Below are 141,150 nucleotides of genomic sequence, written 5' to 3'. Positions count from 1 at the left end.
GCCGTGCAGGGTTTTTACTGAAAAAAATCGCGGGCTCACCGTTTAGTTTGTCCGCTCGTTTTCATTGCGTTATGTCATGCCGTTGTCGTTACTTCGCTTTGGTTTATTTCTATGATCAAATCAAATAAAAACTGTACTAGCTTTCGCTTCGCCAGTGGAACCCGTTGCCCGTTTGTTATTTAACTTCACATCTGTGGAATGATTTTACTTCCCTCGTCCCATGATTTGCTCTCCGTGAAATGGTTTCATAAATTTAGGAATGATTAAAACACAAATTACTCTTTACAGTATTATCGAAAACTTTAATTGTGGAAAAAATAATTATCTTATCATACGATAAATCGTTTCGTTTTTCTTCTTAACCTCTACTTGTCTCTCTGCATCTCACCTACTTGCGTACGGAACGTTTTATCGTGTTGGCTCAATGCATCCATTACAATATTTCTTGCCCGACGGTTTAAAGTGACAGTTCCATTCCCACACTGATGGATCGCATCGTGATTGTATAAGTTCAGAAAAACTAAACTGATAAAAAAAAAAACAACGAACTCTATCTAATGAGAGAAACGCGCCAGAGACGTTACAAATAGAGCTTGGCTAGATCGCTTTTTTTCGCCTCCATCAATCTCACCGCTAAAGTAAACCTTTTTTTGTATCTTTCCTACTGAGGTATGCTGATCTGCAGACAGCAACCTCAACACCGGTAGCACACTGGGTAAGTTGTTGGATCGATGTAAAAGAAAAAAATCGGTCCGGTATGATCCCATTAAAGTAAAAGTTCTCCTGCGGGTCTACAATAAAGCCGAACCGTGGACGGAGCCTCACGTGGACGGAGTCGGCAAGATGGTCCAATCGAAATGTAAAGCCAGCGGAGAAAGACAAATTAGGCCCCGCGAGTTGAGTTCCCGGGTGGAACGCAAACGAAAGAACGACACTGCGAGCCCGGGTTCAATCGTGCTTCGATGCTTTTGGATGGCCGAATGGCGCTACGGGCTACAAATTGAGAGCACCCAAGTTGGCCAATGGCCGTGTGATTTCCAGTAAATTGCTGGTTTGTTGTTTTACTGCCACGGGAAGGCATTGGTCGTCGGTGACGTCGTGTTTTTGTGTTGCGGTTGCAACTGTCTGTGGCCCATTTGTGGTGAAGGGTAACGCGGTGGCATCGGAATCGAGTGTGGACGTCCAGAGGTTACACTACTGGCAAGACATCGCAAGCAAAGCATAAACCCTGAACCATTGTTGCTACCTTCATATGTCGCTTGTCTTCCAAAGTGATGTTATTTATAGGTCCGGGAGTTGCTAGAGATTTAATTCCGACTCTTCACTTCATATATTTTATCCACAATATAAGAAGAATGTTTGTAGAACACTGAATGAAAAACACTCTCCCGCACGTACCGAAACCAACACGCCATCATTAAGCTCCAAACGCTCCGCCATGCCACGGACACATCGCGTCATGATCGACCGGTCGAAATGTAACTGTAAACGGTGCAGACTCGTAAAACGGCTTACGAACACCACCGTCGTTGGACCGGGAACCGTGATATGCTTCTTTGCGCCAGCGGGTAGAAAAAAAAAACCCGAAACGATCGCCGTTTTCTTACGAGATCCGCATGCTTCGAAGCATTTGACAGCTTTGCCATGAGGTGGGCAGCGGTGGGGAAATGGGTGAGGATCGCGGGCAGTGTTTCGAAGTGCTTTTCTAACGTCCGCCAGAGCTGGCGAGGTGAGGCTGTGATGGTTTGTCTGAGGGCGACATTACAAGCACGCGGGCGAGTGAATTGGACAATGTTTAGAAATAAAGCTCAGAGAGCATAAGAAACGGTTTATTCGAGATTTGTGCAAGCATTCTAATGCGAAACAAATGCTATGCAGTTCTTTAATTTAAATAAATAATTATTTTCATTCTCACACAATCATTTAACAAATATAAAATCTGTTTGATTCCTTTCAAATTTCACACGCGGCAGCAAAAAATGTTTTCCAAGAAACATAAGATGTTTGATCAAGCAAAAATTTCTTCGACACAAGTGTGTTCTTAACATACACATACACTCAGAATAGGTAAACGAACGATTGAAAGTATATTCTACTCTTTGAGACCACCTCAAATTTAAAGAGTTCTTCTAGAAGATACGCCAGAGCTCAACAGGCTATTGAACATCAGACATCAGTCGAAAGTGGCGCGATTCGCGTGTCGTACCGTTCTCTGCCGTTTTCCTACGGCCGTCGCTTTTCTCTTCTCGTGAACGGAACAGTTTTCCCGGTGGAATAGCTCCAGCCGTGCGTTTGAGTGGAGCTTTGTTTAGGCACTTCTCCGTTCGTTGGCTCAACTCCTTTGGCGAGCTCCTCAACTGGCGAGCAAACGTTGCCAGCGTCAGAACTGCTGGTCCTCTTCTGCTGGCGACTGAGCAAAACCCTGGCCCAAGACGGTGGACGGTAGTGGTTCATAGAAATGAAGCAACCGTGGGGAAAGTGGTGGAAAGAATTTCCACTCGTCTTCCGTCTTGTACGTGGAACGAAACGGGCGAATCTTTGCAGCTCGTCAGAAGGAAAAGAACGAAAGGGGCAGACGCGGAGGGGGGCACAAAACAACAAAATAAAAACTTCCAGCCATGACACGGTGGTCGGGAAAAGTCGCTGAACTTTTGCGAGCGCGATAAGCGAGCGAGCCCGGAGGAAAAGCAAACTAACGTACGCAAGCTCGTTCACCGACACAACGTGTCGTAAGTTCCAAGATCTTTGCCTACGAAGGAGGAAAAAAAACATACTAGGAATCGTTGACGTTGTGGGGAAGCTAGGTGGGTGTGTTGGTGCATGTGCCGTGAATGTAGCAACAGCTTCCTACCATAAGAGGAACGTTGTGCAAGATGACGTTACCAAACGTTTGTTGGCTTGGCATGAATTAAATATGGCCTTGTTACCCTTTTCTGGACATCAGGAAACTGTCAATACTGTCAAAACATAAACAATCATAGAAAAAAAGCATAGACCAGGTCTGGCATAGGCAAGTTCATGATCAGTGTGCACTTTTCTAAAACTATCCGCGATCGAACTAAAGCCACGCCAGAGATGCTTTCCACATTTGGCGGTGCATATAGTGAACATTTTTCCATCTCTTTCTTATATCGTCTCCCTAGTTCTCCATCTTTCTTCCGCCCAGTGGCATCCCCTAGAAGGTTTCGGCATGTCCGCCCACCGCAGCACTTTAATAACAACGTTCGCAACCTTGGCGAAGCAAAGCGCGGCCGAAGAACGAAGCCCGAAGCCACCGGGAGTCAGCAACCGGAAGGGAAGGTCCATAGCGGGACGGTTAGGCAACGTTATAGTTCGTTCACGTGATGGCAAAATAAAAAAAAACACTACACACTCACACATACACCAAACCAGGGAATGATCGTTCGCGGATCGTTCGGTTTGTGGCGCTTTTTTTCCAAAAGGCGTCCGCAGGCCACAACTCCCATTCCGGCCGCGCTAGTCGTTCGATTTCTCGCCGTTTTCTCCGAAGACAACCGACGTGGACACGAGCGCGGGTGTGGTTGTGCCATTGACCTTTCGGTGTTGGCTCTTTCCAGCGAGACTTCTGCTCTCGCATCCTGGTGCGTGATCTCCAAAAGGTGGACCGCGGATTTATGTTCCGATCATTTTCAATCGGTAAGGTACCACGAATGTAATTATATATTCTTGCTGGTCATTTGCAAAAATTTACAATCCAGTGTTTATTTTTACTCTTTTAATCTTTTCCTTTTAAGAGTTGTCAAAACTGGCAGAAATAATCAACCGGAGATGATGCAATGAAACTATTCAAAGAAACATCGATCATAAATAACAGGTCAAAACTACACAGATTTGCCTCTTAAAATCATTCGAAAATAACGAAAAACTGTTAAAATTAAAGCCCTCCAAAGTGCGTCATCAAGTGACGATTCATTTCGCTTGCCCATTTTCCACAGTTATCTCATATCTAGGTTAAATATCGGAAGTACGGCACAATGGGATGGATCATTTCGCCAAAGAACACTTGAAAGCAAAACACCACGCTTTCGAGTGAGAGTTTGGCCGGGGAAAATGCCCACCCCAATCTTGTGGCCACACGATAAAACCCCTTCCGCGCTCCTTCCCCGCGCCTCGCGTTCTTGTGCAGCTCGTTATATCTTTATTCTAATGTTTGCTTCCCCCGCCAGCCAGCGCTTGCGGTACTTTAAAAGCGCGTTTATGCATCATTACTCATCGTGTTTATCGGATCGAATTCTTGGGAGGGAAAGCTAACTGTACCGGCGGCATTCGGTGTCCATCTCAGAGTGAGCCTGAAGTTTCTGATCCGAAGGCGAAGTGGTGTGAGAGAAATTGACGGTTTGGATAAGCGTTTTCTTTTGAGAGGAAGAAAGAACAAGTGATAGTCAGATTAAAGGGTTCGTAAGCTTCATTATGTGATTCTCCACCGGTGGAGATTTTCTTTGGAACCGGTGGATTTCTAGTGTCTTATTGAATAACGATCGTATTGTATGTTTTCTTTTCTTTAAGCCGACCAGTTGGTGCGATCAACTTGTTCTATGGGTTTTTGAAAATTCACTTAAGCTCTTTAGACGAATACCTGTACGGAACCTATGGGAACAACTCCAACAAACTTCAAAAAGGCCCTCTTTATAGGATGCTTTTACCAATCCATGTGACTGAAGCGCTACAATTAGCATACCACCGAAGCCAGTGGACGATGTAAGAAATCGATTCTCTTCGGAAAATCATTCCCCCCCCGAACCGACGAATTCCAAACGGAGCGTCACGCTGGGTGGAGATTTTTCCCGCGAACCGGTTTAGGAACCCGGAACGCAGCATCGGGGGGAAGTACGTATGGACGTCGTTTTCGGGAATTATTTATTCCCGTAGGCGACAGACCCATTAGCCGCGACCGATTGCGCAGGGAAAGTTGAGTGACCGGTCGCCGGCCGATCTGGTCGTTCTTCGTGTCGGCGTGTTTTAGTGGTTGACTTCCTTCTCGCCTCGCGGAAACTTTCGGAACTATTTTTACACGCTCCAACATAAACTTTCGATCGCGAGCGCTAGCGAGTTTACTACCAGGCTGCCAAATAAAGCCTTCGCGCCTATGCCAACATACGGCGGGGCCGAACTTATTGGCCGGTCAACGTGTGTCGAAAGTGAAAGAAAGTTTTGTTTATTGGTTCGCTCGCAAAGTTTTGCCTCTCGTGACATTTGTTTATGGACACACAGATATTTGACACTTTTGTAGCTCGCCGGCTCCGGAAGGCACTGCCCGAAGCGCAACTTTTTTCGTTTTTGAGGAAAAGTTACTCTACTTTGTCACGAGGGGAAAGTTCATCCGGACGGATGGTGTGTTTAGACTGAGCATAAAGACTAACAAATAGGTTCCTCACAAACAGGAAGCTGAAATAAATTTGATCATTATCTTTTCTCAAGTTCAAACACGAAAAGGTAAAATAAATTTATTTCCAAACTCCAAACATGACTAGGAAGAATTAGGGATCCCTGTCATGTTCGAGACGAACCCAAAAACACCCCAATAGCACATGATCTTCCAGCTACAACCTACAAGTGGCACTCGTGGCAATGCATCGACCGTAGCCGGAGGATGACGTGTTGCCGAACAACAACCCGCGTCGAACCGCGTCGAACCGGCTCAGCTGTCCGGTACGGCCACAATTAAGCGGATTCAAATCACCGGTCCGTACCCGGCAAGGCAGGGTGAACCGGGAGAGAACCGAGCGCCAAAGCCGAGACCCAACAATTAGCCCACTCCACGCCAGAAGAACTCCAGCGGAACTGCTTTCGACGTCAACGGTGCCTCGCTAACGGGCACCCACGGGTGCGCTACTGAACACTTGTCATTCTCCCCGGTCCCGGTGGGGTTTTTCTTCACGGGGTGTCTCTGTAGCCTTTTCCCTCCTCCCCGTGCAAGCAATTCCAGAGGGATGATAAAGCGACTGTAGAGCGCAAGAAAGACACCGACTCCATGCTGTACTGTTGAAAGCCGGGGTGCTTTATGTCGGGCGATTTTTCATTACCCTACGAACGGTCGGGCTCGTGTTACCGGAAAGATGGAACATGACCATCAGTCCTGGTCAGGTTGAAATTGTTACACAGCCACCTGCTGATAAAGAACCGTGCTTTTGGACGGTTCTACGGGTTGAATGAAGGCGGTGCGAAGGAAAACACGAGAAAACTGTTGGATGATTAAGGAAAACTACCGTCATGACGTGATGGTAAGGAAAGATATCGTCCATCATGAGATTTGTTATCAAGAACAGGATTGAATGGCAAAAGAAAAGACGATTAAAACCCTTAATTTGTAGCGTTAAATACTTTCAAACAGTGCGTACCTGTTGCGAGCTACGGTTATTAAATATAATTCATGTGCCATTGCTTTGCTTCAGTTCATTGATTCTTTTTGAGAATATTTGTTGGATTGAAGAAATGCTATTATTAATTATTTTTTAAAGTCATTTTAAGGTAGGTTTTGGGTTGAAAATATAAAACGTATTTTAGTATCGAGTATGTTAAACGAGCATCATAAACGATGGCTATTAGAAATACGTACATAAATACATAATATTGGTTTTAATCATACGTTTGTGGGGTTCTCTAGGAAATTATAATAGCTATCATAAATTTATCAAACGCTTCTTCGTGATGAATGTCAAAGAAAATGAACACAATGGACAGAAATTGAAGGTAGGAATAACATTTTCTTCAAATCATTATAATCATCTTTACCATTATCGTCAGCAGCAGCAGAAACATAGTTTGTCGTCTTTCACCACTTCAACCATTTCAGTTAAATCTCTACCCCGGCGACTAGCGTGCGATGTTGACCTCAAACTTTAGCTGCGCTTCCTCCGCCCGGGGTTTGAAATGCCTCCCCGGGCACCAGAAGGCACGAGCTAACAAAAGTCCTCGAAACAGGTTTAACCTACCAGCGTCCGGCAAAAGAAAGCCTTGCACCCGGACACGCAAAGCAGCCATTTCATCCTCGGCACCATTTATCATCCGTCTTGGCCGCTCGCTGTAAAAGCGTCTCGAGCGGGGAGGTGGGGGGAAGCCATGGCGCCGGCCGGTCGGTGGCCCCGGTCGGTCGTAGAAGATTTTACTACAGTTTGCTTTCCACTGGCACGCGGGGCAACAACAATCTTGCACTTGTGCGCGTCGCTCTGCGTCGGGTTCGTCACTTGTTTTGTTTCGCATCCAATCGGTTGAAGTCTTTCGTTTCGTATCGCACCGGGCTGCTTGTTTCGAAGCGTTCCGTGGTGGAGTACACTTTCAGCACTCGTATCAGAACAATCGAATGCATTTTTACAATCTCAGGGCGTGGGGAAAAACATCTCGCGTTTGCACATGCTGCATACATTAGGCGGCGTGTTGTGTGTGTTTTATGCGACGACCGGCGTCGTCAGACTAAAAAATTCCCACACGACATTCCACGGCGCTGTCGCCAGTCGGAAGGAATTTCTTTTCTTTCTTTTTGTTTGGGGGAAAGTTTCACTCTCTTCGGAGGCGAATGTGTGGCGTTTCACTTTCGGATCGTTTGCAAGACGGAAGAAATGTACGTTTGGCGTGCCACCGACGCGCACACCAGCGCACAAACAAGTGGCTCCGAAAACTATAGGGCTTTATGGGGGAGAAATCCGTATGCTTGCAAACAAAAACCCTCAGCTCGTACCGACGACACGAGCGACGATCGATTGAATTGTTTTCCGATAGGTTACTTTATCTTTTTTTTTTTGCTTGGAGGAAGGACAATTACACCGTACGTTCCAACAGCCGAGAAGAAAGTGCACCCTTTCGCCCCCTTCGGGGCATCCGAAGGCTTCCACTCGAAGACACCACACTCTACCGGCAGCCAGGAACCCTTTCCCGCTCGCTCAAGAAGTTGACGCGCGATCGATCGTGATGGTGGAGGATGGAAATTGTGAAACACCGGTTGCTAATTGCTTTTGGGTATTTCTCCGGCAGTGGAGAAAAGCAAAGCGCAAGCAGCAGCCTCCAAATTGAGCCCGGCCTGATGGTTTACGGTGATGTGAGAATTATAATCTCAATCGTCGCTGGCGAAGAAGAAAGGGCACATCGAAAAAGGGGAACGACATTAAGGTGCTTTAATGTATGGCTCAGCTGCGTGTGGTATCGGCTCGGAACAGAGGATGATGGTGCATTCCAGCGTATTTTTAACGATCGAAAACATAAAACAACCGTTCGACGGTCCGTACTCACGAAACCGTTATGGAAGATGCGTTGGAATTTTTTCGTACTAATCGAAAATCGGGGGATAATATTCAAAGGATTTGTGTCAAGCTGGATTTAACGTATGACATTCAATACGGTTATCCGCTAAGTATCCGTTCAATGCCAGATATGTTATTTTGCTTAATTTGGCAAAGGTTATACATCTAACGGAAGTGTTAACGGAAGTTTTGGTAACTAGAAAGATATGATTCGTGTTTGAGTTGTTTTATGTTATGTAAGTTTAAGTTGATTCGTCAATATTTCTGCTAAGTAGTAGCCTGTTTCCTTTAAGGGTTAACCACTCTCATACCAATTCTTCGCGATCATTAAAACGGTCGCGGTGATATCTTGACAAATTGAATGACTTCTCGCATCGCTCGTGCGCTCGTAATCGAGCTCCTCATCCTTTTCCTTTTTGGCCATGGTTTATTCATATTATATGCCACGTCGGTGGGTCGATTTCTGGAAGAAATTCCTGAACCCACCATGAAATCGCGTCCGACGTGAGCAGCATCGGAAACCGAACCACGCACTCGCTGATGGACCGTCAGTGGCCGATGTTGGGCAAATATTGAACGTAAAGCAAAAGCAAAAACTACCCAAATGGGCTAAATTTCTCTTTTGTACCCGAAACGCTCAAAAACCTTCTCCAACAACTTCTTGTTTGCAAACGAACGAGAACGAGAAAATAACAAAAAAAATATGCAAAAATAAATAAGTAAAATCCCTGCCTGCTTCCCCGCTAACCCGTTGCGTTTGCGTATTTTTGTGTGTGTCCATTTACATGAACATGGCGCATGAGCATGTTTTCGTCGTCGTGCGCGCTTCGCGCGAATTTGGTTGAGGTTGGAGTAGCAAAAAAAAAGCAACTCCCAGAAATCAACCACCAGCGGCAAACACGGAAAATCATCTAACCCCATTTCTACAGCCCAATCGAGCCGAACTGATCCGATGGGCCTCGGCGCCACTGAATGGCGACTGGAGGGTAACGCAGGAGGGAGAAAAGCATTGAACAAAAACCACCAACGTACGATTGTTGAAATAGAACCTACGTCCACCTGCCTACCACTGCTTTCCGCCCAATGCTTTAAATTTCTACGAAATTTTCCATCGAAAAAAGTTTCGTAGGGGTAATTTTGGAAAATCTCTCAACCTCAACCAAACAGCCCTTCTTAATATCGCAGCACCGATTTTCCCGATGCTCGAGGCACCGGAAATGAAAGATGATCGATCGATTTTCATGCCGCTGAGAAATGAGATTCGATCTGATAGAGCTCCGAGTTGCACCGGGTGAAAAAAAAGGAAAAATGCGGGGAAAAGCTGGGAAACCATCATAAATTCACCAGCGGAAACCCGAATGCAAGGAGTTTGGTGAAAATCGATTCGATGCTATTTTTTTCTTGCGATGAGCAGTCGTGGCTCGGCCGCATTGTGGTTTATTCTTTCGCCACCCATCTCAGTGAAATCATAACCATCATCAGCGCGTCGGTGTGTGTAGATATCTGCCACCTATCAATTTCTGGCCAGCGAAAGAAATGCCTTACCAGCACCGTTCGAAGTAGCGCAAATAAAATTGGGGTAAATTGAAATATTATTTAATTGGCCATTTGTTTACGCACGTGCTGCCCGCGGGACCGGAAGGGTACTGGAGAGGGGTGGGTTAAAATTGGGTACAACTCCAACACACCGGCTACGATGCTGAAGTTGAAAAGAAAGCGGCAAGCTGGAGTGTTTCCAAAATTCCGCATTTTGAATCAATAGCAACGCGCGCCTTTTCCGATGGGGAAATATTGAAAGGGTAGAGAAAAACTGCATTTCGATCGGAAATGGTTCATCTGACGATCGGGCGGTCACGGCCGTTATCGTACCGTTTCCGAGCAGCTGCGTGTGTATGTGGCTCGTTTTCCAAACCATCTTTCATGCTCTTTCATGCTGCATTCCCTGGAAACACCCTCCAGTGGAAAAGCTCCCGCTTGTGTTTGGGGAATCTCTTTTTTTCGGGAAAGCGAACCCCGGTTTTGGAGGTACGTCAAACGATCGCTCATCGGGAACGTTTTGCAGCCCGCTGTTGGTGCACGATTATTTGCCTCTTTTTATCCGGGCCCCGTGGCTTGAAACTAGGCCACTAGGGGGATCGTTCTCCGGGAGGCGTTTCTATGCTTTATGTTCGACCATCTTTATCGAACGTGGCTTCGATGGGGGGTAACGCTTTTATGAGGGTTTGCTGAGCTAAATTCGATCTAACGCGGATGAGGGACGTGCTGGCGCGCCAGAAGATACAAATGTTGTTCAGCTACCGAAGAGGAGCTTGTTTTACTTTTAATTGATGCGATAATGAGTAAAGTGTACCAACATACTTTGCTGCCGGATAAAAAGATCGCTTTGTTATTATTCGTAGTTATTGTGACTTCTACGGAGGTAAAATCGGTACCACGAGAAAGAAAAGCTACCATCGTTTCGAACAGAGGAAATGTAGGCCACATTGAAATCCCACATCTGTTCCTTGTTTGATAACTCCTCCCAATTTAATTTGATGGCAACAAAACTTTGGCAAACGATCAAATGAAAATCGTGCCCTTCAAATGTTTGTATTTGTCCACAGTAGAATGGGGAAATGACCCCAACGAGACGCCATACAATAAACAAATATAGTGCGTGTAGGACTGTTGAGAGTTGAAAACATTGTACAATCAACAATGCACAAACATTTGCTGCTGGAAGTGCAATCGAGCCTGTTCCGTGTGAAGATTTGCACGTCTCGGAATTTAAAGCCGACAGCGCGCTGGTCCAAAAATTTTGTGTTTCGAAACGACACGAAATGTTTTTTTCCACAGAGCAGCGCGCGGAGGTCACCGGTTCGTCATGCAGGTGTATTTCCGAAGTTATGAAAACACTGCACTGCTTATCTCGCGAACAAAAGCTCTCAAAGGGCTGCCGTTGAAACATGGCACGTTCTAGGAAGCGATCCAGCGATAGGGTGCTGCGAGAGAGGAATTTTCAACGGGGACTCAGACCCTTTTTCCGGTGCCTTTGCTTCAACCCCTTTCGGAATGCACCCGCATCACGCTAAACGTAACAATCCGTGGAGCAACAAACGCTAATCGCCCGTGGCTAATCGGAAACCCCGAAACGGGTTTATTGAGCGTAGGGAGTCCTTTTTGAGCACCAGCGGCTTCTTTTCTTTATTTTACGAGAGCCACATTCCACGGTACGCGTTTTATCAATCGTTAAGTGCATTACGATCGGCGTTGTGTTGTGCTCGTTGCAAACGGTCGGCCGCATCGGGTATCATATAAATTTATTTCCAAACAGAAAACCCACCGTCAACCGACAACATAACCGTCTAACCTTGTGCCCCTCAATGGCGGTGAAATAAAGGCAATGTGTTTCAAGTATTTAGTTGGCCACCCCGCTCGGAGGTGAGGCTTCTGGCGCACACATTTGGTAATGTTTTTATGTTTTCTTAATAGTTACACGTTCTTGTAAACCAGCGAACCAACGCGAAGACCCCACCGAGCTACCGGCTAGGGGGGGCTCTGCTCGCACGTGAAATGAAAATAATAAAACCTCACGGAAAACCGCGTGACCTCATTGGTTTCGGTCGCCCTAAGGTTGGGTGTGTTATTTTCCTTCAAGTTCGTTTTGACAAAACGAAAACCGGCGCAGGGCAGAAGGAGCATAAGTGTGCGGTTCGGAAGAGCTAGCAACACGGACGGGTAAAACTATGAGCCACCGCACGTAACCGCAACATCATCATCGTCATCATCAGCACGATCATCATTCGTCTGCAAGGGTGCGATCATCTTCACAGGGATAACACGCTCCCGTGATCACCAAGTTCAGCGCAACCGACGCAGAAAACGGTAAGCCACCGACGGAGGCGAGGCGGCGGAGTTTTGTCAAAGAAAAGCGCGCGGTCTCCCCTCGGACGTGGTTCGGTTGCTTTCGGGTTCATCCATAATTCATGGGGCGGCCCGCGAGCTTTGGGCTTTTCTTCTCGCCTTTCGCAGCACCGGAATGGTGGTGACCGGAAAATGGTCACCACGCGCCGAAGGAAAGCACCCGAGACACCTTGGGGTAGAACCTTGAGTTACTTTTCGGTTTTCGAGGCGTTTTTTCCGAATCGGGCTTGGCAGACACAACATTGCTCTTCACGCAAGGTGCTCGTGTGGTCGCTTGGGGAAGGAAATGGCTTGATTTGCATTTGATTAATTATGGCCCTTTGGAAACGACACTGGCCGAGGTGCAATTATAACAGATCTTCAACTGCGAGAGAAGGTGTTGGTATATCGAGGAGTGGGAAGTATGCTTCGATCGTTTAGGCGATTTTAAAAAGAATCATTTTTATGCTTAGCATCACACCTTGATGAATAATTAAGTCATTAATTAATTTATTTTAAAGAATACCTTTTCTTCACTGTTCATAATGACAAATAAGAATCGTACTCTATGGTTCCGCGGTCATTTCAACAAATTAATATGTTGTGCTGCCCTATCCACTTATTTTATGGTTTTATGTTTATGTCTGCATGGGTAAGAAATGAAAGATAGGTTGATTCTATTGGCGCATATAATACATATGCAAGTTATGATGTTTAAATCAATTCAATTCATTATCTTTACTTAGTGCCGATGTTAATAAATGTTTAAAAAAAACTTTCATCTCTAAACGTGAGTTTTGTTTTATACTGATTTTAAGTAAAATTTACTTAATTTTTACCTTTACCTTACCTTTTATTTATTTAAATTGTGCTGCTTATCGAGTTGACCCGAGTCTTTCTCTTCAGTTCTCCCACCCACGTTGCACACGTTCCGTTGACTTTTCTGTTGACAGACGATCTGAACCACCACCTTGCCGACCGATCACTCAGTTCCGATGACTTTCAGAGGCTGCTTGTTGTTGTTTTACTCACGAGAAAAATCCTCATTCACTTTCTCGAAGCCACACCTCGCTCGCTGGGTCACATGGGCCGGGTTCCCGGGACACCGAAACTCAAACTGGACCACATTAATCACCGCTTCCGGGGTGTGGGAAAAGAAAATTGATGATCACTTGTTTTGGGCGCGCGGTCGCACGGCTTTTCACTCTTGGCAGTGGACAAAAACGCCCGCCCGGTCGGCTTTGGCCGTCGAAGCCGAAGCAAATTTCCGAACACTTGGGTTTTTTCTGGCTTTCCTACCTCGCTTTCCCCGCGCTCGAGGGTCACGGCGCTAGGCTGCTGGGCTGAGGGCCGAGGTCGCTCGTAACATTTTACCACCGAAACCAGGTTAACTGTTTAACATTCTTGACCCATGTCTGGGATATCTGCTTCGTTTTTTTTTTGTCTCCACCCCTCCCGGCGCACAATTTTCTCACCACTTTCTTTTTTCACACTTGTTTTTCTTTCTGTTACCGGCGTCGGGTCGATCACGAATCGAAAGGAAACTGTTTGGCCACTTCTAGATCAAAAAGAATCAAATAAAAATAAATTGATTAAAACCTGTCCGAAGAAGATTCTGGTCCGATTCGGTTCCTTCGTAATATCACAAGCTTTGAAATGTCGTTTCATCTTCACCGCAGTTCTTATGAGCGATCGGCTCGGAATAAGCCGTTGTCACTTCGATCGCTCCAAAGGTTGAAACATTTAAATGCATCGAACGTTTTTCTTTCGGCATTTTCCTTCACGCCGGGCTTTCTTCTGGCGTTCGATCAGAACCGCAGCGCAAACGTTTATCCCATCTTCGCTTTTCACTTTGTCCTCGTCGCGGGCTCAAGAACGGGTTCTTCTCGGCGATATGCTTTCGTCGGATTCGCCTGGTCGCTTGGCATTAAAAAAAAAAAAAACAAACCTTAGCCCGCGCACCAGACCAACACATCGACGCCACTAGGAGAAAAGGTGCAGGGATGATGATGTTCCACCTTGACTTCCTTTTACGGGTCGCTTCTCTGCGTACGCGTGTGGACAAATGTTGCCTTGTGGTCGTTGGACTCCGCCACCGCAGCGGGTTTCTACTTGTTTCTCGTTTTTGCGCTGCAAACACCTACGGTCTTGCAAACGCAAGAAGCAAGCGGTGAGGCTGCGATCAGCAACATTTTTAAAGCAATCGTTTACACATGACAGGCATACACGGTGGTGTCTGCAGCTAAGACCATGTGGGTTAAAAAGCCAATGCACAGAATTATGCATTGCAAAAGCAAAGATGCAGCGGTTGGTGTGCAGTTGTGCAACAAATCAAGAGCTGTTCTATACCAGGTGAATCATCGAACCTTTAAAAAATTCTAATTTCCAAGCACACACACACACACACGCACGTGGACATAAATGCACAGTGAGTTTTAGATTGATGGAATGACAAAAAAAAACTCTCGCCTAGCTCGAAGATTAACAGCGTGGACAGCAAAAGTGAAACAATGGCATTTAACCTTCAAAAAATGGACTCGTTTTATGGCGACAGCAGCAGTTTTGCATTTTTAATTTAAGCACTCTATGTGCTGAGAGGAAAACAAAGAGAACGAAAAAAGGCAACACACCAACGCTTGTTGGGGTTTGAAAAAAAGAATAAATCCCCGTCACCATCAACCGCCATCAGTGTCGATCATTTGACAGAATCTCATCGGATCGCGTCAAAGTGTGGTGAAGAAGTTTCCTTGCTTTACGTTTCTATGCTTCTCACTCGCGAAGAACGGCTGACGGAAGAATCATTGGCCGGAATCTGATCGTCCATCGAAGCGCGAAGAAAACTGTCGGTTCTTTGGCTTTTCTGGGTTTTGGTACACACTCCCGAAATGATCTTAAAAACACACCTTCTGCACCTAAAACGCCGAAAAGGTAGTTCCACTTTATCCGTTGCTTGTGTCACTATGCAAAGAGCACAATTGTTTCACCTCACTTTTAACTGGTTTTCTGTGATAACCGCTAGTGCACATTCGAGTATTTTTCCAGAGATTTTCCAATCACTACGATAGCTACTGCTTCTACTCGTCTGCTGCTGCTGCTGCTAGCTGGCAGCGAAGCGAAACTACAACTAACCACCTCGGGACGCCATGTTGGTTCGGCAGGCTCCAGCGGATCGATCGCACTCGCGCTCACACGACCCGCACACACGCACACCGCGAAAAATGGGCGCCGGATTGCGTCGCTGGTTGCGTCCACGGCGATCATTGTGATGGTGCACCGCGATCGCGCACGGCGTGAGCAAAAGGTAAACATTGCGCTGGCAAAAAATAGGCTTCCCCTAGAGGGCCGTGTGATACAATGTGGCATTTTTCAAAACCTAGATTTTAGTTTTTTAAAAGTTTTCTATTCTATTGCACTAAAAATTAAGACAGTTTTTATTTTCATCACTTAAAGTAATCTACAAATATTTCGATTGCACAGTTTTGTTTTTTTCGAAACTATCTTTAAACACATTGCATCGTTTTTCTTACTTTGAAATACGAACGAGATGTTTTTAGAAAAATCTTCTGTAACCCCATTTTTTACACAAGTTACATCCTCTTACCAACACAAACTTCAACCCGTTTTGTGTGCCCGTCTACGTAGAGGTATTCGGATCAAATCCGGTCCAGAGAGCCCCCAAAGGGAGGGAGGAAACGAACGAACTCACTCGGATCGTGGCCGCGGAGTCATGCTCGATGCAGTCGCGATCGTAACGTCACCGGTGGAGGTTGTTGCCTGTTGTCCAGGTCCACGCAGCAGCCAAGTCCATAAACATCCCTTTTGTTTGGCAACTCTCGCGAGTGGTATTTGGTGATTCGCGATCGTGCGAGTGTGCTTTCTATATTTTTCCTGTTGTTTTTGCTCGGGTTCGTCGCTTGTGTTTCGCTTGCAGCATGATCGGTAGCGACTACGTGCTCGAAGCGCACAACATCTACCACACGACCGAGGTATGTAGACGTAGCGGTGAGCGCCTGGTTCCAGCGAGTACTCCGCGAACGTGCTCTGCATCGCGGCCCGTTGCGGTATTCTTGTTGGGAACTCAAGGTTCCGCGCTTGCACGGTCGTTGAAGTCGTTTGTTTTGATCTCGCTCTGTTGTTCCGTTGTAGGTCGATACGGGCGGTTGTTTCAATGGCGGTGGACAGTCGGCCCTGGTGCTGAAGGGGGTGCATCTGACGGTGCACAGTGGTGAGGTTATGGCCATCCTCGGCTCGAAGGGAAGCGGCAAACGGGCGCTGCTGGATGTCATTGCCCGGCGCTCGGAGGGCTCGTCCCGTGGACAGGTCTTGCTGAACGGTGCACCTCTTACAAAATCGTTGTTCCAGCAGCGTTGTGGCTACGTGACACATGCCTGTGACTTTATTCCCGGCCTGACGGTTTCCCAAACACTTCACTACACGCCCACGATTGTACGTAACCCAATCCGTACAAAACTCAGATGATCAGTGACATTTGATCTATTTTTTCGTTTCAGCTTGGTGGTTACCTGAAGAGTTCCAAAGTGCGTCAAGTGCTAGCGGATCTCGCACTATCCCAAGTTTCCCACAAGAAGGTGGAAAATTTGAACATCAGTGAAAAGCGTCGGCTTGCGATCGGAATTCAGCTCGTACGTGATCCGGTGATGCTGCTTTTGGACGAACCAACGCAAGGGCTGGATCCACTAAGTGCATACCTCCTGATTAGCATTCTGTCAAATTCGGCCAAAAAGACCGGGTGCGGGATTCTACTTTCACTTGAAAAGCCCCGATCGGACGTGTTTCCCTTTTTGGACAGGTGAGGAAATATGAGCGCACTTTTCGATCTCCATTTAACTTCCAATTATTGTTTCATTTTAGGGCACTTTTTCTGTGCTTGGGTGGAGCCGTGTATTCTGGTGGTACCCGTGCTATGCTTGAGTATTTCCATGGAATCGGCTTTCCATGCCCGCAGCTCGAGAATCCACTAATGTACTATCTCTGCCTGTCCACAGTGGATCGAAGGTAGGTGGCTTTCAATCTTCTCTATAGTATACTTTTTGTTCAGTCATTTCTAGAAACATTACATTATATGTCAGGCAGTTTATGTTTGATAGCAGATATGACTTTGGATAAGTTATAATACATAACAGAAGAAAATCTTTTCTGTACGATCATCTGGATGAGAAAGACTCGAATTGATAAGCGTTTCAAAAGCTTATTCCAAGATAGGCCTATGTAACCATCCAAAAGTGTATTTCAATATGTGTCTATTTAACCTTTCAATACACAACAAAAATGGTCGATATACTCATTCGTTCTTGCAATTTGGGTCTAAATTATCCACATGTATTTTTTTTTCAAAGTTATAATTGTTTTTTTAGAATATATTATTGTATATTTTAAATATTTTCATTTAATATTGTCAACTTACTGTCATTTTATGTCAACTGTCAATTGTGTACGCATTCACCATCCGGATGCATTCAAAGGGGTTTTAAATGGAATGTTTTTCATTGTATGTTTATGAAACATTCAATGTGCGTACATTATTATTTGATCGTTTTTAATGATGAGTACGGGGTCCGCGACAGCCGAGCGGTAGCGCCGGTTAGAAAATCGGCCCATGAGCGCCGGGGCTCACCACCTCGACGGCGTGAGTTCGAATCCCAACCGAGACCAGACCCTCCCCTGTACGAGAGGACTGACTATCCACGTACAACAGGGAAACAAGTCTCGTAAGCCCTTAACGGGCAGGCATGACCAAGAGGTCGTTACGCCAAGAAGAAGAAGAATGATGAGTACAATCAAACAATTTCATTTTGAAAATCAAAGAATCTGAAAGCTAAATCCGGAATTTTAGCTCAATTTTAGGTAAAGAGTTTGATGTGCAATGCAAAATGGCATCAAATACGCTTTAAAAACTATGTTATATATTATTTTTGATATTTTTGTGACATTAAAAAAATGGCTTGTAAACTTAAACAAAACCGTATTCGAATTGTTCAGCTTCAATTCGAGGAATACGCTAGACAGTTCTACTCAGCTGTGTTTTTTATAGACTGTTATTAGATATAGACTTAGAAATTTCCTTCAAATAGAAGATGTGAAACGACAGGCAGAAGAAGCCTACATGTTTTACCCATGAATTACCAATGATTCATCTCATCTCACCTTGGTTCACCGGGCCGGGATCTTCATCTCGAAGATCGCGGGTGTTACTCATCTCACTTGAGCCCGTTTCCATCTCACCGCCATATCGAAGCATTCACGACGCGGGAATAGAAGTTTGCTCACGCCGCGTGTTTTCGATGGGGTGGGCATATGTCGCACCGCGATGAAGGGGTGCATCGCTGTATTTGTGGAGCATCATCCCCGAAGCCAACAACCCCCGCCGCCATGGGAGGAAGCGGATGACGACCGGACCCCGCATATGGATGATGTGCGTGCGTCCGGTTCGAAGTTGAACGTTCTTGATTCTTGGCGTGCGTTTGCACTACCGTGCGCACCAATACGCGTGCACGAAGAGGACACTTGCCTTTCAGGTGGGCAGCGGGTACATGTCGTGCGGCCATTACGAAAAGGTGCACAAAGGAGACATCCAATGGGGACCGACAACAACAAAAAAAACATAGGCATAGAAGCAATCAGCTTTTCATCTCAAGCCGGGTCGGGCGGTTAGAATGGAACGCAAACACGCAAAATGGCAAACCATGTTAGGGCAGCGTCACGAACGAGGTTGGTTTTTGTTTTAAAAAAATATCATGCATGTTGAATGTGGCAAAACTAGAAAATGTATAAAATGAAAGGCAAGAGATTCGAATGCTGTAATGTGAATACTATGTGTTTTGGTATAATGGGAAGATGATTGTTTATATATAAATTGTTTTAAACATAACAACATCATTGGATATGATATGATATTTTTTAACACGAGCAACATTCTATTGAAAATAAAAATGTAATACTTTAGGGGTTTTATAACATTAAATTGTTAACACAAAGTGATAAAGTTACTATGAAACTTTGTAGTTTATATTTGAAACTATTAGTTCACAAAATAATTTTTGTCGTTTCACATAACCTTCGCTTTGCCGCTTTTAAAAACACGAAGCCATGACCACGACGCAGCAAGAAGGTTGTGAAAAAGACACGCTCAGCCAAACGACACTTCGTTCCAACCTGGTTCGAAAAGGATCGTTCTTTTTCCATTTTCTGGAATGTACGCCGGTGTCAGACGGAGGGATGCTGGGGACGTAGAAGGAAAAAGAAATCAAGACGAAGCAAGGGCAAGGTGGTACATCTTTCACGGTTTCCGCTGGTACGCAAGCACAGGTAGCCCGGTGGAGGGAAATACCCGTGCAGGGGCTACGTGAAACCGGTGCCGAGAGGGAAAAAGAAGAAAAATAAGAAGCAGACTGTGTAAGCAGAACGGCCTGGAAAGAGGAAATAGGGAACTGGTGGCAAAACGTGACCGAAGGCGCACAACCAAAGGCCCATACGCCTTGTGTGCGGTGCCAGGGAAAGGAAAACACGCAACGGGTGGCGGTGAAAAAAAAGGAAAAATGACGACAGGGCGATTTTGCTGCGAGTGAGTGAGCAATTTCGTGCCCTCCGTGGTTGAATCATTCCGTGCTCACAGGTAAAACCGTGGCTTGGGAAGAGCGAAGGAAGAGCCTCGGAGAAGAAGGAAGGATCCGAGATGATTGCACGCTTCCCGGTTCTTCGCCGAGAACGTACAGGCGAGTGGGGCAAGATGCACCCTACCACTGGGGTTTAATGCGCCACCAAAAGAAATAAGGAGAATTTTTACTATCTGAACCATTAACAACGAAAAATATTGGATGCTGAGTAAAGAAAACGATAAATTACACAAACAAGTCTTAAATTTTCTAATTGTTCAGTGGAATGTTGAATGCATTACATTTGTTTTGCTGCAATTATGCAACGTGCTATATTTTTCCTACATTAAGTTCTGATTTCCTTATGAATGTTTAGGCGAGATTCATTCGTATGAATCTTTCATCTAACCTGAATTAATATGTTTCCGATTAAAAACAACATCTTGCCCCACAATCTCCTACGTACGTGTGAATGCACACAAGCCGCGGGTCGTGCAGGTGAGCGTGAGAGCAAACGGCGCCGCGCTGTTGTGTAGCGATGAGATGAGATGAGCTTTGTGAACGGCGAACAAAACCCGCGGGGTTGCGAGAGAATTTGACAAACGCTTGCTGGTCAGTCGTTCGCTGGAGTCGTGCGTGTGTGGAACGTTTTCTAAAACCGCCGTTTGTTAACTTTATCTTCCATCGTCGCCGGTGCTAGGGGAGAAGAGCGAGAAAGTGAAAGGGACAGGGAATGCGCACTGGGCAATAACAACAAGAGGGCAAAGGGTTTTAGGGAGCCGTGCCGAGCGCGTGGTCGCTGGAGAATGTGCTGTTTGTCTACCCATTTCGGGTGCACGGGTTTTTTCTAGAAAAGCCGGCGTTTTAATGTGAACTTTTACTGAGAAGAACTGGAAGTTCGCCAACGCTCCAGTGAGGCAACGGGGGAGGGACAAGAATTGTTTTAAAAACCACCTCCGTTAGCTGATTAGACGCGCAAAACATTTGTGCGCGTGGTGAACGTGTGCGTGGTGCCGTGGAACCACTGCCTCGTGAAACAAAATAACAGCAGTGCGTGCGTGTACAGTGTGATCCAAGTGTGCAATCGAGAACGTGCTCGAATTCGCTGCCCCGCGGTAACCTGTGAAGTGCGCAGGACGTCGTGTGTCCGTGCGGCGGGTCGCGGCGGCGTGAAAAAGGGCGACGCACGGAATAATGGCGTCATCTCACGCACACACGTCACGATCCCATCGCCAACAGCAACAGCAACAACAGCCGCGACGCAGCAGCGTTGACGTTCGTGAAGCACGTAGCCCGGACTGCACACAGGTTTAGGTCGTTCTATTTTTGCCTTCCGGTCGCTTTCGTGACCCTTTCAAGCACAGAGCGTCAACATCACGAAGCTTTTCGGGTAGTCGCGGGGAGCTTCTTCCAAGGTGCACTTGGATTGTGGTGAAAAAAGGCAATTATATTTTACAAACCTCCCTGGACGCACGAACTCAGGTGACACGGTGCTGTTTCCGGGTTTTCTTTCGGGATGCAAAAATTGCACGTAATGTCACGGCGAACGAAAAGCCAAACGTCACCTGCGTGAACCAAGAACTAGAAAAACAACCCCACAAATCTGTTCCTGTGCTGCAATTCAAGCGTAACCCGTGCATCGGACACCGGAGATCCGTTGGTGTTGGTGGTGCATCATCCGGGTGCTGTGTGAAAACAACGGCGATATTGAAAAACAAAAAATAAAAGAAACACATAAAAAGAACAACAAAAAAAGCGCGTCACCAGAATGCGTCGTGGTCAACCAATACCGTCAAGTGCGAGTGACGGTGCGATCGTTTCCACCAACGCCGTCACCGCCTCCGTTGTCACCGGCACATCCGCCGGTAATGGCGAACCAGAAGCAACGATCCCGATGATGCCAAGCCCCACCGGCGAGGGGGAGTGCGGGGTCGGTGACGCCTGCGGCGGGGGCAGCAGCGAGAGCAGCAACTCTCCGGGAGCCTCCTCCTCGTCCAACTCGTCCATCGCCTCCTCCTCCTCGTCATCGTCGTCGTCGTCGTCGTTGGCCGGTGGAGCCTCGTCTCCCATCGCCGCACAGGTTGTCTACATGCCCGTCGGGTTGGCCAACATCAAGGAAGAGCTTCCGGAACCGGAAATACAGGTAAGAACACACACACACACTCTCTCTCTCTATCTCCTTAAAAAAACACACACTCGTACGAGATGAGAGGCTCCATCGGTGCGAGGCTCACTGTTCTGCTGCGTGCGTGACGCATTATTTCGTGACAAACAAAATGGCTGCGACTCCCATGGAATCGACATCGAAGGCTCAGCGCTTTTTAGCTGTACGCTTACCGAGAACGCCGGTTTTGTGGTGTAACTGTAGCGTTGGCTTTTTATTTGACTCGGCAGTTTTGTACTGCTTCGCACCCCCTCGAAGCCCCTCCGGCAGCTTTACAGCCAGCGAATCGCTTTGTCACAGTGGTTGTCACGGTGTTTTTTTTTTCTCTCAACCACGCGATGTTCGCCGAAGCGTGCAAAAGCGGACGCGAGAGTCAACATCAGGGTTTCTCAACTTTAGTTGCGCTAAACATTTCTTTAGTAATGAACACATTCTGAATCATTTTAAACTTATGCTCTTGTGCATGCATTTGGTTATCATTTCATAAAGATTTTTTTAATTTTCTCGTTTTCACATTCGTTTCTAACACATGAATGTTATTTGAATCGGCAGAGAACAATTGCTATCACGGATTATTTGTAAAATATCGAAATTGTGGTTTTTCATATAGCAATAGAAAATGTATTCTGAAATGCTGCGATCCTTTTCTTTGAACCCATCAGGTAAATTGCTCTTTTATCCTGCTTCGCGCAAAGTTCAACTCACAGGTTGAGAATCACTGGTTAAGGTATTCGTGCGAAAACACGTACACGTTAGAGCGAGAAAGGACCCCGCTAGGATGAGGGCATGGGGAAGGGTCAGGTTGGGGCTAGAATAAAACGTCCGCGCCGGTGGAGGGACGGGGCATTGGGCAAATGGAGCCTCCGTCGTTCGGCGGCTCCAAAACCCCCCAACGCGTCGAAGCTTCCTCTCACTCTACTTCACTGGTGGTGAGATGATGCTCTCACGTCGCGGTCTCCCAAAAAATGCTCGCGCTCCTCTCGCGAGACAGATCGCGATTAACTACGCCGGGTTTGTTTTGTTGTGCGGCGGCGGAGACCACGAGAGGTTTTGTTTTGCTGAATTACCCCATCCAGCCGTCCCCGACCGCTTCCAAGAACCGCAAGCCGCGACGTTTCCTTCTGGAGAATATCTTTCCTTCCGTCTGTCCGCTTCTTCGCACGTTCTTCTGTCGTTGGTCCGTGCGATTGCGTTCCCTTCTTCGAAGACGTTGCCATTCCCCCGCTTCGCGTGACGTGATGTCGTGAAAGTATGTTTTCGTACAATTTTCTTCATTTCTTCATTATCTGCCATCCACACATCCACTTTACTTCTCGCACTGGTCTGCTTCGTTCTAGCGTTGTTCCCTCCAGAGGTTCTCTGGCTTCCTTTTGCTTGTCGGTTCTTCTAGGGTGCAATAGACTTTCTCATTGTTTTTCTGTTCTGCCGGTTGGAGTTTTCTTCTTTCTCACCCTCTGCTGCCTTTGCACGGTTTATTGTGGTCAGGCTACATCTTCTCAGGCTTCGTCTTGGGGACCTCTCGGAGGCCACCTTGGGTTTCTTCCGCTGCCCAGCGTCTGTTTCGCCTTTCGGTGCCACCGTTCTACTGCTGCCCTTCCTCAGTTCCTTAGCTCTGCCTCACCTCAGCCTCAGGTGCTCGAGCTCTCGATTCTTTTCGTGCCCATTCCGTTTCGTCGTGTTTGTTTTTTCTTTAACGATGCTCGTGTTTCGTGGCTTCATGTTACCCTGATTTGCCCGCACCAGCACCTCGCTGGCCTTCCTTCCTTCGGGGCGTTTTGCACACATTTCGCTTCCTTCGCGCCAGCACAGAAACGTCTCAAACCGGGAGGGTTTTTCCATAACGCGTAGAACCGACGGTTGGCGTCGACGGGGGCATTCGGTTACGGCTGACGATGGAATCGCGTTCGCGTCCATTTTCCCATTCCGTGCTCTCGTGTGCGCGTGTTTCACGTAGTCATCATCCGTTCTTCCGTTTCACCCTTCCCTACTTCAGATTCTCACCCCCTCCCCCACATGGCCCACAGACAAACTCGTTCTCCTGTTCTTTGTTTGTCCGCGCACTGTCAAGCACACCGACGGACATAAGCACGCACACACACACACACACATTTTTCGTTAGCGTTTCGTGCATTTTCTCCCGATTCCAAAATGGCTCCCGAGGCTCCCGATGTTATGGTTTCCCGAGTTTGTTTTATCGTTGCGAGCGCTGGCTCACTTCAACCACTTGTTGGCTTTACGGACGTACGCATCCCTTAATGGCTCTCTCGCGGGGTGCAACCATTTCACCGGATATGGGAAAGGCTAACAACAACAGTTATCGGCTTCAAGGACAACACTACAATGACGTCCAATAAATATTTTTTTAAAATTCTCAAAACAAATTCAAAAATGTCTGCATCTAGACGGAGGTGTAAAGTTTTGAAATTTATTTCTCATTCCTGCTTGTGAAGTTTTCGAGCATTTGCATGTCTTTTTTGAATTCAATTTAAGACATCGTCTTTTTATATCGAATTTGAAACACCCGCCCCCTGAAGTCTTGTTGTGTTCTGATCGTTTAACTTGAGGTGTACAATATCCTCCATATGAACTACATATGCTTAGAACTGCATTTTGTTTAAACTATTTCAAGCAAAACCTGGCTGCGAATAGGACAGTAATGCGGTTTGTAACACAGATTGATTCAGTCTAAGGGAAAGTCTACATAGTTTTCTCTTCCAGTACTATCGAAGGCCATTTTGTTAGCTCACGTTTGTTGCGTCGTTCGTTATTGAATTCCTAGAACCTCCGTCTAATACACTCCTTTCTCCGTAGGCTGACTCAGAACTATCGCTTGACGAAGGGCACGCCCTGGCGCAGGTGCTCGAGGACATTCCGAACGACGAGGCGCCCCCACCGGAACCGGAGGTGCAGATACGGGCCGGTAAGGTGGACGATTCGTTCCGAAAAATCACCTCCGACGGCGGTTACGGTGCGAAATCGATGATGCACGTGCAGCTGGGCAAGGTGACCTACCAGCTGACCGATCAGCTGCTCAAGTCCGGTGCACTGGCCATCCACAACCCGCACCTGCTCTCGAAGGACCAGCTCGAGAAGATGATCACCGAGAAGGACCCGGAGCTGGAGTACCGGAAGCACCACAACAACAACAGCACCTGGCAGCGCTACATGCCGATGTTCTACAAGGGCATCAAGCAGAACTACGTGCGCTGTCTGGAGTGTGGCTGGCTGGTGCTGCACAAGGCGAGCACCGGCACGGGAAGTCTGCTGCGGCATCGGTGCAAAATCAAGCTCCCGTCCGGTGTGGAGGTTAAGCTCGAGCCGAAAGTGTCCTCCAACTGGAACGGGGGCGCAGGGCAGGGCAAAACGACGGCTAAATCGGCCGCTGCCATTGCGGGAGTCCAAGCGACCGTGCCATCGCAGGCCCACAAGTATCCCCAGGCGGCGTCGATTCTGCCGCAGAACGTGAAAGACGATCTGATCCGACAGCAGGCGTGCGTACTCTACAAGGACATCGTCAGTGCGGACTTATTCGAGCTGCCCAGCTTCCGCACCCTAGCCCAGATGCTTGTAAACATCGGCGTGTACTACGGGCAGCAGGAAAATCTACTTGCCTCGCGGGAGGTCCTGCTCGACACGATCCTTCCGGCGATGTACCACGAGGCGAAGGGCCAGCTGAACAAAGTGCTGGCGGACTGCGATCTCACGTTCAGCTTCAGCCTGTTCCGGAATGCTCTCGAGCGGCGCAGCTATGTCGCGATCAACGCGTACACCGTCGCCTCGGATTACTACTTCCGCCAGATCAATGTGAAGACACTGGAGGTGACCGGCCAGGAGGGTTCGTATGTGGAGCACTTGCAGCGCATCATCGAAGACAGCCTGGCTCGGACATTTACGGATCCCATCAAGGTCGTGTTTGGTGGCATGCCACTCGATAGCAGTGATGAGGCGTTGAGAGAATCCGCCGAGCGAACGCTACTGTGTCATAGCAACCAGTACGAAACGATCCCCTGTGTTGTGACGATGCTATGGAACATCATGAAGATGGCTCTGGGGGCGTACGGTTGTGACAGCACACGGTACTTCGAGCGGGTGTTCTATCAGACGCCGGACGACGACGAAACGCCGTTGTCACCCGAAGTGGCTGCACTCTATCGCTACCTGGATGCGTTCCGCGAGCCAATACGCAGCCTCATCTCGGACACCAGTGTCACAATCAGCGAGGTGATCCTGTGGCGCAAAAAGCTCGAGTTAACGCTCCGACCGGACGACGCCGACACCGAGGCCGAGGTGCGCACGGTAAAGTCATACTTGCTGAGCGAGCTGCGGGATCACTTTCTGCTACACAATTACCACCGGATAGCGGTGTTTCTCGACCCCAAATTTAAGGGGCTACGCTTCCTGTCCGACGAGGAACGGGAAGAAACGATTGCCGCTGTCAAGGCACACCTGCACAACGATCCCGAAGGCATTGAGCTGGTGAAGAGCCAATACATCGCTGGGGATGGTGGTGGAGGTGGTCTTGGTCCCAATGGAATGAAGAAACGAACGAACGGTTCGCTAGCGCCAACGGAGCTCAAGTTCTACGAGTTTATGGACTCGTCGCTCAAACTCGAGTGCGACGACGTGGTGGACGACGAAATCAAACAGTATATTGACGTGAAGCTGGAGAGTGCGGTCGACATCATGTCGTACTGGCGCACGGAGACGGCCTTTCCGCTACTGAAGCGCCTCTGCCGGCGCATACTAAACATTCCTGCGGCCTGTGATGAAATGAAGCTGCTGTTCGGTCAAACCGGACAGCGCGACGTGCAGAAGCGACGGCTCATGTTGAGCGAGCGGGAGATGGATATGGTGATGTATCTGCACCAGAACAGTCCGTGAAATGGAAACGAACCTGCAGGGTGAAGAATGGAAATAAAACTTTATATTTATTAATTTTTAAAAACGGGTTTTGCGTGCGACATTTTATCTTGAAACCATCCGAACACATGGAATGGGTGTGAGGATAACATTTTCCTTTTTCACACGAGACAGTTTTTTATCATACATTACAAAATCATTTCTCACTCTAGATCAAGAGATCGTTTTCTTGAGTCCAGCCAGCAAATAGAGGCCCTCGTTGAGCGTTTTGCACGAGAAACTCCGATCCCGGAGGCCCCTATTAACCCGATCGGAAGTGGTAAGATACCGCTGGCCTATGGAAAACCTGGAGAGCTCAAAGTTTGGGGAGTTCTGTATCTGTGAGTATTACGCAATCAGTATGCAGTCAGCATAATCAATAACGTGTGTTTTTCTGAACTCTTCTTCTAGGCGTCTGCTTGCAGCAACCTTCTCATGTGGTTACGCTGGAATGAAAGCCCTCTTCCTTCGGCTCCTAGCGCTACCGGCTACGATGGGTTTACTGTGGATGTTATACTCCCAAACCGGGGACGATTCGCACGGATTTTTCAGCAAAAGCGGACTCATCATGAACGTTCTCGGATTGAGCTATGGCGTTGGTATCTGGACAACGATAACTCTCTGTAAGTGACACCAAAAAGTAGTAATAATAAACTTAGAGAGAAGCTTCGCTATAATCCTAAACTTGATTCTTTTCAGTCCCGCCATGGAGAAAACGTTTCTGCCAGGAGTACGCGGAAGGACTTTACACAGGTGCAACGATGCTGATCGCGTATAACACCGTTTCGATACCGTTTTCATTCATTTCGTCGGCTGTGGCTGCCTGTGTTCTTTACCCGCTCGTACTCGATCCTTCCGCACCGGACGGTATGACTTTCATGTACCTGCTGGTGGCAATTTGGACCTGTTTCATGCTTGCCGAGCAGCTTTGCATTATGTTTTTGCTCGTAATGAAATCCCAGCTGAACGCCGCCATTGCCACCTCTTACATTTTGATCATTTGCCTAACGCTGGCCAGTGGAACCATAAGGTAAGGGTAACTTTTGTTGTGACAAACTCGTTCAAATTTTCACACAACAATCTTATCTGTTTTAGATCTACCAAGGGATTACTCGGATGGATGCAGGATAACGCCAAGGGGGTGCACACCAAGTACGCCAGCTCGTTGCTGCACACGGCCTCGTTCTTGGGACGGAAGATGAACTGCACTCCGGCAAATGGTGTCGTTTGCCCTCTGCCGGCAGACTTTCTCATGGAGCGCATTGGCCATTCAAGTGCCCAGGAGACAACGGATATTGCGGCAAGCATCGCTTTTGCGCTGGGTTTGTGCGCGTTCAATATGATCCTGTACTTGCTACCAATGCCGCGGTTCGTCAAACGAAAGTTCCGCGATTGAAAAAACAATTGCACATTTCGTACCAGCATTCATTTCGTATAATTTAGATCGAAATTACAATCCTGGAATCCTGGTGTGGAAGGATTACATTTATTTTAAATCGAATATTACTTTTAACTTAACTTTACCCGTTTTAAGCTGACGTTTGAATAAAATATTCGTATTTAACTCTTAATGATTTAAAAGACAATTAGATGCTTCTTCTAACTTAGTTACATAATGTCCTAAAATTTGATGACAGTTTTATTGTAGTAACAAGTTTGGAATGGAATTTTTTTAAATACTTTAATGACGATTCATTAGTAACGCTTTCAAATGATTCCTAAGTAATTGTTATTATTATGGACAGGTTAGTTAGTTACTTCTAAGAAAATTGCTCTATACGTTCATATAGGACAAAGTGAATGTATTGCTGTAAACGTGTAGTGATTTTCTTTTTAATCTCTGCAATATACTCTCTACAACATGCGTTATGTTTCATATCATCCGGCTATTTTATCCCGTTCCGATAAAAATGAACGTGTCTGTCTAGCCATTATAGTTCGCCTACGTTGGTTTTATTCAAGAATTTGTAGTAAATCTAAAAAAGCTAAAATTGGTACCGTTCAAGGGTTACCCATTTTTAAAAACCTGTGTACAAGTTGTATACAAGTGAAGGCTTGATGCAAGTATAACACTGTGGAGGACATCAAAGAAACTGTCATACAGACGGGAATAACCTGGTCCACAATTTTTATCGTTTTTAGGTTGGTTGCATCGCTTCACACGTGTTTCATTTGTAAGATGTAGCGAAGCAAATTTCTGGTGTTGATCTCAAATATTCCCATGCTATTTAAGGGTAATACAATCTCATCCTACTATGAGCAAGCTGCCTACTTCGGTAAGGAACCATCTGATCCCTACGAGTACCGTTCACTTCACGTCAATCGTCGATTACCCCATCGAAAACTCGAGCTAGCCGTATTTTTATGACCACGCAAATGGTAATAATGGGTCCGATCAGGATTTCGGTCACCCTTTCGAACACCGGCCCACGATAATGTGCGAAAAGCAGCCGACGGCGAGCCGGGAGAACTCTTCGCCAGCGCTTGACAGAACCGGATTTCGGATACACGCACCGTTTCCGTTCCGTTCGCATGTGCGCACGTTTGCATGCGGCGCGATGAGATCGTGCGGTCAATTCATTAACTAATTTCCCATCACCGTCGCTTCGTTTTTCGGCTGACTTTCGAAAGGAGGCCATCGGATGGAGTGGATGGAGTTGAACCCCGTGCACCGGGTATCGCATGACCCTTTAATGACCACACCGGCGCAGGCACCCGGGGACCCGCCGGACGGCCGGGAGGAGCTCGGTCAATGAGAGGAAGCTGTTTAATTGCTACCCATCGGAGGACAATACCGCGTGCCTGCGCTCCAACAGCTACTTATTTTCGTCTTCAAATAATAAAATCGCGATCACAGTGATCCGGAGTGATTCAGATTGGTTTGATTGTTTCGTTTCCGTTCCGTTTCGACGGCGTCGGTTCACGTGAGCAGCCCCCGATGCCGTAAGCCGAGGGAAGCGGCTTAGATTGCCATTGGCAAACGTGCATCGCGACGAAAAGGTACACATTTAGCGATCGTTAAGTAATTAACGGAGCCCGTGCGACAAGTGTGAACCTTGCCAAAGGCTCTTGTTAGCCGAGATAGAGATGTGTCCGAGTCGATCTGTCGTGCCGGAGGCCGTGGTCCGCGGAATTACACCTGTGACTCGGAGGGAAAAGTGTTGGTCCTTGAGCGGAAGAATAAAAAACTAAGCCGCACTCGTGTCTTCCCTTTCCATTTCGGTGATCGGAACGGAAGGATGGGAAAATTCGAACGCACCAGATGCTGGTGTTTTTATTACCTTCCAAGCCGTTCCAATGCCTGCGAGATGCTAGGAGAGTCGAGATTGAACCAGATCGTCGTACGCAGAGGACCTAGGCCAAGGTTTTGCGTGGAGAGGAGCATCAACACGGTCGGTGCATGCGATGCGCTTGAGACACAAGTAACAAACCGACCAGCGTTCTTGAGCCTATGCTGGCTTAAACACAATGTTCACAGTTGGCCTTACGACAAGTTGAGGGTATTAATCAGCCGTAATTACCGATCGACTAGGCTGCGTGGGACGGCGATGGGATCGATGCGCTAAAGGGCACGAAAGGCGCTCGAATGTCCTCTCAAAGGTCCTCGGGCCAAAATCATAAGGCAACTAAGAGTCAACTGGAGTTGAGGGAAGGCTGTTGGAGCAATGCTTTATTTGACATTGATTGTATTTTACAAACGTTACTATTGATTGAAGATGCCTCATTAATTCAATCAATTCAAGTCGATAAATTTAATGACGTTTGATTTGTTCTAAATCCAATTTAAATAAAGCCAATACTTGTAATTATATTTTTCAGATTTTCAGAGAAGAACCAAGTACAATGTTTGTTGAGAAGTTTGTTGTTTGACCTAGGAAAAAATTATGCATTGCTTGGAACCAGGTCATGGCCATTCGACTCTTCGTGTTCCTCAGCCAAATTAATGAAACTCTTGATTTGTGACGCGATAATTCCACAACATCCCCATAGTATCTAATTGTTTTTTTTTCTGAATGTTTATTATTTACATCCAATCTCCACCCGACGGGGCGCGGTCGGAACCGGGAACCAAGCAAAACATGGCGCTCGTTATAAAATAATCATTTGCCTATTGACGGCAGTACGATGGGCCCGAAAAATTAATTAAGATTGGCGCACCGATTTTTCCACGCCAATTTCAGCATCACGCGACGACGATCAACGCGATTTCTTCATCCCAGCGCCATTGTTCGGTGACTTGATTAGCACCAGCCCGGGCGTATGCTGAATTATGCGCCTAGAAGGAAGGTATCGTTGGTATGTTTTGTGGGTTTTTTGTCTGAATGTGTCTGTGTGCGAGATGTATCGGAAAAAATGGGTACTAGCATAATTTAAACTACCGCCAGCCTATGTTTGTGTTTTGAGGTTAACCACACGGTTTCATCGATCGTCGAGTGGTCGCGAATAAGGTAATCATCTGGTTGTGTTACCGTTGACCGTCCCAGCGTAGCGGACCGGCGTAGAATCGGTGTGTCCACCCACCGAGCCAAAGCCGCCATTTAATCACGGCGCTGAAATGCTAACCGCTCATTGTGAGTGTGTGTGAAATTAAGCCCCTTTCAAGAATGCCAAGCTGCAGCTGCAGAAGATTCCACCGATGGGCGGGCTGTGCATTGTTAATTTGGAAACCACACGCTTCGTGTATCGTGGATGCGCTTTTGAGGTCAGTTAGGGCAAAAGAAGTCAACCGTCTTGTCTTTAAAAACGATTCCCAAAAGATGGAAGATTTCCCCCACACTAATCGTAGCGCATTTGATTCCTCTAAGAGCGTAAGAACATCTCTGTCTGTTTGGAGGAGATGATCGCACCTTCTCATCGACCAAACATGAGCCGCCACGGAAGCATATCTCATTTGTCATCAAAGTAGCCGTCGTTCGGCCACTTCTCGAGATGAAGAATGCATTTTTAATGGGCACCGACCTATCGCTATATCTTCGACAACCGCTGCGCACGGGTAGCAATTAAAACCCACCGAACCTTTCCTCCTGCGGACGGCTAGAGTCAAGGTTACGGAAGAAGTTTTGTTTCCACTCCAAACGGTGCAATCTATTCCCCAACGTGGAATGGTTAGTCACTGCAGGGAGGTTGAATTTTTTTTTCTCGTTTCGACGCGATCTTCACGCGCTTTTGCGTGGTTTTTAGGGCACGATCGGTATCGCATTCGAAGACAGCTGAAGGCCACCGGGCCAGCGAAGCGGTTCGGGCAGATTTAGCCAGCGCTAATTGTCGACGTTTGGGGCAAAAACGGTTGGTTGTGCAGTAGCGCTCCAGCGGTAGGCGACATGAGAATTCGCTTGCCGATCGGTGAGTAAAATCAAATAGAGAAATCTAAACACGCTGCAACCAAATGGCAAAAACAAGAGGGTAGCAGTTAGCGCTTTTGGCAGCTGCCAGCGCCAGAAAATGACACGAAATCAAGGATGTACCGTGAGCCGGGTTTGACAGATTCCACAAGGTCGACCTGTACCTTCAGGGAGGAAGATATAGAGATGGATTATTGTATTTTTTTTTTCTGTGAAAATTTACCTTTTCACGTTGTTTGTTGAGATGGACAGAAATTTTCATGTGTTGCATGGATTTTTGAAATGCTTATTCAATAACGTAACTTCATTTTTATTACCTTCTTTCATTCTACTTTCTTGTGTAAGTTTACTGTTTGAGAAAACGTTTTAATCCCACGCGTTAATTTTCTCCACCCTCGTATAATTTAACATTGGGAACAAAACTCCACCACACACTTTTTAATCGCACGATCGGACACAACTTTTCACCAGCCAAAGGGAAAGAAAATTTTGAAGGAAACTCAACACTCGCTCATCTACCACGTGTTGGTCATCACACGAAGATGGTTCAGCTTCGATAAAATGTTGTTGTGTAAAAACCCGAATTGGTAGCTGAAGGACCGTCCGTTTTCCTTCCTACCGAAGCAAGAAAAGATGTTAAGTTTGGCACTTTGAATTTGGCATTTTGGTAAGGCAAGCGATTGACGATTAAAACGCTTACCCAAACACTATCCTGGGGGCAAAGATTCGCTCCGCGCGATGGAAAAGGTCGTCGTTGGAGTTTCCTTGAAACACCATTTCTGCCGGAAAAAGTAAAAGGGTCCAGTGTGAAGGTTGTTTTAACTGCAAAAACCCCCTCAAAAAACGCCCCGTTTTGTTTAGCCTCGGTAGTTTTCGGGAGTTGAATAATGGCCGTGATGTGATAATTATAGGAAGCGGGTGTCGACGTAATTCTTTCGTCTTCCGAACCCCGGGAAAGAAGGGTTTTTTTTCTTGAAGTTCACGTTGCTGTCGAGGTAACGAAGGTTGTTGTTTCATATGGCATGAATGCGATTTACTTTTCTTTCGGTTCCCAAACAACAAAGCGGTAGAAAGATGGCTGCCATAGGCGGATGGTGAATTTTCATTAGAAATGGTAATTGCCGGACGATTTGTCGTGTTTATGCAGCGGTATTCCAACGCTTTTCGAGAGGAATGCACTATCCGTTCGTTGCCCAATTGTGATGCGTAGATATGCCGCTTTGATGTAGCGGCTTGCCTTCTTCATTTTTTTTTGTATTGCTTTTATGAAATTCCACCTTAAAAAGGCGTTGCTTGCGTGAAAGAAAGTATTGTTCAGCATTTCGTTTTAAATGCAACAACATAAAACATGGACGTTACCTGTGACTGTGTGTTTTAAAAAATCGAGATTTCTGCTTCTATAAAAAAACATGTAAACAGACACTTGATTCCCATTTTTCCTCTCTATTCTTTCCTAAAGGTTCGAGTCAACATCCATCGTGTGCGATGGTATGTTAAGCAATAGTGACATACCAACACCATGGCCAATACGCGATCGATCACGCGATTGTGACGAATTTTTGACGCTCGACAGTCAGTGGAGAAGCAAACAGCTCCACATGATTACAGGTTCGATAGCTTAGCACTCCGAAGTCGACGGTGTGCTTCTGACGCACCAAAGCATCATATCAAACAGTGTGTCTGTTTCTTTTCTAGACGGTTTTATAAATTCAATCATCTTTTTCTTTCTTGGTTTAATACATTTTCCCACAGCCCATTTCGAGGAGCATTGGAGCACAGGTAGCATGATGGTTATACAAGAGTGGCAGAAGCAGCAGTAAAGCATTTACGGGACGTTCGCCTACATTCACTCCGTGATTCCTTTTGGCTCGGCCTGTCCTATCGGCCGTCCCGAGCGATATGATACCGATGATGAATTACACACGTTTCTGTTCACCCGGATGGTCCATGCTTACCCAAACCGAAAGTATTAGGAAAGGGCAGCCAGACCATTGTAAGACGCGTTGTCTTGGAATGTCATATTCGACAGTGGCATTTGTGACATCATTTCAGTTCAAGCCAATGAAGTCATTGAATTTTAAATTGAGTTCCTCTTGGTGAAATTATCCGCAAAAAGGTACGTCTAGTAAGTGAAGTGACGTAAGAGAATTGATAAAAATGGCCTTACACTTACTAATGCATTTAAAACTCCGTTACCACTTGGCGCCTTCGAGATTTATCGATGGAGTTAAAAACTAAAATTTAACATGAATAGAATAACGTTAATGAATCAACCTTTCTTCCCGCCGGACAGGCACGTAAATATGAGCTGACCATCAGCCGACAATCTTAATGTTTTCATTCTTCACTTGTCACTTCATTAGCCATTCCCGGACAGGGCTTATCTGACGCGATTAATCGGCCCGTCCGATGCGCCGCCTGAGAGCGGCCTGACCTGAGAAAGTAAAAGTAAACCCCAGACGCACTTTCGATGGTGCAGGTGAAAAGACCATTGCCTAATGAGTTTGCGGGTAATTTGCAGGTTGTGCGGGTTTTTTTTTTTTTAATTTTTCGTTTGAAGTTCGTTCGTTAAGTTTTCGCTCGGGAAACTCCTCGTGCCGAAAAATTAAAACCATCTCAGTTCCCACGCTCAACCCCGTGGGTCTGCAAATCGGTGGCATTAATCAGCCAATTTGTATGAGGTCTTCCTCGTTTCATTTCTTTTAGTTTTTAATTTTTCGTAATAAAAATGTAACGGAATAGTGTTGATTCCCTGTCCGACGGATGAACCGGACGGTTGTGTGACAAATTATTCAATGAGACAACACCGATCGCTTCCTGCCGGCCGCTGCACTGACATCCGTTCCGCAGTTTGAAATGATTAACCTTTCGGTCCCGGTCTCGTTCGTCCCGGGACCTCACACCGTCCCCGCACTGCACTGTTACGGAACATGACACAAACATGTTGTCTATCATTTAACTGTCACCGCAGAAGCTGAGGCCGACCGACCGACCGCACATTTCCGAAAGCATGCCCACCGAAAAACGCTGAGTAATTTGCGCCACAACCTATCGTTTAGCTTGTCGACAAACGCGCTTGATGTTCGCTAAGTTATTTTTTAGTTTTCGAGTGTTAAATTGATACCTTCCGGTTAATGGTGGTCAACGGTGGTTCGGGTCATCATTCGGCATCGAGCGAAAGGCCCTTCCCAACACGGCGGCGGGAACGAGTCGTTTTGTCCAAAATGCGTCTCGGTAGCTCAGAGGTAGCTCTAATCGCCTTGAGGCTGGTGTTTTTCTCCGGTTAAATTATGGTCATTTCTAATCTGCTTTGAGTGGTGTTTTAGCGGCCGAAGAAAGCCCCCGCAGGCCACGTAACGAAGCGGTGGAATTGATTAATTCGATCTTGATTGATTAGTTTGTCTTCGTGTTGCGTGGGGAAAAACGGGATCTTTTATTGGGATCATCTTCACTATTTTGAAAACACTTTAATGTGGAGGTTATGAACTGTTGCAAGGGTTATACACACTTAAATAATCTATTTTAAATTTTATTAAATGCAACTAATTTTAAGCTATTAGGTATTCTTTTCTCTGGAATGTTATCAATTTTAATGATCTAAAACCATTAAAGATCATCCAGTGACATTTGTCCTTTCGTTTTTAAACACATTTCACTAACGACATCGAATAAATAATGGCACCCAGGCATTCTTGCTGGGAAGCTATTTCATCCCACTACTCTCTGTTGTGATATTTTCCATCCGCAATCCGCATTTGCACACCTGTCACGATCGAACGCCCCCACATATGTGCCGGCAAGCCCCGAAGTATTTTCATTTCCATTTATTAACCTTTCCAAAAATCTTGCAAAATACCAAAAAAATAAACAAAGTTTATCGTAGCTTCATGCCGTGCTGTATTCCTCAAATATACTTAATGGCTTACACCATTCTTGTTACCTCTCTCAAAGCTCGATTCTTTTCGTCCCATGAAATGCTTTGAAAATTGTTGAGCGCCAGCTTGTTCACACCTACTTCACGCCATGGAACGGCTTCGGATTGATCTGGGTCTCCATTTCCGCACCGCATTTGTGTTTGGGCGGCCGGCTTGCAAGAGGATATTGCATCTCGCCCTTTTTTTGGTTACCCGCTTGGAGGGAGGCGAAGAAAAAATCCCTCCCTAGGGCGCCCTTACCGGATGACGATTCCCAATCACGGGGTGGGAGGAATGGGATGGGTCGGCGACATGTCAGGGTCGTGCATAATATTCATCGACCCATCCCAGCTGCGCCGACAATTATCGTGGACGATTTTGCGGTACCATCCTCGAACGCCCCGGGGAATGATGCAACGAACCGTGGTGCGTACAGCGTCGTTGACCTCTTCCCCGCGTAAGCACAACGACGGGTGGAGGAGTGGTGGAGCAGAGGGGCAGTGAACGAAACGTACCCGATCCGAGACGATCGATTTGCCTCCGGGCACGATCGGGCCGTGCAAAGTAACGCTCGAGCAAGAATGATCGAAAGACTTTGACAGGCGTAAGTGACGAACCCCGTGCGATACTTTCGATCGAGCGCACGGGCGGAGCGGGGCGGGCGGAAAATCACATTTCACGCCCCATCCTTTCGGGTCGCATATTTTGCCCGCCCGGCCGGTTGGTCGGGCGTGTTGCATAAAACACATCCAATGGGTCCAGCGACGGCAGCTCGAGGACGTCCTCCACACACGCTAACCTTTCGCTAACGACGTGTGGATGGGCTGATAAAAGAGAAAAATGTCCAGCTTGCGGGAAGGAAAATAACACTCGTCATGGTGATTGTTGCAACTAGGAGGCACTTCCTAGCCAAGCATTCCTCGATTCCTCTATGCAACTCGCACGCCTTCTTTCGATGACCGAACGGGCGCAATCGTTGCCGTCCAAATGTCTGCGCATGGATTTGAACGCCCGTAAGGTACCGCGAGTTCTTTTTCCCCTTGGTTTCAAGCACTTTTCCTTTCGATTTAACTGTGTCCATCCACAGCCGTGCTCGAAATAATTGTAAACGGCCCCCATGCGGTTAGATCGCGTCGGTTCGTCGTCTTACGCGTCCCGGCCAACACAACGCTGGCCGCCTTTTCGTTCAGCTTTTGGCCGACCGAGGGCTTGTCCGTGCGATAAATCGTGATCTTTCCTGAAGTGGTATCAACACGCGGCCCGGGCGGGCGAAAGCAAAACATGTGTCCCCACGGAAAGCGACACCTCCTTCGATATGAAGTGTTGGTCCGTCGTCTGTCGTCGTTATCTTGCAGCTCGGGGCAAGGGGTTGTTTCGAGCTGGAGAAGCGTAGACAAAATAACTCGCCGCTGCTGGAACGGGCCCGGTTTAATGGGGTCGTTAAGCACTGAAGCTAATTAAATCTGACGACCATCGTGCGTGGATGGACTTGGCTACCTTTTTTTTCCCCTTCAACTTGCGGTTCGGTTCGATAAGGTGTCCCGATCGTGGCCGGATAGGCTCGCTCGAGGTGTCAAAGGTCAGCCGGTGATGCCAGCAGCAGAGTATTACTTCGCACCCTCCCGACAGTTTGTGATGATCTAGCGCTTCAGTTGCGGCTCCCTTATGTGGCGTTACGCAATCGTATACCGATTCCCGTAGGCGAATGTTGAGTGCTGCGTACGTCAAGTAGGCTTTTTTCAATTTATTTGAAGTGCAACACGTTAAACTAACTGCTCGGCATGATTGTTGGTACATGACCACGATCGTTAAAGTTTCGCGAGGATTAAGTCATCAAAGATGGAAGCGATTTTAAATCTTTTGCAATTTCTACAATTATTTTGTGTAATATTTTATAAGATTATTTCAGAAAAATACGACTGCAATATTAATTTAAATAAGACCACGTTCATTATGGGCGCATTCAAAACTAAATTAACTAAGTGGTTTCTCCGCCTCATCGATTTGATGAATAAATGTATTGCCCCCCTAGCGCTGCAATACCGTTGAGTAATTGCACATCTTGTTCCAATAAACATTAGCAATGACAACATCGGCAATGACGAGCGCACAAGTGAAAGACGGTGCAGAAGTTTAACCATGATGTCACGTTCACTAACCAGCTAGCGATCGCTAGTGCTGGAAATTAGTGTAGGTTTTCGGCATGGGAAGGCTTTCTATATGGAGAGTGCTTTGCAAGTGCGCACGCAAGCAAGCCGACGAGGTTTCCCGTTCCCAGCCAGCCGTTTTTTAATGCGCCATTAAGCAGAAGGGCAGCAAGTGCAGCATCGTTGGCCGATGAAATTTCGAACCCATCTTTCACGAAGGATCGATTTGATGGAGCTGCGACGCGGGCAGCGCTCACTAGCAGTGCCCCGATGCTATGATTTAATCAACCACGGATCACTTTGTCTTACACTGGCCCTCGGTGGCGGTGGCATGCGGCATGATGATGTATCCATCGGCGCACGTGGCCACAAATAACGCGGTGGCGCAAGAGATACCTTGGCCGGAGCCACCGAGTGACCAAACGAGCCGAAGACCTAACCACCGACCTACCGGATTCAGGAGAATGGAAGCATACGCAGAGGGTCTTGCAGCTTGCAGAATATACTCAACAGCACACATATGCCGATGTTCTTTCGCACCGAACGGTTTTACTTTCAACGGAAGGTTTGAACGTGCGCATGTCGGTTCCTTTCACTTGCAGTCTCTTTGCATCGTGCGAGTTGTTGTTCTATGGATGCATCTTCGCCACGGATGCCTTTGATTGTCTTGAATGTATCACAAAATCGTGCCAGCCAACAGTCGAGGGGGGGATTTCGCTCTCGAAGGGGGTCTTCTTCAGTAGATAGTTCCTGACTAAGGTAAGACACGGAGATATAAATCCCTAATCAATAGTTTGATTTTGTTTTAATCACATCCAATCGAATATGTAAGACATTGATTCTAATTCATAAAATATTTGTATTTTTATGAGTTTTAGGAAACCTACATTTTTTTATTTAAAACCTCTTAATTTTTAAACTACACTAAATCATGCTAATGACAAACTTAGTAATTATTGGTTGACTTAATTAGAGAAGAAGTTTAAGTCACTTGTCCCCTACCGCTGCTCGAATATTCCCACACTCTCACCGTTACACATTATCTTATTGCCTTCACTTGCATTTCTTGGCGCGTCTCGCTTGAGAAATAATCCTAGATCTTTCGAGTCACTCTTCCATTCTCCACGCTGCTTGAGAAAGTCGGTTTATGCTCGAGCCCTAATTGCCGATCCTCGGCGCGGTGCAGCTCGAGCGTCGATGCACAATCTTCAGCATGCCTTCCCCCATCGCCTTGATTAATCGAGATTATCGACCAGAGACAACGAAGTAAAAAACCTAAGTATCATTTTGGTAAGCGCCACGATATCCTGCGCGGAGAAGTCATGCCCGATTGAACGAAATGCCGGCGTGATGGACCGACGCGGATCGGATTGTTTGGATCGGGGCAGATGAGATGCGGCCGACGCAGGGATAGAAAGGATTAAATTATGGTTTCATGTCCGTGCCGATTGGAATTGCGATCCGATTTGATTCTTTATGAAGCGACAGGCGGATCGCTTGAAAAACTATGATTCCACCACTTGCGGCAACCCATTCCGGAGCGGGCAAATGACCATCGGCCGAACGATAGGCAACCGCAACCGATCGCGTTGATCGAGGAGGTCAGGCGATCGTAGGACATCACAGCGGCAACCTCCTTTCACCCGCACGCATTCCAGCCTGCGAATGGCTGCTTCGAAGTGGTTCGAAATGGTATTAATTAGCGGCCACCGCTCGTCAGCGACGCGACGATCATCTCGAGCATCTTCTCCCGCTCGCTCGTGTGATCGATTCGATCGTATCTCCCACGAATCCTCTGCACACTGCTCGCCAAGGATCCTTGACATTTCGGCCCAACGCACAGCGGTTCATTGTCGGGGCAGATATTTTATTATGCTCGATGCTTGACGAAAGAAGATCGTCACCTCGCGCCGCTCCACTCCCGCACGAGAGCCACTGTATGAGCTCGTAGATCCGGCTCCGGCTCCAGCTCGATAGAAAGGGTTCCAGTAGCGTCGACGTTCCGCTCGCGCACAAGCTGTCAGATTTATTACAGCATCGGATGATTTTGTATGATGATTTTTTAAAGACTGCGTTGCCTCTAAATAGTTGAACCGGCGTAAGGCCGAAGGGGATTGTAAAGCCGATTTACCTGCTGCAAAACATCCGGCTCAAAGAAACGGAGCTTGTTTGCTCGTACGGTGCGATCACTTCCCGTCCGGCGCAGAACCAGGGGAAGCAACGGCTTGGGATCCTCTTCAGACGACATCCAACAGCAAGAAATTGTGCTACTTTCTTTCCACCGACAACTTCTCCACTTGATTCGCCTTTCCCCTCAACTTCACTCGATCGAATGTAGGTGAAATAGTTTAAAGAATCGCCGGAAATTGCGCCATCCTCCGGCACCGAACGTAAAGCGGGTGTTGGTCGTCTTTGAATGACCATTGCATGCTGTTTTTCCTCACCCAGAGGTAGGTCGAGGGTCGAAGGGTTTGCCACACTGCTACTATAATTATTCACGCCAGGTCGCAATGATGTGACGACTAGGCTGCTGCTAGGGTTTAATGTGATGTGGCTGCTAGGGTTTAATGTTATGAAATCATTCCAAATCGCACCTGCATGAAGGTAGTAGTGGAATAGTGGAAAACTCAAGAATAGCTTTCTTCCGCTTGAAATGCTTGAGCTCATTTTCCTTGATTTAATTTATGTTTTTAAATAACACGACAACGTTAACAAATCTGAAGATACACGCATACCTTCGAATACCTCATGTCAACAAATTGTGCTGATCGTGATGGACACGAATTCACTTGCAACAACCACCATGCATCTTTTCGGTCGTGTGGCAATAGCCTAGCGCCTCGCTCAGCATTCCCAATCCGTCCAGCAAATACTTTTTGCGCTGACCACCAAGCTCGCTGTCCGGCGAGAACTTCACGCCAGGTTTCTTTTAAGGGTCGAGAGAATCACGCCGCCAGAACCTTCAGCTGTTCAGTCCGAATGAAAATAATGACCGATCGAAACTCTTTCCCCCTCCGTTGCCCGAGGCGCACTTGCATGGCATCGTACCTCCTCCAGCGTCTGCTAATAATTGAATAGTTGTTGTGATAGTTCGCCAACGAGCAAAACGAGTGGTAACATGCGATAGAGCGGTTCGACGATGAGGGTCCGAACAATCGGCACGATTTCCACCCGGGACATACACACACACACAGGTGGTTGTGCGCTTGCAGCTCGACTTGGGTCCCGAGAACATGACCATCCGACACGTGATCGGTGCAAGGTAAACCACTTTTCGCCCCCAAGTCGCGAGTCAAGTCTCACGGTGGAAAATCGGTCAGATGGATGGTACAAACCCTTCGTCCTCCTCCGGGCGAGGAAGAGCGGGAGGACGGATCCATCACCGACCACCGAGCTTTGCTTTCCATTCACAGCTCCTTCTGCGCCACGTCCTATTCCTTCGACCCGGATACGTGATCGCGGCGCTGTTCTGAGGCGTGTGTTCTCGTGGAAGGGAGTGCAAGGAGTGTTGGACTGTGACGAACAGGTTCTCACCATTTGCAGCATCATCACCGACAAGTTGTGGAAGAGGACGCCATGCTACACCTCAAGGTGAGACGGGCTCGCCAAAACGGTACCGTACGGAATAGGGAATTGCACTGTAACCTTTTCGTGGCGTAAAACGGTACACACAAACCGGATCTGGACGGTGGATTTGCATGTTACAAGCCAGGATGTTTGGTTACTTTTATGTTAAAATGTTTATGTTATGTGCACAACATTTCAAAACAGTAAGTATTCCTTTTTTCTTATTACAGTTTATAATACGATGCCTCTATTTATATTTTTTTATTTATATTCTTTAGTTCGAGTAAATATTGCTCTATCTCTCTCATCTTCAAATTGTATGTCACATCAACAAGCAATAATATTTCATTTATCTTGTGTGTGACATAAATTATATGATTTCTTGTGGCATTATTATGTCATCGCTCCAATGACAGTTCATTTCTTTCCGCGATTTCCCCGCCCGTCTAATACGCTTTCATCCAATTAGTCAAGCTGTTTGCCTACAATTTGCTTGATAAATGAGTTATTCATCCACGATGCACAGTGTTCGCCCACGAAGGGCCGAAGAATGAACGCGAGAAAAGATGCATTATAACGTTGGGTCGATGGATGAAAAATTGCTCAACCCACCTCCCGCTCGGCAGGTCCGACGAGAAAACGTAATGTCAAAACATGAATCCTGTGTCCGCCGGTGGCGCCATGGAGCGGGTCAACTGGTTCCTTTCAATTATTTATAAAGAAAGAAACAAAGTTGGCTCGTGTGCTCCCTCCATTTTTCCACATGAACGTTGTGGAGCGCGATGTAGGTTGATGATTTCCAGAGGCGGATTCATTTGACGAATGGTGCAGAAAGCTGATCCGTTGACTTGTGAACAAATCGATGAGTTTGATCGAGGGAAAGTAAAATAAAAAGAAGCTATCGAATAAACCAACATCAATCAACGAGTTTCGGACCGATGGACTTTAAGGTACACAAGGGTCAGCCGGGTTCACCGTTTCCGATCCTCTAGCGCTTTGACGTAAACCGATCCCGTGAGAAGGATCCTTTGCCATCTCGGTGTGTTGACCGTTTTCGGACATCTTGAAGATGTGTCCCGCCGTGTCCTAGTGACTAGCACAGCGAAAGGAAGTGGCTCAGAAGGCCATCGCTGTTGATGACCACGGGCTAAGCACCGTGAAATGTGGTCACGCTGCACCTCGTCCATCGATTCCACGCTGTACAACTGTCACGAGACGGATTGCGAACTCAATCTACGGAAGATATTAGTCATGAGCCAAGAAAGTGGGTGCTTTTCGACGTACGTTACAATCAGATTGCATGCTGGAAATTGGATTCGGCTTCATGAAACGCGGATATTATGTTATAATTATCAACGATTCATGAAATGCGAAAAAGACTTTATATTTTTAACTTCAAGTCTGGCTTAATTAAATATGATTAATTTTGTTTTAAATGGTTCTGGGTTATCAAAAAAATAACGTTCTTTGACTACAGAATAAATACAAAATGCTTTTCAAATTTCGTTCAAATTTTAATGTTTTAACCATTTTACATGAGTTCCTTTAAATACCCAAGAAATGCCTGTGATTCCACAATATCAAAAGGGCTATCCTCCCTCCGGGAGATCGGTTGCATGCACTACAGCCATTTATTAGTTGAAAATGCCTTAAAACTGAAGTCATCGAGCCAATCGCCTCGAGGCATACCAGCCATCTTACTCCTCCCGGCTCCACATCTCCCTTGCTTCGGGCAACAAAGGCATCCAACCTTCCTTCGATTCGTGCTCATCTGCCGATTGTCACCGAGCCACCGATGATGCAACCGATGCAACGGCCATCGGCGAACCCGGGTCCGACGAGCAATCGATCGCAGAACGGCGGTATCTCTCCGGCCTCGAAGCCTCGGTTATTGATGATGGTTCACTTGCGCCGCGGGTGTATGTTGTAAGCGGCCCGTTTATAACGTCTTGCACGGGACGCGAAAAGACACTTCCCAGCCCCCCAGAGAGTGCATCCTGCACCAAGTAGCGTCATCGATCCGGGAGCGCACCTGCATTTAAAACAACATAAATTTAAACCGCAAACACAGTTCGTTTCTGAAGTCCCAATTCTTCTTCGTCTTCGGCGTCGCTCTTCCATTTTGAATTAAACCCATTCACCCGATGGCCCGTCTCGTTGAATGGGCCAATATTTCGGTGACAATTTTTCCATTTCGTACGAAAACGTCGTTAAAGCGGTACGTCCTTTCGCGATCGGATTGCATCATACCCGTTCGGGTAGTAAATGCACATTACCGGCGGGGTCATTGTGCAGTATCGGATGCACCGGTCGGTTTATTATGTGATAGTTCGCAATTGAGCCCCCGGATGGGGTTGCATTAATAAAAGGTTCCCGCTCGAAAAGGCCTCCCAGTGTGCCGTTGAGCAACCGAAAATGCGGGAGACGTCTCGCATGCATTTGACATTCGTCTGAACCTTCGCACCAATGAGACGCACAGTTGGAGCCGCATCCGGCGCGACTCGTCGAAAAGAAGATGCGCCACACGCCGTCCTTTTAGGAGATCGATTGTGTAACCTTCCAATTCTTATACATTGTGCACGCGGCAGGTGTGACGGGTCCTCCCTGCTGGGGTGGATCGAAGACGTTCCAACCTATGGCATGTTCAACAACGTCCATTTTAGAAGCCACAGGTCAGCTTTGGAGCACTTCTTCAAGAAAACCCCCCCTTCGTTACTGGAGTGGTGCAAGTGTTTTTGTTTGTCTTTCGTCTGCCCAATTACTTGTAGCCGCTGCGATGATACTACTCCACGATTTTTTGCACACTCCAAGGGTCAAACGGACCCTGCGGCAAAAGAAAGGGCAGCTCGCAGTTTTAATTTGAGAACGTATGGAACCGATCCACAATTGTACACCGATCTGCGCGTTGCAAGGGGGTTAATCGGGTGGGAAAAAAAAACGAGGGGAAAACCACCCGTCCGAGAGGGTAAAACAATTGTAAGTGTACAAAAAACCATCGCAAGCACCACTTTAACGTGCATATTTACATAAAGCATGGGATATGCTGCTCATCGCCCATGCATGCCAAGCAGAAGATGCCATTTCATCATGTCACACACACGCGGTTTTCCAACGTTCAACTCTCTTTCTCTGTCCCTCTCTCCCTGCGTTTGAGACCGACGGTCCATTCACATTCCACAACCTTTCTGACAGCGCGCTTGACGAAATGGTACACGCATTATTTCGGACGGAACCGCCGAAAATTGGGGACTGCGTGCGCATCTATCATGCGCCCCGATCGCCGCAATTACTAACGATGACACAAATTGTGTCCGATCGGCCCTTCTCCTGTGCGACGAGCGTGAGGGTAAAGTGCCCCTCGAGGGGTTCGAAAAATCAACGTCGGAATGTTGCCACCACCGCGGCGTGAGTGATTCGGAATCGAAGGAAAAATATTTACGATACATTTTAAAGACTCGAGCGCCGAAAGCGGCGATGAACATCGATTAGGCTCACCTTGCGGCATGCTTCGACGATGGTAGGAAAACAAAGTTTAGAAAACAATTTTAACACCGCTGGCTCGCCCCGCGTATATGACAGGTGCCAGGAGTGAAATTTCCTACATTTTACCCTCCGCCAAGGGCGTGGGAATGGGTTTTTCGATCTCGCGAACGCACTTTTTTGCGCAACGAATTAATGGCACCAATTTTAGGGAGCACTCGCATGCCGCAGGTTGACGAAAACGGGTCCATTCGATGGTCGGAAATTAAAATGGTTGGTGCATTTTAAGTTTTTATTTTCATTTTGGCCTTGCGCAATGAGCTTCGTCCAGGGCGGCGATAGTTTTCGCATCGAACAATTGATAATCTTTTAGTGAGGTTGAATTGGAATGGGCAACCATTATTCGAAAGAATCGATCCACATATCGATTGCGAACAAATTGATCGCTCTTAAACTCTTCTGTTTTACGCTGTTTGGAGATTACGATTTTAAATTTTCTTGCTTAAGTGCTTTATACATTTTTATACACTTACATGTTCCGGAGAGCAAAACAAGAACGACAACAACCACTCACGAGCGCCATTCCGCCGTGCACCCAATTTGCATTCGTGAACTTTTGTGAATTGCAAATAATTCAAGGTTGAACCAAATTAGCCGAGCATGGTCATGTTTTTTATGCTTTTTCTCAACTTCGCCCTGCTTATGTTGATTTTGGTTTGGCACCCGGGATCATAAAACCGCGGATTCCTGCCATCCCATCTTCGGTTGACATTTCGGCGTGATTTTCATAACGATTCATAAATCACGGCTCAGCCCTCCGGCCCCCACCACCACCACCACCACCACCACCATCCAACGTCGGTTGGTAAACATTTGGGAATTTTGCGCCGAGTAAAATTAGCCCACGGCATTGTTGCTCGCCAAAGTGGAAACCATCCTCGCCGTGGGGTCAAGCTGACTGCCAAAGGTCGGGTCGATGTGTCGACGAGTCAACCCACACGGGCTTTCCGGTGTGTGTACGTGTGTGTTTATTTTCCTTCATTTTTTCCTCTATTTACAGCCTCAACCGTGCTAATGGTTGTTTTATATATTTTTAGCCACGGACGCATCTTCTTTACAACGATTGCAGCAGCCCGAAGGGAAGGAAAGAGATGATTTTCACTTTCGTTAGAAAACCATTCATCACACCGTTGGCTGGCACGCAGCCATGACAACATGACGAACATGTGTTGATCTTTGGCCGCGTACGAGGGCACACATTATCGAGGGGAAACTATCAAAAGCCGTTGCCGTTCGGACCTGTCAGTTTCTGAATAATCTCGCCCGATATGGGATCCGTAAAATGGACAGCGTGCGCTCGAAACGCGAACGAACGCTGAATTGGGATGATAATAAACACCGAAATGAGCTGACGTAAGGACGGCCGGACAGTATGGAACAATGATGAAATTAATTCACGCACGTGCATGGAAAATGAACGCTGATTCTTATTTTTTGCCGAACGGTGATCTTGAGTGCATTAAGAAACACACCTTCAAACCATGAGAAAAAACCAAAAGGTTGTTGTTTGGCCTCCTTGCGTTAGGTAATTTTTTCTTTAAATTTATATCCTATTAGTAGTGTCATAAAAAAAGAATCTTTTAAACTCTTTTTAATAACCGGTTTAAAATAAATCATCTCCGCCTTACAATATGGCACGCGTCGCAACCGGACATACCCGAGCCCGGACAAAGCAGCTTAATTTCAAGAAACAAAATAAATCATCTCTAATGCAAGAAGGGCAGCAGAAACCAACGGGTTTCACGCGCATCTCAGAACCATCGCGCCCTATCATAATGCTCGTCTAATTTTATATGCCATTTGCTAAATGCCAATAAAACTGATTGTCCATTAACATTTATCCTGCGAACAGTTTCCCTCCGTGTTGCGTACCCGGCGAAGGCCAACCGCGAACCGATACGTGTCCGCGTATGTGTGCCCATTGGCGGTACGGGCACCATCTTCTTAGAAGCATCGCCGTCCCGCAACAATGGCGCCTCACATGTGGAGATTTGGTTTGATTTGTTGTTTTTACATCTTTTTCTTCCATCCGAAACGTATGTCACAAAGAATAACGTAGGCTGGCATTTATCTCGTCTTCCGAAAAGTTCATTCAATTAACCTCCCCGGGTGGATTAAGAAAGGTCAACCCTTTGACATCGGGCTAATGAAACCGGTGCGGTTTGCGGGGGGGGGGGAGGTGTGAAGAAAAGCCCGATCCAAATGGGGCACGGAAAACGACGATGCATCCCTTTTTGCGAAACCAACTTCTCAGTCGACGATAAACCGAACCGGGTCGTGGGTTAAAATTATTTGCCAACCTTTTTGCCAACCAAAAACCACCCTGATTGTTGAATGACGTGGAGCGAAATTATATCATTTTGGGAAAATTTGGTTTTCCCCTGGCGGAGGAAGGGACATACGCGCAGCAAAGCGCAATGTGCACCCAAAATCGCAGATCGGAATGTTGGTTGATCGCAAAATCAAACAAAGGCCACCGAGGGAGGAAAAATGAATTAAAAATTGCGCAACCGAAAGTCGGCTGGAGTTTTCCTCGGTTTTCGGTGCTGTTTTTTTTACCACGTGCCTAAATGCACGCCCGACAATGCCCGTCCCGGGGCTTGGTTGATTATTTTGCTTTTCATGTTAAACGGTGAGAAATTTTCGTCTCATGACAAAACAATAACGTCGAAATCGGAATCGGGAACGCAAATCGGGGCGAACGCAAAACAACCGAAGAAAGAACCGAAATGAACGCGAAGTCTTAATCCGCCGGCTTGGAGGCGTCTTAGCCAACGGATTTGGATCTAGCATCGGGCCCGGTTGGGAACGCCCGGAGGATGACGCAGTGGCTTGAGAAGCGTCGAGAAGATTAAACGACACTCAAAATCGTACAGGTTTTTTGCAGATTAAATTATGTAACGAATTTCTTCAAACTGCTAAGATTTTTCAATTGTGTTTCTAGTAACTGGTGGCTTTACTTCCAAGATACTTATGATCAAGTTGTTAGCAGTTGTATTTTATTTGATGTTGATTAGTAGCATCCTTTCTAAAATGGAGCAATTTATGGCAGAACGCTCTAATCATACATTCGTTGATCAAGATCAAGAAAAGCCCTTCTCCACAGCGATCCGAGCGCATCTTTTGACCTTCTCACCTTCGAATTTCGACAGAGAACAAATAATCGCTCACAACCAACTCGAACCCAACTAAGAACGTCCCGGTTGACGATTCGTGCCGTACCGAGGTTCTTTCCATAAAATGTCAGTCGGAGGACAAGGAAAAGGGAAAGGTTTAGGTTGCGTCCCATCCCTCCGCTCCCTTCCCACTTGTTTGCAGCACATAAAATATCTAACCCAACCGGTAGCCGGCAGTCGGCCGTCATAAATCAGACCGGCGACCACGAAGCCCAGGCTCTCCGGTCCGGCCGACTCCACACTCGCCGGCTGGAACTGATCTTTACCCGTGATGCGCTCGAAGACTTTCGAAAGCCAACCATCTGGTGCCACCGTTTTGGCGCACGCTCGACCGAAGGGAATGGGTCGACACGACTGTTCCGCCGAGGATGATCTAGATGCGCGTCTCGCGGCGCAGTTCTCAACCGAAGGTCTCTCCGGCGATCTGGAGCGAACCACCGTTCGCCCGGCTTTTCCGAGCGGTGAAGGCGTTCTGTGTCCTTTGCCGCGCAGACACCGCACGGTTTCGTAATGTGACATTCTTGCCAGCCTCCGCTTCTTCCCTTCTTGCCGAGAGGGAGTTCAAATGTCGCACGCGTCGTTTCGAATCGTCTCCGACTGTGGCTCACTTTCACTCTGGTTGTTCTTTCGTATTTAGTTTTTTTTATTATTTCGCGATCGCATCAAATAACATACAATCAATTCATCTTCGTCCATCGACGGGCGCCATTTGACGATCGCGAGCTCGAACAAGGTGAACTCCCGGGGGGAAGATGGTAGTGGGTGGGTGGGTGAGAGAATTTTCGCATCACCACAAAGAAGCGCTCGATGGAGGAAGGTACGATCACGATTCGAAGTCGCTTTCCTGGATCATCCTCATTTCTTTCGAAACGCTCCCGATCGCGCTGATCATCGATTAGGTTTCCAAAATGTGAGAGAAGGAATCCGACTTTGCAGCGGGAGGCCGGTGATGATTACCGGGTTTCGTTCCGTTGGTCGAAAATGTCGAGCTGCTCGAATTAAAAAATGGCGCCACTCGCAACGACGAAGCTAATTGTGGGGGGGGCAAACGCCGGGCCGACGTGTGCCGGCGCTCACGACGATCGAATCGGGGTGTAGGGGGTCAATTTTCCCGAAATAAAACCGCAATGAAATACGGCTACGGCCTGATCCGGCGAGCTCGATCACATTGATTTCGGTGGCGGTTTTCTGCCACAATTGCACGCCAGCGTGCTCTAATTGAGCCGCGTCTTTGCTTCTGTACGACCTTTCCGCTTGCGGGAGGAGGTTGCCCCATCTTTCGCGGTGAATTATGCAAAATGCGCACCGATCACCGGTCAAGAAAGAAGCGAAGAAAAGGGTCAACAAATGATGGACCACGGAGCAACGTAGAACGCGCGACCTGCGCAAGGGTACGCAAGGGAGAGGAAGGAAAATCTGTTCCGCGCGCTGACACCGATCCACCCGAAGTCGGTCGAAATTTCGTCACACGAACGGACACAAGAGTGCGCGTCAACGCGTGGAAATGGATCGGACTTTTCGCAACCCCGTCCGGCCTCTGTCAGCACGGATCGAATGCGAGCGGATCCGTTCTGCCGATTCGGCGCCGATCGATTGATGGATTGCGGACCGTTTAGCGCTGAATGGGTCCAATGCCACCGGGCGCCTCTCCGTTGAACGCCGCGTTGGGGGTCAACAGTCGTTGCAACAGTGAGTTGTTGACTTTTTGGGCTTGTTGAGTCACACACTCCACGCTGCACGGAGTATTACTGCACGCATCGAAGCGGCATGAAAAACTGAGGGTATGCTTTTCAGTACGAAATCAATTTTCGTGGGGTAGTCGTGTAAAATGCGAATAATTCTGTAAGGGCGCGGTTCGGTTTCGATTATTTTGACTCACCCTACATGATTTCTTTCCCTTTCCGATGAGTGGTAGCTATTGAAAACCCAACAATATAAAACTAAAATCTATATTAAGGCCAATCAATGTGATAAAATGAATGGAAAAGGTGAGAATATCACTCATCGCTGTACAAACCGAGGGTCCGATATTGGTGATAAACAAAATACGATTCCAGCTCAGTCAAGCAGATCCGGATCAAACTCCTTTCTTCCATTCTTCGAATCCGATCTCTAGAACTTCTGTGATAGGACACAGATAACAGTTCCAGATCGCATAAGAACCTTATTCTGGGTACCAAACATAACAGAACTAGATGAAATCTGAATAAATATAAATTTTGGATATAAACAAAAATTTCTGGATCCACATATTGAGGATCGTTAGATATTGGGATTAAACTTTTGAACGATCGGCTTAGTTTTCAAATTTCAGAGGATCTCATTTCCCTACACTCGTATGAACGATTTGTCATATGACTCGAATAAAAAGCCTAAGCGCAATTTGTAACCCGCTAGCAAATACTCACAATACTCCGACCATCCTAGAGTCGAAAGAAAAAGTTAAACCACAAAAAAATGCTTAGCGCAGCCTATCGAAAATGAGACCGATGTTGTGGAGGCAAAAATAGACGGATTAAAATACACTAGTGTGATTCCATACAGCAAAGATTCATTCACAAGACGTGGACGTAGGACAAATTGTGGGCGCCGTGATAGAATGATCCAAAAATTAGGCAAAAACTCACCCTCCGCCAGGGTGTCATAATCACTTCTGCACGTTCGGCGAGCTCTTTTACAGCGTGACGCGTCGACACGGGGAAAAAAAGGCGAGAAGGGCAGTATTTATCGTCGGGTGACAGAATAATCACCCCTCGAGGCCGGTTTTTACTCGCCCGGGAGCATTCCAAAGGCAGCCCACACCACCAAAAAGGCAAAAACGCTAGCGCTAGACAGAACGATAGTGCAATGTACTGAAGCGGCAGAAGTGCGGTTCGTCGCTTAATGCCGCCCGGAGCCGCGCAGCTCTTTTGTGTGTGCGCTCCGTTTGATCGTCCCGGTGGCGCCGGTTGGTCCAGTTTGTGCGGGAAATTTGAATGAAATTTGCATACAATCCAGTGGACAATCGCGGTGCCGGTCGGGTTGCGCGTTGGACTCCAGTTTTCAAGTTGTTTTTTTTTCTTATTGCAGCTGCGGTTTGCATACGACCATCATCGGAGACCACCAGAGACAACAACATGAATGGAAATCTCCGTCCGTCTGCAGCCGCCGTGTATGCATTCCTCGTCAACGATCATCACCGGACGATCTGCAACAGTTTTCCATTGGACCGTCGGTAGGTGGTTTTTCGTTCTTCAATTCTTTCGGCTCGAATCTCGTGGTCCGGGGAGAGTCCGGCGACGGGTGTTTATTATGATTGCTGTGTGGAAATTTGTGACGTATAATTAAAAGCATATTAAAATCGTTTTGCATCCCAAGGTGGTTCACCATGGCGAGGAAAATGCCGCCCTCGAACTGGGTTAGCTCGGTATGAATGAAAATTTGCGACGAGACGGTTTTCCTTCCACCCGGGCCGAAAAGTGGAACAATCGCAAATCACACTCGCAATAGGGCATTGGGTCACCGTGGTTCGTGCGAAATGTAACCCAAACCAAGAGAAGAACTACCTCGTTTGTCTGGCTAAACGATCTGCCTGCCAGTGTTGGTACTTAGGTTTGGTGTATTTGTGTTTGACCATCTCGATTTACTTGTATGAAAGAAGATCCTAGACTGGCGAGTTTGGTTAAATGTTAACAGAGTAACAAAGTAAGCATTTAATTTTAAATCAACATTTCTTTAAATTACGATTACAAAAATATTTGATGACGCCGCTCATATTTTAGGAGTTTTTTGATGAGTAAACTGAAAATGTTACTCATTCAATTTGTTGAGGACCTCTCTTACTTAACGTTTTTACACCACTATTGATGCAGTTTCGTCTACCATTTCTCCTCTTCCTTTCTCATAAGAGATCAAAGATAGTTTCAAAAGCATACAAACGTACTATGTGAGTAGAAACATGGTGATAGAACTTCAATTATTGGTGGATGTGGGTCATTATATTTTCATTATGTGCAGCTTTATGTAATCTGTAGCTGTATGTAATCAATTAAATGCCTATGATCTAATAAAAAGGACATGTAAACAACCGATGATACAAATAGTTCATTAATATTTTCTGATATAAATCTCTTGAGAAATGGATGAATTAACAATTCAATTAAATTTTCATCTCCGAACCGACTCGTTGAAGAAAAGCCATTCAGACATACTTCAATAGCAAAGTTCGTCACGGTCATGGCTTCAAACTGTCCATTATTCGCCCATAAAAGATTCCCCTAGATTTATTAATTATATGTTACACACACAAAAGGCCACCCACTGTCCTTCGTTTGGATGAAACCGTCACGGCATGGCTTCATCTCGAAGCTCTGGAGTGTTTGTACCTCTCCCGATCTCCAGATGGCAGAATTATCACCCCGCTACATATGGCGAATCACATAATTTACACACTGCGCGCATCAGCTGATACGATCGACAGATTGTCCCTCCGGCGGAGCGGTTCACAGCGGGTCGCAGATTGAACGTAATTTCCGGGTGATCCAATCCGTCGCCTCGTGGCGAGATCGTGCCCAATCCCGGACCCAGTGGACGTTCGCCCAAACCCATCGACCGTGCGTTCGGAATAACTTCCGCAAGCGAACTGAAATATCAAACGCCATCCAAATGCCATTTTCGAACGCGCGATGACGTCCCGTTGGGCATTTGCGAATTTGTGGTAATCCTTCACGTGACTTCCGCCTGCCGTTAGCAGCGGTTAGTGCTGCCCGAGAAGCTGCAGAGCCATAATTTGCGTGTACTATCCGGGAAGATTCGGGTAGTGTTCGGCTTCTCTCCTTCCCCGAGGGCTAATGATAGTCATTAGCAGCAGTCGTCATGTCATCGACACCTTTTGAAACAACCGTCAGTTTGCAGGGGGGGGGGGGGGAATCGGGGGGAATAGGAGGAGACGAGGGAATGAAAAGCTACCTTTCGTTAGGTCCAACAATTGCAAAACATTCCCTTTAAAACTATCATTACCATATCCTGACGATCGTCATTGGGTGCGAGATTTCGGATGCTACCATCTGGAAGACAATAATGGATTAAAGCAAATGAAATAAAGAGTGGGGAAGCATTGAATGCGGCATTCCGACGGAGCGAAGCCAAATGTGGCGAAAACTGCTGATATTACCAATGCAACAACGAACATTAACACACGCTCACGCCCAGTCTGCGGCGGAACCGTCGACATCAGGGGGTGAAAGGAAACAGCGGACAAAAGTGGTGTTTATAATGCTGCAGGTGAGATTCAACCCACGACGTCGACGACGACGACGACGACGACGATGTTGAGGTGAGCTAATCGCGTTCAAAGCCGCAACGGAGTGCCGGTATCGCTGCGCCCGGGACGATTGGGCGATACATTTTCCCACACTCCCACACGGTACGGGGCGAGGGACGAAGGGTGGACCGAACGACCTCCACCGAGGGGTTGGTCGCCATCGGGAAAAATTCGCCGCCTTAATGACTGACTGATGCACGTAAAATGACATCGCCCGCTTCGCCCCGAGAGGGGAGCAGCGAGTTCGAGAGCCGCTTTTGAGCATGGCAAACAACGCGAACGAGCGAACTAGAAAAATGTAACGAAAACAACAAACAAACTACCAGCGGAGCCTCATAACGAAACGCAAGCCCATTTGGCACGATCATCACCTCGTCTTCGTGAGAGGTTTTGCAGCCATTTGCGCTGTGGTGAAAAAGTGCTTCATTTAAATATCGCACCGGGTATTTCTGCTTTCTTGCGTTTGATTTACGCTGTATTTTTTGGCAAACTGTTTCTCTGTACTTTTTGCACTTTTCACTGATACACTTTCTAGTTCATTAGTTTGGCTTACGCCGTATAAAATGTGTGCGAATCTGTTGACTAAAATTCGCAATGACTCTTTTGTTGCTTCATTTAAATCTTTTTACTTTACTATTATTACGTTCATGTCAAATGAAAGTCAAGCCTATTATGTTTCAAATGAGAAACTGTGTAAAAATAGTTGAAGAGATAAGCAATTCCATCGATAGACTTTGCAAAAATAGTAAACATAATAAAATCTTAGAAAAAATTTGGTAAATGATTTGCAAAGGAAACTGTTTGATTGATTTTTCTGTTTCTACTCTTGTGTGATATCTATTCTTAAGCATTTTAACATATAACATGATCACATATTTAATTCGTCGTTTTTTTATTTTCTTATGATGAATATAAAATTTTATTGTTATAACATAGATAATTTAATTTAATCTAAATAAAAAGTGGGCATTTTTTTTTCCTTTCATAGTGAGTTTTTCATATATGATCTTTTTTGCTCAGCCCGATAAGATAAACAATTCATAAAATTAATAAAATTATTTGTAAAACTTGCTCGTAAAGCCAACCGTTTGGTAAGAAAAGAGCTGCAAGCAACAACCAACGCTGTTCTAAGCCGAAAAAAGAAGAAAACAACTGCTCTACACCACCATAGTTTTCACTTTCGACAAGCCTTTCAATCAAATCCGCACTTCAAACGATACAAAGGACGAACGCGAGACGCAAACGGGCTCAACCAAAGCCGCGGGGGCGAGGGGAGGAGGGGCCTAAAATTCTTCGCGGCGCCAATCGCACCGTTGGCAAATGGCGGAAACGACCCACTTTTCGTGGAATGGGCGATTCGGAAAAATTCTCACAATATGGAGCAATGCTCAAATTGCGAGTTCCCCAAAGGCATCTCGAAGGGGTTGGTGATCTGTGATTTTTTTTTCCCCTCTTTGAGTGTGTTTTATTTGTTATATCAACCGTGAACCGTCGGGTTTGGAGTATGAAAACGGGACAACATTAAGAAAGGGAGGAAAAGTAACAAAAAAAAAAACAACAACAGCGACTCACTCCGACGTGTGAACGGTTCGTTCGATGGGAAAACGTGTTGGCAGAAAAGCAGCTAGCAACCGGAGGTGGGGAGGACGCGATTAAAGGAAGCGTGCAGCCGCCGGTCTAATCGCGTGGCCATGTTAGTCAACATTAAAATGCCCACACCCCAAGCGCATCAAACCCCCCTGTGGGGCAGGAACTTTTTTCCTACGCCGCTATTCCCGGTTCATCCCCCGATGGAAGGGAAACTTACTTTTCTGGCTTTACCCATCCGCGATGACGCTTTTTCGACGTGCCAAAAAGGGGAAGGGAATGAAACAGGGCAGGCGAACAACGAACTGAAATGGTGTTACAAGGGCCGAAAATGCTGGTGCCATGTAAAGTTTTGCGTACCTTCGTTATTCGCTTTTCGAAAGTGAAATGAAAACAATTAGGTGGAAAAAGCGGGTACGAGGAAAAGAAGCTCGATTTAGGCAAACAAAAAAACACACATACCGAGTGTGGGAGCGAAAAGGGAAAAGGGAAGCAGTAAGAGACGGAGTGAGAGTGTATAAGATGAGGAAGGTGAAAGATGAACGATGAGAAAAATGTGCACAAGAAATAAATACTGAATCTAATGATGGGCAACCTTCTTCATTTTCCGGATTATGTTATGTGTTGCGGTCACAAACTACATTACAATTTGTTAGTAAAAGTGTTTAGATGTAACTAAACTAACTGCTAAACTGTCGTTAAGGTAGTATAAACCAACAACGTCAACCCTTTATGTGTATTTAAATTACAAGCATTGATCGATTTGTTATTGTTAGCGCTTACCGAATCGATTATTCTTACAGAAGCAAGCAATGCCTTCACTTTCGCTGCAATGCTGTCTCTTCTATCTAAATTTATGGGATTTACCCCGCTCCCCCTTCGCTAGTTCCAGCCCAACCCGGGACCACCTTCACCCGGACATCAATGGCAGAAGCCAACCACGGCGCGCGCAAAACGCGCAAAGTTCCAGCAACTATCGTGCGGGCGCTTTTCTTTCACCGTCGCCTCTCACCGTTGCATTATGCATCATCTTCATTACCCGGCCCGCCGGTGTCAGCCGGCCGCCTTCCCTCCCTTTCCCCGGGATCAGGTGGAAGCAGGCAGAAACCATTATGCAACCGGCCGGGGTGACGGCGCGTTCCCTGGGCATGCGCTATTGCTTCATCGGCTAATGTCCCGGCGTGCGGCGCTGAAGAAGATCCCGCGCCTGAACGAACCGGCCGAACTGACCGACTGACTGACTGACTGACTCCGACTTGGCCGTCCCCCTCGGCGGACACGTTTCGTCTGGCTCGTACTATGTATGCCCGGCGTTGGCACTTGCAAATAATTCCCGCACAAGCCACGCGCCGACTCGGGACGATGCCGGTCGCACGGACGATCCGCTAATGACACCGACCGGTGACTTGCGCGATGGCGAAGCAACGGCCTGTATTTATTATGTGATAGTTGGCAGGGGACGTTACATTTCATCATCAGCAGATTTAAATGGGTGAAGTACATTAAATGGGCATAAAAGGTATTAACTGCTCATCTTCACTTTTAACAACAAAAAGTATGCTAAGCTAATAGTGGTACCAAGAATAATAAAGGGAAAGATTTTCATTCAATTGAATTGAATCCATGAATTTTCTACATATTACCATTTGAAAAGGAAATTGCATCCAGAATTATGTGTATTCATCATAAAAGTATTACAGTTTAACTATCATCGATTTGGCATAAGAAATAAAACATAGAAATGAAAAGAAAAAGCGACGAGATAAAGTACCAGTGACACAGTTTCCAGCCCACTTTTCCTTTCAATTGCCTCTATTTTTGCCCTTTTTTCTCCCGATCGTAAACATTTAGATCGCCATTCGAGTGGTAATGGAATGTTCGCTACGATCGGAACGAATCTTTATGCACCGCTTATGCTGTCCGGCGTTTAGCGTCGCCGACAAGAAGGGGCGTCATCTGGAGGCCGACCGGCCGAGATCACCCTCGTTGTGTCATGCAATTGTGCAATATCGGTACTTGCGACTTGCGTCCATTTTCCACTCGCGATTATTCCGTGGTAGGTGTTAGGTGGTGTGTCAAAAAGGAAAGCATCGCGTTGGTCGATTTTCGTTTTCGTTCGCCAGCTTATGCTGCGAGTTGACAAAGCGGAAAAAAAGAAAAAAGGATTTCTGAACCCTCCAGCCCGTCTCCGAAAATCAAACCGCAATTTTTCCGGTAGATATGATTATGTTGTGAGAGAAATTTTAAACACATTACGCGATGCAGAAGGAACGAAAATTCACGCCCTCTCTCGATGTGTGTATGTGTAGGTGCGTGCGGGTGTTACTCCATGACCGGAGGGGTTTGGTGTTTACGCAACAGGTTCGACACAGGTCGAACCGAGTCGTTTTGCTTTGCTTTGGGGGTGTGTGATTATTTCCAAATTTCACCCTCCAAAAAGTCGCCCCCGTGGGGTTAAATCATTCCCGGTGCGATATCCGCCCAGCCCCGGGTCGGGCGGTAATGGTGTTAAAATTATGGGTTTCCACCCAAGACACTATCTGCAATAAAGGGAGCCTTGTTTTATTTTTTCTTATTTCTCCGTCAATGTCTATCATCAATTTCTTTTGTGTTGGGGATTGTTTTTCCTGGGGGACGGATTTATTCACGTAACCCATTTGGTGTTTGGTGCACTTTGTGTGCGGATATATTAAACGGGCATCAGTTGATTATGTTTTTATTGAAGTTTTCATCCAAAAAGCACACTTTTTGCTTTACACTATTCAATGAAATATTGTACCAAATCATAAACTTTACCTAGACTATAACGCTGTGTTCGTTGGCAACAAATAAAACACAATCAATAAACAGACGAATGTTTAATGAAAACCTGTTGCGTGGTCAGGTGGGCCACATTTGTCAATCCGAACAAATAAATCCCATAAACTTTTATTACACATCTGACCCGAGCCGAAACGAATGAAATATAAAGAAGAAAAGAAAGTCTAGTAAACAATTAGCATACGCGCAAACAAGGCTGAAACGAAGGATACTTCCGAAGGGGCCTCTAAATTTCTCACATTGTAAAGTTTCGTAATCCCAAGACCTGCTCTCTCTCTCTCTCTCTCTCTTTCCCGGGTTTTAGAAAAATACCTAAGGTTAATCCATCCAGCCTACGATTAAGAGTTGTACGTTTATGGCGTTGTTCCAGTGGCCCATACGAAATGCTATTAGGCCAGCAATAATAGACGCCAGTAGTCACCATCCGCTCGGGCAACATCCACCCATAACTCAATCCATTTGCAACCGGCCCAAAAGTATTTTATTTACTCAGCCACAATGGCATAAATCCATCTTCGGCGGAACACTGCGAATTCACTTTGTTTGTGCTCGTTTTAAGGGAAAGAGGCAGCAGCTGTGGAATTGGCAGCGAAGCTGAAAGAAAACGCAGCATCCCAACTAACTGCCCGACTCAAATTAATCGACGACCGGCCCGCGAGAGGGCATGTATTTAATTCGACATTTTGCCGCCGCGTACCGTACATGGGCAAAATGGCGTCATCCTCCTGCGCTGCTTACCGCATTTGAACTTTCTCATCACATTCTCCGAGCCCGCGTCGGGGAAGGGGGGGATTTGTGTGAGGGCCCACGAAGGGAGGCTCCAACTCGAACTCATCTCCGCTAATGTCGAGACATTGCCCGGCCTAGCAACCATTAACCAGAGATGCAAACAGGCTGCAAATGGGCACAAGGCCTTTTGTGGGGTAGTTTTCGATCGGAGTACACTTTTTGCCAACTTTTCCCGGCCGCAACCGAAACATTTCTCGGAACGTGGCACATGTATGTTTTTTGTTGGTGAAAGAATTCCACGTGGATTTGCGTAACCGCTTGCTAGGCTAATCTTACGTGGATCAAAGTGATCGTTGTATGGCATTGGTGCTTCTTTAGGGGTACCTAAAGATTCTCTTTCATAAACCCCCAATGTTCAGTAAACACTTGATCCGGTTTGATTCGCTCGAAGGGAAAAAAACACGAGCTCGCCTCGAAAAGTATCGATAACGCCCCGCAATCGATTGGTTTCCCACCTGGTAGACAACCGCAACGCCAAAGACCTTCCCCTCGAACCGAACAGAAGAAAATGCTTCCGCGATCGACGTGAACGAAACGTGCTGGTAACGGCATCGTTAAATGCTAACCCGTTGCAGCCGGTGGGTTGGCTTGCTGGAGCTCCAGTTTTCGGCTTCTCCGGGTCGGCTTTGGCGCTTTGGCGGCTCGGGAAATTAATGACTAATTTACCGAAGGGGGGGGGGGGGGGGGGGGCCTATGGAGTATCCTCCTGGCGTAAGCAAACCGACAGTCCGTCCGGCCTACCAACCGCGCTAAGCGGCGTAGTAACGTGCCATTAAAGTCAAATTAACCCGAACCCTCGAAGCGTTGGCTGCCGTGTGGCCGATCGAAGGGCGGGAAGGGCAGAACGGCGCGAAGTAATGTGCGCCGGGAAGGATGAATTTTCGATGCAGGTTAGAGTGCACTGGAACCGCAGGTGGGTCAGGAGGAAATCGAAAGTAAATTCACGTTAGTTTGACGTACCCCCCTCAGAAGGAGAAATTGGTTCTGCTTCGTGGGAATGTTAAATGTTCTTTTGAACTGTTTAATAATCACATCAATTTTTATTTTTTAAATTTTTTTATTAAGTTACCAACATAACACTGCGGCGAAGAGAAAACATTAATGCTACTAAGACTTTTTGTTTGGTTCAAATACGATCCATAACTTTCATAGCATTGGACTTCTAATCAAACAATATTTAATATTCATAACAGTTATTTGTTAACCGTAACGTTTCTTCAAATGGTTGGCTGTTTATATGAATAATTTGTTTCTATGAAACCAAGAATAAATTGGGCTCCAATCAAACAATTCATTAATGTAGTTTAAGTATCTTATCCGAGTTTATCGTAAATCGGTACAGATGTTTAAAGATGACAGTTTTTTTTATGTTTTGCACTTTAGAATTATGTTCTTTTTTAAGTATACCGTTTTATTTGTCTGCTGTCACATTATTAGTAAATTGTATTACGAAAAAGAAGCATTTTCATATGCTCAACGAAATCTGGGAGAAATTTGTACAGGGCAGTTTGTTACACATTTTGAACAGAACTGACTGATTAACATCATACAGCTTCAAGTTTGCATACGAAATTATCGTAAGCGTGTCTGCAAATAATTTTGCATTGCAAATTACGCTCCGTTCGAAAGCGAAACCGATTCGAGTTCAACCTTAGCTTGAGTTTAAAGCGACCCGCTCGTCCTCCAGCGGCTGATCATCGTCGGACTTCGAGAACCATCGAAAGAATCGCGATCTCGCATCGGTCATCTTTGATCCGACGACGAAAGTGGTCCGCTGACTCATACCGCTCACAGGCGCTCTCAGCTGCTCGACGGTTCTCCAGCGTCAAGTGGGGAAGGACTGCCGCGAGCGGCGTAGCATTGCGAGTCCTCTTCAGGAAGCAGAACCGACCGGCGGAGGGAAAACGAAGCCGAAAACACAACACTTTTCCTCAATTAAATCAAATCAACCGCAGCAGAGAGCTCGGCGCTCGGTAGGGCAAATGTCGTGTTTGATGCAGCGGACGGTTTAAGGATGAGGATGATGAAATGATGATAGCCTCCAATTTGTGTACCCTTAAGTTGGGTTATTATTTCGGGAAAGTGGTGTACACCGGAGGGCTTACCGCGGGCGGAATGTCAAGGCTGGTTGGGTCGGTCGTGCTTTTCTTTGCGAGCGTCGAACAAAAGAAAAGGAGGAAAACCAACCCATCGCGCGCACTGTGCGTGGGAACCGAACACCGGAGGAGGCCAGCAGCTTTCCAACATCAATCAACCGGCGCCGGCGCTGATCGGATTCGGGTATGGGTTTTCCCTCGCTTCGGTGGATAATTCAATTACGTGCAGCCGAAACCGGCGGTACCGACCTTCGCCACGGATGCACCGCCACGTAAAGTGTCTCGAGTCGCTCGGCTTCTGCCGAAAAACCCCGGAACCATAGTGGAACTACCGACTGAGCCCTCGCGCGAACGAGGCGGTTGGTTTTCCATCCCCTTCGAGGACCAACCGGGCAGATGCGGTAAAATGTCGTCAAAGCATTTAAGCTCGCCAGCTAGCTCCGATCGGCGCCTGCCGTTTAAAGCGGCCGTGAGCAGGCACAAACGGCAACATGCCGGCTCACGGAACCGACGGAAACGACATTTTAAGGTTATGACTTCAGCTCAGACGACGGGGGATGCCGCGGTTCGCTTTTGGCCCCGGACGAAGATGATACCACCGCTCGGTGGGTGGATAGGGAAAGGCGAGCAAAAGACAAAAAAAAAAAAGGCTACACGGCGACTGCTGGAAAAGCCGCTGGAGAAAAACACCCCGCGCCGATGAGAGAAATAAATGTCAAACCGTGCGGCATCGTGCCCGCAAGCTCCTAATGGTACGGCTTTACAAAACACGGGCACTTTAAAGGTTGCACGACCCTCTGGTAAGGAAGCGGGAAGGGCGGGACGAGGATCTTTCTTTTCAGTAAATTTGAAGATGTCGCACAGTGGTTGAGTAATGATGCCCGTGTAGAAGCAGGAATACATCCATAAACAACGAGATCATAAAGGGTAGACGACAACGGCGTCGGTTCATGTGATCACTTTCTGGTTAGAAAGTCTTCGTACGTGTGGGGAAGAGATAGGAGTGAAAGGGAGTGACATGTTTACGGGTTCTAGGACGAAATGATAGACTACAGTAATGACTGCGTGTAGTTAAAGAGTATATCGTAACAAATATTGATGAACGACATGAATCGGTTGTTGCGATAAAAAATATGCAACATACATAAATTTCAGACAAACAAAAACAGTTCAGAAGCAAGGCTAAAAACAAACAAGCACAGGCTAGAGACAAACAATCGAGAAGGTAAAAAAGGCAAACATGTTAAAAGATATACTAATATCACAGGGAGATCGCAAAGGGAGAAGCAAAAACATGAAAGACACAGAAAATTCTCAAAATAATAGCAGAAGTTAGGAAAATATTTAATCGATAAAGGATTAAATGAAACAACAACAAATGAGTTTAAAGAAAATAGCCAACAAATCTAAACACATCGTGAATCCAAATCGTTAACCTACGAGACTGTTATCAATTATATTATAAAAGTATAAAAGGTTCGAGGAACTGCTTTTAGGAAAAACGAACGTATCTAAATGGTCCATCTTGTATTCTATAAAGGTGAATCCAGCAGAGACACATCCCGGACCTCGAACAATAACTTCTAATGCATCCGGAATCGCGTCATATTTCAAGCAAACGGTAACCTTCATCGTTTCAATCGCAATCGCCTGGAAAGAAACTCCACGTTCTTCCCAACAGATGAGTTGTATAGAACCAAGTCATCGTTTGCCAGCCCTGGGAGCTCGGAGTAACATTTAAGTCAAAAGTTTGCATCCTAAGCCGCTGATTGAATATCGCACCAGCCTGTGGTGTTTCGGAAAAGTCACCCACCAAGTCGCCATAACTTCATCTCGCACCGGGAGGCCACCTATGCCACGTGAACGGTGAACGCTTCGACCCCCTGGGAGCGGTAGGGAGGCCGTGTGGGGAGATGTGGGGAACGGGAAACGCAACCACCTTTGCCGCAAAGGGCCTTCGAATTGCTACCGACCGACCGCCGATGGTCGGGTTCTGGGAGTCGTTAGAGGGCGCAGCGTTGGTACCTGGGACGAAACGAGCCCAACTATGATGTTACTACTTACTAGAAACAACTCCCTGTCAACCTCACCACCTCATTTCCTGCCCCGCTTTGGCTTTGGCATGCGCGCGCACTCCAATACACACACACACACACACACACCATAATCGAAGAAGCACCCAGAAGAAGCAACGTTCGCAAAACAGTATTACTTGTTTCATCTCCGATCGCCGAACGCGCTGCAAGCCAACCCCACCAACCGTTCCCGTTCGGGAGGAGATGGAGTTGGAGATGGTCACGGAGCCAGCGCGAAGCGGCCGAAGGCGGCCCGCGAGCCCGAACACGCGAAGATCACCCCGCCGCGCGCCGAAGATCGCCTTGCCCTCGGCGGCGCGTGGTGCGCGTGATGCGAGCGAGCGGGGATTTGGGAAGCGAGCATCTTAACTCTTCCTTTCATTTTGCAGCTCGCATCACTTCACCACTAGCCGCAGGAAAGTGCAGTCGAGCTCGGCAGCCACCAGAACGGAGCCTCACGGATGCCGCAAGTCTCAGCCATCCGGACGCCTCAACGGTACGAGAAAAGGGAGAACGTTCTGGAAAGATTCGAAGTTCGAAAACGTTGTGAAAACAGTTGGCAGGAGAGAAGAAAAGCGCCATTTTTCTCAGAACGACGCGAGTGTCGAAATGTGAAACGGTTAATCGGTCGATCTCATGACACCCGACGCAGCGAATAAAAGTTAACAAATTGTGCGCACTGGAAGTGAACCTTTCGGGTTGGTGATTAGATTTCCATCGGACGTGTGAACAGTTTTACTGCCCATGTTTAAACAATAAATCACCCTAAAGGGCCGATTTTCCCACACCTTCCTGTGCTCGGTTCAGTGTGTTTCGTACGCGCTTATGGTCTTAGGTTTCTTTGCTGAAACATTTTGAATTTTCCCCCTTTTCCTTCGCTCACACGGGCGGGTGGAAACTGCATTAGTGATCGCCATTATCAGCCAGTGGCCAATTTTGTGTGTATGTGTTTCGGTTGGCGGGGTTTGGGAAAAGAACGGTCCCGCTCTACCAGTGTGAATTTTCCCGCCATAATTTTTGTTCACAAAAGAATTTTCCTCCCCCCTTGTGTCAGGGACATGACTTGGTAGGAGACTATGTACCGTTTGAATTTGATTTTGTGTGTGTGTGTTTGTGTTCATATGTGGCTGTTGGGCGGAAATAGAACTACTCATTCGGAGCAAGCGATCAGGGGGCGTACGAACTAATGTGCGGTTCGGGCATGCTGACGTTGCGGCGGCTGACGGGATGCGAAAAGGTTTTCCATGCTGTCAGTTATGATCTACGGCACCAGCGGAGCGGTTCGACATCCGGTTTGCCTGCTTTCGGAAGCGTGCCCAAATTTTCGCGTACTACCAAGCGACGAACCTCCAACGACTTTTTTCCCGAAGAAGTGCTCCAATAAAGTTTCGTGCTGTAACTTTTTACCATTCCAACTTCGACTTTTTGATTTTTACAGGTTACTGCTTCTAGTTAGTTCGAACATGCATTGCGAGTGAACACATCAGTGTGTGAGATTTTGTTTCTTTTTGTTTTACCATTTTGGAAATAAATACAAAAGTTAAACGAAAAACCAAGTGCAATCAATTGCTTACAACTTACACAGACCGTCCGGTGCACGGTAGTGGTACGCAGTATAAGAATTGATCGCCGAACGTACACGTACGGCCACGTGTGGTGAGAAGGTGTGCTGACTCTTGTGTACTGGAAAAAGTGATAGAACGTCCAAACCAATCCCTGTCTAGAGTTTGGGAGTGTGCAAGGCCGCCTCGGGATTAGCATCCAGTTGGTGAGCAGCGGTTTACTGGCAGCTTTTACTACGGCCTCGAAATGGAGCTGATGCAGCAGCTTACACTTTGCGCGGGTAAGTAGAACCACTTGACCTGATTAAACTTAACTGCAGGTTACAAAAAAAAAAGTGAAGACAGATATGTTTTTCTAACGAGAATATTTCACTCTTACTTTCACAACTCAACTGTGTCAGACCAATTTGTTTTGAGTTGAATCAAGATAAAACTAAAATAAACAATGTAAAGCAACCGGTTATTGCTTGCGTCACTTTACCACATCGATTTTTAATTGACGCTACGATGTCAGAAACACAATTGATTCTATGCTCAGCGAAGGTGCAGTTTATGATCACGACAAATTTCAACATTTGTTGTCGACTTTGCCTATGACTTACGGAACCAATTCACAACTTCGCTGTGCATTATGCAAATATTTTCCATCCCATGTGTGCCTTGACATATCGGTAGGACGAATTGGGTGGAAATCGAATGGCGAAAGTGTCAACCCAACACGTGGCGTGGGTAGATTTAAATTGACTGAAAATGTCTAGCAGGGGTTCGGTTTTCTGTAGGTGTGATTTTGCGAAGAAGATATCTATACCGCCTTCGGCTAGCAAACTGATTTGATTGCAGCACTCTTTTTGTGGCCTCTTGGTTGATAAAAATCAAATAAAACTGCCAATGGTGCTAGAAATTCCATTAGTGACACAAAGATAATGAAACAAATAAATTATCTTTCCGTTGAGTTCATCTTCATTTCCTCCACCCAAATCTCCTAGTGGAAGGAATGCGTGTGAGAATGTCAATCGAACAACCTTCCTGTTTCGTTTAACGACGCTCAGCCTTGAAACACACCACTCATTAAACCCCACAGCCTTGAGCTTGATCGCACATGATCATCCTAATCGGATATAAATGAAACCATCGGGAAGCCACCCTTACCGGCGGGGCTTCGCAATTTTGTCGCGACAGGAAACGCACATCCGCCGGTTTACGGCCAACCAATTCCACGGCCGCCATTAAAGCTCATCACCGCCGGGCGGCGTTAGATGCGCGATCGCCGATGCGTCTTTGCCGCAACCTACGAACCTTGACATCACCACGAATTTGCCTGCCCTAAAGCCGAACGAATGAAAAATTTCCCAAAAAAAGCCTATTTGGTTCCCGACCTTGACGGAAACACTCTCGGGCACCGTCGGCGAAGTTTCCTTTGTGCTGCCTTTTGCGGCGGAAACGGAGATGCAATAAAAATAAAATAGTACCACCAATAAGGCAGTCGATTTTTAATCAGCATTTTGACACCTTCGCCAACCTTTAAATTGATGTTTGCCGTTAAAAATGGTGCGGAACGATTCGTCTTCAGGTCATCTCCGCTCCGTCCGTCCCCAGGCGTTCGGTAGCGCCCCCGGCCTCCCGGCAGTAATGACAGCCCGCCTTGGCGTTGATCGAGAACCGTGCAGTGGTGGTTGTCTTGTTTTTCCCTACAGCTGCTATTTCGGGCTCCGATTTGTGCCTCTCCAACAAATGCCAATCACCTCGAATGGCAGAACCATCGCGGCGATTGCATGACGCTGGTTCGATCCGGGTGCGCGTTGGTGGCGTGTCGAGTCGTGAGAAAAATTCTTCTCTCCATCGGCATGACGGAATCGTCCCCCATGGGGCAGCCGGGGATTGCAGCTTGGGCAATCGGATCAAACTGAACTTTAACGAACCGACGAGAGCGTCGGAGAGCGTCGGCGAGCGCGGTGTGTCCTAACCTTGAGCTGGGCACATCTTCAAACAAATATCAGCGGTAATTGTGGAACCGTACCGTGAAGAGACACGGTAATAATAACAAAAACCAAACCAACTCGGGGGCCCAAGGGAGCGAAAGGGGCACGAGATGATGATGCTGCTGCCGCTGGTTAAAATAATTCTTAACCATACACACCGACCGACCCAGACCGGCTATTATGATCGTGGCATCATCGTTTCGATTTGCCACACTCGCGGAAATCTCGGTCTCATTTGCGGCGGGAGAATTTTAATGCCATTTACGACCGTTTTGAGATGGCCCGGTTTTTTCTTTACTTTTTCTATTCATCGTTACATTTTCCTATTAAACGATTGTTTTTTTGTTGTGCTTCCTCCCCGCTCATCGTTACACACATCTCATCTCATGTGGTGTGGGGCAAGAGAACGCCTTTAAAAGCACCTCCGGACCAGCTTATTGTACCACTTAGCCAATTTACGGGTCTTTATTCTTCTCGACCATTTACCGCTTGTTTTTTTTTTCGTGTGTCTCTATTTCTGACTTGGGAGGAGCCGTCGTTGCAGCACCGAGCCGTGTGGGTGAGAGTGCAATATCAATGGGAGGTGGATCGGCAGACGAAAAATAGAAACTGCGACCTACCGTGGAGGGTCTGGCAATACGCTGAGGCCATTCAGCCAAGCTGTTTCCCAACTTCCGTCCAGCGAGCGTAATGCAAGCGGGAGTGTTCAAATTTAAATGATTCATCGGTTCGGCGGTTGTGGCAGCATCCAGTAAGTGGTTTGATGCCATTGCGATCAACTAGCAGCGCTAATGGGATGTTTTTCTGCCAGATTAATTAACCATTTGTTGGGAAATTATCAGATTCAAACCACCAACATATTCATGCTTACCCCACAATCGTATAAACGCGAATTAAAAACCACCATAATGGCTTGTTTAAATCTATAGTGAGAAATGATAATATTGAAAGTGTTGTACAAATTTATCTAACTTGAGCTCAAACACCGTCGTACTACAACGAGAAGTTCTCAATAATTCAATGACTTTTCATTACGAATTAGATTTTCTCATTTTCTATATTTTTCAGAATGCTATGTGCTTTGAGTCTAGGGTTTTGGTGATTATTTCTTATTTTCAAAAATGACTTTGTAAATTGTTTTCAATCAAGTTAATATGCACCTCTTCCAATTCTACAGACAAAACATTATGTTGTACTTTAGGTGATTTGTTTACAAACAATTGCATTGGCAAAAGTAGCTTCATTATGCTCTTCACTCCTAACAAGCCTCACACACGCTTATCAGATTTGTTTACAATACAATACCATAATGAGATGCTATAACAACTGCGAAAAACGTAATCATGCTTCCGATCGATCAAACGAGCATTATATCATTGACCTCATTACCAAACGACTCCAGGGCGGAAAAGGTGATTTTCTTTCATTTACTTCCACAACCAACTTGTCCAATTTGCCCCCGGCACACAATAGCGTTATGCTAATCGACGCATCGCTTCGCACACCGTCATGCCGTCGATTATCGCGTCGAACAAATCGCGCGCACGGCGGAAAGGTGAGAAAATCTTCTGCGGGTTTCGTATCTGCTTGAATAATGTTTTCCCCGGGGGTGCCCAATCTAGGCCAGCGCGCCCCGAAAAGAAGTCTATTTAGCCAAGCACCGCTCAAAAACACACACAGAAGTTCAATAATTAAGCGTCGGAAATGGGTGAGCGAAACAAAACGCCCAGCATAAAGTTCCCTTGCCGGATGGAAAAACCCTCCGACCACGAGCGGGATGCATTCTTCGTTTGGGGTTGGGCCGTACGGAAACTCAAGGCTTTTGGCCACTTGCGCGGGGTTTCAATCAAGTTGCGCAATTTCTTCGCCGCTTCACTAGGGCTGCAACTGCATTCCATTAAAACCATAGCTTGAGTGTGTTGATGATGATGATGATGTGACTATGCAGAGGGTGGAGTGTGTTTTTCCTTGGTATTTTTGAGTGTAAACTTGTGTGTCCCACACAGTTCGTATGGGTTTAAAAGGATGATGAAAATGGGTGGAGTGTGGCAAGTCAAAAATACTCTCCTTTTTTCTAACGACTACAGCAAAAAGCGAACGCAAAGATCGTTCCAGAAGATTGATTTGTTTTCACTCCACTTTTCCTCGAGCATTGCCGGAACTGAATGCTCCGCCCTTTCGGTGAGCTTCCGCGTGAAAGAAAACAAATCCCATTCTGGTGTTGTAGAACACCAACATCCACACCCACATCTTCAAAGGGTCATCGAAGGAGGTTCGATGGGTGAAAGTCCAAGTCATCGCGAAGTGGCTTTAAGGTAACAACCATACATCACCTCGCCGTACCGGGACCTCTGACACTCTCGGCGGTACGCCAGCTTGGGACACGGTTTCGCGTGCTTGACCATTAAGCCGAACCAATGGGGTTTATGTTTGCCTCTCTCCCAGGGATCAGATTACTCACTGGAAGGGGGGCGCCACGAGTAGCCGAGTTATGCTTCACCACCGACATCTCGAGTTTCACGAGTTTATCGGGCGAGTTTATCAAACCCATGTCGCCTCGGGCTAAGCCATAAGCCACCAGAACCGTTGCGTCGCGGTTGTGTTGCCAAAGGATGACGACGTTGATGATGATGACGGCGACGACGATGCTGTTAGCTTTCCGTGGCCCTTCTCGGGAGCTTCCGAGCCTCGATGAACACACGCCACACACCGGGATCCGTCCACGTAGCGACGGAGAGAGAGGCCTGGTAAATAATAAAGAAAAACCCATCCCGTGATTGCACTCCACTGCACGCTTATGCAACTGCACCAGCCGTCTCCCACGGTTCTCAGCGCAACGCAGCGTTTTTGTCTCGGTTTCGGACAATTTTCCGATCCGAATCTCGACACTCATCGCTAGCGCCCACAGTTTGGGGAATTATACTCTGTCGTCAGCGCGTTCTGGTATGCGTGCGTGCCGATGTTTGCGTTTGGTGGCCACATCGTGACCTTGCCGGCCGTGATCTCGATCGCGTAACCAACGCGTTGGCCGGTGGTTGGCCGAAACCGGGCGCTTCACTTGTTTCGGCGGGTAATTTAATTGTTGTTTTTGGGGTTGCAAAATCCGCGGGCTTCGGTAGCCGAAAAAAGTTAGCCGACCTGCGTTGAGGAAAATTCCGAACCCAACCCCACGGGCGTAATGAGCGCCCCCCAAATTGGCCACCGAATGGATACCTTACGGTATGCGTAAGGTTTCATTACAATGAATTTTCCCCCCCTTCGCCCGTCGATCCTTCCATCTTCCTCCACTGTGAAGCTCGTTAATCATCAGCAGCGGGGATCGGATCACTCGGAGTGGTCGGTCTCTTCTCGGCCCAGATCGCGTGGCCTCCGGTGACCTCGGGGGTCGCTTGACCCCGCCGGGCACGTCTCCTTGCGGACTGATTTGCATTGTTTTGTTTTTTTTTTGTTATTGAATGCACTCGAAACGGAGCTTTATGAGTTCCTACTCCTAACTCTTCGACACGAAGGCAGTACATCAATAAACCGACCGTTCAAACCGGGGTTCTTCTCTCTTATTGCTCCTCTATCGTGTTGAATCTTTCCCCAATTGCGATCGTCCAGTAGATTCCGCCGCGCTCGATGGCGTAATTGAAATCCCATCGCTTTCGCTACCGAATTGCAATGTTTTTCATCCCAGCGCGCGGTCGCCGTTAAAGCTCGTGTGTCGGTGCCTTCACCCCCGGAACGGAGTTGCCTGCCAGATGCCGAAGGTAGCAATCATTCAATTTTGATTCCGATCCAACGTGCCCAGCCGGACCGAGCGCAGGTATTTCAGCCATTACGCGTGCCGTTTCGAAGCCACAAACATACCGTTGGCGAAAATGTTGTGCAGAACGCTACGCGAACGTAAACCCGATCGGGACAGTTAAGTCTCGCGGGCAGGAATGTGCCTCGTGCGCCCCCGACTGCTCATCAATCATGCAAGGCAACAGTGAATCCCTGCAAACCGTGCGATGTGCACGGAATGTGCAGCGCCAAAGTATTTCGAAAGTGCAATTTTTCGGGGTAGGAATTTATTTAGGCTGCCAAGCTCTAGGCGCCGCAGAGTTTGAAAGATTTATCTCGCCCGTTTTGATTTCACTGGCGCATCGGGAACGGAGATACCGGTGCGCCATTGGGCGGTAGTTATTTATGAGGTATTGCATTTAGTTCGTTATTTTTGAAGCATGCTTCAAACTGCTTCGTGAAATCAAGGTATCAGATTTATTCGTAGCCAGCTTTATGCAATAATTTTTACCTTACACAAATTGCATAACTCTTAGAAACAATGTGCTACAAATAGAAACTTGAATACCAATCAAATATAGTCCATTCATCCATTCATTAAATGGTATTTTTTCTCCGTTCGGTGACTCATTTTTCATCATCTTCTGTTTCTACCGCATCAGAATTAAATCGATGTGTTAATCCTGCTAAAATTTCGAACTAAAAAATTTCAAAGAATGTATTAGGTTTTAGGAAAATAAAATTGTATGGAGTGAAAATGTGTACATCAATTTTATAGATTTTGAACTTTAAATAGAAGAAAACATTGCTCACGTAAATTCTTCTTTCTGACAGCTTTAAAGATTTAAATTTTGATCTGGTGTTGTTAATTTTTTCGATGGTGAGAAATATAAGTTCATGAATTGAGCTGCACGGATACTTTCGAACCAAATCGTTCATCTGATGTAGATGTGGACGCAACTTCAATCTCCTTTTGAGTTCATCATAAATTAGTTCATTTGAATTTGAGGTTTTAATGAAACCACTTAATTATTCTGCATTAGATTGTCGCAAAGAATGAATATGATGATCACCGAAACGATCGGCTTTTTCATCTCATGCTTAATATCGACAAAGGTCCTCTAAGCAACACTTGACTAGATACAAAGACACATTCCAAACCCACACGACCAACCAAAGGGGAGGAGATGACCATCATCTTCGGGCTATTTTTGGCATTAAAGCCTTCACCGGTGACCTTCCACCTTTGGAATCGCAAAGATCCACAGCGTAAGTGCAGCGGCAAAAACTGTCGATGCCTTTACAGTTATGTTTTATGTTCATAAGCGTCCAAAAAAAAAAAGCGGCATTACTGGCACCATTTACCGTCGGCCGAATACCTCTCGGTGACTCGAAAAAGACAACGGTAGCTCGGGGCAAACGATGGCGAATTGAAAAAGAAAAAAGATGGTAGCTGCACAGAAGCTGAAGCGAAGCGATGAGCATGTAAACGGAAAATGTGCCCCGGCCGAATCGATTCGACCATAATTGGGTAATGATCTGGAGGTTAAATGTCCGCCAGCTGCAAGTCCGCACTCTTCGGAGGTGCTGACGCTGACAGGGCCAAGTGTCCACGTCGTTCCACCAGAGCAGCCCATCTCGAGTGGTCAGCTCCGGGACCTGTATCTTTTTGGATCTCCTTAAGATATCACACCGATCGCACAATGGGAAGCTGCCGGACGAGTGACGGCATAGGAACGAAGTAGCACGAAGTTTTTCTTGCCTGTGAAAAGCGGCGCAACCATTATGCAACCGAACTCCGAACGGGATGGCATGTGACGTCAATGTCAGCTGTGGCATTACGTCGTGGATTAAACTGTCCGAAGTGAGGCATGCACAAACAACAAAAAAAGTCTGGATAAGTAAGGAAATAAAATGCAAAGCAGTGAGTTCTGCATTGATCAACGAAGCGTATCGACGCTGTGGAACACGCACTTGGATGTTGGTGACACTGCGAAACCCGGTACCCGTCTGTGGGGACCTTTTTTTCCACCGGAAACTCTTCGAATGTCGTGGTTCGGGTCATTGAGAGATTGAAAAACATACGCCTCCCAGATAAGACAATGACAACTGCTGGATTTCCAACGCTTTCTTCTGCGCTGTTTTGTTCCATTTCCAACCGGGAATGTAACGGAAAAGCCACCCGGGGGTCACGAGCGGCTACTAAGAAGCAGGGCGGGCTGAGCAAAAACAGACCCTCCAATGGCGGGTGCAAAAGGTCAGCTTTCGCTCGAGTTGTCCGCGCTGCGCCGAGGGAAGAAAATTATCCCCTCCGATCCGAGGCAGCGATGGATCGCAAAGGGGAAACCGATCTGGTAGCCGTCTCAACCGGATCGTGGATGGGCTCGAAATCATTACACCGAAATCGTGATAACCGGAAGGGATGCTTAGACAACATCTACCAATCCATCGCGACCCTTCGTCACGCGCAAGACCACGAAACAAGAAAAACAATCTTCCCAAACCCACAAACCGCCAACAATGAGGAGCGACGGGTGAAGCATCATTGTAATGCCGTCCCACCGTTCGACGATCACCGCCGACCGTGCGCAACATCGAACATCGCCAATTTGCATAAAACATAACGGGTTTTTGGGAAGGAGCATCCGCCGATGGCGAATTCGTTTGTAAACGATTTAAAAAGTCGCAAGGAAGAAAAAACGAAAACAAAACTCGAACCGTTCGACACCGTTTAGCATGTTATCGTACCGGGTTGAAGGCATTAGGGAGACGATCTCGTATTTGCCGAACTTTACGCCGATGTCTCAAGAAGTGTCATTTTCGGAGCAGTTATTAGGTGAGGAGGGCCCCTTCGATACATTCCAAACAACGGAGCTGAAGATTATCCTGTTAACTGTGGGAAAATGTCATTCGAAAGATGATTAACCTTTGTGCCGATGTTGTGCCCTTCGCGAGGCCTCTAAATGTCGGGGGATGCAAATCGTTCTCGGCAGATTCTGTGCCAGTTCCGATTCTACGAATCTTCACCATGTTCCAGTGAACTTTATCATCAGCGTCCCGGCGAAGGTGACGCAAAACGTCGAGTCTTACATAACACGGTGTTGACACACTCTTAGTAATGCCCTCTTCCTCTGCCGTCTCTCTCTCCCGTAGTTCTCCTAGTGGCCACCGCAATCGTAAGCAACGATGGACAGTTCCTGTCCGGACCCCGCTACAGCCTGGACAACATGCCGAAGACGGGCTTCACCTGCCGGGACAAGATCCTCGGCGGTTACTACGCCGACTCGGAAACGCAGTGCCAAATGTTCCACGTGTGCGTGAAGGTGGCCGGCGTCGGAGTAAGTATGGATTTTCCGTGGGATTTATTTCGTCCAATCGACACATTCGGCAAGGCGAGGAAACAAATGGTATTTCACACAACGCCGAGGGTATAAAAGCGCTCAACAACGAAAATGTTGACCTCTGGTTGACCCGCAGACGGTCGAGCTCGCGCAATCCATCTTCAGCCCTAACCAGTATCCAGATATGGACGAGCATAACCCCACGTACTGGGGGTAAGAAGAAGAGAAGGAAAAAAAGCCCCAACCTCCCCCCAAAACCGAACGCTTCACATAACCTGTGATGCCCGCTGTGTTGTGTGTGGCGTGCAGACGAAGTGACTTCCATCCAGGCGGGAGAGGGAAACCGAACGGCACCACACCAGGCCGTTCCCAAGAGACTCGCGTGACCTTTAAAGTTGAACCGTTTGATGCTCATTTGACGCCTGGGAGGGGGGAAAGAGGGGGGAGGGGAGGGTGAGTCGATCGAGAGGTACCAAAACCACCGGCACAAGGTGACTCTCCAAAAGCCACGAGTGTCTGCGCGCGTGGATCCGATCGAAACAATCGTACCTTTCTCTGTCCCCCCCACCCTCCCTCCTCCGATCCAATAACTCCCGATCGCGATTTCCATCGGAACGATCGCATCGATGCAAGGAACTGTGGGAGTCCCTTGTAGCTGTTTCTCTATTTTGTTTAGCCAGCGTGATCGAAACCCACTCAAACCCAGCGTCCTTGTCGCCCGGCTGCTCAATCAGGTGCTTGATCACTTCGGCAGGCTGTCCACACATCACACGTCCCTCCCCACCCAGCGGGTCATCAGGTGCACTAAACACCAAACCCACCCAAAGGGGGAATAAAAGAAGTCGTGAAAAACGCCTCCAAGAACGGAACTACTCCCAATGCGCGAGCCGTAACAAAATGGACGACCTTTCGGACCCCCTAACGGGTGCTCGAATGCACACGCAAGGACGCCAAGGGGATGTGTGCCGCTTTGTGGGGTGTGTTGTCGTCATGAAGATCACGAGATCGATCGACACGACGCGGCGGGAAATGGAAAATGCACGCTGCGCGGGGCACATTCCGGCACCCGTTACAAATGTCACCGATTGAATAGATTATGTCGCGACGGGCTGGTTATGCTACGGAAGAAGTCGTTGGTGTAGATCGCTTCGGTTGAGGTGGATTTTAAATGGATTCAAGATGAGGCAATAGTTGTTCGAAGTAAGGAACAATTGTTTAATAAACCCAAGGAACCTTACATTCAATAAAAAAATTGATTGATTTCGAACATTTCCCAATTCTTTTTCTAAACATTCAATTTCACAAATCTGAAATGAAATTAAAGCGAAAGGACCAATGACATTTCTCATATTTAGGTAAATAATGAACCATCATCAAAAATCCATTTTTTATTTCTTGTTCACCTTTATTGCGATGATTCTTTGTTTAAAAGCTCGCAAGTCTCCAAAACAAAACTTTCAATCGGAACATCCACTTCTTCCAAAGCCAAAAAAACGACCCCAACGGTTTCGAACCACAAACCGAGATTGAAATCACATTTTATAAGACCCCATCGCGGTGGCTCGGCGGGATGATGGGTCGTAAAAGTTCAAATTTGCCCGAAACGGCGCGAGCAAACCGGACGGATTCCTCGTGCGCCTCGAAAACCCCGCGCGACGTAACCGTTCAATTTGGGTCACATTTAAAGTTCACACTTTCCGCAGCGAAGCACATTCCCTTGTGTTTTTTTTTTTTTTTGTTTTGGTTTTGTGCCTCAAAATGCTACTAGTTTTGAAGAGTCAGTTTTTGTAAACAGCTCTATTACTTTTGTGTGCTGTCTGTTAAAAATGCAATTCCCCCAAAACCGTCGCTTGTCCTTCGCTCATTTGCCAATCGTCTGCACAATCAGCTTTTTCGTGGGTAAAGTCAGGTCTCAACAGTCCGTGCTTCCCAATGCAGCCCGAAACGTCCTCCGAGCGCGCGCTGATCTTAATCAATCATACCGTCTAGCTGCCTTTTTTTTCTGCTTTATTAATTACGTTTCCTCATTTAACGAAACCGGGGTGGCAATGAAAAGTCGGCAAAATTTTCATCGCCACCCGGCGGATGCATTTCGGTTTTCACCCTTTTGCGCCGCTGATTGTATAATCCATCATCAGCACGATGAATAATAAACGATTATTTAGGCAGATTATGGTCGATTGTGAACGGTCGCGCAAAAAACAAACCAAACAAAACTCCCGAGCTTGGCACCGCGACTCCCAGCATTTGTCGGTAATAAAAGCATACATTGCTCAATCTTCAGCCAGCCGAAAGGGGCAGCTACTGTCTGCACACGAAATATTTGATGCAAACGACAACAACGACACACAAAAAAAGTGGGAAAATCTTAAAACGAACAAACGCCACCGACCGCCAACAATTAATCATCGCGTTCACACAGCAAGCCGAGCGAGCCTAGCACATGCCAGCGTCACGGGTGGCAATCTTATCTTCCGCCAGCTGGATGAGGTGGCCGGCTACCACGATTAACACACCTCACCGCCTGTCTTTGGCGGAGGTCAAGAAAGCGAGTGGGGCAGAAAGACTGTAAACCCATCGGCACACGCGCACAACCAAAGGCACGGACTGGCCAGACGAGTTGGCGCCAGAAGCTGGCAGCAGCCAACATGTGCATACCGACTCCGAATCGCAATGCGCAGTCCCCGTGAATTATGCGCCGAAGTGCACGGAGTCGCGTGCACACGTCCCATTCGAGAAAAGCCTATAATTACTTGATCCAAGCCGCAGGTTCGTGTGGGTTTCCAACCGGTTGTGCATATCTGGAGACCAACACAAGGGGGAAAAAACGGTCCTATACTACAACACCGTGCGGGTTGCGGTGCGTGCGAATTCATATCACATTTATACTGCGTTTTCCTTGCGTAGTCAACCTGTACGTGAAGGTTATCAGCACCCAAAGGGGAGTTTATGGAACTCCGAGGTTGAACTGGCTGCCCATTGCGCCACGTGGAACACGCTTACCTACTTCACACCTCATGCGATAATCCATCCCCACCTCGCCCGAAGGGTTGCTCCATTGTTTCACCTCCGACATTTCTTGCGCAGTCTCCCCCTTTTGGGGGCGCAGGTGTACCCCCCGGTTTGATTGTCGTACATTTTCCCACCCCACCAATCATATCTTCCAGTTGCGGTCGCTTCAATTAATCCGTTTCGTGTTCGCCTGCCGCAACAGAGTTGCTAAAACCTTTCCACCGATCAAAGCCAAAACCGTTCAACCTAACGCCGTACTGCTGACTCGATTGCAGGTGCAAGACTTCCGCTTCCTGTGCCCCAATGGTACGGCTTTCGATCAGGAAGCCCAGATCTGTGCCGATTGGGGCGATGTCGACTGCGAGGCGGCCACCCTGTACTACGGCAGCGACAACTTCGACCTGTACCGGCTCGGCTCCGGGTTCGAGAGCAAGCGGGCCCCGTACGCCGAGGAGGAGGAAGCCACCTTCCATCTGCAGCGTGCGGAAACGAGTAAGTGGGGACGGGGGTGACCTATAGACGCTATGTCTATAGCTATATTTTCCAGTGCCATCTGTCTTTCTCGATGATGAAATAATAAGTAATTCATTCTAAAGTTGGTTCATGACTAAACACGTATTTTACACATTTTGCAATAATATCGACTTAAATTTATAGTAGAAATGAACACACATTTAATCAAACCATTTCGAAAATGAGCATTTATTTGCCATAAGTAAGTAAAATATTCTTGAAGCATAAAACCTTGCAATGTTTTTAATAATTTCATTATTGAAAGGATAATTTTAAGTGAAATTGCACCGAAAGAATTAAGCTAAACACGAATTGCAAGTTTTATGCAATTTATTGTCGTATTACTGTTATTTCTTCTTTTCAAATCATTTGACATTAACTGGTTAACCAGGTTGTTTTTGTTAGTTTAGCTTTTTGTCGCAGAAATAATATAGACAAGTGTTGTATTCTTTTTATATTCCAGAAAAAAATCTTTCCAATGATAGTGTAAATGGCAATGCCTTTGTTTATATCATCCACACATTTCTTTAAAAGTAATCGAATATAGAGTCCTAAGCATGTTTGAGTTATTGATGATTAACATGCATTTGTGTATCATTTGGTGTCAGCTAAAAATCTATAGATTCGTAAAGATAATTTTGTAAAGCAAAAACGATTTCAACAAAATGTGCCTCATAATATTATTAAACATTTTAGTTAAAACACATTTGTTTGACATCCCTTGTGGATCCATTATAAAACCGATCTACGTCTTCTACAGGCGATGCTCGAAGAAGCAAGCAGTACATTGTTAACCAGAGCTCCAAACCGCAGCAACCGCCGAGCCCGAATCAGATCCCTAGCGCACAAAAACCCTCTCATCAGCAACAACAACAGCAGCAGCAGCAGCACCAGCAGCAACAACACCATCCGCACCAACCACAGCCACAACAATACTTCCGCCAGCCCAACACCTTCCCCTCCACCACACCCACCACTACAACCACAACGACGGCGACCACCACCACCACCACGTCTCGCCCAACGACTCCAGCGGAGAACATCTTCTACAAGACCAGCCAGGTCCCGACGAAGCTGCACCAGAAGCACCTGGACCACAAGCAGCAGCAGCTTCTGCTCAATCAGCAGCAGCTACTGCAGGCCCAGCACTACCGCCAGCTGACGGCGGTCGCGGCCACCGCCACCCCCTCCGATCGACGTCCGGCGGTGGAAGAGATCCGCACCACGACGCCCTCTTTCGCCCGCTCCCAGCAGCAGCCGCAGCAGCTTCAACCGCGCCCGGCGCACACCGACTCCAACAGTAAATACGATAGCTCTCTAGCTATAGTGCGATAGTGTTGTAGTTATGCCACCATCATCATCGAACTGTGTCCCATCCACCGACGGACCGACTCACGAACTCGACCTGCAAAACGCAAAACGTAACCCTGGACCGGACTGGATTGGAGCAGGCACACGTACGGAACATGCGAACCTTTTGTCGATGACCTGGCCGACAGCCATCTTTGCCCAACTTTGCATGCTTTCGAGCAATTCCACCCTTTTTTAACAGACCTCACTCATTTCCCATTTATCACCCATTTTACTTGTTACGCTTTCCAGTTCAGCGCTTCGTTAATTGAATGATTATTGACGGTTTTCACGCGTGTTATTAAATAATCTCATTTATGGTTCCACCTTTCCTTTCGTTTCATCCCGTCGTTTTGTTTCCCTTTTTTTCTTTCCACTTTATCTTTTCTGCTGCTTTCGATTTCGTGATACAAAACGCTGCCCGCGCCTTGCCGATGCCTTGCAACTAGACGATGAGATCTTCCGCGGTTCGCATAGTTCCCACTTCTACAACAATCGCAACAACGGAAAGGAGGACTACGAGGAGGAACTGTACCGGAAGACAACGACGACGTCGACAACCAACGCTCCCCGTGGAGCGAATCGGGGCCAGGCGGCTCAACCCGGAACCCGTGGACGTAACCGTGGTCGTGGCAGTGTCCGTGCCCATCACCTGAATGCACTCCGCAATGAGGGCAAACCGAGTACGAGCACTACTCCGGCCAATGTTGTCACAAGCAGTGTTGCGCCACAGCAGCAAGCACAGCGTCATCATCCTCAGCAGCAGCAGCAGCAGCATCAGCATCAGCATCAGCAGCAGCTTCAACAGCAACGCCAGCAGCAACAACAGCCACAGGTACGTCCGCAGCCTCAACAGCAACAGAATACCAAGCTGCAAACGACGACGCCGGACGATTTCGTCGACATTCCGAAGATCCCGAACTTCCGGCAGCAGCCTACGACGGTGTTGAAACCCCAGCAGCCTCAGCAACCTCAGCAGCCCTCGGTGGGACAGTTCCGAAACTCACAACCAGTAACTCCGCAAAGCTTCGGACAGGCCATCATCTCCACACCGGCGCCATTTGCCAAGCAGCAACAGCAACAGCAGCAAAGTAGAGGAAACACCTTCTACTCCAACACACAACAACAGCCGAGCACGACGACCAGCTCCACAACGCAGGCACCTGCTCAGCGTTTCGGGGGCAACAACAATGGCAACTTCAAGATCACCATCACCTCACCCCAGACCGATCGGAACTTTAACCAACCTCAGCAACAGCCGTTCAGCTTCAACTCGCAACCCCGTCAGCAGCAGACCAGCTCGCAGGCGCCCCCGAACAACCCGTTCCAGTTCTTCTCCGCCCAACCGACCACCATTCGCCCCCGAGGAGCCTTCGAAAACCGCGCCACGGAACGTTCCTTCGACGAGGCTGCCGTGACGACGCCTCAGGAGTCGCAGCGTCTTCGCCCGCAGTCGCGCACCTTCAACGTCGACCCGAGCCGGTTAAGTCAGTTCAACTACAACGAGTACCAGGGAAGTCGAACCAGCACCACCACCACCACGACGGCCGTCCCTCCGACGACCTTCTCGCCATCCTTGTCCCAGAACTTCCGCCAGCGACAACCAGCTCCTCAGCAGAGTGCGTTCTTCAATCCCTTCTTCAATGCGCCCACAACCACCACCACCAGCACGGCAGCTCCGGTGACGGTAGCACCGTCCATCACCACCATTCCCCCGGCGGTACTACAACGGGCCGTCCCGAAGGAACGCTACCAGGCAATCTCCCGTTCCGGCCCCGACGGACACACACCGTCGACGGTGAAGAAGTTCTCCACGCTCGTCCCGAAGGATCAGTACAACCCGACCACCTTCAAGCCGAACGCCATCAGCAAGAAGGCGCTGCTTCAGTTCGTCAACCAGAAGAGTGTGATCGGGCTCGAGAAGTCCCCGTTTACGGAGCGGGTGATCATCACCACCACGACCACCACCACGACCACCGAGAAACCGCGGCCGGTGCCTACGACGAAGTACCCGGGATACATTCCCACCATCCCACCGGTGACAACTTCCACCACGCAGGCCCCCGTCACCACGACCACAACGACGACGACAAGGGCTCCATTTACCACCAGCACCACCACCGCGAAGGCGGTGACTCCGCCGAACCGGTTCTTCCAGCCACCACCACCGAAACCGGCGGCCGGTCTCACGCAGTCCCCGATCGTGGTGACATCGTCCTCGGCGAAGCCAGAGATCGACGAGGACGACGGGCAGTACCATCCGGAGCTGTACGAGAAGGACTTCTACCGGAACCGCGTGAAGGCGAAGACGGCGGCGGCGGCGGCCCTGTCGGCGGCCCGCAACACCAACGGGCTTGCCTCCCTCTCGACGAGCGACGAGGAGGAAATCTTCCGCACGGCACACTCCCAGAACATCGCCGCCAGCGGCAACGACCTGATCCTCGAGCGGGCACGCCAGGCGGCGGCCCGCATCAACGAGTACTTCTCGTCCTCCTCGGTCAAACCGACGACGACCTCGGCGGCGGCGGCGGCGGCTGGCCGCAAGGACTCCCACCAGGATCAGGCAGGCGCGGTCACGCCGAAGAGTGGCCCCGCCGGAAGCCAGCTGAAACACCGCAAGGACTCGCGGGTGAAGACGGGTTCGCACGGGGCGAAGGGTGGCAGCGGAAGCAACGCCACGCCGCGCCCATTCTCCAAGGCACCGACGATCCCACCGAACGCCACCATCACCAAGCGGCCACCGGAGGACGATAGCTACGACTACGCGTACTACGACACCGGAAGCCCCGATCTGCCCGAGTACGACATCGTCGAAGACTTTGGCCGGAAACGAGTCTAAACCCGATGCCCTTTGAACTGAATGCATGAGTGTGTGTGAATGAGCGAATGTCCGGGTATGTGTGCTATAGACTTTAAAGAAAAATCCCCATCCGATGAGTGCATGTGCCTAAGAGTGTGTGTGTGTGTGTGAGTGAAACGTGAATGAAAGAAAAACGCCCGAGAAGGTGACCATGAAAAACACCAGGCGTCTCCATCCGATTCTAAACGTGCTCGAGGTGTCGCAGGGCGTTTGAGATCGTTTGGAATTGAGATCGTTTAAGTACCGTAAGATTTGCGTCCGGGCTGCGACGTTTGATGCACACTCAACGGGACAGGAGTAGTTCATCAGTTTGAGAAGGAGTCGAAAACAAGGGAAGGAACTGAAGAACATGCATCGAGTTGATGTTGCACCGTGACGATGCAGCTGTGCGCCACTACATATGATGATAATATACTGCCATTAGCCTTAAATACCCTACCGGTGAACCGTATATTTGTGTGAGAGAGAGGGAGAGAGTGTGTCTGTGTGTTTCCGGTGTCTCAACGATGGAAGAGGAAGCAGCACCAGAGGAAGTAAGTGCAGGGCCCAACGAAGCACCTTCCCTGCAGGGAGCCAGTATTTGCTGTACACACACTGACACACACCGTTTACCGCTGTTTATATCATTCGCATACAAATGCAAAAAGTGTTGCCGTTTTGCATATGATCCATTCGTTGGGCGATATTAAAGTACGAAAGGAATTTCTTAAAAGTCGCCCTAATCTTACCACGAACCAGTTTATATCGAAGAAATCGGGCATCAGTTTTAGTATAAAAGCAAACACTATTTGAGTTACTGCTGCATCTTCATATTTGTCCACTTACGACCATCCATTGCCAGTAAAGCTTTTATTGTCACTTCTTATATTCGTTACCATCTATAATTTGCTCAACACAATCTTCCTATCGCAGTCTCATTGCTTCATCATTTACAACTTTACCAACGCGTCATTTTCTTGCGACTGGAATACAAATACAATTGCGGTTTCAAAATTGTGTTCGTAAGAAAATAAAAAACTGATTAACTGATAACTGACAGCTGCCCAGACAAGATGGTTGCTATAAAATGGAAAATTATTCGATCAAATGTGGTGTCTGAAGTTTGTGTCGGGAATGATCATTTTGTAAATAAATTTTTTAATCAAACAGTAAAAACATTTTGGATAAATCATGGTGTAAAAAGGCACAAACAATCCGATTCTAAAGTAATTAGCAAATAGTCAAGAACAGGTAAGATTCAGTGAGACTTGATTCAATCCTTTACAAAAGAAACGGGTTTTATGATAAGCTCCACCTCAAGCATATAACGCATTGATGCCGCGAACTTAAGGCATACAATAAAAGTAGTGAATTTTAATGAATCATTTTCTCATTTTTCTGACAAATAATACTTTTTTCTACATTGAAAGCATATTAACAAATTACTTTATGATTTTGGTATATTTATTTCACCCCTTTTTGTTATATTTCTTTTATTTTTGTACCAAAACATAGATAAAATAAAATACTTATGAATCTCTGACCATGATATCAATTTCAAATGATGCCAACGACCGCGAATGCATTTCCATACTGCAACTGACAGATGCAATATTTGGTGCAATCTTTTAGTTTGCATTTATACTTCTCTCTAAGGCAGTAGCAAATGGATTCATTTTCATTTATTTCTAAATATCTTGCTGGAGGAAGTAAAGAAATGAAAAAGCTAATCGTTCCCATCATTAATGGAAAGACATGGCAAAAAATATGCTACGTTCTGAACTAGAGGACTTACGAATGCACCTACCCGGAATTCCGCCCACACCGGAAGTGGGCGCAAAGCCATCCGGAATGATACACCAGCAGCAGTGTCTGCCCGTGACAGCTTCACATTTTCTCATCCACGAGGACTCGCGAAGCTACGGTGATTGCACCGTGAGGGGTACGACTGAAGCCTTGTCTTACGTAAAGTACGATATTCTTTGTGCTCCGGCAGCTATTTAAGATGTATCCTCCGGGCCAGAGCGTGCTTAGTATCTGTTCAACCCTGGTACCGGCAATCAGTGTGTTTCGTTGGGAATTGCGTTTCTTTCTCTGGGAAGGTGCACCGGAGCGTGTGCTGCGGACGAAGTGGGAATTGTTGTGCCTGTGTTGCTGTGCGAAAAGAGGAAATGGAACTCAGCAAACGTTGCCTGTGTGTGGCCGTGGTGCAACTGCTGTGTGCGTTGTGCGCGGTCGAATCGTTTCCGGATGGAGTCAACTATTACAAAGGTTTGTGCACGTGTCCATCGATATGCTTTTCCACGTGAACTGATGTGTGTCTGTTTCCATCACCAGATTGGTTGCGGGGAAAAAACGACGAGGAAATGGATGCAATGATTGATGACGAGCCATTTGAAGCACCCAAGCTGTGTAAGAATATACTTAACCCATTGTTCGGTGTCGTTGAAAAACCTTTCCCGTTGATCGGTGGCTATTTTCTTGCGTTCAGTTTTCTACAGGACCCCAAGCTCCTTTACCGAGCTCGGAATGGGCGAACCATACAACAAACGAACGGTGAACAAGTACAAAAGTAAGAGTATATGCAAAAGCTGCTCGTTCGGTATGTAGCGATATGTCTCTAACACTCCCTAACCAACTGCAGACATGATGCTGAACAAGGATAATCTCGATGTTCCGCTGATCGATGACGTCGAGCAGACGAAGGAAGCCACGCGGTTCTTCTTTCCTCGCATCACGCCGAAGCGATCGCCGGGTGCAATCCTGAGCTGGGCCATCCCGGCCGCCAATCGAGTGTAAACAGACTGATCCTGTCGTAACGTGATCCTTCGCACGTCCCACCTGAATGTTTGCCCAATGTTGCCTCGCATTTGTGTACGTCACTATTGTCATCAATCCTTTTTCCATTTTCCAGACGCGTCGTCAGTACAAACTATCGCCCACCAGGAATCAACCGACCGGCGGCATAAGGCGTCCGTGATGACCACGTGGAAATCTGCATATACTGTACGGTTTTCATCTTTCCCACATCCTCCTGGCGTCCATCCCCAACTGGTTGACGATGGAAGCACGATGGTGGTAGCCACTCTACCGTTATAAGCATCTGCGCTGGCTTTATTCCGTTGTCTGATTAGCTGTTTTTTTACAACTGTATCATCAATAACATCAATATGGAAAAAATATAGTTCTCAAGTTCCGCTAATAAACATCTAGCTTGTGTTATGAACGTTCGCTTACCATTTATATTTCTCAACGTTACGAAACATGCAACATATGGGTCGGAAGAAGTAATAGATGAGTTTCCTTTGTATGATTTAACTGCTGCTTAAATGGATGCATGATATATTTGACTAATGACTGTTTGATTCCATGAAAAAGGCAAATCCATATTTTATTTTACAAACAACGACCCTTTTGAATCAAATTTCGAAACTCAAGTCCGAAAGTTCGGTAGTAATTGACATACCTTGTCCATAACGCTTTATTAACCTTGTTCGTAACGTGAGGAACGTTACGCTGTCATATTCAATAGTAACGTTTTAATTTACCAAAGTTGGCCAGTCCAAACTGAAATTTCCTCAATTGCTCCTTTAAAAAACATGGGAAGAAAAGGTACGTACGAACAAAAATACCTACCAACAAGCTATTTATACCTGCATTTTGTAATCTGTTTCTTCTTTCCAGCAAAAGCACGTCCGTTAGCCTCAAAAGAAGCGAACACCTCGGATGTACCTGCTTTAACTATGGGTAAGCATGATGGAGGAAACATCAAGCTACAATAATTCTAAATTTCTACCTGTTTTAATTGGTTTCAGACCCTCCAGACCCGGGTTCCGCGGCGAATGACGCTGGTTCACGTAAGAAAATGATGATTTTTTCTTGCAATAAACATGATACTTTACTACGTGTACTTTCCTTTCCCTTCTAGGTACCGTGAATATATACCGGCACGAACTGAATAGCCGAATGAATAATTTGCTTCGAGAACTAAAATTGCTAAGTGAAATTGAAGCATTCGAGTTAGGAAAGCAACAAAACATGATGAAAACGACCACTTGCTTCAAACAAGAACGAGAATCATCTCCCTTGAGCGACCAGACGGATGAACCAACTTTAGAGTTCCTCCCTATCGAAGAACAAAATGATGAAAATGTAAATCAAAATCGCAATTCAGAATAAAACCTCGTTCGTGATTCATTGTTAATCGAATTTATTATATCAGTACAACACTAAAATTAGTTCTAACGTGTTTTCCACTGAAAAACAAATACATTTTATAAGACGGTGCTGTGTGCCAGCGGCATATCCGATTTGGTCTGCTCGCACTCCAACCGGGCAAGTAACAAATGTGATTAATGCCAGTGTAATTGAAATCATTTCCTACAAAAAGGGGTGTTTCCCCAAGTCACACCCGTTAGAAAGTTAAGTAGAACGGACGACAGGTTGTGTAACTCTCATAGTTTACACGCAGTTAAAGACGTTTTGTTAACTAGTATCGGTTACAATTAGAAACAGCTAATTTAATTGATAAAAAAACACGACAAACGAACCGTCGTACGAACGTTTGCAAAACATTTGCGTGATAACACGTGCGATGGATCGACAGTTATTTTCCCTTATAATTTGCGAATATAAGGCACCATGTTAGGACACTTGATCTCTGCTCCGACCCCGGGGCGTCCCAGGAACAGGAGGGAAAGTAAACATTTTTCCTGATTACGATTGTCGTAAGTGAATTCCGTGTACCTCTCTTCACCACATATTTCGGTGCCATCTGATTCAGATTAGTGCGTTTAATGTTTTGTTGGCTTCCGTAGCGACACAATACTTTCAACACCATTGCTAACTACTCATTATTAAGGCATCTGATTGTTTTCCTGTTTCAGAATTGGTTTTGTTTCTGTAAGTAAACAGAACTTTGAATTTCAAGAAGTGAGTAAAATCAGAATCGCTTTTGTGCAGAACTAAAACAAAAAATATGTCGATAGTGAATCGTACTCTTTTCTGCATTAGAATTAAAAAAAAAACAAGCGGACACACGGATAGGAATTTATAGAGATTTGTAAGAAAGGTAAGGTAAACAAAAATAAAAAAAATCCTTTTGCTCTACACTAATGTTATGTACAGGACAGTGACGAACAAACAGGTTATGACAAAATTAAAACTTTTACACAAAAATTAGCTTAACCCTTTTTTGATATCTATGCTCCTAAACTTATTAACTCCTCAACTTTTAAACCGGCTCTGAACCGTTATTGTTCCTGTTCCACTCCGGCGTGGAAAAGATGCTCGCTTGTAAAAGGCCAGCAATTAAGAAATCGGCGAAAAACCCGTGAGGTTCCATCTAGTTCCATCCTCCGGTCAGCTTATGGAACAACTCTTCGTTAAGTGTTTGGTTCGTTTCCTTCGAACGCATTGACATGAAAATGTATCCTCCGATGAACTCATGTATCACTTTACAGTCCGCCGACAGGCAGGAGAACACTACCGTTTCATTCTGGAACTGCACCATCATGCACCGGATTTCCCAATTGACATTCCAGGCCTGGTGGAAGAAAACAAAACACAGGATGAAAAAGCATTCCCAGTGAGAGAAAATATTCGCCATCCTCTTACCTTCATTGTGTTGTAACGCCACGTCTTCAAATGATCGCCCGTGGTAATGTCCATCTTCATGATCCGATTGCTCGCCACACCAAGCAGCTCCTCCTTCTTGTGGCCATCGAACTTGATCACGAACAGTGTAACGCCGAACTCGGGCAGACTCTGCCACGCACGGATGTAGCTAAGCTTCGCCTCGACCAGTGGCAGGTCCTTAACGTTCGCGTGCGCCTCCAGCATGCGCTGGATGGCCTTACCCTTCAGCTTCTTGGCGTACCGCGGCGCCAGATACTCGTTCGGGTCCATCGCACTCGGGTTGATGTTGATCGCGGGCGCCTGTGCCGGCTTCTGCATGCTCAGGAACGAGCGAATGCTGGCGACCTCGCTGTCGTACGAACTGTCCGCCAACGAGCGGCCCTTCGAGGCCAACCGGCAGGCGGCCATCCACTTCGCGTACTGTTCCTCATTATCGCACCGGATCCACATCTCACTGTTGACGCTCTGTTCCAGGGGTACCTCTAGCTTGATGTTGAACTTCTTATGCGCCAGGTTGACCTCGGGTGTCACCTCACAACCACGCAGATTGATCGACACCTGGGGTGGAGCGTTCGATCGCGCATCTTCACGCGATTTGTACAGATACAGATGGAGGTCCTTGTACGTGAACCAGTAGCGTTTGTATCCTTTCAACGTGAACTTTTTTGGTCTACAATTAAATAAAAAAAAACACGTTCATTAGAAACGAACTCTGGGATGGTATCGATCCACGGGAGGCTTACTTCAAGAAGCGCAGATAGTCGGTCAGTTCCGGAATATGCGTAATGTCACCCGCGTTCACACCGTTGCTCGGTCCCTCGAGCGTAATTTGCAGTTCCCGCAGGGCCGCATCCACATCATCGTCAGCCGCATTGTCCAGGCTGGACGTGTCGATACCGGAGTCCGGCTGGGGTACCTCGTTCTGCAAGTTCACCTGTAGCTGCAGGGCGCCGAACATCAGCATCTCCTCCTCGGTGCAGTCCATCTCTTCGTTCAGCAGCTGCCACTTGGCCTGCTCGTACAGCTGGTTGATGCGCACCTGGTCATACTTCGGGTTCAGGTCGAAGAACGTGTAATACTTGAAGCGCAAGCAAAGCGTCTCGAACTCCCGAATGCCCTGCTCCATGATGGAGAGGGACGAATCGAGCCAACCGATGTTCATACGTGCCCGCTCGATCAGTGTCTTCGGCTTGATGAGCCGCGATCGGGCCTCCGGACTCGGGGCGCACGGACTGTACGCCAAGTTGTCCGTCGTATCACCGATGCTGGATGACGACTCGCTGAATCCGGAGCTGGTGTGCCCATGTCGGAGCGTCTGTAGGAGAGAAACGGTGCTGTAATTAACTTGTCCACCTCACAAAAGAAGCACCCAAATGTCCACTTACCCCTGTCGGTGAGCTGATCGGTGTGCTCTGTAGGGCCGGCTTCGGCGTGGAGTAGTGCGAGTTGGGCACGGGTGCGCACGAGAATGGACCATGGTTGCCAGGAGCATCCAGACTACCGCTACTGCCGTTCAAGTTGGCCACCGGGATGAAGGTGTTTGTATCCGGCGGCAGGTGGATGTACTCCCGCCCATTACCATTCTGCTCGATCGGGATCTTTTTCTTCGCCAGATCGGCGTAGTTCTTCTTCAGATGCATCGGCTCGAGTGGTTTGCAGAGCGACAGCTCCTCCGGATGTCTGATGCCGAGGTCCTTACAAAGCGCCACCACAGCACCGAAGGTTTTGATCGAAAAATCAACCCGGCAGTCTAGATATCGCAGATCTGGCATCTGTGAAATGGAAAGAGGACGTTGTTGGACACTTTTTAAAATCTTGTTCAACCCTTCAGAGGGCCAATTATTAAATAGTTACAGAATGCTTATCAACCCATTACTCATCCCCATCGGTCCGCGCGAGGGTGTTCAGCATGCCCATCGTAAAAACGCTAATGCATTCTTTAGCGCACAGCGAACGTGACAACGATAACAACTGGGCCGTAAACGAACGGCATGTTGGCTACACATTTCAATTAAGATTCATTACGGCCCGGGTCCAGTCCAGCGAATGGTTTAAATTAACTTCACACACCAGACACACCATCGCGTTCGTTTGGCCTTCGGAATTCCCTTCGAACGGTTCCATCGTGGCCGCAAGAAATGTACGTACGCGGAAAGATTCCATTTCGACCAAGAGAAATGGAAATGAAGGGAACGACCGTCCGTAACGACCTCCACCAGTGTTGTCCTCTGTTGTCTCTTGGCCTGCTGGGAGGCAAATCTGGTGGTCTGTGGTTGATTTAATCGTACCCTTGCCATACAGTTATCCCATAGGAAAATAAACAAACTTAAAACAGTTCCTTTCATAACCCCGTTTTAGGGCGCGGGGTTTTACCGATGCGCGCGGATGACCCACTTTTGTTTTGGCTAATAAGGGAACCGGAGGGGGACAACTGTCGTCTTGCGGAGTCTGGTGTGTTTTTTGCTGACAGGAGAAACTTTTCTGGCTTTTATCTACCGAAAGTTATCTTCAACAACAAACAAAAAAACAACATCTTTGATCGATCGAAAGTCTTAGTCTTAGTCTGGACGGCGATCAAATATGCGGCTGGGTACGTTTTTTGTTTGTTGGCCATGGCATTATTTTGTCAAGTCATTTTTCCAACAAACAATTAATGGACCTCCTCTAAAGGAGGAAGGCGGTAGGGCACAATATTGGATGGAATGACAAATGAGGCTGGCGTTAAATGGCTACCCGGTGGTTTCATTCACAGCTTCCCGATTGAATAAGTTGTTGGAGTGTCCCGAAACGGGTGGTTGGGCTTTAGCACGCTTCCATAAAATTCAAATTATCGCACAATTTATTTAAATTATCTATTTTCTCCTAATATCTCGCAGTGAGCTCCACCAGTCTTTCTCTCTTTCTCTCTCTTGGCAGAGTGTTTCACGGGTGTCACATAAATCACTTCTTCGGAAATAGTAGCGACAACAAAGCACAATTTCATGAGTCATCGGGTATGTTTTTCGCAGTGATACCGTGACTCACATAAATCGTTCAGTTGGGCTTTCTTGACACCCGGCATCACGTGTGTGTGTGTCATGCATATCTAGCAGGAAATGGCTTATTGATTTTTCCATAAGATCAACAACTCACATAATGTATTCAAGACGGACGTTCCATACACTGAAACGCCTTAATCAAACAATATAAGTTGGGAGGATCTGATAATATGAGACTGAAATGTTGAGCATAAGAATGTGAAAAAAAAATAATTTAAATTAAAAACTTAAATTCTACGTTTGACACATTTGTTCTTTCTCTAAATTGTTTACGGATGATAGGCAAGATTGGGCGAAACCAAAAACTTGATAAATTTCCTAAATTTTTACGAGACAATGATGACTAAGCCAACCCTACTTTGGCTTATTTTTCATTTTCTGTGTGCCAGTGAAGCATCGAAAATCGCGCAAAAATAAGAAAATAGCATGTCAATCGAGTTCTGACAATTATTTTCGACGAACATTGTAGAGCAAGGAAAAATAGAATTAATTGGTTTTAATTATCATGTAAACATAATGAGGTTCAATATTTGATAGGTAACTTTTAGGGAATACCGTGTCAATCGAGTTCTGATAATTGTTTTCGACGAACATTGTAGAGCAAGGAAAAATAGAATTAATTGGTTTTAATTATCATGTAAATATAGTGAGGTTCAATATTTGATAGGTAACTTTTAGGGAATACCGTGTCAACCGAGTTCTGATAATTGTTTTCGACGAACTTTGTAGAGCAAGGAAAAATAGAACTAATTGGTTTTAATTATCATGTAGATATGATGTGGTTCAATATTTGATAGGTAACTTTTAGGCTATAACAATAATAACATATAATATTGATTTCAGTATTTCAATGATATTTTAATCATCCAATATTTCTATAACGCTGCTACGATAACCCGCAATGAGAATGGAAACATCAGCAACATAATATTACATTCACAACTGGCGCAATTTCCTGTGCGGTGGAGCTAAATTAAGCAAACAAACAAACACTCTAATGACTACAACGGTTCTCTGATAAACTAAACAAACACCCTAACTGCGCGATACCAACTGATATGGAGCACCCTTTGCCGGAGAACGGCTTACGTCGGCAGACGGCGACGACAACACGCGTTGGTAAAAGAGAACGACACTTACACTTCAAGTGTGTCGCAAGGGGTACACCAATGTACGTACTTGAACCCCCGACCAACCAACCATTCTATGCCCTTCGAAAATGTCAAGTATGCACTACCAGAGCACTACGGTTTAAGCGTCCGTTTGATGCGGGCCCCATGTTTTGGGTTCCGATCCAAACTGGCGTCTACGTCCCGGGCCAAAGCTGAGGAAAGTGTCGGTCGCACATTTTCACCAGCGTGCGTCGGTTAGCAAGGCCACCGTGGCGCCATTTCGCTGCGATCCGGCGGAAAAGGCACGGGAAAGTCCCATCTGGCACGGTCTGTTACCAGCCAACAGGTGTCGCTTGGCGGGGTGGCATCATAGTAGGTGTTCTGCTCTCCCCTTCTGCGCAACACGGTGTGGAAAAACCTTGAACACAATTAGGTAGGTGTGGGTTTTCTCTGGTGGAGATCTACCATCGATCAGCGGGCGGCAGAAGCACCGAAACGGAGGCCGGATGTTCTCCCCCCCGGGGTGGAACTGGTGGAACGATCAGCGTTAGCGGGGGGGATCGCTTAAAATGACAAAACGTTAGGGCAGTGATGTCGCCCCATAAGTGGAGCAGTGGCCGAACTATGTTGCCCCCGTCCACTCGACGATTTTCGAGCCGGGATTTTGCATTCTAAAAAACGCTCCCTTTCCTGTGTCACGCGGTGTGTCGTTATGGTAACGTTCTTTTTCGAAAGTGTGCTGCTCGGAAAACCTACGCAAAAGGTAGGTTGAGCCGGTTGTCTAGGCCACAGTATAACGCGCAGGTGATCTGCAGGTGACTGGCGCAAACATTGTAAACACTTGCAGCTTTCGGTTTGCGGAGATTAATGAATCCGTTGGGTTGCACGTATTGGAATGTCCTGCCCAAGAATGTGCGTTGGTTTTTGGTCGGTGACTACGGTTCGTCCAACTACCTTGCACCTCGGCGAGTGTGTGTGTGTGTGTGTGCGTGGGCTCCTGCACTTCCCTCGGCCGGCGTAGGATTATTCGCCCAACGAAAACCGCTTCTCTCATTAGTTGGCTTCGATTTCATCGTGCATCGGTACGGTTTGGGGGTTGGATGTGTGTTTTTTAATGCTTTTCTACCTTTAACTCCATCCCCCCACCGCCCTACCTTTTGCCATATGCTAATGCATTTGCGTTACGCGAACGTTGGTCGACCTACGCGCCCGAACGGGCAACAACAACCCGATGACGACTCGCAGCAGCAACAGCTCGCGCTTACTTCTCATACCTAAAAATACTCGGCCCGGGGTCTACCTACTAACAGCTGGTTCGGTCAGCACCGTCGTGGGTGTCGTGGAAGCGGTGAGGGAAGGGGCATGGGAGAGAGGAGGGAAGTTTCGGCAAGCCGCCAACACACACAGGGGGGTAGGAACGTGGACCCCCACACGGTTATGAGCCGTGGACGCCACAAACTATCGCTCTACGAGTCTCAAAACGCGCAACTATCGTGAAAACGTGTGATTGAGGATAAAACACCACCAAGGCAGATGATGGGGTGATGCTGGATGGTCGTCCCAACCCTACTTCTCTCCCAGCGGAGGCCAACTCTTCCTACCGGAGTTTCGGCCATCGGGGAAGTCGGCATCAGTTTCGGCCCCGGGTCCCAAAAAGGTCAATAGGCAATAAAATTGGATGAAGACCTACGGTACGCTAGAAACGGACGCGTTTGCTTTCAGCCGAGTTGGTGCCAAGTAGGGGTTGGCAAACCTTTTAACAGAAATTCACTTGGATCGTTAAATCCTATATAGTTTACACTTTAAAGAGACATGGTAGAATATAAGTCTACAGTAGATTTTTTGCCATTTGGTATGAAACGTGGAATTCAAAAAACGCGGGCAGGCTTAATAGCCTTAAGAAGCATTGTTGTAACTAAATTAAACGATAAAGGAGAGAAGTCGAAGTAGAATCATTCAGAAAGTGAAACAATAAGGTTCAAAATAGATCGAAGATCAAACAAATGTAAATAAAGGAAAAAGGTATTTAAAAACAAAATCCAAAACTCCAAAACTTTTTTTGGACTTCCCGAAGAATTTATTGAGAAAAATATACTAAGAAGGTATATTGAAAATTAAAACCAAGCTTTTCTTCACACTCAGTATGGAATAAATATTAAAATAATGAATTCAATAACCCCAGAAAAATACCATAAAACTACGAGAAGAAATAATTAAGTTGCAAAAATACTTCCTTCCCCTATGTCACCATCAAAGAAGTTTGCCGACCACTGATCTAGCGCCATCGACGCCAACAACATTTCGTTGCGAACCGTGAAAAAAGTGGTTACCGTTTCTGGCCGGCCAAAAACCTCTCTAGCTAAACCTACCACAATGCCTAACACCGAACGACAAACTCGTCGTGTGGGAGTCGTCAGTCACGCATCCGTCACTCGGCAAGAAGATCAAACGGGTTCGGATGGGAGGCTTTAGCTTGGGTAACAAATTTGGAAAGGCAAACACGCCCGGATCATATGTTTGTCGATCGAGGATTGTTCATTGGCATGGACGAGAAGTCGACAGCGGAAAAAAAAGGAACGATTCAAAATGACCACCAGAGTGGTCACTAGTCGGGGGGTCAGAAATGAAGAACCCACGTTCAGTTTTGTAGCGGAATTGCAACACCGTTCGCGCCGCCGAAACCGACCGGAAACGGCCCCAATCAAATGGCCAATTAGGTCGACAACAGATCGAAGGCGATAGTCGTTCGATTCGGGACACGTTTTTTCGGCGCGTGCCTTCGCAAGCGGGAAGTGCTAGAATAGGAAGTGTTGCCGAATGCGAAACCTACCTGTACGCGCAGCGTCTTGTGCATCGGTGTAAAGTGCAGCACGGCATCGGCATGCAGGCCCACCTGGTCGAGGGTCGACTTGGTCCGCGTCAGCCACTGGTTCCGGGCCGGCCACCATAGCGCGTGGTCGGACCAATCTTTCGGGTTCTCTGGAATTGAAACGGAGAGAGAGAGAGAGCGAGAGGGAATTAGAAATCATGCAACCGTAAAACATTGCAACGGGTTCGTCCGTTACGCTGGCATTGCCTTCAGTTGGCGTGTCAATTTACTCGAGGTTAACTGAATACTGCAATACTAGGAAGTGGGCCGGAGGTCCCGGTTCCACCCAAGTTCCACTTGGCGACCTCTAACGGAACACCGGAGTGAAGGTAGGAGAACTCCCCAGATATCCCGGACGTCTAAGTGCTTAGATATGATGTTATTTTATATCTGCCCACCATCGCTAAAGTGTCAGGAACGGACATACGTGGGTAGGTTCTTGGTCACCAACCAAAAGTCCGTTATCAGATACAGCAAAAACATAACTTAATTCACGCCCAAGCAACAACTGTCGGATATCCTAAACCAGCACACCACGTGCAATTGAGACATTGACGGATGTAGCGATAAAATCGATAAAGAGAAACTATTTACACAACCTAGCTGCGATAAGAATAATTGATCCCAGGGGTTTTACTCGCAGTGGTGTCGTTTGAGTATGCTTTGTCGTTATCGTTCCGCCATAGCAAAGTACGTCGGAGTCGATTGAAATACTACGTGTCGTTTGATATGTGGCGGCGGAACCGAGGTCTAAATCCCCTCTGAAAAGAGGGCTATTGGAAAGTTAAATCTATCCAAGAGTCACGCATGTCTGTGCCTAGATATCGAGCTTCTTGTGGAACAATGTGGAACAATAGGACCTCTTTAAGTTGGCCTCATATGTATGTTTAATTTTCGTTCGGCGTGAAAGGACGTGGTAAAATGCCCATTTTCTTCGGATCGAAACTTTCTTTTCCTCCCTTTCCTTCCCGCGGCACGAGATCGAATTACAAAAACCGACCAACCGACCGTTGGTCTCGGTTAATGGTCGTTTCTGTGCACGGGGCAGCTGGCAAAACGGAACGAAACCTTATGGAAACCATCTGCTTCAGGCCCGGTTACTCTACCATACCGTAGGGAGCTAGCCATTGCCCAGCGCAGGGGTTCTGTGGCGGACATTATCCGGGGGAAATCTCTAGAGTACCTCGCTTTGTGTTAAGGTACGCGAGGGACATTTCTGAACAAGACCGATCGTCCGATCCCTCTTGAGACGCTCGTGTTCCCGGTTGCACGCAGATAATCTGCGGCTCAAAACGTCCGTCGTTTCTCAATAGAATCCTCGAGAGGGTGGTCAATTTATGCCGACTGGACTGGAATATTGGGCAAGTGAAACCGATTTATGGCGAACGATGTTCCATGATGCTAGGAAGAGTCGTTTTACGGCCGGCACGTCTTCCTCCAAAAAGCAAACATTCAAACAGTCCCTAGAACGCTCGGGGATTGACTCGTCAGCGTCATAAACGGGCCAGTAACGGAGGCTCAGAGTTCACCGTTTCGAGTGTTTGATGGATTCCGATTTCGAAAACACATTCCATTGCCAGAAGTCAGCGCAATTGTTGCGTCCTGCAGATTCGCCCGAAGAACTCGGTGTGTATCTTGCACAAACACTCGGAAAAACCTGCTGAGAAGATCAGAAATCGCAGCAGCAGCAGCATCAAAACCCTTTCCCTTCCCTCAGCACACCCCGCCGTAGCTCCGGTTCTTCCCCGTGGGATTCCCGGGTAAGCTTGACTAGAATCGCCAACTGACACATTTACCCGCCCGAACGGAAGGACGGTGACGATGGCGTCGCGGGTGGTGTATGATGTGTGGTTCTAAAAATAGCGCCCACAACAGTGGCCCCGCCTTTGAAGGGACCACCACACCACCACCATCCGACGGCGACGGATTTATGAGTTTGGAATAACTGGGAAAAATTATGTTGACCCTGCGGGAAAAGCGCGATCGTCCGTAGTGCGGTTTCGTTCACTAAAGATCGCTCCGAATTCAGCCCGTGGATGATTGTTTTCGAAAACAAAACCCGCTACAACATACCGCCAGTTGTCGTTGGTGGAGGAGAAAAGCTGTATATCGCACGTATGACTCGACTGGTTGGTTTTTCGAAGTGAAGACGATTGCGCACCCTTCTTGGTAACACACCCTTCAACGGGCTATTAATAGCCTTTCCTTGCAAGGAGGAGGACAAAAAGCAAGCAGCCAAGACGGTGCGCTCGGAGTCGGTCTAGACGCAGTCAAACACATTAGTTAATTGGGTTTCAGCATAGTTGAGGTACGTCGTGTCAAAAAGCGCAATTAATAGAGGTAAATTATTATCGCAAGAATTGTGAAGTTGATACCAAAATAGACATTTTTCAAATTTCGAATTTCAAATAAATATCTAATACATTAGATGTATTATAAAATTTTTTATTGCTCTACTGTAGCAAATTGATTATAAAAGGCTTGCCACTTTTCTACAAAAATAAGCATTCAATCCAGCGAAAGGATGAAGGTAAACTTTATTGCCCCATTAGCAGCTTATTAATCACTCAATTTATTGTGCTCCATCACGTTCCCAACGACAGGAAATTAACCCGCTTCCTGCTTCCTTCAATATCCGAAATCCTTGCTTAGATCAGCACCACCCACCCACACGCCCACACCTATTCCACCCATTCACCAAGTCATGGTACGGTCCAAAGGTTAGTGTTCCGGCTCGAACTAGGGCAAAAGGCGATAAAATAACGCTTCCCGTACCGGGGCAAACCGTAAAATGTCATCCGGCAACACAATCAATACAATCCGACGCTACGCGCCATTCTCGGTGGGTCGTTATCGGCGAAACAGATACACCATTAGGCGGAGGTGGTGGGCATGGCCTTTGTTCAGTTCGCCAACGAAACCACCGAAAGGATACCGGAGGGTAAAATGTAGGTTGTAATGGCTCGTACGGATTCAATGTCAATGTTGTCAACCAATCGGCGTACTATAGTGTCCCCTACTGTGTTTGCTGGTCCCCGGGACTTTATCACCTCCGAGCCGATCGAAGGCGTCTACGCCCCTCGGATGGCGAATAAAATGGGCCTCACCAGTGGTTTGGTATGTGCGAAAAGAATGTTACCGTGGAACGCCTCTCCGGAGTCACATGGAGGGAAATTACTGGAACGTGGAGCGAGGGACGACGCCTGCCATTAGGCTGAATGCTAGCGTTTGTCCCGCCGTACGCGATCCAGCCTGATGTCTGGTCAGGGTTCGCGCGCAGAAGTTGACGCAGCTGTCGCAGTACGGGCGGAAAAATGTACCACCAGAGGGAGGGTGACGCGGTTGAAGTGGTAGAACTCGAGAAAAACTGTGGTCCAGCTGCCACCACATACGTTCTATGCGCTGAAGCTAATGGTTCTGGATGGAAAGGGGGAAACCTAGAACTTGTGCACAGTACGGTGCACGGAAGCTGCACCATTCATGCATCGAGTTATCTGCAGCTGCAGTTATAAATAAGTGTTTACACGCGTTAGTCATTAGGCTGCATTAGTCGTGCACAGTTATTAGAACTGCTACAGGAAATACCTCTTGAATATCTAGCTTCACGGCCACAAGCCTATCACTAACATGTTTGCCAAATAGGTTCTTCTTTGTTTGGGATTAATTATTGTAGGTTTTCAGTTGAGGTTACTTGTAATTAGGACCTATTTCAGTTCAGAGTCAACGTCTAAAACCAGCGTTCTAGCATGATTTCTGCGGTCTGATTTCTTATCAAGAACTGCTAAAATAGTTTTTCGATGTTTTTCTATAGTTTGTAAAAGCATGTCGAAAACAATCAAAATCAAAATAAATGCAACGCAATATAACATTACGTCGACCAATTTTAATTTTAAATGTAAAATTTAAAAATATAAGATGCAATTTTCTAACTAAAATCTTGTTATTACTTTGATTTTGTCTGTTTTTGAGCAATTTTAGCACAAAATTTGATTTTTTTTTGCATTACAAATTAACGTCATTACGTCAAAGGTCTTATATATATAAAACCAAATATCATTAATACACAGATTAAAGAACATACATTTTATACCAAATTTCTAGGCAAACTGCAGCATTTATCCAGTCAAATTCATCATTAAATTAACAACAAACAATAACACTACATTTGAACATGTAAAATTTTTTTGATAATCCGAATTTAAGGCGTCTTAATCACATACCAGCATGAGCTGCGGATAGTCTGATTCATATTTTCAATGTAGGAATGTCCGTTGACAATGCAAATAAGTGATTCAAAAAAGGCTAACCGTTCCCTTTTGCCAACTCATTTCCAACGGGAAACCCCGGAGAAAATCGCCCTAAAACATTGGGCAATGTTTTGTGTGCTCCATAAAGTGTGCCACAATTCAATCATAGCATCGCAGTGTCGTCGATCACTGTACAAAGTAGGCGCGAGGATCGATCACCAACTTCTTCCGAGAAGGTAGCGAGCCCACTTGAGCAACTCTCTCGTCAATGAAACTCGCTTGCAGAAGACCGCGAAGACCGTACTCCGTTCGCGTGCCAGATGGGATGGTTTGATGGAGGGTCGATGGTGTCGCTTCCGAGGGGAAGTGTGTTGAAATAGAAGCTCCCCGTCTTCTGCAGCGCCAAGGTGTGTGGACCTTAACATGCGCACGTTAGTTTTCTTGCGCGACGACAGTTACGCCTGGCTGGGGCAGAGAACGCGACAAGGTCTTCCACACCCGTTCCTCCCGGCTCATTTCTCAACCTTCACGCACGGATCTTCACTTAATTGTATGTGTGTGTGTGTGCGAGTTTCTGCTGGTACTGTTCTGCTTTGGCTTTTACTACCATCCGAACGACCGTCATCCGAGCGTCGTTTGAATGATTTAGGAACCGTGATTTCCTCCAACGACCGACGTCGGTGAAGGAAACGTTGAACATATATGTATGTTTCAGCGGGTCGAAGAAGGCATAGAGGAAGACATGCTGTTGATGTGTTTTGTTTTACGTTCGGATTGCCTCAGCGCGTGGTGTTAGTAGGCTCTGGTTGATTCTTCTATCCCGCACTCCGCCATCAATTCCCTTGGCGGCGGCTGCATTGAACGTTTTTTTCGTGAAGAAAAAGGCGTTAGCATATTCGTAAACAAAATATAAAACACCGGGAGATGCGCTGGGAGGGTGCGTGTGAGGGGGGAACTGGTAGGAACTAGTTGTTCCTACTCCGTAAGAGTTGTTTGTGTGAGCGCAAGATTTAGGATACACCATGTTCGATGGTGGTGGCAAACGAGACTAGGAAGTTCTGCGGCATGAACTTCCATGACATGATGTTTTTTTGTTGTTGTTGTTGGAAAACCCCATTCCGCTTCGAAACCACCAATCCCTGCCCCGGACCGTTCCCAGCGTATGCTGCAGTTATGAGCACGCAGCGTGGCTCTTGCGCGACTCCGGCACAAATCGAAACCAAGGACGAGTTCCTTATAAGGTAAGATGGAGCGCGCTCGCGCCAGATCATGGCAACGGTACAACTCCTCCAGCAAGTCGGCGTGGTAAGAAAAAACAACAGGAAAGCGAGAATCCGAACGTGGCAAGAACGAGAAACACACTTTGGTGGAAGTAGAAAACAACACAAGCCAACGCAGACGGACACTTCCATACCGAACGGCGGCCAACGGAACCTCATGGTGGATGATGCGAAGTATCTGCTTCTGGTTTTCGTTTGCTTTGCAATTTGTGCAACACAGTTTTTGTGCACCAGCTGGAGCGCATCATCGTCGGTTTGCGGGTTTCCGGCCCGTTTGTCCCTAACCCGCATGCGGAGGCAGAGAGGGTTTAGTTTTATGTGGTATATATCCGTTCCCCATTGGCCATGTTGTTTTATTCTGTTTTACAGACGTCTTTTGCAGCCAGAATTGAAATTGCCTTTTTATATAATCCAATGAAACACAGTCTGTTCCTCAACTGACTATAAAAAAGGAATGTTTCAATGACGAATCAATTAAATTAGAACAACCTTCAAGTCTTGGATAAAGTACACTTGTCTGGACTTGGATAAAAAACTGTAAAAAGTAAATGAAATCCGAATAGGGAAACGTAACCAAGAGGATCACTCGAACAAGAATAAATAATTTAATGATACTTCTTATTCGACAAAAATGGAAGCGGCGGTTTTTTCATTTTATTTACAGATTGTTGCATTACCTCATCTGTTTATATTCATTGTTTGATTTTGTTGAATCGTGTTCATTCGTAACCTCAAACTCATGGAGGTTTGCAGAATTATATTTTGCTTTCATAGAATAAAACTTGGTTTTAGATAATCTAAAAACCTAAAGAATGAAGTTATCAACCTAATGATACAAGTGTAATTTTCATAAAATTCATTAAGAGCAAATAAAGACCCCGTTTTATTCATCCACTCTCCAAACTGCTGTCTGTTTAATCGAGAATCGACATGGAATCGTCGATTTGACTTGTGCATCAAGATTCCCTCCGTTTAATTGAATACAATTACGCCACTAGCATCCATCATCTACGCCAAACACATTCCATGGCCACATTAGCCGTACGCATTCGATCACCATCAGGTGCAAAAGGGCAAACTCCAGTGCGCCACCAGCTCGAACGCCGTCCGAGAAGTTCTACGCGCGATCGCGACTTTCCGACGCGACTTTGAGCGCAGCACCAACACCGGCATCGACAGCACACCAACACCAACATCATTCGAAGAAACGATAAAACGTCCAGCGGTAGGGTCCACGAGGCCAAGAAATGCGGTGATCGCGGCGTGGATCGCGGATCACGCGGCTGTCTTGGTGTCCTCCGCCAGCGCCTCGATCGGTTGTTTATCTCCGACGGTCTGTCAGAATGCGCCCGTTTCCGTTTGCGTGTATGCGTTTATGCTGATGCCCACCACGTCGCCTCCTCGGGACGGGTTTTTGGTCGAACGGTTCCATAAAACAAGATAGTCTACCATGGTATCCGTCCGGAGGACGGGTCGCGAGACGTTTGCCACGGCCTTTGAGGATGCTGCGTCATCTCGCTGCTAAGATCACCCAGTTGTGTGTAAATATTTCCAATTGGTTCTACCTCGCTCCGACCTCTCGCACGCACACAAATTTATCCTTAGCGTCTTGTCTTCCGAAGGGTACAGCATTAGTTAGTGTTTTCGACTCGCGCGACGCTGAAATTCTCGATCTTGCGCTCGATTCGAGACGTGTTCCGCTCGAAAGAATATCCGGCGCACACACACACACATACTGTCTCCCTCTCTCCCTCTCCTTCTCGCATCTCGAAACGGCAAAAGTCCTTCAAACTTCCGCTCGCGCTCGTCCGCCCACGGCATCCCGCCATCTAGCGGACGAAACCCCGGCCCAAGACATACTCAATAAATGAAAATATTCTATTAATAAATATCGAAAACCGAAACCGCCGAACCGAACGATCTTCCGATTCTCAACCCCCCCCGGGCCTGTGCCAGCAGCCACCAATACAGTGAAGACGATCGAAGATTTTGGTGTGTTCAACCCGCCCAGGCCTCGCAAATGGTAAGTAGCGCCAGAGTCGTCGAACGGTTCGAACTTTCTTTTCCTTTCTTTACCCGACGAAAGGCAAATAAAGGTGTCCGATCAGCAAACAGGCGATCGCGATCGAATATTTGTAGAGCTTCATCATTGAGAGATGCAGAAAAAAAACGGTCCACAAAGAGGTAAAAGTGTGCAAAAAAGATGCAGATTGCGGAGGGAGTAGAAATTAAAAAAAAAATCCCAATCGAATTTGTTCCGCTCACGTCCTCGGAATAATGGGGCGTCTTTGCACCCGGGCGGGATGACGCAAGCGACAGCGCGCGGATAATTATTTTCGGCCCATGAGTCACACGCCGGCCCTAAAGCGGCCAACCGGGCACGCCATACATCCGGTCGGTTCCTTACCTGGCGGACCGAACATCCGGCCAAGATAATCCAAACCTCTCCGACTGGATCTCAGGCTTTGCGTAAGCTTCGCGCTCACGTGAAACTCGGCCATTGTGGGCCTCTTCTGTGGCGAACATTCCAGTTTTGCGAAAAATGTTATCCATCAGTCACCCTCCCGGGGAATGATGGCGGCTGGACACGTTGCTCGTGTTGGTGTAGGCCGGGGGAGGGGATTCATTCCCGCCCCATTTGTTCGACAACCCCTCCCCACACGGACGACATTCCACGAGGGGACGGGTTGCCACATCCGGCCAGGTTCCTCGCTGACTTGTTGAAAAGAAATCGCCTGTTTTGCAGATTGCACCACACACCAATACTTAGCGAACCGAAGTGTGACGAAAATCGGGTGAAAATATTTTTACTATTTTGCAAAACGAGAAGCAATTAAAAAGACAATTTAAATATAGGTATTTCACAAAATGTAGGGGCAATAAAATTTAGATGTTTTTATTCGGCTTATCTTTTGCTACCTTTCTCGAACGATCTCGTTTAATGAAAAAATTTACGAAGATCAATTGGAAATTAAACAGAAACATGAAGGATATTTTTAAAATACCAAGCGTTTTAAACACTAAAATGATTCCACAAAAGTGTTCATATAAATCCATTAACCATACTTCTCTCCTCCCAAGAAATGCACGAAAAGTGCATTCCAGTAAAGTGAGCGATTTCCTTCGGAGATATTGAGAAACTGCACCAGATGCGGGCCACTTTACCACCCCGATCCGATCTCGATCCTCTTTCCGAGTGCAGCGTGCAAATGCATTTCTCGTCCGGGTGCACTTGTATGAGTGTCGCAAAATCTGTGTGTGTCCGGTTGCCTCTTTTTTTTCTTTTGTTGGTCTTCGTTCGTGCTCAAGACCGGTTTGTTGATCGTGCACTCTCTGGGTGCATTTTGCAACACACTCCCCCCTCCCCTCCCTCCCTTGTGACCCTCTTCTTTCGAGTGAGCCTTCAACCACACGTCCACGTCCTTCTTCCCACCCGCCAACACCTACCTGGATCGACAAGACGCAGCATAACGCCGCCGATGTGCAAATCTCCCCGGACACGCAGCGTTTTCGTCACCTGAAGGTCGGTGATGTGGACCTTCAGGTTCCAGGTATTGTCACCTACGTGTATCATTTTGTCTCGTCGTGTTTACGGCACAACCCCGCTACTGCGCCCTTTAGCTGCTTCCTCCCTTTGCGCCTCCGCACGCACACTTTCACGCCCTTTCGCGAAACGCACACGCACACACAAACACACTCACGTTCGTGTGCTGTTTTTTTTTTCTTTAAATTATTTTCGTTTGGGTTTCTTCAGGCGACTTTTTTGCGCCCTTTGCACCACACGTTTGCGGAGGAATTTCTCCGATTTGCCTTTTTTGAAGCAACTCTTCTTTTCTTTCCCTTTTCACGGCTGTTGTGGTCCACTCTCACGTGCTCAAGCAAGCGCGCGCCTTCGTCTCGCTCGCACTTTCCGGATGCCACACTTTCTTCTCCGGCACGGCGAAGACACTTCTGACACTTTCTCCCGTCGTCGCGGGGTGTAAACAAGCGAAGAATACTACACACAAAAACAACCACGACAATAAAAACTGCACGCGAATATTCACGCACGACCTCTGGGGTTGACGGGGGGGAAATACCTTCCGGTGGAAGAGGTACAAAACGAAATCACTTGATAGGAGTTGTTGGTGGTGTTCTGGTTTGCTTGTCGCTGTAAAATAAAACTAAAAATATTTGCCAAAAATTAAAGATAAGAAAAATAGAAAAACTAAAGGAAACTATTTTTTTTGAAATCGCGCCCACATGGTCATTTAAGTAAACGTATTGTCTACCCCGCTGGTATTTGTGTTGAACCTTCATTGCTTTTTTTTCCTGCACAAAATCCCACATTATAGGGGTTGATTTTCTTTGTTTCCGTTTTTTGTTTATTTTCTCCCTCAACATCACGCTGCGCTTCTCAAATCTACGTTGACGTAATCAGTCGCGGTCAGCGCTTCTTCCTCGCGTTTGCATTGCGATGATGACGACGATTATGGTATTAGAACCTTTGCGTGCGTCTTGCCACACGTCATATAAGGTCTTCGGGAACTATTTATTATTCATTTTCACGAAATAACTTTTTTTAAGTGCAACCACACCTCGAAGGGTGGGGCGTCCGGGGGGCGCCATGAAAGACAAAAAAAAAATATGCAGCGGAATTCCACGGCCCCAGCCCGTCCCTGCGTTCCATCACACTCGACAAACACGGGCCACATGCTGATAAGAAATCTTCGTCCGGGGGTAGAGCATTCCAGAACAAAACCGGCGTTTGAATATCGTCAGGCTGGGGCGGAAAAACGGCGAACACTTGAGCGCCACCACCGGCCACCCCCCACAGCGAGACAATCCATTAAATTGTAAGAACCGCGAGCGGCGCTACACACACTTTGCCACAGATCAGAGAAATCGCGATTTAAAACCTTCTATCTGCGTAGCTGCGACGAGCAGCGTGGAGAAACGGCGAACAAGTACATCCCCGAGCGAACGCTCATTCAAGACTGACGTCTCCGTTGATGCCAGATCTACTCAATTCGGGGTGAGAAAAGTAACTTTCTACCAGGCTGCGCACACGGTGTTGCTCTCCAACTTCGGCACAATCCGAAAATTGCCGAACAAAATTCCCGCAACAAGGGTGAAAAGCAATCTACTGTTTTCCTATGCCTTCCTACAGCAAGCAAGGCAAAACACATCCTTCTCATCGGGTTTCACGGTGGTAAGGCACAATAACTTAAAAATGTTGTACATATGTAGCAACTGTACACTTCGCTAGTTTTTTGTCAATGAAGGCCATTTTATCAATTTGAATGCTGTTTTCCCTTGCAGAACAACGAGTGCAATAAACAAACATATTGAGAGAAACACATTTCAAAGAGGTTTTGAAAAATAGTAAAATTGCAGTTGGTCTGCTCATGGTATAACGATTCCGGGCCAGCATATCACGGTGTGTAAACGGCTATATATATCTTCAGACGAAAAGTACGAAACAGTATCTTTTCATGGAACAGGCGAAGTTCAAGGGTTTTATGTCATTATAAACGAATATCTTACAACACTCATTCCTTTCTCTACAAAACCCTGACAGCAGCACTTAGGGCAGGAAATGGAAGATACAAAGTGCGCGTTGGCCGAACTGGAGTTTTCCGAGAGATATGTCTTACTACCACTACTTTCTATTGTGTACGCACGCGAAAAGTCGAATATGCGTCACTTGGAAAACCGACATATTAGTTTGGCTTTCTCTCACAGATCCTCTTCTTACACAGAGTTGATTTGAAATCTACTCCGTGTCATTCAATATGAACCTGATTGCGGTCGTGTTTTTTTGGCCCGAAGAACACGCATACACCATGTGCGCATCCCTTAAGAAAGAGAGAAAGAGATCATGATTTGAATTGAGACTGAAATTGCCAATTTGTTTGTAACTTATAGGCCTTTGAGCCGATTGTTATGATTAACCCCTCAAATGTAAAGTCTTTTTAAGACAAACAACTTTGTGAATAATGCTATTTTTCTATCAATTCTAGTTTTTGAGAAAATTAACTGCGTTGGTGTGAAAAGGACAACTAAAGTTCCTCGATTGTTCTGCCCACTTTATCTAACCTTCAATTACCGGTTCAACGACCAGCTTCACCGGTTGCATAAAACCAGGCGTTTCGCGCTGTTCACCGTTCAATTTAAAAAAAGTTGGTCCAATTAAACAACGTGTTTGCGAATTGTGCATTATTTGAATTTATGTACAAAGCACTTTACGAATCAATCAATACGCTTCGGCGGCTCTTCACACGCTTTGGAAACGTTTGAAACAAACCATCCATTCAGAGTTATCTTACTTCTTTGAGCGTTAATATAAACACATTGAGCCAACCAGGTAGCTGATAGACTAATTGCCTTATCTTAGTGGAAGCCTTCAATAATTTATTACACAATTTATTGGTGCCCTTTTTGATGTGCCGTAAAAGCTGGTGGCTTCAATAATCCCAGTATCAGTCGCGTTTTAAGTACGATCCCGGCAGGATCAGCGACCAACGACGCCACCATGGTCCGGAGAAACAAATTGATCGGAATCTGTGCCGTGGTGTTGGTAGCAGTTTTGGGACTTACGCTGGGGCTGGTGTTCGGGCTGCAGAGCGACGACGATGGAGACGATGTAAGATTTGCCCCCCTTGGTGGGAACCTTCCGAACATCATCAATTCAGATCAATTACAGCATTCAATCTTATCGCGCGAAGATTTGATGCTTCCACGTAGGCTAGGTGCTTCTCGAACGTCGTTTTCCTCGCTTATCGTGTGCGGCATCCGGTAGGACCAATCGTGCGAGGTTCGTTGTGTACATGAAGGGTTTTCACCATCATATTGTTTTGCATACTGAAGAAAATATAACTTACTGATAAGTTCAATTGGCACAAGGATTCACTTGGCCGTGCGCGATTGACGTTGCTGGTTTTAACTAATTGCAAACCAGCTCACCTTTGATACAGTCGTGTCGAAGACATAGATACTAACATGAGTTTGTGTAAGTGTTGATGGCAAGGCCCCCCTGGTGTAACGAGATTTAGTAGCCGAACCGATGAAACGCATGATCAGTTTTTAACCAACCACCGAGCGACTTACACGTTGCAGTTGGGGCAGTTCGTTCACCGGTGTGGTGTGTCCAAAATGTTACCCCGTGCCACTATTTTAGCCTTATGCTTAACCGTTGTTGGCTTAGCGGAGGTAACCTTGCAGTTTCTCACGGTTTCTCAGCCCACCACCTAACGATTTACCCTTTCTCATCCATCCCCATAGGCACAACGCTCTTTTAAAATCGACTATGACCGGGACACGTTCGTGATGGACGGTAAGGACTTCCGGTATGTCTCCGGGTCGTTCCATTACTTCCGCACGCTGCCCGAAACGTGGCGCACGAAGCTGCGCACGTTGCGTGCCGGCGGTTTGAACGCCGTCGACCTGTACGTCCAATGGTCCTTGCACAACCCGCGAGACGGTGTGTACAACTGGGAGGGCATCGCGAACGTTACGGACGTCATCGAGGCGGCCATCGAGGAGGACTTGTACGTCATTCTCCGACCGGGGCCGTACATTTGCGCTGAGATCGATAATGTAAGAAAGTTGTGTGTTTCAGCAAGCGCCGAGCACGATGGTAAACTTATTTTGCATTCTCCGACCAGGGCGGTTTGCCGTACTGGCTGTTCAACAAGTACCCGGGCATTGCTGTGCGTACCAGCGACGCCAACTACATGGCCGAGGTGAAACATTGGTACACGGAGCTGATGGGCCGCATGCAACCGTACATGTACGGAAACGGTGGTCCGATCATTATGGTGCAGATTGAGAACGAGTACGGTGCGTTTGGGAAATGCGACAAGACGTATCTGAACTTCCTCAAGCAGGAAACGGAGCAGTATGTCCAGGGGAACGCGGTCCTGTTCACCGTCGATCGGCCGTACGATGACGAGATCGGTTGTGGACAAATCGACGGTGTGTTCATTACGACCGACTTCGGACTGATGACGGAGGCCGAGGTGGATACGCACGCGGCCAAGGTTCGCTCGTACCAACCGAAGGGTCCACTGGTGAACACCGAGTTCTACACGGGATGGCTTACGCACTGGCAGGAGTCGAACCAGCGCCGCTCGGCGGAACCACTTGCCGTAACGCTTCGCAAGATGCTGAGGGATGGCTGGAACGTCGACTTCTACATGTACTTCGGGGGCACCAACTTCGGGTTCTGGGCGGGTGCTAACGATTGGGGTCTCGGTAAGTACATGGCCGACATCACGTCGTACGACTATGACGCACCGATGGACGAAGCGGGCGATCCGACGATGAAGTACATCATCTTCCGGGACATTATTGCAGAGGTAAGTGGAAGTCGAGCCCATAACGCTATCCGATTATTTAACCTAACGACACATTGTTCGGCATTAGTATATCCCACTCGCCGTGTTGCCTGTCCCCGAGCGAGCGCCGAAAATGGTGCTTCAATCGTTCCCGCTGACGGTCGTTGACTCGATTCTTTCCGAGCGCGGACGGCAGATTCTCGGCGTTGAGGCGAACAACAAGGAAGGCAAGCTGCTCACGTTCGAGGAGCTGAACCAAAACTCGGGCTTCGTGCTGTACGAAACAACACTGCCGAAGCTGACACGTGACCCTAATTTGCTCACTATCAACGGACTCCGTGATAGGGCACAGGTGTATCTGAACCAGGTAGGGCAATAGGAATAGATAGATAGGCGGCGTGCGATCACACAATTGTCGTCTGTCGGTGATAATTGTCGCTAATCTGTATGACAATCTGCCCCATCTCAGTTCTACGTGGGAACGGCGTCGCGAGAAAACGCCATCAACGCACTACCGCTGACCGCTGGCTACGGATCACAGCTGTCGATTCTCGTTGAGAACCAAGGGCGTATCAATTTCGATATTCTCGATGACTACAAGGTAGAAGGATAGCGGTTTGCGTCATTTCGTACTATTATACACAATTTCTCCATCATTACGTTCCAGGGCATTTTGGATAACGTCACAATTCAAACGTTCGCTGAGCCGTACACCCAGTCCTTGGAGTCGTGGACCGTCACGGGATATCCGTTCGATGACTACAGCAAGGTGCAACAGTTCGTTGACAGTGTCACCGGGGGAACCGGAGCGAACGATCGTGGAATGGCCATGAATGGTCCGGTCGTGCTGAAGGCGGTCTTCGACGTACCGGCGACCGAAATTCACGACACGTACATCAACATGGACGGTTGGGGCAAGGTACGTCGGATGGTAGGGTATGCAAAAACCGAACGCAAATAATCCGACGGCTTGTATCTCCGCTTGTACAGGGTTTTGTTTTCGTGAACGGATTCAACCTTGGACGTTACTGGCCAGTGATTGGACCGCAGGTCACCTTGTATCTGCCGAAGGAGCTGCTGAAGGCGAAGGACAACACAATCGTGGTTGTGGAGCAACAGAAGCTGCCAACGGACCTTACGCTGAATTTCTCCGATGTTGCCATTTTGGACGAGGCCTAATAATGGAACTGTGCCAATGGTTCTCTAGTGCTCTATGCTCTGACTGGAATTGATTTTCATTAATTGATTAAATTAAATAATCATTTTATTAATCCTTCCATGATCCTTCTTTTTGTTACAAAAATTGAAACCTACTACTGCTAGATATAAGGAAAAAAATGTTCGTGATATTATCACAAGTATCTGCTGGTAAAAGCAATCGAGTTTATTTTTATGCAGACCGCGTCAAGCTCAAAAGAACACTGACTCAATCGAAAAAAAATTCTAAACGACATAAGTACCCTCGTCATGTCCAACGATAAGATCCATCGTCCACGGAGTCCAGAACTCCATAGGCTTCCTCCTGGCTGACCTTTGCCAGCGACTGAACACTGGAGGATCACGTCCAATTGGATAATTGTCTTAATGGAAACGCAACGGAAGATGCGTGCGCTTCGGATTCTCAAAGCCCGAGACGGTCAGTAGTCGATTGCTTTCTTTCAAGAATGGAATGTCGTTTTCGCGTTGCGTCTGCTATTCACCTCCGGGTCGGACCAACGCTTATCTGTGCATCGTACAGTGGGATGGTGCGTTGTAAACAGACACGAAAACGCCTCCCAGGCCTATCGTCGAACAACGCGGGGCGGACAGTTTATCGTTGCTCGCCAGCGAGAAATGTTCGGTGGAAAAGCAATGGTCCATGCAAAAATGGCAGACAAATTGAGCGGTTTTGTGTGCTTGGTGGTACTCCTGGTGGCGCCCAGCGCGGTGGAAATGGTAGGTAAATGGCACATCGTAAAAAAGGACGATCGTGATTTGTACCGAATGGCTTTTAAAACGCGTGTGTATGATTTGGTTCTACTACCAGCGCTCGTTCAGCATCGACTACGACAACAACACCTTCCTGATGGACGGCGTGCCGTTTCAGTACGTCGCCGGTTCGTTCCACTACTTCCGAGCGCTGCCCCAAATGTGGCAACCGATTTTGCGATCAATGCGGGCCGCTGGCTTAACTGCAGTTACGACGTAAGTGACGGCAAGGGGTTATAGGTAGCAACTAAGCTTGAATTTGATCTATTGTGTCATACCTTGAGTCAAGTGTTTGTAGTGAAGAGACCACACGGAAAGATAAGGTCAACCGTGTTTGGTCAACAGTTCGATGCACAGAGATAGAAGGCAAATAAACATCGACCCAATTACCAACGGGGAGCTGTAGGAAGGGCCAAGATGAAGTCAGAAACGGATAGATAACGGCCAGCCAGTGTTTCAACGAAATATTTCATCCGTTTATTCACTCACTCCGGTAACGACTTTTTGTAGGTATGTCGAATGGTCCCTCCACAATCCAAAGGAAAATGTGTACACCTGGGACGGCATGGCCGACATTGAGCACTTCATTGAGCTGGCTGCACAGGAAGATCTGTACGTCATCCTACGTCCCGGGCCGTACATTTGTGCCGAGCGCGATATGGGCGGTTTCCCGGCTTGGCTCTTACATAAACATCCTGGTATGCAGCTTCGTACGAACGATGTCGGTAAGTTGATTGGGCCATCGACCAAACGAACGACATTCATCAACACAATGTAATTGCTTTCCCTCGCACCCAGCGTACCTCCGGGAGGTTCGGTCATGGTACGCTCAGCTTCTGTCCCGCCTAGAACGGTTCATGTACGGACACGGAGGCCCGATCTTGCTGGTCCAGGTCGAGAACGAGTACGGTTCGTACTTTGCCTGCGATCACAAGTACTTAAACTGGTTACGTGACGAAACGGGTAAATGCCATCCATACCGTTCGCGGTAAATAGTCCATCAACCACTCTAACATCGATTCTTTATGCATCGATCACCAGAGCGCTACGTGAAGGGTAATGCCGTGCTGTTTACCAACAACGGTCCGGGCCTGGAGAGCTGTGGCGCTATCGAGCATGTGCTGAGTACGCTGGATTTCGGTCCGGGTACAGGTGAGATCCGAGCGTTTGTTGCCGGCCCTGTCTCCACTCGTGGAGTGGGTTGGGCGGTTGATCTACCGAAAGCTTTTTGAGCCCTTTTTGATTCTACTGTCTCATTATCTGCCCGGTACAATTTCAGAGGATGAGATTAGTGGCTTTTGGACTCAGCTTAGAAAAACCCAGCCGAAAGGACCACTCGTTAACGCGGAGTACTATCCGGGTTGGTTGACCCACTGGCAGGAACCTCATATGGCTCGTACCGACATCAAATCCGTTGTGGACAGTTTGGACTACATGCTGCGTAACAAGGTGAACGTAAACATCTACATGTTCTACGGGGGGACCAACTACGGGTACACGGCTGGTGCGAATGCCATCGGTACGGGAAAGTATGCGGCGGATGTTACTTCCTACGACTACGATGCTCCATTGTCCGAGTGTGGCGAACCAACGGATAAGTATTTCGCAATTCGTGATACAATTCTGAAGTATTTCCCAACGCCGAACGTGTCCACTCCTACCAAAGGTAGTTGGAAGAATAATTACTCTAGAACCACTTTCAAAATTAAACGATCTCTTTGTTTCATACAACAACAGCAATCAAAATGAAACTTCCATCGATCAATCTGATGCGACTAGGCAGTCTATTGGATCCTCCGGTGTTGCAGCATCTCTCTCAGCAGATAGTCACCAACAAGGCACCGATGACATTAGAGGCATTGAATCAAGTTTCTGGCCTGGTGCTCTACGAAACGCTCCTCCCCGAGGACATCAAAACGGATCCCTACAAGCTGACGGTAGAGGAAGTGCACGATCGTGGCTATGTGTTTGTGGACAAAAAGTTTATCGGTGTTCTATCGCGCGAGAACCTGATCAATACACTCCCGATCGGGCTGGACGTGGGGCGTACCTTGCAGATTGTGGTGGAGAACCAGGGTCGCATCAACTTCGGCATTTCGAACGACTTCAAAGGAATTGTAGGAACGGTTTACATTAACACCAGGGAACTGGTCAACTGGACCATGTACGCCATGCCGCTGGAAAACTTCCCTCCGATCAAGCAACTCATCATGGAACGTCAGAAAGTTGCTTCGATGAAAAAGGTCACCGATGTTGGGAAAGGCGTGACCCCCATGTCGCTCTTCTACGCCACGTTTGATATAGGAACTTCGACGCTCTACGACACGTACCTCGACCCGTCCGGCTGGGGAAAGGGTTTCATTTTTATCAACGGTATCAACATTGGACGCTACTGGCCCTCGGTGGGACCGCAGGTGACGCTCTACGTATCGAAACATATTTTAAAGCAGAAAAATAATTATCTTGCGCTCATCGAGTACCAGAAAGACTGTGAAACGATTCCGCAGATAAAGTTCTCCTTAGCACCCCTATTTAACTGAAGAGAACTGGTACTAGAACCGTTTCGAAACTAACTTAATGCGTGCTAGTTATACTACTTATAAGTATACTTAAATCTGTCCAACGATCAAAAATATGACAAACCGTGGAAGGTTTATATGATAATCTGTGTAGCAATGCTCAGGAAGAGTTGCTGAGATTAGTTAATTTCCTTCTCTCAAATTAAAATGCCGAGAACTGTCCCAATCAATCAAGATACAAAACTTTTGCATTTCCGCATCGAGCACGTGTCTTGTAGATAAAATGAAACATTTAAAATACTAAACAAAACTGTTCCGGAACGTGCCCTACAGACAAAACAAAACACAAACCAACTCCAATTCAAACAGCAAAAAGCGAATGTCTTCACGACCACGACTTCTAGGCAGTAAAGGAAGGAGCAGAACTTTGTGTTCCAATAACATGGGCATATGGCGCTTACAAAATTACAAGCGACCTACAAAAAGGGTGGAAAATGGGCGGCAACCGTTGCAATGGCACAATATGATACGTCGCTTGTTCTTGATTAGCCACAACATTCGATAAGGTTGCTGTGGCCGTACGTAGTGCCACCAGGAGACCTGACGATCGAGGGTGGTTTCAGTAATGTGTTGAATTCGAAACGGTGCGGTGTAATAGTTCCTTGCCTACGGAAGAACGGTAGGCGTTTGAACGAAAAAGTAGTTCATTAAAAATTTAAAAAAATAAAAGAGAGTGGTTATTGTATTTGAAACATATACACATTTAAAAAAAATTAATGTAACTTGATGAGAACAGAAGCGGAGATAAGGATTCAAATAAACCACTTCCGATTTATCGGATATCGTTTGTGAAACCTTGGGGAAGGACTTGGTCTTTGTTGCCATTTGAACCCAATCCAATCCGTTCTGATAGGGTTGTTTGTATCAGGCGAATACCTTTTCTACGATCCACATTGCTTTGTCTTCGGTTCGACTTGTACGAAAACGATATAATTTGTTTCGCGTGGGTGAATCAAATGTGGAATGAGGACAAAACCGGTTTTTCTCAAGCATCTTTGTTAATTCTTTTCCCATCTTCTCCTAATCAGCAACGTTACGTATAAGTGACCGGTGAGACAGTCGGGCGGTGCAGTCGATTTCCAGCCGTGAGCCGCATCGGAGGGCAGTGAAGTGCTTATAGTGTTTTGCTACGGAATCTTCAGGTCTTCCAGAATGATCACATTTAACATTTTAACGATCGTAGTGGCGCTAGCCTTGTGTGGTTGCTGCATGCAGCCGATCGAAGGTCAACAGCCAGACGTAAGATCCCAGACACGAGTCCCAGACCAGTGAAAGCTCATTTGAATATTCTAATTCCCTAACGGTACTGGACGATTTGTGTTTTGTTTTGTGTAGCGAAAATTTAGCATCGACTTCCAAAACGACACGTTCACCATGGACGGCCAACCGTTTCAGTTCATCTCCGGGTCGTTCCACTATTTTCGCGCGCTCCCAGAATCGTGGAGGAACATCTTGCGATCGATGCGAGCCGCCGGTTTGAACACCGTAATGACGTAAGTTTTAGTTTTCGTTTTCCACAAAAGGAGGAACTCTAACTAATCAATTCATCCGGTTTGTTTGAACGTCCTTAATTGTTTGTTCAAATCCCGATGGGAATAAATTTCCATTTAAAAGCTACATCGAGTGGTCCCTGCATGAACCATTTCCGGGCCAATATCGCTGGGATGGCATAGCGGACCTGGAAAAGTTTATCGAAACCGCTCAAAGCGAAAACCTTTACGTCATTCTACGGCCAGGCCCATACATATGCGCCGAGCGGGATATGGGTGGTTTCCCGCATTGGCTGCTTACCAAGTATCCTGCCGTTAAGCTGCGCACGTACGATATAGGTCAGCAAGCCCACAGATAAGCACGGCGAGTTCAACTGATACCCTCATTTTTTGTTGCAATTGGTCCACAGATTATTTAAGGGAAGTTCAGAAATGGTACAGTACGCTCATGCCACGCGTCGAACGATTTCTGTACGGCAACGGGGGACCGGTGATTATGGTTTCGATCGAGAACGAGTACGGATCTTTCCAAGCTTGCGATCGTCTGTATATGGAGTACATGAAAAATTTAACTGGTGAGGCGCGAACGCTTTTCAATTCAGTTAAATTTCGTAAATCAAATTACTTTCCTTTCTCTTCAGTTCACTTTGTGGAGGATAAAGCAGTTCTCTTCACCAACGATGGGCCCGAACTTCTGGAGTGTGGATCCATCCCTGGAATCTTACCCACTTTGGACTTTGGCATAAGTAACAAACCGGTTTCCGGTATCTTTTTCTCTACAGTTTCTAATTGAACTACAAACCCTTTTTCACAGCTAACAATCCGGGCCAGTTTTGGCAAAGGCTTCGAAAGTTTCTTCCCAAAGGACCGTTAGTCAACGCTGAGTATTATCCCGGTTGGTTGACGCACTGGATGGAACCGACGGCTCGGGTCGATGCCGACATGGTGGTCAGCAGTTTGCGCCTTATGTTGAATCAAAAAGTGAACGTCAACTTCTACATGTTCTTCGGTGGAACCAACTTTGGTTTTACCGCCGGTGCGAACGACGTCGGACCGGGTAAGTACAGTGCGGACATCACGTCCTACGATTATGACGCACCGCTGGACGAAGCCGGTGATCCAACGCCCAAATACTTTGCCATCAGGACAGCGCTTATCGAGGTAAACGATTCGTAAAGGGATTTAACGAAAGGAACATTAATTGTTGTATTTCCCTTCGGACGCATAGTACTTTGGTGACCCGGGTGTTCCGGCACCAGAAAAACTTCCCAAAATGTCCCTCGATACTGTGTGGTTGGAACGGCGGGGATCGCTGATATCAAAGCACGGCCGAAAGATGCTCGCGAAACAAATGGTAGCTGCACCCAAGCCTGTTTCGTTTGAGGCACTGAACCAACATTCTGGGTTTTTGCTGTATGAAACCACCCTAGCCGCAGGACTGAATCGCGATCCTTACACACTGACGGTTGAACATTTGCATGATCGTGCTTACGTGCACGTGGACGATGTAAGGGCTTGTTATGCTTATTGAAATAGTTTTGTTTTAAATTACATGAATATTTTGAACAGGTCTTCCAAGGTATTCTCTCTCGTGAAACTAACGTCTATTCCATGCCGCTGAGCGTTGGGCTCGGTACAAAACTGCAGCTGCTGGTGGAAAATCAAGGACGCATCAACTACAACATTCCCAATGACTTCAAAGGCATCCTAGGATCGGTAACGGTCGACAGCAAACCGCTGAATAATTGGACAATCACTTGCTTCCCTTTGGACAGCTATCAGTATATGGAAAACTTTTTAAACCAACAATCCAACGCCGATGAAGAAGACCTAAATGATGCTGCGGCCCAAATTTACTACGGAACGTTCATGTTAGGCAACGAAACGATCTACGATACCTATTTGTATCCGAGCGAATGGGGTAAAGGATTGGTTTTCATCAACGGTTTCAACTTGGGTCGATACTGGCCACTTGCTGGACCACAAATAACGCTCTACGTTCCTAGGCATATCCTGACGAAAGGTAGCAATCATATCGTAATGATTGAATACCAAAAGAAGATCCAGTACCCTTACGTTCAGTTCATCGATAAGCCGATATTCAATTAACCCTGTTGTTTCTCAAGTTCATAAAGCAAACATTTTATTTTTATACCTGCAATACATTTGTACACATCTACTTTAATGCAATAAAGGTGAAACAAGACTGCTTCCAACACAATTTATCTCCCGGAATGCATTTTAGCCCATGAGTTTTGAGATACTATTTTTGCAACAAAAGGTAAATACTATAGCACCTGATAGTAGCATAATAGAAAACCCTACTTTTCTAACAAACGTCTTCTTTGTTTTGCGCTTATCTTCTTCCTTTACTACCCTTTCGATGTCACCTAGCTTGGCGTTGATTTTCTCGCAAAGCTTAAGACACCATTCCGATGAGTAAATGGTGTCATCGAGCAACAAATTATTGGGGAAGTTAATGAAAAGCTTCAACTGTATGAGGTTCATCATAACATTGATCGATCGCAGATGTGCGGTGCAGTTTGTACTCACAGTCTGTACGTACTCCTCTGGTACAAATTCATCGCGCAAAACACTGAAAAGATTATAAAATAGTTAATGAACTGGGATAAACTCCTGCTAAGTATGTAAGTGGCCAATACCCATCATAGAGCCGCCTTTGGTTGGAGAGCTGCGATACTTCACTCAATACGTCTTGAATCGCCTTGCTGTTCGTCATTCCCATCAGTCGCAAGTCTTCCTCTACGAGGCCACTTAATTGGTCGTAAGTAACCGCACATTTTCTGAAAAGGCACAATTTAGGTATAGTTCTTTTGATCATTCGAAGCTTACCATAACAATGTACCGTAGTTGTTCGGTGAGGTTTTCCGTATCGTGATGAATACTAGACAGCACGATAGCAACAGGATCATAACATTCCACGAACGTTTGCTCCTCATACTGTTCTTCGTCCTCCATTTCAGATAAAAAATGTTATCAAATTAACAAATTTACATGTGTTTCACGGCAAACAAACTGCCGGTTTTATTGTTTATGTTTATTTGACAGTACGTTGCTAAACAAGAACAAGGCTACTACAACTTGCTTGCTGCAGGTCATATCACACTGTGCCAGGATGGCATATGTCAAATCCAGACTAGTGATGGGGAAACTGAATCCCTACAGGGATTAAAATCTTTCGATTTTCAGTTCAAGTTCGGTAGTGAATCAGAGCGGATGTTAGCAGTGCACAAGTTTCCTGAAAGGGTTAGGCTAGTGTCAGTGCTTTCTCACACGATGTTTTGTCGGACGTCAGGTGCGCCAATTTTTATGTAATTTTTTAAATTGTAAGACGGTTAAATGAATTTGATTATTTTTCTTAGATGGAAATCACAACTCCGAGTTTATAAAGTTCAACTTTGTTGACAGATAAAATCGGATGCGTCCATCCGATAAAATCAAATGATTTTGATTCTATCGTACGATAAAATCGTGCGAAGCTTGCAGCTGTCAAATCCCATACATTTTCGTCTGTTAAAAATCTGACGCAGTAAAGCACTGACACCAGCCTTAGCGGAAAAGTAAGGTCAGCTTGCGGCACGACCGCCTGGTCACGCCGAGCTGGAGCTCAGGTCAGACAAATCCTAGCTGCCGCACATCTCGTGCTGTTTGAGTCAATCAAGCGGACCACGAGTTCGTGTGTCCTGACAACGGAAGGAATTATCCCTCCCGTGGACGGCGGGTGGACATATGGCTTTTATAGCCGGTCCTAAAGGACGAGCCCCTTTATAGGAGTTCGGACAGAGTCGGTACGCCTCTGATTACGAGTAAGGGAACAAACGTTCGACTTAGCGTAGGAGGATATACTCCGACTCGCATAGCTAAAGTAGAAGAAGAAGAATCTTTCGATTCAAATCCATTCCGAGATCCGGATCTTTGAATCCGAATCCCAATCCGTCATATCACACTGTACCATCCTTTCAAATCTTGGCATATGTCAAAACAAGACCACGAAAAGTTTGTTGTGAAAAGTTTCGTAAATGCTATCCTGCAACAATTTTGTGTTTTTACTTGGTGTTCAACAAAAGATTGCTCGATTTGCTAAAGATTAAAAGAATGTAAGTGTTTAACTGCGCCGGCAGCGTCATAGAAGTGTGTTTCAAAAGGCGTTTAATTACATAGCACGCAATAGAAGAAGTTTGGTTATGGACTGACATTGAACTTTCGACGCCACTAACATGTCCTAACAGGATTAAACAAGTCCGTGCGCGAATAACACGAATCACCTATCGATTTACGGATTACTTGCAGCGAATCGACAACCAGAAACCAATGTGTGAAAGCTCGATTTCATCATGATCGACGATCCGAACTTCATCGATGTAATAGTGCAGGAGCTGAAATCTCAAGGCCTTTTCGATCAGTTCCGGAAGGAATGTTTGGCAGACGTGGACACAAAACCTGCCTATCAAAACCTACGCCAGCGTGTCGATGGAACCGTGAATAAGTTTCTCGCCCAGCAGGAGTGGTCCGATAACATCCGTTACAAGAATCAGCTGCGGGACCAACTGCGTAAAAACATAATCGAGTGAGTATCCGTGGAACAGTATTGTAATGATTTGGACATAATTTACCCTGCGATTACTTCCACAGCTCCGGTTTTCTGGACACCGGCGTCGAGCGCATCGTAGACCAGGTGGTGAATCCAAAAATATCGACCGTGTTTCAGCCAAAGGTGGAGGAAATCGTGTACAACTACCTCGGAATCGAAAAACCCAAATCTTCGTCGGTGAATGGCAATGAATCTAAACCGGAACTACTGCTGGAAGACCTCGAGGCCGTCAGTCCGGATTCGGATAAAAAATCGGAAGCTAGTGTCACTTCACCGCTGCCTCCTCAGCCTACGGAAAACACCGAGGAGGATATGGAAATCGATGAAGAGCTAGATGAATCGAAGGAACAAGATGACTTCGAATCGCCGGCCTTTGAACCGCTCGAGGTGCGATCACCGAGCAAGACCAAGGAGGAAATCAACGACTCCAATTCCTCTGCCATCAGTGGACTGACTTCGCAAGAGTCTGTTGAAAGTGACGACAAAGAGGAGGAACCACCGGCCGAAAAGCCACCCACCGATTCGAGTAATGCCCCACCGGTTGAAGAACTGGAAAATCCCACGACAAAGGATTCGGATTTCAGCCAAGAAATTGCACCGAACAATGATTCTCAACTTTCGCAAGTGTCCAGCAACAGTCAGCTACTAACAACGACGACGACGGTGCCTTCGACTGAGGAAGAGCCTCAGCCGCCTCAGGAAAATGAGCGCTTGGATATCACCGAGGAAGCACAAATGCCAACACTGTTCACCAACTCAGCAGACAAACCCTCGGAGCCGACAGAGGGTGAAGGGGATGATGCCGAAGATGGGGCCAAGAAGAAGACGTTCAATTTTGATAAAGATGAGTACGATTTCGTTGGAACTGGCCGTTCCACGGTGATAGTGCGAGATCATGAGAGCAGTCCGGTGAACTTAAACATTCATAAAGAAAACGACGGTGAGTTTCCTACATTACAACTGCATTCTTTTTCCCAAATATGACTATTTCATATTTCTTTCAGAGGAAGATACGCCTACGAAAACATCTACCGAAACTCCAACAGAAGCACCTACCAAAGATGCACAAGTGCCAAGCTTCTCCACGCAGGAAGACACTACATCGCAGTCGGAACATTCGTTGAAAATTTGTGAGGACACATTTAGTGATGACGACACTAAGGAAGAATCCCAATCGGCTGACGTCCACCACGACGCTGTACCGCGGAGTCCAATCAAGGAAAAAGAGCTTTCCGACGCTAGCAGTTTCAGTTTTAAAAGTGAACCGGAAAGCAAGAGTAAACCCGCAAGTCCTAAGGAGCCATCGAATGGGTTAGCTCCAAGGAAATCCATCGAATGCGAGCAAATCAATGAAGAACAAGATGAAGCGAAGGAGGAGGGAAATAAGAAAATTGAAGAACCAGAAGATCCCAAAAAGACACCAAATTCAAATGCGGAAGATGACCACTATGAGGAGCATTTAAAACAACAAGTAAAACGTCGCGCTAGCGATCGCGATTCCGATGACAGCAACGATAAATCTGCACCGTCCGGACCACCACCTCCATCTGGAGAGAGCAAACCGACCGAGGAAACTGCCGTGTCAACACAAGAACCCCCAGACAATTCGACGGAGCAGGACAAACCAACAAATTCCGGTGCTGCGGATTCCATGGAATCGTCCGAAGGACTACGTAACTTTGGTCGAACACAAGGCTCCGTAACACCCTCACGGGTAGATTCGTCCTCCTCGGGCATCCAATCAGGTGATGACTCGGAAAAAAGTCCCGAGTCGTTGAAAACGTACGCAAAGTCCGAATCGATCGTGCTTCCCGTGCAACCGGTCGTAATCGATCAGATGCTAACGATCGTCGAGGACTCACAGCTGGAGCGACTACTGAACGGCGATACGCCAACAAACGACGCCACACTAGAATCACTGCAACGCAAGTGGCAGTCGGCCGATGGCAGGGTACGCAAGCCAAAGTTTGCTTCCAACTTTTCCGAAGCAAGACGCCTGATGAAGGTACGGAAGCAGATGCAACGCGAGGAACAAAAATGCCGCGAGCAGGCGCTTGCCATGGCGAAGAAATACATCACCGAGAACAAGGTGATCGGTGCGCAGATGGCCGAGGATCAGGGTATTGAGCTGGAGTTCGTTTGCGATGGCAAACGGAAGTCGCCGGGACCGCTAATCTCATCGCCTGTACCAAAAGCCGAACCGGTGCAACCGAACGAATCCGACCCAGATCTGCTGTATTTCCCCGAGGAAGGGGAAGTGTTCCCGGTTAACGAAGCGCACCTGAACTTTTTGCGAACGCAAACGAACGGCCTTACCTTTGGACGGAACTTTAAGTTGGAGCATTACCGTAGTGAAATTTGTACTCTGTCGCCTGAGGTGGCCCAACCGGCCAAAAAGGCTACCAAGCGCAGCGCAAGCAAGAAAGTCGCCGGTCCGAAGGCGAAGCGAACGAGCAGTACAATAAATGGCGTCGCAAAGGAGTTGGATGTGGGTGCGGATAACCAGCGTGTGGCCTCGCTTGCCCTCCGCAGACAACGATCGATCAGGACGAATGCTTCTCACCAGCTGCAAGAGAAAAATACACCACCCTCCGTTGGGACGGATGCGTGAAATGGGTAATGGGTGAGCGATTTTCTTGCAAAGCCAGAGCAGGGTTTATACATGCCACTAAAATCTTTAGCAAAGACCAGTTAAGTGATAGTCACACGGTGTGGATAAGTATTTTTTTAGATGTTTGTTAGTTGATAAATATGTTCAGATGAATGAGTGGATTATATTAAAAGGTTGGTTCTTAAATACAAACCAACGACAGGAATTGGTTACAGAACAAAAAAAAATGGTCGCGTTACAGTTATGTCAGTTTTACTATTAACACTTGAGAAATTTCATTCCACCCTTCAACTTTCCGTGGCTTTCTAAAATTTCGATGAATCCATAAATAAGAGTATGGTATTTTAGAATGTATATTTGTTTATTTTTCTTCACATACCACAAGATAAGCACAAAAAAACATCATTTTACGAACATGCCTAACCTAGGACGCTGACAGACTTCCTTTATTTTCTTATCTTTCTATGATTGCTATTCGTTTAACTGCCCTCGGACGGCATTAATCTTACTGAAGCGTTCTCACATATTTTTTTCCATATCTTATTTTGATTGCATACATCCTTGCAACAGTTTATTTAGCGAAAGAATCCACATTCTTCCCTTCTTCACTCTGCAACTAAGAAAACCAAATACTGTTACCGTAGATGTAAGCAGAAAGTGTGCTCCTCGTTACGATTAATGGATAAATTTATTTACAACAAACATTCACACACGCTGATTAAATAACTTTTCCGAATTGCATCCCCCTTCTGTTTTGCGTTTATCGATTGCGGAATGACCGAGGTTAAGCAACGTGGGGAGGGTGGGGCGTTAATTGAGTGCTACAGCTTAGGCACACCGAGAAACCCGTGTTGTTGTGTATACTTAATCGCTAGTTTTCGTCCAGAAGCCAGGCGGTCAAGGATGGTGGGGGGAATGGTCCATTTTGTTTTTTGTTCCTGTGTTAAATACGTTATACAATATTCCCTAAAAGCCCTACTGTTATGGACCCCCTGCCGCGGGGGTGTCGGTGCTTATCTCTTAATTTTTAACCCCAGTAGACAGAGCAGCAGCAAACTAATGATCCACACGCCGACCGCTCCGTAGCCCATGTAGACCTGTGAATTGGTAATGCTCCAACCTTTCGTTAGAACGTTCCGCACCGCGATCGACGGGATGGTGAACGGGAAGCAATACGCGACGTACTGTAGATACTGTGGCATTCCTTCCAACGGCCACAGAATACCTGTGATGGAGCAAAAAAAGTGCGTTAATAGTATTCCTTCACGACCATGTACGGCACTGAGGGTTTGCTTACCACACAGAATAATCATCGGATAGAAACTACCGGTGGCCATGAAATTAGCTGTGGACTGTGCGTCGCAGAAGATCGATATAAGGAGACCTGTAAACAAAACCAGAGGATCGTTACATTATGCTCCAAGGTTAACACTCCACTCCCCACACACGTACCATATAACATTCCCGCAAAGCCCAAGAGCATCAGCAGTCCGACGACGGTAATGTTACTGCCCTGGTTCTGGGCGTCGAAGAGGAATGTTGCGAGCAGCACAATTTCCACACACTGGAGGAGCATGATGGACGTTTGTGTGATAATGTGCGCCAGCAGAAGCTCCAGTGCGGTGATGCCTACAACGAAAACAAAATCATCTCCTCGTAAGAAAGCTGCGGGAAGCCATTTTCCAACACGATTAACTTCGCACCTGCAACGATCGTACGGTCCCAAACTCCCTCCAGTCGATCGGTAATGAAAATGGTGGCGGTGATCAACGTTGCCAAGAAAAAGATCATCCTTCAGCGTGGGCATAAATTTAGACAAAAAAAAAATCAGTTCATCAGTAATTAACCATATCGAATGGTACCGACACTCAACACTCACGTCATTACGACACCCGGTGCCATGAAGTCGGTGAACTCTTCATCGAACGTGCCATAAATGGGCGTCTCGAAGGTGATCGGAATGTTGGCCAGCTGTGTGCTCAGCCGGCAGTCGGACATTAAACTCTCGGCAAACTCCCGGTACGTCTGAAGCAGCTTTTTCTCGAGGAAGAACGTTATCTGCTGGTCGGACTTGTCCAGGTGCACCTTGATCTCGGACGTCAGAAATGAACCGTCGTCCGCCTCCCGCACATTATCGCGAACGTCCTGCAGCGACTCGGTGAAGTTTTCCGCAAAGTGGATAAATCCCACAATCTTACCCTTCCGCGCATCCCGATACGCATCCTCGTACGTGTCGTAATATTCCTGGCGAGAAGGGACCGCAAACGAATGGTGAGTTTACATTACGAGCCAAATCCTGCACATTGTCCATACCTGTATTGCAATGCTCCGATTGAGTTTCTCCAAAAACCGGCATGACACTTTGTACAGATCGCATTCGTAGTCGTCCGTGTAGTAGGTATGGACGAGCGATTCGTTGAAGCACTGTCGGATGTTGGTCAGCTCTTCGTTCACGATACCAAGCCGTAGGCCCTTTGGGTTGCCACCGATAGCGATGTAGAAACTTACCAGTTGAAAGATCGGATACAGGAACAGAAAAACCATTCCACTGTGCGTGGCGCAACGACGGGACGGCGGGACAGGGATCCGAAAATGAAACGAAATTCCCAGTTAGCAATGCCAAAGCGAGCAAACTGTATGGCGTCGCAACGAGCTCGTTAGGAAAAATGCGTTCGCGTGGTCGAAAGGTGCCAGAAAATGGTGGAAAAGTGGTGATGCTGTCCAACGTCATGCCACGGTCTTTGAGTAAAACGGCGTCAGCTAGAAGAAAGGACTTACTTTTGGATCCAATTTTGAAATTGTCTGCTTGCTAGATATCGCACTGCGTGATAAAATTAAATTATCATCAAGCAAAGTTGTAGTGTGTCAAGTAAAAAGGTTATTTAAATTTCTTATGTTATTCCAGTCAAGGAAACAGTTCTACTTATTTACATGATCTATTGTCGGTGTTTCAATTAACGGGCATCAAATTGAAAGTAATTAGTAATCATTAAATAAAATTAACGTCCAGCATTCTCATTCCCTTCTTTAAATAAACGAGAATTTGGTATTCCATTGAAAAACACATATGTACAGTTGGAATTTAGCTTTTTAGAATTAAATATAATGCACAAGTCAAGTTAGATGGTTAAGGAACTAAAATTTACTCATTTGGGAAAGTGTTTAAGCTTTCTCTAGCTTTTAATGAAAATCTCTTAAAGCAAACGGAAGACAAACAGCGAACGATGGTCGCATTTATGCAAGACGACCTTGAATCTCAAGGTCCACAGGCTCGTGTCGGTGCATTTAACAGGTCATGGTCGTTCTGCAGAGTCCGTCGCTTGATCGATGATCGTTCTATGACAGATGAGTAATGAAGATGACAGTGAAGAAGTGCTACGACAGTGAAGTACGAGAGATATTAAAGGTTGCATTTTCGATTAGAACTGTCCATTTCACAGGACACAAACACACACACACACACACACATACACACAAAAACTATCACACATACACACGCACACATCATTCAAACTACTACTTCTTACTGGTAGCCCGTTGTTAGTGGAACGGGAATACCTGAACTTCGTGTTATATACTCACGCCGGCTGTCGGACCATTTGCAGGAAGTTCTTGGACAGGAGCGCGTTCATGCGCCGCTTGGTCGTGAAGCTGACCAGCTGCTTGATCGTGCTGGTGATCGGTTTCCGCTTCTCACCGAACAAACCTCCTCCCCCGCCACCGCCACCCTCGGCTGGCTTTTTGTCGCTGGTGGCTAACGCCGGAATGGTCTTCTTAACATCCGGTGCCGCCGTCACCGCCCGTAGCGCTTGCGTCTGGTGTGTGTTGCGGTCGGCCTCCTCCGAGGGACCGTGCCTTTGGCAGAGGTTCAGGAACGCCTCCTCAAGTGATGTGCAGGAAAAGCGCTCCAGTATGTTGCCCGGTGAGTCCTCGGCCAGCAATATTCCGTTCCTCATCAGGCCAATCTGTAATGGGACGATCGTCGAGGGACAAAATCAAAACCACCCGGTAGAGAGCCACTCTCCGTTCGGCAGAACTTACGCATCCCGCCTGCTTCGCTTCCTCGATGTAATGTGTCGTTATAATCACAGCCATTTTGCTTGTACTCGTCGTCTCCACCAGGTACTGCCAGATCTTCTCGCGCAGCAACGGATCCAACCCGACGGTGGGCTCGTCCAGGATGAGCAGCTCCGGCTCGTGGACCATGGCCGCGGCAAATGACACTCGTCGCTGCTGCCCTCCACTGCAGTTCCCAACGTAACTGTAAACCAGATATTTACTGTCAGCTATACTCCAGAACAACGCCTCGGTATAGATCCTCCTTACCGTTCATCGTCCGGTAGTTCCAGCAGATGCTTCAGCAGTTTGTAACGTTCGCGGATTTTCTCCTTCGACATGCCGTATATCCGACCGAAGTAGTAAATGGTTTCTTTGATCGTGAACTCCTCCACCAGTGCGATGTCCTGTGGCATGTAGCCGATTCGGGGTCCCGGTACTCCCGAGCCCGCCGTGCCCGGCGTTCCGCCCAGCACGTTGATTTCTCCATCGTTCAGAAACTTTCGCCCGACTATGCAGGAGAGGAGCGTCGTTTTGCCGCAACCGGAAGCACCCAGAAGACCGTAGCTGCGAAATCCCAACCCACAAGGACAAAGGAGATTGTTCGTAAGTGTTAATTTGTAGCTGTAGATAAACGAGATTGTAGATCGACTTTTACGAAGTGACCTGCTTTTCTCGTGAAGTAGAAAAAAGGATTTGGCAGATAAAACCATTTTCCATTTTCGATTACGTAATCGATGTGTCTTTAAAAAAATACAGCAATCACAAGTCTTTCCGCTTGTGTCTCCGATACGATCGATAAACTGTAAAACAAGGCTAGCACAAGCGACGTGGACAGCGATCGATAACGATTAGAAACATAACGCAAAAAGCTTAAGCAATCGTCTTTTTAAAGTAAAAACCCATCAAACAATCGATCAGAAGGAGGTCACGCATCGTAACGGCTTTTAAAATATACCCACACACATTTTTGAAAGTGTGCAGCCTCAAACATAGTACAAAAGGTGGGTGACTCACCATGTCCGGTAATTGGTTGTTTTCTTGCAAGGTTGAACGATTTGTTTCTAACAAACTCGTAACGCATAAAACTTTTTTTTTTATATATATATATTTGGACGGCCAGGCCGTATTGTACTTGTTGTACCGAAAATATAACATTTTTCTTAACCTACTGCTTAAAACTAATTGTAGCGTGGCATTTCCTCCAGCTAACAGCGGCTGTAACCTTATCCCGGGTTAACTCGGTTGTTGTTGGCGGATTGGCTGTGGATTGTGCGGGCGGGTTGTGCTGTGGTCGGTGCGGGCGGTCGGTGAGTTGGGCATAAAACTTTCAAACGTTTAACAAACGGTACAACAGTGTATGTCGTTGATAAATTCCATTTACAAGACACCGTTGGTCTGCAGTAGCTCATGTTTTTCTAGCACAAAAAGCGTCGCCCATAAATAAAAAAAAAACCACGCTCTCCATGTCACGAGGCACTGTTCCCCGCAGGTTTTATTTGCGAATGCACTTAATTATCTCACGGTTTAGAAATTGTTTTTTATCTCTTTTGTTTTTTTTCTATTTGAATCAGGCCACTGACTACTAATGGGCAGCGCGCGCAAGTGGTCAAATAATTAATAGCGCCCATTAATTGTCACCCTTTTGCGTTGGACAAGGTTAGAGGGCATATTAGGTCCACGATTTCGTCGCCGTGTTTTCGTTTGTATGTTAATTCTTGTGGGACATTCTAACAACTCACTGGCGAGTTGCACAGCGTTGCACTGCAAGCAAGCATTTGGTCATTAAAATTCATAAATGTCGTCATTTGAGAAAAACTTGAGGAGAGTGTTTTGAAATGCTGTTCAAACAAACTTAACATTTTTTTGGTTTTACATGAACTTTGAAACTCACTGGAATAGAGTTATAAAAAAATCTTATTTGGTGAAGAAGGATGTTGCTATGACTACAATATTGGCTTGTTTAATGATGCTTAATGAAATCCAAGTGTATCTTATTATAAAAAATCCTTAACGTCACGCTGCAAATCCTAACGCTGCTCCTACTTGGATAAAGTGACGCACTAAAATCGATGCAAAACCACATCTTTGTATGGAAATTCTCTAAACGCTCATCCCATTGCATTGCATTGATCGCCATAGCAATCAGTTTGCTTGGGGAAAATGAAAGGATCGCTATAGCAACCACAGTTGACCTGGGGAAACGTGCTCGATTGGAGAAATGGAAAACTGGTTTTTCAAAATGTTTCTAAATTTTGTAAAATGAAAAGAATAATGACGCCGTTTCCGGGCATTATGCGTTCGATTGATCAGATATATAAAGGAAATACCGGATGAATCTTTCAACATGGTTCCAAAAAATGTGCATCAAATCCGTGTTCAACATGCACGGGCAAGCTCAATTGAATCACTTTGCTGTATCTTTTCTAATACTGGTAATGCACGAACAATTCTTCGAAAGGTTTAAACAAGTTCAAAATGTCACAAAAAAGTAGAAAAATACTTAAAAACAAGTACATATGACAGAAGTGGAATTTTTAATCGCGATCAATTGAACAGGCGTTCACAGTGGCCTAGAACTTCACACGAACGAACGAAAGAATGAAGGTATTGAGTAGACACTTTGAAGCAAATATATTTTTAAATTGATTTGGTTTGTTATGGGACAGTGGGACAACCATTAAGTACCTATGGTTTGGTAAGTACCATTTTGTTAACAACGGGATTCAGAAAATCATCATTCTCACGTGATTTTAAAGTTGATCATATTTTTCCTTGAAAATACTGTACATACATTTTTTTTCAAACAAAATTAGACACGGTTTTTAAATATGCAATGGCCTGCAGATTATCTTTCTCATACCGGGATTTGGATTTTGCCTCTCTCAGTTTGATACAGGTTCAATCTTTTAACTGGACTGAGGCTTTACCACAACTTTAGTAGATTCTAATGCAAATTCCCCTTTCATCAACATGGGCCCGTGTAACCGGGCCGTTATACCTAGTCTCTTGAAAATTCAAATGTTAATCTATTGTCCTCCGTTTTCTACTCTTCATTATTTTATTTTTAAACTATTTAACCATGATATGATATCATAAAAAAAAAACAAATAAAATCCTTCTACACTCTCATTTTTTTTAAATATCAGAGATTAAACGTCTGCTTAAAATAGAGACAAACTTTAAACGAATCTATACAAATTGTTTACGAAATGTAATGCTTGTATTTTATTTATAACCATAAAGTGTCCAAATTAGTTGAAACAACAACATGGCACCATTAGCTCCATAGTTTAACCAAACCGAAAAGATGAGTCTTTGAATTCCCCAAAACATTTGACATATTTATGCCCCGGTCCCTCCTCCGCAACAGGGGCCCACAAGGGAGCGGGGTTGCAGGTCGCAACGGTCCTATCCGAACCGGTTCTACGGCACACGGTGCTGGCCATTAGAGCCATAAATCGACCACCAGCTCGTGCGTTTACGTAACTACTCTTTTGGCAATATCGCGCCGAAGCCTAAAGCGCGCGCTGTCGAAAGGAAAAACGCACCGACTCGCTCGCTGCTGGGTGAAAATTGACTGATGTGCCCAACAGGCGCTGGATTGATCGACTGTTTCCCCGTTGCCTTCCCTCCCTGTATCACCTTCTTGTGCCCCGTGTGTGTGTGTGTGGTTATGTTGGGCACATGTAACACACGACTTGCGTGATGACATTCCCCCCCTAAGCTGGGAAAGATAAGTCGTCGGTGAATTTCTGCGCGGTGACAATTGGTTACCGTACCATTCATCATCGACGATTCCGTTGAAAGGCAACGCAGTCGCTTATTCATCGTCGTTTCACCGGTCCAGGGTTGACCGGCCAAGCTTCCTGATGGCGATGAAGACGGGCGTCTGTCAAAGTGTTTTTTCCTCTTCTTTTCGGGTCTATCCTGTCCTCAACCCATACGCAGCGTTGTTGTGTGACACCGTGGCCTTGACACGTATGTACTCTTTTCTCAGCGGAGCAGTAAGGGAGACGTGAGGAGGATCGGGATCCGGTGACGGGGTGTTACTTTTCACCAACGTCGCTGTCCTCGATCCTTTGATGTTTACTCGGTGCGAATCATCATAAGCCGTGAGCCAAAAGGGAAGGACACGCATGAAGTGTGTTCCCTTAAAAGGAACGCCACCCTATTATGCGCCACCGCAAACCGACATGTCCTGCCCACCCCGCCCCAGGGCTTCCCCTACCGTCGGTGAGGCATAACGAGAGTTCGTTCCGGCAATTGTTGCGTGAAGTAGTAAAGTAGATGAACTTGAAGTGCGCCGAGCTGTTGCAAACTGTGTGGCGACAATCTGACGCAATGCTGTCCCCGAGAGTGTGGTATAATTTCCTGATATTGTAGCACAGGTAGAAAGCCAACGATCAACAAGGGCGTATGAAAATACGCCCCACGTTCGAGAGATGTCCAAGATGGAACCACCCGGACCGATGGCCTCGTCACCGGTTCCGAGTGTGCCGGAGAGTGCAGCCGGAAAGCGCAGTTGCCTGCTGGCCATGAAACGGAGTTCTCAATGCCATACCGTCGTACGGCGCACTCTGAGGATGCATCGGCGCCGCCCGGCGGGTTGAGGTAGATTTGCTGGAGAACTCTAGAAGGAGCATCATTTTATTATGGTGTGGCGTTTTGTAACAGCGCTTGTCGAGCTGGAGGACGCCCACCTTCCGGCGCGCGGCTCGGGTATGCATCCTTGGCGAGCGAGTCGACCACAAGAAACTCTTGAACTTCAACTTCACGACACGTCGAGCCACTTTCCCCAGGGCCGTCCGTCCTCTCGGACTCTTTGGCGTCCCAGGGATGCCCACCTACAGTTGCCTTGACTTCTACCTAGATCTGAGATAGACCCGTTAAGTTTCCCTTTTGATTGCTTCAACCGATCGGTTTGGTGAATTCATTTTCACCCTCGCCTCTTATCGCGCCAACGGATTAGAAGGGCTTGAGCGTTGAGCTAAGTTCATTAAAAATTCTTGCTCCACACCAAACTGACCTCCCCTTGCGATGAGCATCGTTGGGGCAATGCCGAACCGTTTCTACAAACCTCACCGGTACCAGATTAATCTTTTCCGATCGAAATCGCGAGTCCGATACCTCGAAATAGGATAAAGGAATTTCCAGACGTTTCCTTAGTTGAAAATCATTCCGTCAGATGTCTGTCACAAACAGCTCAAAAACGAATTCATTTCTCTGCTAACTTACATTGATCCCCGGGTAACGCTCATGTTCAGGTGGTTCAGTACGATCTTTTTGTTGGGATCCTTAGCCTTCCCATAGAATTTGTAGCCGGATATTACTTCCACCGCCGTCATCTTGGAGCCGTTTTGTGGGTGTTTGGGGTCTACGGAGAAACGAAAATAAGAAATAAAAAGGAATTACAATTTATATTGAAAACATTTTCCAAATACACCCGTTAAAAGTGCCAGTCATAATCGTAGATTCATTTTTCTTAACAACTCATAACGATGATGATCTGTTCGTCGCTTCGGCCTCAAGCCTACAGTAGAACGCAGTTATACGTTCATTCTCGTAGGTAATAATTCCGGTGGGGGGGGGGGGACATAATTTGTCTTCAAATATTTGTTACTCAAGTGGATATCGTCAATCTTTGCATCGGCCCTTTTAAACCGATCCTACTCAGCCCAGATCCACCCCACCCTCTCCATCCCGACGCAAGAAACCAGGCTGATGATGATTGCTTTTATAATTAGCGGCTTGCCGCGATGTCAACATTGGCTTGTTTGATGCCTTCGGTTACCATTATCTTCTCCATGTGAAGAATAGGCAACGTTCTACTTTATCTGTGTGTTTGTATGATTTTTGCGTTTTGATTTTCTGATCTTAAGACTTGGGAGCGTAAAAGAGCATTATGCACACCGTATAATTCAATGCATCTACCTTGTTTTGGAAATGTAAAAAACTTTTTGTTGGAGGATGTTTAAAACGCCCCATAAAAAATCCTCTAACCAAATAGCAGAAGTTTTCTATTAATCGTTGACATAAATGATCGTGCGAAGCAAGCCATGATATATAACTTAAAAGAACGACCTTTCAATCATACGCAGCTAGAATAACTCGCTTCGACCTATGATTATGATTAATTGCGGAGTTTTATAAGGAACAAGGAATACATTCGCAAAAAAAAAAAATCTACAACCACTGGCAAGGCCATCATAAGAATTCTGAAGCATTATTTTGAACAAACTCCAGCCTTCCTCGTTTCCAAGCCATTTAAAAGCGTGTCGGCATGTTCATTCAACATCATTAATCAGATAGTCATACTTTCATCCTCTTTCATGATTTGTCTCTTCTGTTCCCGCGACCGTTGAGGTCGTTCGTTTGCAGAAATCGCGCACACAAGGAAAGCGAAAAAGCAAAAGTGGTTTTAACCATTCCGAAGCGGGATTGAAACAAAACTCGTTCCTTGTCTTCTCCACCCCGTCGGTTTCCCGCCCCGCGGGTTTCGTCCGTGCTGCACCCCACGGCAAGGGTCATTAACCAGTGCGCCACTAGGTCAACGAATTCGGGCCGTTTAAGATCTCGACGATGCGCACCATTTCTGCCACGTTATGGCCTCGTTCGGCGGACGCAAATAAAAGTCGCACTCTTCGCTAAGCTGCGTGGCGTCACCCGGGTTGGTGGCGAAGATGTGTTGCTCTTCTATGACATAAATCCGAACCGCTTGTGCAAGAGGGAAACGAAATGCTGACCATTTCGGTTTGGCGCTTTCGGGTGCAGATTAGGCGAGCCGCACGTGCTCAGCCGTGCCGTGGATTTCACGTTCGCTTTCGTTCGGCTTTTCCTGCTTTTTCGCATCTCGGCTTGTGACCTTACTTTATGTGCCCCGTGGGCAGCATTTGATGTTTTATTCCTGCTTTCATTCACCTTCGTCGCTGAAGACGTCGACCTGTTGGTGGGTCACACCGTAAAGAAGCTGCGTGTTCGCGAGCGCAATCCAATTTATTACTTATTCACGCGTGACAAGTTCGGCACCTCTGACACAGAAATAGCAGTTACTAACGTTTGGCAGCTTGTGAACATTCTCGCCAAATCATTTTCCGATTCCCCGCCACCGATTGTTTGTTGTTTTAACAGGATTAGTTAGAGGTGCGATCGCACATGCTAGATATTAGCGGATCTTTACCCACGCCCCACTGAGGAACGTGAGCTCGGATCGCACACCTTCGACAAACAGTGCTGCGATTATATGATCTGCCAGCAGGTCCTTGTGCAAATCCGCGCAAATATTGTTCCCAGTAAACAGTCGTTCTCGAAGGTGCGAGCCACTCCTCACATCGATCGTCCGGCGCGGTGGATTGGTTTATGTAAGCCCCAACTCTCGTCGTCCAACTCGTCCAATCATCCCCGATATGTGGTCGCACTTCGGATGGGTCAATATTTCGCCCTCCATCTCGTGCGAGTTATTTGGAACGTTGTCGGAGCCGCGCTTGCCTCGCCGAAGATGATGTAAGTGGCGTTCCTATATGGCGCATTTTTATTTTCATTTTTGTTTTGTCTATGTTTTATTTGCAAGATGGACGCTCGCCGCCATTTCTCCGCCGGTTTCAGAGACTCGGTTTGCCCTCCGCGAGAGCGCACCGCGGTTAGATGTCAGCGCAAACCGGGCTCGCAGCTTGTTCCAGCTCCGTTGTCCTTGGGCGCGACATACGCATGCCATACCGTGCCAGTACATCGCCACCTTCGTCGACGACGATTAATGAAGCAAACTTGAACATAATCGCTCGTTCAAGGTCGCCGCGTACGTCTCCACCAACGGTGATCGCGGTTCGCAATGCTAAAAACGTCGCCCCAACGTGCCTGGTAGCCTAGTGCTTGCACCATGCAGTGCTAGTATGGTGGGTAAGTAGTAGCCGTTTGCACTTTCCGGCCGCCCCGCTAGGGGGCGCTGGCCTCGGTGGCTCGGAAGGCCATAAGCCGCCAGTCGATCGATCGATCATCGTACCACGAAAACATCCAATGAATTGATTCACTATTTTTTTGCTATTTATCAAAAATAAGTAGCTGCTTCGCAGAAGGGTAACCGCTTTTTTGATTCTAACTCAAAGTTGGACCGTGTTTTCCTGTCGCATTAGAAAATAAGTTGAACAGAACATGATAAAAACAAAACTGATGTTCTCAAACAAATACTTTGTCTTGTGGTCATTTAAACTGTAATTTTCACATAATTCAAAGAAATATAAAATTTCTAAAATCTACACTATTCAGCAGATTTTGCTATAATAATATAATTTATTTTTCCTTTTCTAGCATCAACATAAATCTAACGAAATGAATCCTTTATAACATCATCCCAGAGCGTGCACAACATGGCATATTATTGTAGATGAATTGAAACATAATATACATTTTAATAGGCTAACTAATTGGGTATGTAAAATTACAAACTCTTATGATTTCCATCCTATTAGGAATTAATTTTCTGTTTATTCCTACCAATCCATTGCCCAATTCCTTGACTCTCTGCCAAGCAAACATCGTTGCAAACTGGTCTACACTGGTGGACTTTCGAACTTCAACCCTTAAACTACGCATTATAAGCGTGTTTATGCAATAGAAAAGCGTTTATAATTAGTGCACCTCACCTCACCTTCGGCCAGCGAAGTATGTGCTACCGCAGCCACCATCTTCTGCCACCCGGTTAATTGGTTCACAGTTCGCTACACGGAGCACACACTGCGTTGCGCCATCACCCGAAGGTGATTAGAGACGCATTTGCCGCGGGTCGACCCGGCGGGAAACCTGCCACCTCAACAACTGCGTCCTTCGGGGACGTGCAGTACCCTCCGGTCGGTGTCAGTGGCGTGTCAGTGGCGATTTGCAAAATACTGTCATTTCCAAATCCAAAAACCCTTCCCCTCGCACCTAGCCAGTCTCCCCTGCGGGTTCTCCCTCCCCATCACCAGTCCACCGGCTCAATGCCACCGTCAGCGACCACTCAGAACCCTTTCCGATCGGGCCACATTCTCCGTAGAACCGGTCAGCAACCTCGGGCAGCGCGGCGTGTTGCAAAATGCAACTGGTTTTGCCCGCTTCCATTGAAGTTCATTTACTTTATACACCTTGCTCACCTTCAAAACACACGCATCGAGTGCACCCTTTGCGGCGCAAAGGTTGACCGCACCGTGGTCCGGTGCTGGCGAGAAGGCAGTATGTCCTTAAATATGGCGCTGGTACATTCGAATCGATGCGAGCAACTCGTTGCACAATGAATGGCATCCGCCGTACCCGTCGAATCGGTTCGGAAATAGGTATGGCGTTTAACTAGTGGCTCGATGGGCTAAGCTTATGGTTGGTTTTTTCCTTTTTTATGAGTTTCTTAAGATCGGACCATGGTTGGAATTTTCTGCGAGAGAAATCGAGTTCTTTATTGGTTCTCTGTAGTTAGATTGACTCGGAGCTTAAGAACAAATCACTGATGCATTAAAAGATGACAGTTTCATCCTGAACACCTTTTGGATTGAATTTCAAGCTATAGGTAACAGTTTAAAGATCTACCAATTGAATCCAATTTGTCAAGTGTATTATTTTCTTATTTGTTTGTTAGTCTGGTGTAAAAATAATACTTTTACTTAGGTTTAAACCTATAAGACAGGTTATCACGGATGGATGTATGAATCAATAACAGACTGATCATAAAATATGATTAAAAGACGTAAAGTGCGATTGAAATTCCACTACGGAAACTAAGATAACAGTCTTTTAAATATATCTATTTGCATGATATATTTATAGTTTTTGCTATCTTTTGCTATGGAAGTAATCGCGCCACGTTTGTGATGAAGTGATAACGTTTATCGTTAAACACAGACACCAGAAATCCACGCTCCTATTCAATCAATTCAACATCAAAGTGTGTGTAAATATGAACGTTGTAATTTGCTGTTCATTTGCAATTTTGATCTGAACGATCATTGTAAAGGGAAAAACAAAAATTCGTACATAACACGACTGCAAACACCTAATAGATCAAATCATTGATGCATCTTCTCCGTCAACGCGCATTCAGCTCGCCACATATTTTGCTTCCACTGAGAAGGAATTCCACCGATTGTTTGTTCAGTTCTAGATCGTCTAGCACTACATCGAAGGTTGCAGCCGATCAGGAAGATCTGAATGCATCGTAGTTCGCAACCACAGATCATCGTGTTTGCTCGCATGCTCAAATGTTCCAGCGGTGTTGGTTCGAACAACACATTTTTCCCACCCGATCGAAGATACATTTACCCCGTTCCTGGCCCGGTTGGTCCGACACCCCTGACACACTTGTTGTGTCATCTGGCCCGCTTTCCTGGTGGCCCATTTCGCGCCGGACCGCCCGAAACAAGCGGTTGAACAAACCTTTCAAGATCACTCACTCTCACGCATCGTTCCGTGGTCAGCCTGATCGATCGAGTTTTTTTGTTTTATTTTCCAGAAATGAACGAGGCACCGTGTAAACCGGTCGTCGGGAGAAGCGATTCCGTACGTACTACGCACGGCCTTCGAGCTGCTGCCAACCGTTGGAGAAAGAAGAGGAAACTAAGATATCTACCGAAATGAAGCACACGACCGTTGCAGGTTGAAAACACAACAGTTGAACCTTTGAAAAACGTGCCAATAAAACTGGAAATATTTATCGAAGTTAGCACAAATCATATTCAAATTCCAGAGTTGTTTCACCAAAATTATCTTATTTCTGGCAGTTGATAAATAATCATCCAATCAAAAGAGTAATTATTTCGAAACCCCAATCGTAAACATTCACCGGAAAATACTTTTTGTACCTCTCTCGACTGATAACATGTCCGATAAAACATTCGGAGTTTATCTTCAAATGCATCAAACTGTTCCGGTTAATTACAGTACGCACGATCAGGAGATGAAAATCAAGCCGGAAATAATAATCGAGCTCAAATTATCCGCGTCGCTGGAGCCACATTTTTCAGACGAGTTTCTCCTGTAATTAATATTTCACGGGAGAACCATCTTTCAAAAGTAAAAAGATTACTTTAAACAGGAAAAAACTAGTTGCACATCAAACAACACCCCATTACCCGTACATCCCGCTCATCGCCGTGATCATTAATGCGTGATCACTGTGCGCACAGGCATCTCCACAATGTCGCACAGCTGAGGACGTCGGGTGCGGGGAGGGGGACGGTACATGAAAGGTTTCGGCGAACCGAATGCGCTTTCGAGAGCTCTGCCTTGACTCCGAGCGCGGCCACGATGGGGACGGAGCGCACCGTTACGCTGTCATAACATTTCAGTTGCGACTGTTGCATCACATCGCGCAAGGCCACCGGGTCGCTAAGAATAAGAAAGTGGAAAGAAATCGTTGGCCCGGCATGAGCAGCTGGACAGCCTTTTCGCTCCATCACAGCGCTATGCGAGATGGTGCCGTTTTTCTTCCCCATCCACACTTTCTATGTCTCCGCACGAGGTTGTGGTGTTTATTTCTCGTCCGTAGATTCTTTTCACTTTATCACTGCTGCTTTTGTCTTAATTTTGCTTGATAAAGATTGAAACCCCTTATAAAATCATTAAATAACACGATAAAACATGTTTTCCCTTTAACTGATACAAAAGACTTCAATTTCGCCGGTTGAGGGCAAAAGCGACGAACCCCAACTTTTGTCCGGTGTTTGGTTTTTATAAAATATCAAATAGATAGCAAAAATTTCTTTTTTTTTCAGATGACTGAGAGAAATTGGATAATGAAAAAATTTATTTGTTTACTAAATTGGTAATTCCTATTAATTTTAAAGTACATTGTTTTATTACACCAACTTGAAATATAATGGTAGCTTTAAAAATAAATCACAGCAGCTAGTTTGTTTTTAATAAACTCACATTGGTTTTTTTGTCACGTCTGTCTAGTTTTCCCCTTTTTTGCAGTTGAAAGAATTTTTTTTTAAAACATCAAAACGAAAACCGCATGAAATAAAATGGAAGGTTGGCAAGAAATCCATTCAATGTTGATGATTATAAAGCATTGTCCTTGCCTACAGGCAAAATGAAATACATCGAACGCTGTTGGTTTCAAGCCATCTAATTGTTGATCGATATAATATCCTTCTAGTTGATTGAATCTCCAGCCCCCTCATAACTCCAAACCAAACGACTCGTAAAAAAATAACTTGCACACATAAAAATGTACACCTTTATCACTCTCGCCGGTTGTGGACAGCGGTTTAGTAACGCTGCAGGCAGCAGTCGTGCCGTATACCATTTCCTCGGCGAAGACGAACGAAACCGGGACACCGAACCGAAAGGAAACTAGTTCAAGTTTAACCGTCCGTCGCCCGGCCGTGGGTGGTGGTAAGTTGTGATGTGGATACCAACGGGGTTTTACTTTTATTATTTTATTTTACCTTTGCCTCGCCCGTGCAGCCACCGACTCCACTACGCTTGCTTGGCGGAGGGTTCGTTGCTCGTAGGTTTCGCGGTTTTAAACTCACTCACTTGTTCGCGGACCTTCACTTTCGATGCACACAAACACACCCCCTCTCCCTCTATCCCACTCCTTTGCGCTATCTTTTTGGTACACACAAGCACACTGGCACACACACACACACAATCCACACACTTTCTCGTCCGTCACTTGGGCGCGACAACTAGCGTGGTGCTGTTGATGCTGATGCTGCTGAACGCCTGAAAGAGCATACGACGCGTATTTCTGCGTACCGCGATACAAGGTGTCAGTAGGGTGCCGAAAACAGAAGTATACGCGGAATGAAAACACACTCTCACAGCCCCTTCCACCCACTCCCCTGTGCTCCCCCTTCCCTCTCGTTTGCTGCCGAAGTTTACCCGACTCGATTGGTCCCGATTGCTTCATTCAAGAAATTAGACAATATTCACTTATGTAACTCATCTCGCATAGCGAAAAGGAAAACCCCATTATGTACGAATGCGAGGCAAGCAAGGCAGCAGAAAACGGCTCCCGAACCCGAGACTCTGGCTCGCGATCGCGCACGGTGTCTCCTGGCCTCCTTTGATCGTTGGTTGCGCGCGAAGATGAATCGATGAAGATACCCCGGCAGGAGGGTGTCGGTGCATGCGGGGAGCAACCGGCGCGTGCCGAGAAGATGACACCCGAGGAGCGGAGCCCACAAGCGAAACAAGTGGAACGCCGGTGACGATAAGGCGGTGAGCGAAAGGAACCGTCGCCAAACATAAGAGAAGAAAAAATTATGATGCATCAATGAAGGCATTTGGAACGAGCAAAAAAAACTGAAGAAGTTGGACTCATTGTTTGTAGATGATGGAATAAAAAAGGTGAGATGCGAGGAGGTTGGGTGGAGTATAGAATCAAGTAATAAAAGCAGCATAAAGCCGAAGAGGAAAACAACAACGAATGTTGCAAGAATCAGTGGCAAACCGACCAATTCCACATTCAGCTCCAAGCCAATTGCATCGAGGCAAACTAAAGCAACAAAAAATAGTGCACAACATTGGCACAACATGCATGCACAAACATACCCTCAGACACAGACAAAGCTCGCATGCACGATCAGCATTCATATAACAGCTTGATCTCCAACAAACGACGTTATACTAGATTCACATTTCTTGCCTTTTGCGTTTTCCATTCTGTTTGTTTCTCGTGGTTTTTGCGAATTGCCTGCTCATTATGCATGCGGCTTCACAGTTTTCCTTGGTTTAATTTTTCTTTAGAAGGCCCAATCTTAGGACGGTGTGTTTTTCCCATTTCGCTTTCGTTCGAGCGACAGATTCACGGTCACGGCAGATCGGTGGGATCCATTGTGCGCTAACTTCAACTGTCCAAAACCGTATGTTCTATCGTTGCCTCATCAACCAGAGGTAAATGGCCCCGACAGACAATCTCCTTCGGTGCATCCACTTCGAAGGCGTCGCGAATGTCGACGAGGGTCAACGAAAATCTTTCCAGATTGATCTTTTTCGGGCTTAGGTTGGCTTCTTTTCTCTTTCGTTTTGTGTTTTTTTCTTTTTCGATGGTGGGGATCGCTGAATCTCGTTACACGGTTGCATACAGTAACGCTGCGCTGCGGCGGATGAAGCGCGAACCGCCGAGAAAAATAAATGGGAGGGAAATGCTACAATCACCACCCCGGTGCGGCTGTGCCGTGGTACTTTCGTGGCGTGTTGTGGTGGCCACGAGAGAAATGTAGTCAGCAGCAGCGTCGACGACGACAACGACGACGACGACAAACGACAAACAAAACTAGGCCGAGGCCGAACGGTCGAGCCACACAGTGAACGGACGTGTGTCGTGCGGAGGAAAGGGAATAGGTCTCTGTCCCAAATCATGGATAGATGGTCCACCACAAAGCGCCGAAAAAATGTGATAACCTCTCCCCAGGGAAGGGATCGCTTCTGTTCCACAAAATGCACTCACAAATGATTATGCTGGGTAACCGTTAGCGAGCGCGCTCGCCTTTATCGATTTCCCATCGAAAACGGGTAGGAAACTGTTGCGGTAGCAAACGGGTGTAAGGTAGCAACACACGGGAAACACTAATCACGCTAATGTAATTGATGTCTTTAACGTCCCATAGTTCATCATCGCCACTTGAGAGTTTTGGAAAATCACAAAATAACACCAGAACAACGAAAGTAATGTAAGTAACGAGTTACACACTTCTTAGTAAGCCGAGCGGGGTAAGTAACGGCTTGTAACGCGTGCGCACGTAGTAGCGCTCCAATGCAACTGATCCCAGTGGACGGCGAACTGAAACTGATGCCTGCTGGTGGCTGCGGCTCGGCAGAAACCCCCCATCGAACGCACAGCCAAGGCATGCCGTGTCACAGTCCGGTCCCAGTCCCCACAGTAACCGGGGCCCCGGTTTCCGCCTCCCACCGCCTCCGCCAGCTCACAACGACGGTCTGCGCGGTTACCTCATCGCGGTTTCGTATGACGACGGGCGGAAGCGAGACGCCGCTAGCTGGCGGCGGGCGCGCGCTGCAAAGATCTTGACGGCCGCGAAGTTGTCTCTCTAGCCGGGGCAGCAAGCAGGAGAAACGTGATGCCAGCCCACCGCCCGGCATGGTAGCTACTTCTACATCCCGCTCGCACCGCCTCGCGGAGCCTTTTTCCTTTCGGACTTTCGGTCCGCGGGAGTATTTCGGTTTCTTGCGTTTTCGCTCTTTTCTCCCCGGATTTCAGCCGGGGCCTCTCATTATGTTTAATTTTGTATTCGTTCACTGTTCGTGTGTCTTTTTTTAAATCTCCTTTTCATTTCTTGCAGCCAAAGCAGCATCCATCTAGCTCATCTCGCGATCGCGAGGTGTATCGATCGATTGTAGCGCGCGAGAAGTCGCGATGGTAAACATGCTGTGCAGCCCGCGACAGTCCCCCTGCGTCGGCCAAAAATATAAATTCGCCAGAGCTTTCTGGGCTTCTCTCGAGGACGTCTGCACTCGCTCCGCTGGAGGCTTGGCCATCAATTGTACACCAGCTGGCTGAGGGCGGTAAGAAACAGTTAAGGTGGACCTTAACCATTTTTTATAACTCCCATATCTTCTGCGTTGGACTGGCCTTCCATCTTACCGTCTCAACGTGGTTTGCAGTAAGAGCATCAACCATAGCCTAGCAAGTATTTTTCCCGTCTGTACACGCATACCATTAACCAGGGTTGCGAACGCATGAGCTCATGGTCCACACCTTAGAACGATAGTTTGTTTTGTTTTGCTTGTTCCGGTGACGAAAGTCTTCTGTGAACAAGCGGCTGGCTGCTTGAAAGAATTTACTCCAAGTACGTTATTTCACCGCCACTTGCT

General features: G+C 46.8%; 12 protein-coding genes across 12 annotated transcripts; 9 read left to right on the top strand and 3 right to left on the bottom strand.

The window, feature by feature from the left end:
- The first annotated feature begins 16,069 nt into the window (after positions 1-16,069).
- On the top strand, positions 16,070-28,309 carry LOC131261476 (ATP-binding cassette sub-family G member 5). The gene is made up of 8 exons (XM_058263519.1): positions 16,070-16,123; positions 16,284-16,583; positions 16,649-16,947; positions 17,010-17,153; positions 26,987-27,154; positions 27,225-27,436; positions 27,513-27,843; positions 27,909-28,309. The coding sequence occupies exons 1-8, from the start codon at positions 16,070-16,072 to the stop codon at positions 28,207-28,209; spliced, it is 1,809 nt and encodes a 602-aa protein (XP_058119502.1). The 3' UTR covers positions 28,210-28,309.
- On the top strand, positions 20,385-26,848 carry LOC131261475 (uncharacterized). Its single transcript, XM_058263517.1, has 2 exons — positions 20,385-21,893; positions 24,726-26,848. Exons 1-2 carry the CDS (start codon positions 21,519-21,521, stop codon positions 26,793-26,795), a joined length of 2,445 nt encoding a protein of 814 aa, XP_058119500.1. The 5' UTR covers positions 20,385-21,518; the 3' UTR covers positions 26,796-26,848.
- A 36,668-nt stretch (positions 28,310-64,977) lies between the features above and the next one.
- On the top strand, positions 64,978-81,532 carry LOC131259127 (mucin-2-like). The gene is made up of 5 exons (XM_058260553.1): positions 64,978-65,011; positions 73,631-73,815; positions 77,106-77,322; positions 78,104-78,643; positions 79,143-81,532. Exons 1-5 carry the CDS (start codon positions 64,978-64,980, stop codon positions 81,530-81,532), a joined length of 3,366 nt encoding a protein of 1,121 aa, XP_058116536.1.
- Positions 81,533-83,591: 2,059 nt separating this feature from the next.
- LOC131259138 (uncharacterized) lies at positions 83,592-84,742 on the top strand. The gene is made up of 5 exons (XM_058260564.1): positions 83,592-83,803; positions 83,870-83,944; positions 84,024-84,104; positions 84,177-84,327; positions 84,447-84,742. The coding sequence occupies exons 1-5, from the start codon at positions 83,704-83,706 to the stop codon at positions 84,499-84,501; spliced, it is 462 nt and encodes a 153-aa protein (XP_058116547.1). The 5' UTR covers positions 83,592-83,703; the 3' UTR covers positions 84,502-84,742.
- Positions 84,743-85,098: 356 nt separating this feature from the next.
- LOC131259288 (uncharacterized) lies at positions 85,099-85,711 on the top strand. The gene is made up of 4 exons (XM_058260747.1): positions 85,099-85,144; positions 85,217-85,279; positions 85,348-85,389; positions 85,461-85,711. Exons 1-4 carry the CDS (start codon positions 85,132-85,134, stop codon positions 85,709-85,711), a joined length of 369 nt encoding a protein of 122 aa, XP_058116730.1. The 5' UTR covers positions 85,099-85,131.
- A 49-nt stretch (positions 85,712-85,760) lies between these two features.
- LOC131259129 (unc-112-related protein-like) lies at positions 85,761-104,664 on the bottom strand. The gene is made up of 7 exons (XM_058260555.1): positions 104,578-104,664; positions 103,163-103,878; positions 94,150-94,298; positions 88,555-88,941; positions 87,913-88,484; positions 87,149-87,839; positions 85,761-87,077 (listed from the first exon to the last, which is right to left on the bottom strand). Exons 2-7 carry the CDS (start codon positions 103,287-103,289, stop codon positions 86,877-86,879), a joined length of 2,127 nt encoding a protein of 708 aa, XP_058116538.1. The 5' UTR covers positions 103,290-103,878; positions 104,578-104,664; the 3' UTR covers positions 85,761-86,876.
- Positions 104,665-106,229: 1,565 nt separating this feature from the next.
- On the top strand, positions 106,230-109,254 carry LOC131259130 (beta-galactosidase-like). Its single transcript, XM_058260556.1, has 7 exons — positions 106,230-106,340; positions 106,979-107,293; positions 107,362-108,054; positions 108,122-108,400; positions 108,503-108,634; positions 108,701-108,952; positions 109,024-109,254. The coding sequence occupies exons 1-7, from the start codon at positions 106,230-106,232 to the stop codon at positions 109,210-109,212; spliced, it is 1,971 nt and encodes a 656-aa protein (XP_058116539.1). The 3' UTR covers positions 109,213-109,254.
- A 645-nt stretch (positions 109,255-109,899) lies between these two features.
- LOC131259279 (beta-galactosidase-like) lies at positions 109,900-112,541 on the top strand. The gene is made up of 7 exons (XM_058260735.1): positions 109,900-109,968; positions 110,060-110,217; positions 110,512-110,726; positions 110,800-110,964; positions 111,043-111,153; positions 111,281-111,667; positions 111,739-112,541. The coding sequence occupies exons 1-7, from the start codon at positions 109,900-109,902 to the stop codon at positions 112,539-112,541; spliced, it is 1,908 nt and encodes a 635-aa protein (XP_058116718.1).
- Positions 112,542-113,732: 1,191 nt separating this feature from the next.
- On the top strand, positions 113,733-116,179 carry LOC131259268 (beta-galactosidase-like). The gene is made up of 8 exons (XM_058260724.1): positions 113,733-113,819; positions 113,916-114,073; positions 114,195-114,409; positions 114,481-114,645; positions 114,712-114,816; positions 114,885-115,231; positions 115,299-115,577; positions 115,640-116,179. Exons 1-8 carry the CDS (start codon positions 113,733-113,735, stop codon positions 116,177-116,179), a joined length of 1,896 nt encoding a protein of 631 aa, XP_058116707.1.
- A 14-nt stretch (positions 116,180-116,193) lies between these two features.
- Positions 116,194-117,117, bottom strand: LOC131259137 (uncharacterized). Its single transcript, XM_058260562.1, has 3 exons — positions 116,937-117,117; positions 116,734-116,874; positions 116,194-116,666 (listed from the first exon to the last, which is right to left on the bottom strand). The coding sequence occupies exons 1-3, from the start codon at positions 117,047-117,049 to the stop codon at positions 116,312-116,314; spliced, it is 609 nt and encodes a 202-aa protein (XP_058116545.1). The 5' UTR covers positions 117,050-117,117; the 3' UTR covers positions 116,194-116,311.
- A 1,270-nt stretch (positions 117,118-118,387) lies between these two features.
- Positions 118,388-121,911, top strand: LOC131259128 (biorientation of chromosomes in cell division protein 1-like 1). The gene is made up of 3 exons (XM_058260554.1): positions 118,388-118,658; positions 118,724-119,622; positions 119,687-121,911. Exons 1-3 carry the CDS (start codon positions 118,426-118,428, stop codon positions 121,291-121,293), a joined length of 2,739 nt encoding a protein of 912 aa, XP_058116537.1. The 5' UTR covers positions 118,388-118,425; the 3' UTR covers positions 121,294-121,911.
- Positions 121,912-122,284: 373 nt separating this feature from the next.
- Positions 122,285-130,703, bottom strand: LOC131259132 (ABC transporter G family member 20). Its single transcript, XM_058260558.1, has 10 exons — positions 130,588-130,703; positions 125,620-125,916; positions 125,335-125,554; positions 124,876-125,258; positions 123,607-123,841; positions 123,173-123,537; positions 122,997-123,085; positions 122,746-122,922; positions 122,591-122,677; positions 122,285-122,518 (listed from the first exon to the last, which is right to left on the bottom strand). The coding sequence occupies exons 1-10, from the start codon at positions 130,695-130,697 to the stop codon at positions 122,307-122,309; spliced, it is 2,175 nt and encodes a 724-aa protein (XP_058116541.1). The 5' UTR covers positions 130,698-130,703; the 3' UTR covers positions 122,285-122,306.
- Positions 130,704-141,150: the final 10,447 nt, after the last annotated feature.

This window comes from Anopheles coustani, chromosome 3 (assembly GCF_943734705.1).
Source record: "Anopheles coustani chromosome 3, idAnoCousDA_361_x.2, whole genome shotgun sequence".
Classification (NCBI taxonomy): domain Eukaryota; kingdom Metazoa; phylum Arthropoda; class Insecta; order Diptera; family Culicidae; genus Anopheles; species Anopheles coustani.
This window is presented reverse-complemented; position numbering and strand designations above follow the sequence as displayed.

Coding starts and splice junctions, on each gene's coding strand:
- LOC131261476 (XM_058263519.1), top strand. CDS start 16,070: ATGATCGGTAGCGACTACGTGCTCGAAGCGCACAACATCTACCACACG. Junction 16,948..17,009: donor GTGTTTCCCTTTTTGGACAG/GTGAGGAAATAT, acceptor GTTTCATTTTAG/GGCACTTTTTCTGTGCTTGG. Junction 27,437..27,512: donor CTGGACAACGATAACTCTCT/GTAAGTGACACC, acceptor GATTCTTTTCAG/TCCCGCCATGGAGAAAACGT.
- LOC131261475 (XM_058263517.1), top strand. CDS start 21,519: ATGCGTCGTGGTCAACCAATACCGTCAAGTGCGAGTGACGGTGCGATC. Junction 21,894..24,725: donor TTCCGGAACCGGAAATACAG/GTAAGAACACAC, acceptor CTTTCTCCGTAG/GCTGACTCAGAACTATCGCT.
- LOC131259127 (XM_058260553.1), top strand. CDS start 64,978: ATGGAGCTGATGCAGCAGCTTACACTTTGCGCGG. Junction 65,012..73,630: donor GCAGCTTACACTTTGCGCGG/GTAAGTAGAACC, acceptor TCTCTCCCGTAG/TTCTCCTAGTGGCCACCGCA. Junction 78,644..79,142: donor GGCGCACACCGACTCCAACA/GTAAATACGATA, acceptor CCTTGCAACTAG/ACGATGAGATCTTCCGCGGT.
- LOC131259138 (XM_058260564.1), top strand. CDS start 83,704: ATGGAACTCAGCAAACGTTGCCTGTGTGTGGCCGTGGTGCAACTGCTG. Junction 83,804..83,869: donor TGGAGTCAACTATTACAAAG/GTTTGTGCACGT, acceptor TTCCATCACCAG/ATTGGTTGCGGGGAAAAAAC. Junction 84,105..84,176: donor AACGGTGAACAAGTACAAAA/GTAAGAGTATAT, acceptor AACCAACTGCAG/ACATGATGCTGAACAAGGAT.
- LOC131259288 (XM_058260747.1), top strand. Junction 85,280..85,347: donor TGTACCTGCTTTAACTATGG/GTAAGCATGATG, acceptor AATTGGTTTCAG/ACCCTCCAGACCCGGGTTCC. Junction 85,390..85,460: donor GGCGAATGACGCTGGTTCAC/GTAAGAAAATGA, acceptor TTTCCCTTCTAG/GTACCGTGAATATATACCGG.
- LOC131259129 (XM_058260555.1), bottom strand. CDS start 103,289: ATGATACACGTAGGTGACAATACCTGGAACCTGAAGGTCCACATCACC. Junction 88,485..88,554: donor CGATCAGCTCACCGACAGGG/GTAAGTGGACAT, acceptor TCTCTCCTACAG/ACGCTCCGACATGGGCACAC. Junction 87,078..87,148: donor GGCGTTACAACACAATGAAG/GTAAGAGGATGG, acceptor TTCTTCCACCAG/GCCTGGAATGTCAATTGGGA.
- LOC131259130 (XM_058260556.1), top strand. CDS start 106,230: ATGGTCCGGAGAAACAAATTGATCGGAATCTGTGCCGTGGTGTTGGTA. Junction 107,294..107,361: donor TTTGCGCTGAGATCGATAAT/GTAAGAAAGTTG, acceptor TTCTCCGACCAG/GGCGGTTTGCCGTACTGGCT. Junction 108,401..108,502: donor CACAGGTGTATCTGAACCAG/GTAGGGCAATAG, acceptor GCCCCATCTCAG/TTCTACGTGGGAACGGCGTC.
- LOC131259279 (XM_058260735.1), top strand. CDS start 109,900: ATGGCAGACAAATTGAGCGGTTTTGTGTGCTTGGTGGTACTCCTGGTG. Junction 109,969..110,059: donor CGCCCAGCGCGGTGGAAATG/GTAGGTAAATGG, acceptor TTCTACTACCAG/CGCTCGTTCAGCATCGACTA. Junction 110,218..110,511: donor GGCTTAACTGCAGTTACGAC/GTAAGTGACGGC, acceptor GACTTTTTGTAG/GTATGTCGAATGGTCCCTCC.
- LOC131259268 (XM_058260724.1), top strand. CDS start 113,733: ATGATCACATTTAACATTTTAACGATCGTAGTGGCGCTAGCCTTGTGT. Junction 113,820..113,915: donor TCGAAGGTCAACAGCCAGAC/GTAAGATCCCAG, acceptor TGTTTTGTGTAG/CGAAAATTTAGCATCGACTT. Junction 115,578..115,639: donor CTTACGTGCACGTGGACGAT/GTAAGGGCTTGT, acceptor TATTTTGAACAG/GTCTTCCAAGGTATTCTCTC.
- LOC131259137 (XM_058260562.1), bottom strand. CDS start 117,049: ATGGAGGACGAAGAACAGTATGAGGAGCAAACGTTCGTGGAATGTTAT. Junction 116,875..116,936: donor AACCTCACCGAACAACTACG/GTACATTGTTAT, acceptor GTGCCTTTTCAG/AAAATGTGCGGTTACTTACG. Junction 116,667..116,733: donor CAAAGGCGGCTCTATGATGG/GTATTGGCCACT, acceptor TAATCTTTTCAG/TGTTTTGCGCGATGAATTTG.
- LOC131259128 (XM_058260554.1), top strand. CDS start 118,426: ATGATCGACGATCCGAACTTCATCGATGTAATAGTGCAGGAGCTGAAA. Junction 118,659..118,723: donor CTGCGTAAAAACATAATCGA/GTGAGTATCCGT, acceptor TTACTTCCACAG/CTCCGGTTTTCTGGACACCG. Junction 119,623..119,686: donor CATTCATAAAGAAAACGACG/GTGAGTTTCCTA, acceptor TATTTCTTTCAG/AGGAAGATACGCCTACGAAA.
- LOC131259132 (XM_058260558.1), bottom strand. CDS start 130,697: ATGACGGCGGTGGAAGTAATATCCGGCTACAAATTCTATGGGAAGGCT. Junction 122,678..122,745: donor CTTTGCGGGAATGTTATATG/GTACGTGTGTGG, acceptor TTTTGTTTACAG/GTCTCCTTATATCGATCTTC. Junction 122,519..122,590: donor TCCGATGATTATTCTGTGTG/GTAAGCAAACCC, acceptor GCTCCATCACAG/GTATTCTGTGGCCGTTGGAA.